Here is a 144,179-nt window from a genome sequence, read left to right on the forward strand (position 1 = left end):
GCGGCAGCAGCCTCCTTAAGCCCTCCCACGGCCGCTCCTGGGGGCGGTGCCTCCAGCCCCCCGCCCCAGGCCGCCCACCCCCGGCCTCCGGGGCGGCCACTCCAGCGGCCCCAGCCCGCCCTCCCGCCCGCCCCTGTCTGTCTCCGGGGGCGGCTCCCCCAGCCCCCTGAGCCCGCCCGTCCCCGGCCTCCGGGGCGGCCACTACAGCCCCCCAGCCCCGGACAGCAGCAGCCGCCGCCGCAGCCCCCCAGCCCGCCCGCCCGCCCGCCCAGCCCCGTCTGTCTCTGGGGGCGGTGACTCCAGCGGCCCCAGCCCCCCGCGGCCGGCCCAGCCCCGTCCGGCCCCGGGGGCGGTGACTCCAGCCCCCTGGGCCCGCCCGTCCCCGGCCTCCGGGGCGGCCACTACAGCACGCCAGCCCCGGCCAGCGGCGGCGGCCGCGGCAGCCCCCTTAGCCCGCCCACCCCCGTCCGGCTCTGGGGGCGGGGACTCCAGCCCCGCCCACGCCCGCTGCTGGGGGCGGTGCCTCCAGCCCCCCTGGGCCCGCCCCCGTCCGGCCCCGGGGGCGGTGCCTCCAGCGCCCGCGGCCCGCCCTCCTCCGGCCTCGGGGCGGCTGGAGCGGCGGCGGCGGCGGCGGCGGCGGCGGGATCACCGTCACCGTCACCGTCACCGTCACCACCGTCACCGTCGCGATCACCAGCATCGCCCCGGTCCTCCTGGTGGTCGGTCCGGGCCTGGCCTCCCGTCCCGCCGGGCCCCGGAGCCCTGCCGCGCCCTGTCCGGTCCCCGTCCGGTCCGAGGCCCGGGGCCCGGGGCCTGGGGATGGCCAGCCTGGGTCCCCGGGCCCCTCCGGGCGCGGCGGGCGGGGCGGCGGCCCAGGGGCGGGGGGGGCCCCGGGCCCCAGGAGGCCCCGCCCGGAGGGAGAAACCTGCTCCGGCCCCTGGGGCGCTTCGTCGGGGCCAACCTGCTGTTCTGGTGAGAGCCGGGCCCCGGGACTGGGGGGGCTCGGCTCGGCTCGGCTCGGCTCGGGGGGCGACCCCCAAACACACACCGACCACTGCCCCTTCCCCCCGGCCAGGGGCCCACCCGGGCCGGGCCGGTGGGCGGCTCCTCCCCTTCTGGGGGCTTCTCCTCATCCGCTCGCCTAGCACAGTGTCTGCACCGAGTAGGGGCTCAATACATAGAATTATGTCGGATCAGTAAATAGAATTCTGTTGGATTGTCCTCATCCGCTTAGGACAGTGCTCTGCACCTAGCAGGAGTTCAATACATAGTATTGTGTCGGATCAGTAAGTAGAATTCTGTTGGATTGTCCTCATCCTCTTAGGACAGTGCTCTGTATCTAGCAGGAGCTCAATACGTAGAATTATGTTGGATCGGTAAGTAGAATTCTGTTGGATTGTCTTCATCCACCTAAGACAGTACTGTGCACCTAGCAGGAGCTCAATGCATAGAATTATGTTGGATCGGTAAGTAGAATTCTGTTGGATTGTCTTCATCCACCTAAGACAGTACTGTGCACCTAGCAGGAGCTCAATACATAGAGTTATGTCGGATCAGTAAGTAGAATTCTGTTGGATTGTCCTCATCCTCTTAGGACAGTGCTCTGTATCTAGCAGGAGCTCAATACATAGAATTATGTTGGATCGGTAAGTAGAATTCTGTTGGATTGTCTTCATCCACCTAAGACAGTACTGTGCACCTAGCAGGAGCTCAATGCATAGAATTATGTTGGATCGGTAAGTAGAATTCTGTTGGATTGTCTTCATCCACCTAAGACAGTACTGTGCACCTAGCAGGAGCTCAATGCATAGAATTATGTTGGATCGGTAAGTAGAATTCTGTTGGATTGTCTTCATCCACCTAAGACAGTACTGTGCACCTAGCAGGAGCTCAATACATAGAGTTATGTCGGATCAGTAAGTAGAATTCTGTTGGATTGTCCTCATCCTCTTAGGACAGTGCTCTGTATCTAGCAGGAGCTCAATACATAGAATTGTGTTGGCTCGGGAAGTAGAATTCTGTTGGATTGTCTTCATCCACTTAAGACAGCACTGTGCACCTAGCAAGAGCTCAATACATAGAATTCCGCCAGATTGTCCTCATCCGCTCGCTTAGCACGATGCTCCGCACCTAGCAGGAGCTCAATATATAGAATTGTGTTGGGGCGGTAAGTAGAATTCTGTTGGGTCATCCTCATCCGCTTAGGACAGTGCTCTGCACCTAGCAGGAGCTCAATACATAGAGTTATGTTGGATCGGTAAGTAGAATTCTGTTGGATTGTCCTCATCCGCCTAGGACAGTGCTCTGCACCTAGCAGGAGCTCAGTACATAGAGTTATGTCGGTTCAGTAAGTAGGAGTCTATTAGATTGTCTTCATCCACTTAAGACAGTACTGTGCACCTAGGAGGAGCTCAATACATAGAATTCCGCCAGATTGTCCTCATCCACTCGCTTAGCACAATGCCCTGCACCTAGCAGGAGCTCAATATATAGAATTGTGTTGGGTCAGTAAGTAGAATTCTGTTGGGTCATCCTCATCTGCTTAGGACAGTGCTCTGCACCTACCAGGAGCTCAATACATAGAATTGTGTTGGATCAGTAAGTAGAATTCTGCTGGATTGTCCTCATCCGCCTAGGACAGTGCTCTGCACCTAGCAGGAGCTCAATAAATAGAATTATGTCGGATCAGTAAATAGAATTCTGTTGGATTGTCCTCATCCGCTTAGGACAGTGCTCTGCACCTAGCAGGAGCTCAATACATAGAATTATGTTGGATCAGTAAGTAGAATTCTGTCGGATTGTCCTCCTCCGCCTAGGACAGTGCTCTGCACCTAGCAGGAGCTCAATAAATAGAATTATGTCGGATCAGTAAATAGAATTCTGTTGGATTGTCCTCATCCGCTTAGGACAGTGCTCTGCACCTAGCAGGAGCTCAATACATAGAATTATGTTGGATCAGTAAGTAGAATTCTGTCGGATTGTCCTCCTCCGCTTAGGACAGTGCTCTGCACCTAGCAGGAGCTCAATAAATAGAATTATGTCGGATCAGTAAATAGAATTCTGTTGGATTGTCCTCATCCGCTTAGGACAGTGCCCTGCACCTGCTGAATAAATAGAATAAATAGAATTGTGTTGGGTCGGTAAGTAGAATTCTGTTGGATTGCCCTCATCCGCTTAAGACAGTACTCTGCACCTAGAAGGAGCTCAATACATAGAATTCCGCCGGATTGTCCTCATCCACTCACTTAACACAGTGCTCTGCACCTAGTAGGAGCTCCATACATAGAATTGTGTTGGATTGGTAATTAGAATCCTGTTGGATTGTCCTCATCCGCTTAGGACAGTGCTCTGCACCTAGCAGGAGCTCGATACATGGAATTCCTCCGGATTGTCCTCATCTGCTCACTTAGCACAGTGCTGTGCACCTAGCAGGAGCTCAATATATAGAACTGTGTTGGATCGGTAAATAGAATTCTGTTGGACTGTCCTCATCCGCTCTAGACAGTGCTCTGCACCTAGCAGGAGCTCAATACATAGAATTCTCTGGGATTGTCCTCATCCACTCACTTAGCACAGTGCTCTGCACCTAGTAGGAGCCCAATAAATAGAATTCTGTTGGATTATCCACATCTGCTTTGGACAGTGCTCTGTACCTAGCAGGAGCTCAATACATAGAATTCTGCTGGATTGTCCTCATCCACTCGCTTAGCACAGTGCTCTGCACCTTGTAGGAGCTCGATAAATAGAATTGTGTTGGATCAATAAATGGAATTCTCTCGGATTGTCCTCTGCTCTGGACAGTGCCCTGCACCTAGCAGGAGCTCAATACATAGAATTGTGTTGGGTGAATAAATAGAATTCTGTTCATTTGTCCTCATCTGCTCTGGAAAGTGCTCTGCACCTAGCAGGAGCTCAATACATAGAATTCTGTGGGATTGCCCTCATCCAGTAGCTTAGCACAATGCTCTGCACCTAGTAGGAGCTCAATAAATAGAATTGCGTTGGATCAATAAATAGAATTCGGTTGGATTGTCCCCTGCTCTGGACAGTGCTCTGCACTTTTAGTAAGAGCTCAATGAATAGAGTTGCGTTGGATCAATAAATAGAATTCAGTTGGATTGTCCTCATCTGCTCTAGACAGTGATCTGCACCTAGTAGGAGCTCAATACATAGAATTCTGTGGGATTGCCCTCATCCTCTCGCTTAGCACAATGCTCTGCACCTAGTAGGAGCTCAATAAATAGAATTGCGTTGGATCAATAAATAGAATTATGTTGATTTGTCTTCACCCGCTCTGGATAGTGCACTGCACCTAATAGTTCAATAAATAGAATTCTCTTGGATCAATACTTAGAATTCTGTTGGATTGTCCTCACCCGCTCGTTTAGCACAGTGCTCTGCAGCTAGTAGGAGCTCAATGAATAGAATTATGTTGGATCAGTAAATAGAATTCTGCTGGATTGTCCTCATCCACTTACGACAGTGCTCTGCACCTAGTAGGAGCTCAATTAATAGCATCGATTGATCGATCTGGGGATGCTTGTCACCCTCCGCGGTCATTTCTGAAACATGCTTGTGGCATGTCAGGTGAGTGCATGAATGAGCATATTCATTATAATAATAACGATGGCATTTGTTAAGTGCTTACTATGTGCAAAGCACTGTTCTAAGCACTGGGGGGGGGGGGGAATACAAGGTGATCACGTTGTCCCACGTGGGGCTCACAGTCTTAATCCCCATTTTACAGACGAGGTAACTGAGGCTCAGAGAAGTGAAGTGACCTGCCCAAGGTCACACAGCCGGGATTAGAACCCATGACCTCTGACTCCCAAGCTCGTGATCTTTCCACTGAGCCACGCTGCTTCTCTTTGCAGTTTATTCTGCTCTCGAATGTAGACACAACAGACCTTAAAACAGACCGACTTCTTCCCCCACATTATTCTCAGGCCGGGGCAGCTTTGCGAATCGGGGCCGGGGGCCGGATTCGCTTGTCCTTTCTTGGCCTCGGGTGGTCATTCTTTCCTCCCTGAAAGTTCATAAAACCAAGTCCGCAAACAGGTGGGTTTCAACCCCCTCCTCCCACCGGCCCCCCGAACCAAACCCATCTCTCCCGCTCGCTACAGATTTCTTCCTTGGATGTTTGCAAGGAACCAGGAAGAGGAACTAGCTGCAGGATTTTCACCGTAAGCGTCTTCATGCCCAAGAGATTTATTTCCCTAAAATGGCTTTCAAAAAAGAAGAGCTACTCTCCGGTTTCTTTATTTGGAGGAAATGCTGTGTCATCTGTTAATTGTCAGCGATTGTCAGCAAGGACAAGGGAAGATCCGTAAGGTTATTTAGTGGGTTCCAACTCCGAATATGGCTACAGCTGGTTCCTGGTACCAAAAGTAGGTGACCCATCTTCGGGGACATAGCGTGTTAAGAAAATAGGTTCCTTCGCTTGAGTATGTTCACTCGTTTGTTTCTGCCTGTTTGTAGATTGGATTGTACTCTCCCAGGAGCTTTGAATAGTGCTCCGCACCCAGCGAGGGCTCAGTTAACACTGATAGAGATGCACACAACATTGATATTTTTTGTTCTCTGAATGTAAACTATTTTTTAGACTTTCATTTCTCTAACTGCTGCATATCTCTATAATGCCGTCCTTGTGCACAGATGCTTGGACGTGGCGAGAACACACATGATTAACTGTGCCTAACTAATAATAACCTCATTCTACATCCCGATTAAAAGGATTAAGTGCATCTGGTACATCCCTGTGACATGGCTTGCCACCAATTTGCCCAACTGTCCAAATAGATTGAGAGGAAGGAAAGCTTTAGACCCATCGCCCGATGAACTTTTATACTCATTGTTTTGTGCTTTCATTTGATTTCCTTTTAATCTAGCTACATGCTCCATTTGTTAAGCAACTGGTACAGTGCTCAGCACTCAGTAATACTCAAATACCATTGATTGTTATTTTGTTTTTCATTGTGACTCTATTCCATGAGTGAATTGCATTTGACAGAAAAACTCCTCCCTGTTCACTAACCTCTGGACTACTTATAATTTCCTTATTTCCAGACTCACTAAATTTTCAGCCCCAGGTGGGACAGGGACTGTATCCCACCAGAATATCAGTTCTTAGTAGAGTGCTTGGCACATAGTAAGTGCTTAATATAATAATTATTGTCACCATTCATTCACGGTGGTTAATGCCTTTCAAGAATTATGTGGTTAAGCTAAATCCTGCTCCTAATTGTTTTAGCCTGTAAATGCTCTATAAATAACTTCTGGATTATTTTCTTTTACAACTGTGCTTCCCTTTAAATATCCTTTAATGATTTAATCTCATTTTGTATCTCGTCTCTTCAGAGCAGTGCAGATTGTGTAAACAGATGACTAACATAAAACTCAACTATTGCCTTAAATAAAAATATCACTTTCCTTCAAATTAATGGTAACTGAATGTCCCTTGAAATCAATGGTAATTGAGTGCTTACTGTGTACAGGACACTGTCCTAAGCACTTGGGAGAGTATAATATTGGTATATGCGTTTCCTGCCCACAGATAACTTACCGTGTATGGAACACTGCACTAACTGCTTGGGAGAGTACAGTATATCAGAGTTGCCCACAAGGAGCATACAGTTTACAGGGGGAGACGGGCATTAAAATAAATTATGGCTGTGAACATACATGCTGTAGGCCCTTGGGAAGGGGGTCAAGTGTTTAAATGGTACCGATTCAAGTGCTTAGGAGAAGGGAAAGGGCATAGGGGACGCTGAGGGCTTAGTTGTGGAAATGATGTTGGAGGAGATGTGGTTTTAATAAGAGTTTAAAGGTGAGAAGAGTGGTGTGGTCTGTCATATATGAAGTAGGAGTGAGTTCCAGAACAGAGCCGGGACGAGGCAAAGAGTCCGTGGTGAGATAGGCGAGATCAAGGTACAGTAAGTAGGTTGGTATTAGAAGAGTGAGGTGTGAGGGCTGGGCTGTACTTAGGAAATCAGTGAGGTCAGTAAGGTAGGAGGGAATTCCTGATTTGAGTGCTTTAAAGATGATGGTAAGGGGTTTCTGTTTGATGCAGTGGTGGATGGGCAGTCGCTGGAGGTTGTAGAGTAGGGAGGTGTGGACCGAACAGCTTATATAGGAAAATGATCTGGGCAACATAGCAAAGTAAGGACTAGAGGTGGGAGAGAGAGGTGGCTGACAGAGTAGTCGAGACAGGAAATAAGTGCTTGGATCAGCATGGTAGCAGCCTAGAGAGGAAAGCTTGTTGTTGGCAGAGAATTTGTTTATTGTTATACTGTACTCTCCCAAGCACTCATTACAGTGCTCTGCACATAGTGAGTGCTCAATAAATACCACTGAATGAAAGATTTTAGAGATGTTGCAAAGGTAGTACTGACATTTGAATATTGGTTCAGTCAGTGATGTTTGAGTGCTTACCGTGGGAGTGTCCTGTACTAAGCATTGGGAGAATACAGTATAGCAGAGTTGGCAGAACCTTTGCTTGCCCATTGGCTTATGGGATGTTTACTGTCCATTCTTTTTGATGAAATCCAATAGCCTTGGTATATTTGCCTTTCTTGCAGCATACACTGGCCCGATAACTTCATACGGTAATCTTTACTCTGGGGGCATGTAACCCTTTCCTGGTAGCACCCATCCAACTGCTGTCCTTAGCATTTATGCATAGTTTTGATTTATACTTATTCATCTATCCCCATGGTCATAACGTTCTGAGAATGGCTTGTGCATCAGTCATATTTATTGAGAACTTACTTTGTGCAGAGCACCGTACTAAACTCTTGGGAGAGTGCATTGTAACAGATACATTCCCTACAGTCTCCCTCATTAGATTGTAAACGCCTTGAGGGCAGGGATCATGTCCCTCACTCAGGAACCCACTCTCTCGTGCTTAGTCCAGTGCTCTATAGATACTATTGATTGGTTGGGTTTTTTTAAGGCCCACGTTCTCCCTCCAGCCTGAAATTCCCTCCCCCTTCACATCTGACAGTCTACCACTTTTCCCCCCTTCAAAAACCTCCTAAAATCACATCTCCTCCACAAGCCTTTCATTTCTCCTATCTTTCTTCCCTCTATCATCTGTGCACTTAGCTGTGTCCTCCTTAAGATCTTGACTACTCTCCTCAACTCTAGAGTCTTTATGTACATATTCTTACACTCTACCTCTTCCCCTGACCCTAATCTATTTTAACACCTGTTTTATGTAGACTGTAAGTTCCATGTAGGTGGGGATCATGTCCAGAAACTGTTGTTCTTTCCCAAATGCTTTGTTAGGGCTCAACGACTACCATTGATTAGTAAAGCTGACAACTGCATGAAGTAGTTAGGATCCCAGTGGACCACTCGAACAGCCAGAAGTAGTTAGGGGCAGATCTTCAGCTTCCAAATCACCTCTCGGGATGGACCTCCCTGGAGACATTCAGTATTGACGTCTTTCTCCCCATTCCCACCAAAGTCCGACTCTCGATGGCTCCCAGCCCATATTTCTCTGCATGGAGTTCACTAGGGATTTTCAGCCTCTGTGCTTTGAAACCCAGCATATAGTACTGATCTCTTGACTTTTCAGAGGCTTTGAAGGCCCCTGGAGGAGGAAACGTCCCTCTCCTCTGAGACATTTTGGCTGTGGGAACAGGTCCTAGCATCTCAGTCTCAGCCCCAGCACATCTGTTCTCAAAAATCTAACTGAAGGGTAATAGAGACGTATGTAATGCAGTTACTTTTGTGCCGAGCACTGTACTAAGTGTTGGTGCAGATAGCAATGAGGTCAGACACAGCCCCTCATCCCATGTGGAGCTCACAGTCTAAGAAAGAAAGAGAATGGGTATTTAATACCCATTTTACAGAGAAGGGAACTGAGGCCCAGAGAAGTGAAATGACTGACCCAAGGTCACATAGCAGGACAAGTGGCAGAACCAGGATTGAACCCAAGCCCTGAGCCTCCCAGGTTGGTGCTTTTTCCACTAAGCCATGCTGCTTCTCGTAATAGCAGATCTCTCCAGCATAGACTGTGCCTGTAGCCCTGAGGAACAAAGACTCCCTCTGAGAACTACATTTCGTTACTTTGTTCACATTATCTTGGATTGTTGATTTTTATAGTGCATTGTTCAATATGTCTGTTTACCCCATGTATATCCCAAGCACTATATGTTACTTCCTATGGGAAACTGTACCTTCTTTTAGCACTCTCTTGACTTAATGCTGTATTTTCATGGAGTCGGTGAGTGGGATATTTTCGACAATGCACTCCTTTTTTCTTCCCAAACAGCCGTCGTGTTGGACCCGGGACTAGTCCTATTCCCAACTTGACTATTGTGTCAGCCTCCTCATTAACGTCCCTGCTACCTCAGTTTCTCCCCTCTCCAGGCCTTACTTCACTCTACTGCCCAGATCATTTATCTCAAACATCTGCTCATGACTCCCCAGAAACCTCGAAACGTTACCTATGCCTCTCTGCATGAAGCAGAACCTCCTGACCACAGGCTTTGATAACGCTCAATCAGTACTCTCCTCTCTACTTAGCCTTACTTCTCTCCCACTATAACCCTGTACCTCCCAAATCAACCTGCTCACCAGGCCTCATTCTCTTCCCTCATCATTGACCTCTTGGTCACACCATCCATCCTGCCTGGAACTCCTCTCTTCTCGGCTGGCAATCCACTACTTTTCCCATCTTCAAAGCCTTTCTAAACAGAAGGCCTCCCTCACTTGAGTCATCTCATCTCCCTACCCTATTTCCCCCACCAATTGCAACTTCAGCATTTTACACCTCCTAAGCACCTCAGTGTACACACTCCACCATCTGTAGCACTTTATATATATCTTTATATTCTATTACTACCTCCTGTCTGTAAGGTATTTTAATGTCTATCTCCTTTCTAGACAAACTACTGGAGAAGAGATCCTGTTTACTAATTCAGTTGTACTCTCCCAAGCACCTAGCAGAGTGCTCTCCACATGCTTAATAAATATGATTGATGTAGCAATAATATATTGTAATAATAACAAACAAATGTAGGCATTTCAGTGGATGGGTTTTTATGTATCTGGTGATCATCAATTATCAGTAATTTTAATCAGCACCATAGTGTTTGCTAGGAATCCCTGTCCTTAAGAAGTTTATGGTATAATAGGGGAATTTATGGTATTTGTTAAGTGCTGTGTCAAGCTTGTTCTAAACTTTGGGGTAGATATAAGTCAAGCAGGTAGGACACAGTCTCTGTCCCAAATGGGGCTCACAGTCTAAGTAGGAGGGAGAATAGTCAATTGAATCCCCATTTTATAAATGAGAAAGCTGAGGCCCAGAGAAGTGAGGTGTCTTGCCCCAGGTTATACACCTGCCCAGTGGCAGAGCCAAGACTCGAATCAGGTCATCTGACTCCGTCCCATGTTCTTTCCGCTAGGCAACACTCCTGTGTTTCTAGAGAATAACCTTCTCAGGTTGTAGTTTTGCAGGCCATATAACGCTCTGTTTCTAGCCAAACACTGAAGATGATGACAGTGGTGTCTAGACATTTTCACTTTAAATTTAAGACAATGGCTTGTTTTGGCTGGCGGGATTTACTCTATGCCTTTGCTCTGTAGGGCAATGAGATCATTATGCGTCAGAAATCAGAGAATTCATTCAATCGTATTTATTGAGCACATACTGTGTGCAGAGCACCGTACTAAGCGCTTGGGAAGTACAAGTCGGCAACATATAGAGACAGTCCCTACCCAACAACGGGTTGCTTGACAGACAGTGTAAACAAACTCTTCGAGAGGTCTCTCGTATGAAGACATTGACTTGACAGTCCCTCACATGCAATTTAAGTAGCAAATAAAAAGGTTCCCTCATCCTCCTGCCCCTCCCTCACCCTCCTGCCCCTCCCTCACCCTCCTGCCCCTCACCCTCCAGCCATTAGTCAGGCTTACGCACATCATGCCTTTGGCAAATATCTGATGGAATTTTCCTCATATTCCAAAGGATGGGCATCCACCTCTGACTTGCCAAATAATAATAATTACAGTACTTGTTAAGCATTTACGATGTGCCAAGCACTGTTCTGAGTGCTGGGAAAGATATGAGTCAGGTTGGACATAGTACCTGTCTCACGTTGGACTCACACTCTTAATCCCCATTTTACAGATGAAGTAACTGAGGCCCAGAGGAGTGAAGTGACTTGGCCAAGGTCACACAGCAGACAGGTGGTGGAGCCGGGGTTCCAAACTGCTGCTTCCAAACTGCTCCACAACTACTGAGTCAGTAGTGATCTTAGAAATAGATTTTTTTAAAAAATTCCCCACTAAAGAAATTGCCCCTGAACACACGGCTAAAAAAGTGCAAGCACCTCTCTGACCTCATCATGAAGAGGAAAGTCTATCAAGATGGCAGCAACACTTCAGTGGTATGAAACATGGATTCTTCCATTAAGAATGGGGCTCTATCAACTATAAAGAATGGTTTGTAATCCATCAATGGTATTTACTGAGTGCTGACTATGTGCAGAGCACTGTACTAAGCACTTGGGAGAGTACAATACAACACTGTTGGTACACAAGTTCCCTGCGCATAACCAACTTACAGTCTAGAGGAGGAGACACCGGCTATAATGTCAAACAATGGTCATAGCTCCATGGTGAAAGCAACTATCCCAGTCAAATTCAGAAAAAATAGTAAAGTAACTTCATCTGATGGCATTCCTTCAGAAATCATTTTATTCTGTCTCCCCCTCTAGACTATAAGCTCATTATGGACAGGGAACGTATCTGCTAATTCTTTAGCTTCATATTCTCCCAAGCACTTTGTACAGTGGTCTGCCCATAGTAAGCACTTAAATATGATTGACTGAAATCAGCATAAAAGCGGGGGTGTTTAATGCGTAGATGTATTAGCTGACCTTTCCCTCGACGTATGGAACAGTGAAGCAAAGTGTTCGTGTTTCAAGGATTCCGCTGTAGTGTCCTACTTCAAGAAGAAAGGTCTGGAAACTGACAGTGGAACTCAGTGCTCTCTGTGCCTGGCATAATCCTAGCCCTAATCCCTCTGGACAGGCTATTAAAGAATCTTGCTAGCCATGCTCTTCCTGAACTGCAGTGCCCAGCAGCTACAGGAGAAGTGCAGAGAGGAAAGCAACAATCAAGCCTACTCCCCTGGATTTCTAGTCCTAAACAAACATGAAACTGTCAGCAGACAGGGCACTTGGAACTACCAAGCAATTTGCCTGTCCTGAGTTGATTGAAACGATCAGGTTATTATCAGTAGTGCCATCTTTAATTTTTGTGGGTGTCTGTTAAGTGCCAGGTACTGTACTAAGCGCTGGGGTAGATAAGGCTAATCAGGTTCGACACAGTCCATGTCCCACATAGGGCTCACAGTCTTAATCCCTGTTTTGTAAATGAGGGAACTGAGGCACAGAGACATTAAGCGACTTGCCCAAGGTCACACAGCGCATCAGTGGCAGAGCCAGAATTAGAATCCCAGGCCCAACCGCTTTCCCTTAGACCACACTGCTTCTCCACCTGTGCATCGATTCAATACCTAAACAAATGATTTAAGTTGTATTTTCCCCAGTACTACTTCCCGCATTACTGTGTGCCTCAGCCTTCCGGTTTGAATTTTTAAAGTTGTCTTAGAAATCTCACACAGTACTATCAGGAGAAGCATGTTTCCATTGGAAACGAGGTGTACCTCTGCTGAGGGAATAATCCATTTCCCTGGTTTAATTAGAGAATGTTTCTAGTGGTTATCTTTGTGTACGCACACACAAGAAAGAGATCGGAGAGGACTTTTGAATACATTTTCCATTCATAATAAAGGAGATGAATGTGATGTCATAAAGAGGATTGAGGGTGACATCTTCCTCCTGTTTCTCTGAGCCACGCACCTGCTAGCACCAGGCCTGTTGGCCTCCCTGTTACATGATCATGTTATAGTCAAATTGTCAAGAGTTACAACAACAACAACAACAACAGTAAGTAAGTATCCGTTCTTTAATACTGAGTAGTAAGTGTTCAAGAGAGCTCCTTTTTGTATCAGTTGGATTTAATTTATTCATTTCAAAGGTACTTATGTCTCATTTGGGAGAGCAGGATTGGGATTCTGTAGTTACACCCTAGCAGCATAGTTTTATTGTTGAAATAACTGCTTCTCAGACATATCATACTGTATCCCCATTCCATCACTTGCCTTGGATCACTGTGTCTACCTGGCCCATGGTGTTGGACGGTCATCTCATAAAGACAGTGGCACTCAATCCTTTTTAGGAAGCCAAGGATAACTCTGCATTTCTTTTTCCAGAGATCAGATACCCTGGCTTCTGGCCTTGTTACTCTGTAGAACAATGAAGATCGCTTCTGGGAGGAGCAATTGCAAAGGTTGTAGGTTTGGGCAGTGAGGTGCAGTTTAGGGAGTTCTGTTCACCGACACTGCGTAAACTACTGTAAGAATGTTGGTTTCCAAGTGATAACCATCCCCGGGTTTTGTGCCTTGGAGACACACATTTAAATATCTCCGCCACGCTAAAGGCAGTGGAAACCAATCCTGTCTGAATGTGGCCTTACTAATAGGACCCTGTTACCTGTTTTAAGAATCCGCAGCGTGCAAAAACAATTTAAATACACTAATTTTATGACTTTTTTGAGTTTATGTACTGTTAAACCTATTAAAAAGGTAGCTTTCCTATTTTTCTTTCTCAAAGTAGAGCACTTTAAGAATGTGTCATTGACTTTACCAAAAGTTTAGCAAATAGCTTCTGGTAATCATACCTTTTAAATTTCCAGGGTAAATTTTATACCCTATAATCTTCCTAGGAGAAGCAAAAAAAAGTTGCTGATGGGAGAAGCAGGTTTGAGCAGCTGTAGGATTCCAGTTTGCTAACACTTTAACCCGGCTGCTCTAGCCTCCCCGCAACAGAAAAACAAAATCTGCACTTTTCAGCATCGTCTTCCTGTCTGTATACTGTGCCAAAGTGACAAATTAGCAAACAGAGTCAGCACCTGAAAGAAATTGGGTGGTAGGCCAACAAGAATTTCAACACAGCCTGTCTCTTTTTCCCATCCCTTGTATGGATTTCATTGTTTCCTTCTTTCTCCATTTCCCTTTTTCCATCTCTCCTTCCTTCTCTCCACATTGAATTGCACAGCTTTGAAACAAACCTTGTAATTATCTTTTCTTTCAACTCTTTCCCTCAGCGCCTTTCTATTCACCCTCATCTTGGGAGGTTTCCTTGGGAGTTGAAGTGTATTTGAGCTGTAGCTGCAAGCTTACACTTGTTTTCTCTGGAATTAGTGTTAAGGGAGCAGTGAGAGAGACTGGGTTTGTCTAGGAGGGAGTAGAAGGTGACCGTGGTAGTTATCGGTGACCTAATGGAAAATGCAGTGGTGTGGTGACAAACTGCTTGACTGGTATATTTCTGCCAGATTCCCAACAATATTTTTTAAAGGCTTTTTGGGTCACTGTGATTCATTTTGGTTTTCTTTTTCCCTTCAACTTATTCTTCAGTGAAGTCACTGCCCAAACAGAAATGGTTTCTCCAGGGACAGCCAAATTTGAGGAAGAGCTGAGCGTTTAGTGACATTTTCTGTTTAGTGACTTGTCTTATCTTTTCTTAGGTATTTTCTTCCTCCATATGGGGCATTCAAACTCTTTGGAAGAAGAGAAACTAGAAATATCACACAGAGGCCAAACTCCAGGTCTTTTTTGATTTCAACCATTGGATAATATCGAAAATCCTGTGCCCTTCCTTGATGTCTTCTCCCGGTTTGGGGAGAGTGCTGGACTTCTAAGGAGTAAAGCCCATGTTGTTTAAGAGCCAAACTTCATTTGACCTCCAATTAGTTTTAAGAAAATAGTATATATTCCCAGAAAAATGTATGGTTCTGCAGTTTAAGTAACCAGCTGATAAATCTGAAAGCTCACCTCCTCCAGGAGGCCTTCCCAGACTGAGCCCCCTTTTTCCTCTCCCCTCCCCACCCCCCCGCCCTACCTCCTTTCCTCCCCACAGCACCTGTATATATGTTTGTACAGATTTATTACTCTATTTTACTTGTAAATATTTACTATTTATTTTGTCAGTGATATGCTTCTAGCTTTACTTCTATTTATTCTGATGACTTGATGCCTGACCACATGTTTTGTTTTGTTGTCTGTCTCCCCCTTCTAGACTGTGAGCCCGTTGTTGAGTAGGGACTGTCTCTATATGTTGCCGATTTGTACTTCCCAAGCGCTTAGTACAGTGCTCTGCACACAGTAAGCACTCAGTAAATATGATTGAATGAATGAATAAATCCTTAGGCTTCAAGAGACTGGGCATTCCACCATTACTTAAGAAAAAGAAGTATTATCAAATAAACAGCTGGCCTAGTGGAAAGAGCACGGGTCCGAGAGTCAGAGGACTGGGTTTTAATCCGGCTCTGCCACTCATCTGCTATGTGACCTTGAGCAAGTCATTTCTTTGTTCCTCAGTTATCTGTAAAATTGGGAATTAAATCGTGAGCCCTATTTGGGATAATTGCCTAAACCAATTTTCCTTTATCTACCACAGTGCTTAGTGCAGTACTTGGCACATAATGAGTGCTTAACAAAATACCATAAAGAAAATGCAGTTAATTAGGGGTTAGATCTAGATGAAACCTGTGATTGGTATACAGTTCATTTCTTCTCACATCTCGAGAACCTCTGATGGCTGTCCATCCACCTCTGCATCAAACAGAAACTTCTTACATCGGCTTTAAAGTGCTCAATCAGCCTGCCCCATTCTACCTCACCTTGCTAACCTCCTCCTACAGCTCAACCCTCAAATTCAGCTCCTCTGGTACCAACTGACTCACGGTGTCCTGATCTCGTCTATCTTGCCGCTGCCCCCTTTCCCACATCCTCCCCTTAGCCTGGAACTCCTTCCCCCTCCATATGTGTCAGATCATCCACCACTCTCTCCACCTTCAAAGCATTACTAAGGTCACATCTCCAAGATGCCTTCCCCGATTAAGCTCTCTTTTCCCCAATTCACTCTCCCTTCTGTGTCATCTATGCCCTTCAATCCATGACCTTTGGACATTTGATATTTGCCCCACCCCTAGCCCCACAGCACTTATGTAGATATTTTTAAATTTTATATTATGAATCACTTATTCATGTTAGTGTCTGTCTCCCACTCTAGGCCGTAAGGTCCTTATGGGTAGGGAATGCGTCTGCCAATTCTGTTGTATTGCACTCTCCCAAGTGCTTAATACAGTGCTCTGCATATAGTAAGTGCTCAGTAAATACCATTGACTGTATACACTGCAGAAAAAAAGACCAGAGCAAGCCTTTTACAGTGTAAAGGAACAGAATGCAGCCTGCTTATTTATTGAGGAGCTCATCTTAAGAGTTCTTTTTAAAAAGAGATCTTACAGTCATACACTGTTTTAAACAACTTGAAGGTAGGATTATATTGTTGGGCTGTTTCATAAAAGACTTTGCTATTCTAATGAAGCTCAATACGTCGTCTTATGACTAGAGGATTCCAATTTTTATTCTTGCATTTCGAAAAAACTTCAGAAAAAACACCCTGACATTTGCATTTAACCATTTTTAGCTTTCGTGGTGAGATCGGTTACACCTTGAAGATGTGTTGTGGTGACACACATGTGAAGAACAAAATCTCTTCCTTGTTATTCATGAGTTTTTAAATTTTGTGGCTTATTTGTGTCACCTACGTTTCTCTCTTTGCTGAGTCATATTGTCCAGCAGCATTTCAGTGAGACTTTGGAGTCAGTGCCATATGGTAGCATGAGAATGGAAAAAGTTTAGTCAGGATTTTAAAAACAGGACTACCAAAGGATTTCCACGTGGCCACAGTCAGAAAACAAGAGGGTCACTGGATGAAGAAGCAACATGGCATAGCAGATAGAGCATGGGCCTGGCATGGGTCAGACGATCTGGATTCTAACCCCAGCTCTGCCGCTTGTCTGCTGTGTGACCTTGGGCAAGTCTCTTTACTTCTCTGGGCCTCAATTACCTCATATGTTAAATGGGATTTGAAGACTATGAGCCTTCGGTGGGACAGGAACTTTGTCCAACCCGATTTGCTTGTATCCACCAGGTGCTTAGTACAGTGCCTGGCACATAGTAAGCACTTAACAAATACCACAATTATTATTGTTATTATGTATTTTAAATTTCCTCTCGGCTGTGAGCTCGGTGTAGGCAGGGGACGTGACTGCCAATTCTATTGCAGTGTACTCTCCCAAGCACCTAGTACAGTGCTCTGCACATATTAAGAGCTCAGTAAATACCATTGATGATGATTTTTGTGAATATCTGGTGGGCAGGATCTGATGTAGGAAGCACGTATGGGCAAGTCACTCTGAAATAGAGCTCACACAATTAATTTTAACTTGGAGAGGTAAGGCTACAAAAAGCCTCTTTCCCAAATATGAAATATGAACATTTATCTTTGTACTTTTTTCCAGTGCTGATTAGAGTGCTGTGCGCTCAGAAGGTGCTGCATGTTTTCCAATGAGCGGATATTAATTAGGACAAGGCTGAAAGTAACCTGCAAAAATCCGGTGAATGTGTGGAAAGAAATTCCCTATCTGAAGCATGGCTAATATGTGGTCTATATAACAGTGATAAAAATGAGTAGACACCCTGCCTAGCTCCCTTGAATCGATCACTTAAAGATGAAAGTTATGCCTGGTCAATGGAGCTCTCACCTCCACCCCGTCCTTCAGCCCTCTGGGGAAGCTGGACAGGAAAGCCCTGAATGAAAAGATGTGCAGCGAAAGAAACAGCCTGGGCTTGGTGGAAAGAGCACATGACCAGGAGTCAGGAGACCTGATTAATCCAGCCCTGCTACTTGCCTGTTTTATGACTTTGGGCCAGTCATTTAATCTCTCTGTGACTTATTTATAAAATGGTGCTTAGATCCCTGTTCTCCCATTTAGACTGTGAGCCCCTTCTAAGACAGAAACTGGGCCTGATCCGATTTCATGGCATCTACTCTAGTGCTTAGAACTGTGCTTGGCATATAGTAAGCACTTAGTACGTTATTATTGTTGTTGTTATTGTTATGTGACCTTATTCTGAATAATGCTTCGCAAGGGGTGCCAAGCCTAATCAAGAAGGTCTCTTCATGTACATAAACATCAAGAAGCCACCTAAGGTGCCAGAGGTGAAAAACAGCATGGCCTAGTGGATAGAGGAAGGACCTGGGTTCTAATCCCACCTCCACCCTTTGTCTGCTTTGTGACTTTGGGCAAGTCACTCAACTTTTCTGTACCTCCTCCTCCTGGCCTGGGGGCCCTGGCTGAATCACTGCCCCTTCTCCCACTCCAGGGCATTTATTATTAATAATAATAATAATAAGAAGAAGAAAATCAAAATAATAATTGTGGCATTTAAGTACTTACTATGTGCCAGGCTCTGTACTAATTGCTGGGATGGATACAAGCAAATTGGATTGGACACAATCCCTGTCCCATGTGGGGCTCACAGTCTCAATCCCCATTTTGCAGATGAGGTAACTGAGGCCCAGAGAAATGAAGTGGGGTGTTTTTGAAACCGCCGCAAGTGACGTTCTGACTGTCTTGGAAATCTCCGAGGGGCAACTCGGGGTGGACCAGCTCAGCCCGGGGTAAAAGGTTGAGCGGGTGGAGGCAGCAGCAATCGGCACTGTTGCCATGGCTAGAGGCCGAGGGGGGGTGGGGGGGCTAAGTGGCCTCTGCTGGACTCATTCTCCCCCACTGCCATTGCTGACTGTGGCTGTGACTTCACCTCTTGCCTCACTATACAAAAGCTGAACCCTGGGTTTTTCAGGAGGTGCAATGGAAACTCTAAAATTGTGTCTTCACTCTGTCCACTTTTGCTTGGTATGAACCATTGTTCTGGACATTCTGCCTAATGCCACCTGTAAATTTACTAATGACACCAAATGGGCTGGTCTGGATAATCCAGAAAACTGGATTTTAATTCGACATGATCCTGACAAGTTGGAGAAAGATAGTGCTTTTTTGCACAGTGGCTACTCATGAAGGTATGTCAGTGCTGAATCATTTTTGAGGAACTTCACTGTCTCCCTCAGTCTTACAGCTGGACTCCAACCTGGAAGACAAAAGTTCTGGGTTTTTTTTTCTCCCATTAAACAGTGGCTCTGCTTTTCTTGACCAGAACAGAATGACCTTTCATTTTAAAAAGCTGTATTTTATAATTTTCTTTTGTCCATATATGGTAAATATATTCCGATAGGGAATTCTACATCCATTTCAAGTCTTCATCATTTTAGTAGGGAATATAGATCCAGGTGTATGCTGTTGGTGTTGGTGGATGAAACTGTGTCAAAGGCTCATTCAGGTAGAAGCATCAGGGATACTAGCAAAACTTTAGGCTGGAAAGAAATTTTAGACTGCGTCAAAGATCGTAATCTATCCTTCCAAACTAAGATAGGAAAAGTCAGAAGGTCATGAGTTCTAATCGCAGCTCCACCACTTGCCTGCTGTGTGGCCTTGGGCAAGTCATTTCTCTATGCCCCGGTTACCTCCTTTGTTAAATGGGGGTTAAGACTGTGAGCCCAATGTGGGACAGGGACTATGTCCTAACCAATTTGCTGTCTTCTCACCCAACACTTAATACAGTGCCTGGCACGCAGTAAGCATTTAACAAATACTATTGTTATTATTAATAATAATAATAATAATAATAAAAACCTAACCCCAACAGGAAGTCAATTGAGCTCGCTTCACCACGCAGGGCTTCGTTTGGGCTTCTTTTGATACCAACATTTTATCTGTAACATTGTGACTTTAACAGTGGCCGCAACTTTAAGAGAACCTTAAGAATGTTAAAAAGTGAACTTAAGGTGTGCCCAACCATGCAACCATTTGTGTCACTTCTCCATATACCTTAATACTTAAGCTCCTACTTGCCCAAAAATTGATTTTTGTCCTTCCTACCCATAGACTGTTGTACTTTTGCCCCCAGTGCTAGATATCAAGGACCTCCAAGGCAGGCACCATGTACGCTTCTAAACACTTTGGCAGAGGTTCTTGGCACCCAGTTGACACTCAGTGAATACTTTTGATAGATTTCAAAGTCAGAATTGAATTAATGATGTTTCTCTTGTATATTGTAGGTTCCTCGCACTGACACCCTGGAGAGTGTATCATCTGGTTTCTCTCGTGTTTCTTGGATGTGTAATTGTACAGCTATTCAAGGATATGGTCTGGTCTAGGGTAAGAGGTAAGTTGGTTCACCAAGCGTGATTGTTTTTCGAGGATTTATTTTTTTTTCATTTTACCAGGGAAAGAGTTCCTTCCCTGCTAAAGACTCCTTGGTACATTCTGTACAGTTGATCGACCTATTTTAAATTGTGTGTGTGTAAGTTTTTGTCAGAACTGAAGCCAAATACATTTTTTTTAATTGCACAATCCCTGAAGTCTTTTGTCCAAAAGCAAGGGATGAGTCTTGGTCTTGAGAGTCTGTGCGTTGAGATTGATGAACATGGTGGTGGTTTGCCTAGTGCATTCATCTCTGCCAGTCATGTTTCCACTGCAGTATGGAGTGCAGTGAGCGAGCAAGGAGGCGGACTGGGCTGCAGCACATTGCGAAGGGCACGCAGCTCTTCTGTATGAGCTGGATGCTTTTATGGCCTCAGTGACCTCAGCATGGCCCTGTAGCTAGACCAAAGTGGCAGAGGCCAGCAGGCGGTTGCTTTAGTATCCACCCACATTAGCCAGCTCTTTTTCACGATTCCCGCTGGGTCCGTCCAGCTCGCAGAAGGCCGTAGGGGGTTCTTCTCACCGTTAACGGCACAGACCCAGGATTAGATCCCAGCCCTGCCAACTCCCAGAGACGTGCTCTTTCTACTGGACCTTCAGCAGGGCTACCATCTGTCATCCAGTGTGTTTGTCATTCCCTCAGGAGACGCCCAGGCGATTGTAGACGCTGGGAGAAGAGCAGTGGCTTCGTTACATGGAATAGCTGTAAATACAGGGAAGACAGAACTGCATGACAGAATTTTCATTAGGCTGATGGTTCAGACAATCACAGTTCTGGTTGTTGAGCGTAAGGAGAATGTCTGTTAATTACTGAGTTAATGGCCTTTGTAGTTTTTCATGGAGAAAGGCAGTTGCCTTCTTGTTTCCCCTTTAATAAAGTCCTCCAACACAAAGAGCTCCTCCAGCCCCCAGATACTTGGCACACACACACACACACACACGCACACAAGGCCTTTCAGGAGATGCAGCCTGGGAGTCTGACTGTTAATTGGGCACTAATATAATGAGTGTGTCTCTGGGAGGGTTGAATGAGACTCAAGTCAGACCCAGTGCCTTGACTCCATTGCTTAAATCAAAGAAAAATTTCATTAGCTCCCAGTGGAAGCCCTGGCCCCTGGCCAAGTAGTAAAGGGTGGAGCTATTATGGCACAAAGAAGCTGACAATCAGGGAATTCCCCTAAGTTTTGGCTGAAAACCTCTCTCCTAAGCTCTGCTTTAAATATATCAATATGTATGTTTTTAATACATATAATGTCAAATAAGGAAAATCATGAGCCCCCTCCTTCCCAGACTGAGCCCCCTCCTTCCTCTCCCTCTACTCCCCCTCCCCATCCCCCTGCCTTACCTCCTTCCCCTCCCTACAGCACCTGTATATATGTATATACGTTTGTACATATTTATTACTCTATTTATTTTACTTGTACATATTTATTCTATTTATTTTATTTGGTTTGTATGTTTTGTTGTCTGTCTCCCCCCTCTAGACTGTGAGCCCGCTGTTGGGTAGGGACCGGCTCTATATGCTCCAAACTTGTACTTCCCAAGTGCTTAGTACAGTGCTCTGCCCACAGTAAGCGCTCAATAAATATGATTGAATGAATGAATTAGTTGCCTCCAGGACCTTATCAAACAGTCTGATTGAGGTGGAGGACAGCATAAAAACTTTCTGGAATATAGTATTAAACTGGGTATGTTTAATTGTAAGAAATCTCCACTGAAGGTAAAATTTAGCCATAGTTAATTTGTGGTCCTAAAGACCACTGTGGGATTCTCCATCCTGGCGATGCTAAACCACACAAAAACTATCCCCCGTTGTTGTTGTTGTTGTTTTAATGGTATTTGTTAAGCACTTATTATGTGCCAGATAATGCACTAAGCTCTGGGGTAGGTACAGGCTAATCAGGTAGGACAAACTCCCTGTCTCACATGGGGCTCCCAGTCTTAATCCCCATTTTACAGATGACTGTAAACTGAGGCACAGAGAAGTTACGTGACTTGCCCAAGGTCACATAGCAGATAAGTGGTGGAGCTGGTAGTAGAACCCCGATCCTTTGACTTCTGGGCCCGACCTCTTATCTTCTAGGCCACACTGCATCTGTTGCATCATGTTTTTTGTTCATGCTTCCCAATCACTGTTTTTTTCTTTTGCCTCCTTGGATCCCATGACCCTTAGATGCTTCTGCTCTAAAAGAGCCACTCCTTTCTTGTTAATTGTAAGAGGACATGTCTGGTTTTCCTTTGTCTTGGGAATTATTGGATGTCTTAGCATCACTTCAACAAAATTGATCTCAGCATCATTATTGCCTATATGATTGGTGAATAGTATATGACTGGAGAGTTCGTAAAAGTTTACCAGAATTATTTGGAGAGTAGATTTTTAAGTAATTTGGATAACTGCTAAGGAGGAGAAAGGGCAGGAGGTTATTTTGTGCTGAGTTTCACGTTGCTCTTCTGTTTATTTCAGGCGCACAACTCTGGAGGAACCTCAGTGCACGGTAGGAGGATTTCCTTGATTTGCCCCAGAATGGGCATTTTGTAATTCCCATCACTTCTCTGAGTCTGCTTCTGAAATGGTAGCCTCTAAGGGTTGCTTTGAATGTGCTTGACGTATCACCTCTTGTTCAGATGTCCTTCTAAAAAGTTGTCACTAAAAGGAAACAGGAAAATTTTATTTTCCTAAAAGGAATTTTGGATAGTCACATGAAAACATCTCCAATTTTTCTCAAAGACTAGTAAGTAATTCTTCACATGATGGGCAAGTGGGAGCACTTGGTTCAGAGCTTTATAATAGGCAGTGTTGCCCAGTGGAAAGAATATGGGACTTTGAGTTAGGAGATGTGGTTTTTAATCCCGGCTCTGCCATTTGTGTGCTGTGATCTTCGTCGAGTCATTTAACTTCTCTGTGCGTCAGCTACCACATCTGTAAAATGGGGATTAAAACTGTGAGCCCTGTGTGGGGCAGGGACTGCGTCCAACCTGATTAGCTTGTATCTACCCCCATCCTTAGTGAAGTGGCTGGCATGTAGTTAGCGTTTAACGAATACCACGCACAAAAAAAATCCCAGCTTTACCTGTGGCCTGCTGAATGATCTTGGGTGTGTCAACTAACCCTCTTATGACTTGGTTCCTTCATCTATAAAATAGGGCGAAGGTACCTGCTTTTCTCATCTTCGAGATTGTGAGCTATATGTGGGACAGGGACTTTATCTTGTATCTAGCCCAGGCTTAATACAGTATTTGACACATAAAGCAAGTGCTCAAATAATACCGTCATTATTACCTAGCAGTAAAGAGTTAGGGAGGAAGGGCTGAGAAGCTCTGAGTGGGATGGGGAGAGGGCGAAGGGCGGTGTTTACTGTGGGTCAGTGGTTTTCTGCTGCTGCCTGATCTTCTGCCTGACCATGGAAAGTGCCTCAATGATATTTATTGATCACTTACTGTGGGTAGAGCACTGTACTAATCACTTGAGAGAGAGTATTCATTCATTCAATCATATTTACTATGTGCTGTGCACATAGTAAGCGCTCAATAAATACGATTGATGATGATGATTTATTGAGCTCAGAGCACTGTACTAAGCACTTGGGAAGTACAAGTTGGCAACATATAGAGACGGTCCCTACCCAACAGCGGGCTCACAGTCTACAATAGAGTTGTTAGACATGATCCCTGCCCTCAAGGATATTACAGTTTAATTGTAACAGTTCTAATAGAGGCCTAGTTGTAACTGCCTCCCGGGACTAGGCTCCAACCCATAGGAGTTCCTGAAAGTTGGAGGCCCAGAATGTAGCCTCCAATTTGCCACTTAGTCCAGCTATTGTGCTTCTGCCAAGTGCTTAGTACAATGCTTTGCACACAGATGCTCAATAAATATTATCAATTGACTATTGACTCGCTCATCCCCCTCGATTACCTGTTCAAATTATAAGCTAGTTTGGCCCACCTTCATAAGGATCAAGGGTGGGGCAATACTTTATCATGGGAATGGTGTCTGAAAGTGACTGATAGAACAGTAATATTGTTGAGTCACTGTAAATGTTGAGTCACTCGCTTGCTTCCCATCTGTAGCTGGCCCTGATTCAACTTTACTACGGAGAAACCGAGCATTTAAAAAATGGTTAAAATCTCCCCCTTTATCCAAGTATCTTTTATTTTTGAGAGAGCAATGGAACAGGAATGAAAAGATGAGTTTTTTGCTTCTGTCAGTGGAATGGAAGATCAGTAAACTGAGAACAGAAGCAGCCTTGTTTCAGTCTGTGTTCATGGGGTCACAGTGGTGAGTGTGTAAAAGGTTGTTCTCTCAGTAACTCTCACACTCCCGGATCCAGGCTCACTGTCAGCAGCATCATCTTCAAGCTGTAGGAGAGCACTAACTAGGAAGCAAATGATGCCATCTGCTTTGGAAAGCTGACTAGAGTAGCCTATTATATTGTCTTTTCCCAAACCTACTTTGAAGGTTAGAAAATTAGGTAGATTTTGTTTTTTTTGGCTTTTGCACTAAAAATGTTTAGGTTGAATCTTCCGATTGTATACCCAGCCTGCTCAGTCCTTTTGAATAATAAGTTAGTTCAATAGAGAGTGCAAAAGTACCATATGTTGTAAGATAGCACTGGTGTGCTGAAATGACCTGCTTAGACTCCTCGCTTTCTACTAAAATGTGACAACCATGAGGGAGAGAAGATTTTTGTTTTTAATTGTACTTGTTGAACACTAAGTGCCAGACACTGTAATAAGCACTGAGATAGATACAGGGTTGGTCACAGTCCATGGCCTACATTTTAATCCCCATTTTTCAGAGGAGGTAACTGAGGCACAGGTAAATTAAGTGCCCAAGGTCACACGGCAGACAAGTAGTGGAGCTAGGATTAAAATCCAGGTCCTCTGACTCCCAGGTTTATGGTCTTTCCACTAGGCCACGCTGCTTCCCATTAACAATATGATTTAATCGAGAGCGTGGGTGAAAAGTATACCCATTTCTCTTATAATGCAAGAATTGCGTTCTTATGAAATGAAGGAAGACTCATGTTGTAATATCTTCTCTGACATTTGTCAAGATCTCAGTAGTATAAGGTTCACTCTTTTTCTGGAAATTTACATTTAGAAATGTATACGTCCTGTTTAGGGATCAAGTTCTGTGATTGATTATACCTCCCAACTCATGATGTGTATGCTATGATACAATGACTAAAAGCTGAGGTAGGGTCCTTCAGTATCTTATCATAATCTTAGTACCCAGTAGTACGATACTCAGTATGTATTTACTACAACAAAGCTTCAACACAGTTAGACTATAAAAAGGCTTGTTTTTCTCAGGTAAGGAAATCCCCTTAAGAGAATTCAGATGACTGAGAAAGGAGAGGTGATGAGGACAAAAATATCTTTGTTTAAAAGAGCTGACTGCAATGTGTCTGGCAGAGGCTGTGATCAAACAACCCTTTTATATCAGTACTGTCCTGTTGAAAACTAGAGGAAAACCTATTCATTTTAAAAACCATTTGGAGTTCTGCCATTTATTAGAAATGATACAGTAGACACTTGAAACCTATTGGTCTTCCCCCTAAGAGATGAATGTAGACTATTCATTGATCAGACGGGAACAGGCGTTCAAACAGCAGCTGTGTGAGATTTAGTTTGGAAGCTGCTGAAAATCCTCCCTCCTTCCCTCTTCCTCCCCCATCCTGCCAGTCTCTTCTTCAGCCTGGAGGCTAAAGAAATATTGTCTTGGAAACTGGGTTAGTGGAAGAGCAACTTAGACCGGGGAGAACAGTAGCTCATTTTGAGTTTTTAAACAGAACTTTTGGGGAAATGATAACAGGAAGATCTAGGCTGATTTCTTTTTTTTTTTTCTACTAATGGTCCAGAATCAGGACTTCTTACTGATGAGGCAAAAAAACTTTTCTGGAGAACTTCATGCTGAGGTTTGTATTGTTGGAGAGATACTTTCTTAAAAGGATGATTTTACCTCTAAGAGAACTATGCTAAAATGAAGTTTGTACCCAGGAGATTTCCTCTAAATTTCTCAAATTTAAGAAAATAGCACCCTGTGCATTTGAAGTGCATGTTCACATAGCATGCTGTATTTTCTCATGCCTTCTGGCTCAGGAAAGAAAATGGAGTATCTTTGGCAAATACATTTCTTTAACAAAAAAAAGTACTTAAGTTTGTAGCATTTGGTAGGTCCTATAAGGGGTTTTTTGTTGACTTCATTATTCAATTCGAGTAGCTTTATTATGGTAACATCTTCAAGAATGAAAAAGATAGTCCTTTACCAGGATAGAGTTAAGAGATTAGGAAAAGGAAGTTGAAATTCTTCTGAACATCCAATATGCTGATTGTTTGTAGTTGGAATGCAGTCTAAGTAGATGTTGTTATTGTAATAGCTTTTGAAGTTCTTCCCTGTGCCATGACTCTATAATTATCTGCAGAGATCTGAGCTCAGTGTCTTTTTTTTTTCCCTTTCTTCTTGCCCTTATTATATTAACTCAAAGAATGCAGTATGGCTCCTTTGGATAGTGCATACTCATCTGATAATGTAAGAAAAACTAAAATGGTTGGGGTTGCATAAACACTTCAGAGTAGTTGAATAATTATCATTTTTAAATGAGATTGGGATCCTTAAACATTTGGTTGTCTTTAAAGGGAGTGTTTGTTATGCGAGACTGTAAGCCCCTCTAGGGTAGGGATTGTGTCTGCTACATTTGTTGTTCTCTCCCAGTAACTTAGTCTATCCACTTCAGTCTGTGACCTTTGGACACTTTGGACACTTCATATTTGCCCCACCCCCAACCCTGCAGGACTTGTGTATGTATCTTTAAATTTGATATTATAAATCACTTATTTATTCCTCTTAATGTCTGTCTCTGCCTCTAGATTTAAATCTCGTTGTGGGCAGGGAATGCGTCTGCTAATTCTGTTGTACTCTCACAAGGCCTTACTACAGTGTTCTGCACGTAGTAAGTGCTCAATAAATACTATTGCTTGATCGAGAGCTCTGCACCTTTACTTTAGAGTTCCAATTGTGACTGAAAACTTTCCTGGGTGATCGAACACTTCCCCCTTCTCATCAGGGTGGCCGTTTGAATGGTTTCCAACTGGTTGGTCCCCTGTCCAGGCCTGATTGTCTGGGCGAGGAACGGGTGATGGGGGGTGGAGGGTTGTGAGTGCCATCATGGAATAAAGAAGCAAAGCCTCAGAAGTTTGTGAAAAATGTGTCCTCACATTAGTAATTAATGAATCTGACCTGCCAGCATCCTAATTCAGAATTTTCAGAAGGTTAGTTGTATTGCAAAAACATTGTGAACTCTCCAAAACTCAATCAATGGTATTTATTGTGAGCTTACTTTGTACAGAGCACTGTAATAAACACTTGGCGAGCACAATACAAAAGAATAGTTATAGACCATCCTTGCCCACAAGGAGTTTACAGACTAAAGGGGAAATTCAAGAAAATAAATGATTATTATTACATGACACTTCACTTTTAGTCAAGATTTGTTCATTTCATGTAATCTAGAGGTGATTCTACCACTCCATAGGGTTCTGCTCTTTAAATGTAGTAAAAATGACACTTCGTATATGGTGCTTTTTTTGCCTAAGCACTTTCAAATCTATTATCTCATATAATCCTTTGCCACACCCAGGAGGATGGGAGAGGCAGGTATTATCACCATTTCACAGCAGTCCTGTAGCAGAACTGGTACTAGAACCCAGGTCTCCTGTCTTCCATACAGATTCTCTTTCTATGCTGCCTCTCTAGATGTGATATTTCACTGGTAATTTTTGTTAAATGGTATTTGTTAGGTGCTTATTAGGTACCATGCACTGTTTTAAGCGCTGGAGTAGATATGAGTTAATCAGGTTGGACATAGTTCTTGTCCCACTTGGGGCTCACGGTCTTAATTTCCATTCTACAGTTGAGGGAACTGAGGCACAGATAGTTGAAGTGACTTGCCCAAGGTCACACAGCAGATAAGTGGCAGAGCCAGCATTAGAACCCAAGTAGTGGTTTTCTCTTGGCACTGCAGCGTTTTCCAAACGGGAGGAATGGACTACCAGAAGCAGAAGTTTCTGGTGGTTTTCACTAAGACACCTCGCCCCACTCTCTTCCCTGGACTTTGTTGTTTTCCCCTTCTCCTGAGCACCCCTTCCCTCCTTTCCCCTAAACTCTCCCCTGCCACTCACATTTCCAGTGAAGATTTCCTACACTTTGAGGAGCAGCATGGGCTAGTGGATAGAGCACAGGCCTGGGAATCAGAAGGACCTGGGTTCCAATTCTGGCTCTACAACTTGTCTTCTGGGTGACCTTCACTTCTCTGTCCCTCAGTTGCCTCATCTTTAAAATGTGGATTAATCAATCAATCAATCAATCGTATTTATTGAGCGCTTACTGTGTGCAGAGCACTGTACTAAGTGCTGGGGAAGTACAAGTCGGCAACACATAGAGACAGTCCCTACCCAACAGCGGGCTCACAGTCTAGAAGGGGAAGACAGAGATTAAGACTGTGGGCCTCATGTGGAATAAGAACTGGGTCCGGTCTGATTAACTTGTATCTACTCCAGCACTTAGAACAGTGCTTGGCACATAGTAAGAGCTTAACAAATACCATTATCATTATTATTATTATCATTATTATTACTTCAGATGTAGAAATCTGAGCAATAGAAGGTGGGAGAGGAGAGAAAAATCAAGAAGTGATTACTTTAGTAGTCAGGATTGAATTCAAAATCCATTTGTAGCTCTCCCCTTTTACACGCTTGAATGTGGGTCTTGGAGAAAATCCTAATTGTGACTCCTGTGTTAATCTACCCTTATATAGACTGGGTTTAATTGTTGTGTATTTGTTGTGTTTTTGTGTATTTAATTGTGTATTTTTATAATTTGCCACTAGAGGGAAGTGTGAGAGATGTAGTGTCAGTGTGTGGTAGTTCATGTGGGTTTGGGCTGACTTCTATTTGTACCAAGTTCAGATTTATGACTCTCAGCTGTGATCCCTCTCTGTCGGCTATCTGCAGTTGGGAGATTTCTGGGTCTCTATTTGTACCTAGTTCAGAGTTATGACTCTCAGCTATGGTCCCTCTCTGCCGGCTATCTGCAGTTGGGAGATTTCCGGGTCTCTCCATTCACCAAAAGAACCAGTTGTTGTTTCCTAAACAACATCACTGTCGACTCACCTGCAAGCCGCAGTTTATGTTCTGGTCTTTTTTCTACTTATTTTAATGAAGCTCTTATCACAGTACCAGGCAGTGGATTAAGCAATGAGGTAGATACAAGATATTCAGGTTGGTCATAGTCCCTATCCCACATGAAGCCCCCAGTCTTAATCTCCATTTGACAGATGAGATAACTGAGGCCTAGAGAAATGAAGTGATTTGCCCGAGGTCACACAGCAGACAAGTAACAGGGCTGGGAATAGAACCCAGGTCCTCTGACGCCCAGGCATATGCTCTTTCGACTAGGCCACACTGCTTCTTATGGAGCCTAGGTTTAAATCCTACTTCTGGCAGGGTATTTCTTTGACCTCTTAAAATCTCTCTCAGCCTCATCCTCCTTTGTATTCATTATTGATGGTCAGAGTCCTCATTTTAGTTCATGGTCTTTTCTTGAACTTTGCCAGGCTCCTGCTTGATGCTGAGTTAAGTTTGTTAAGTGCTTACTATATGTCAGGCACTGTACTAAGTGCAGGGGTAGATAAAGATGATTAGATTGGATACAGTCCATGTCCCAGATGGGGCTCACAGTCTTATTCCACCATTTTACAGGTAAGGTAATTGAGGCACAGAGAAGTTAAATAACCTGCCCAGGGTAACGCAGCAGACAAGTGGCAGAACGAGATTAGAACCCAGATCCTGACTTGGTTAAGAAAGTGAGAAAATAGAGCTATAAAATCTAACTCCTGCCAGACTTGGAGGACCTAATATTTGTTTCCCCTTGGACGGCCTGATCAAAGGGTTGGAAGATAAACTTTTAGTGGAAAGATTGAAGAAGGCTCAGATCCATCTCCTCTGGGATCTGGCCTGTGGAACGTCTTTTCTTAAAGGACCTCCCAAGCCCTAATTAGTCTCTGCCCACGTCTCAGAGACTGCACCGGAGCTGGGTCAGCTGATGAAGGAGGCTTTGGGGACAGGGCTCAGTATGCCAGTCCCGCTTGTACTCTGCCCAACTGAATTAATAAGTTGCCCTAGGGTGATTGAACTAAGTATAACAGGTTTTGCTGAGGCTTAATCAGGCATAGCCTTTGTCCTTAAAAGTTTTTTTGGGGGGTGTGGCGTCCTTTTCTGATTGAACTGATTGGAATTTTTAGTAGGAAGAAAGGATTCAGAAACGTAGAAAGGATTGTCAATTGTGCACAGATCTTCAGCTTCATCCATAATCAATCAAAAATATTTATTGAGCATTTACTGTGTGCAGAGCACTGTAGTCAGTCAATCATATTTACTGAACACTTACTGTTTGCAGAACACTGTACTAAGCGCCTGGGAGACTACAATATAACAGACACATTCCCTGCCCATAATGAGCTTACAGTCTAGGGGATACACCTGGATAGACTTTCACTGCCAGTAATACAGCTAGAGAGTACAATATAACAGAATTGAAAGACATATTCCCTGCCCACAATGAGCTAACTGTCCAAGGGATACTCTTGGATAGATTTTCACTGTCAGTAATATTGTCTTTGAAAATGAAAGACAGCTAATGTGTTTGTTTCCCTGTCTGCCCTGGTCTCCCTCCATTCATTTTCCTCAAAAAAAAAAAAAAAATTCCACCAAAACCAGGGTTCAGGAAGGTTTAGCATAATTCTTATCCACTCAGGTTCATCCCAGCTAAAAATGACCATCTCTACCAAGTATGGCTAAGCTAGCAAATAATTAAATTCTTCCCCTGTCAAAGAACTGTTGTTGACAATGGCTGTTGGCACCAGAGATTTGTCATTGCCTTCGTGAATGTGACCTTCAGTTGTGATTTTTGTTTTGTTTTGGGTTTATTTTTAATTTCATTAGAGAAACAGTCGTTGAGAATTGTAAGGGATAGCTATCACATTGCACACTGATTAGGATATCTTTTCGATCAGCTATTTAGCGTATTACGTGCTGTTAATTACCTTTTTAAAAGCTATTATTACTTGCTGTCATTTTAATACCAGAACAACTGGGAGAGATAACTTATAATCCTGCAGTCACTTGGCGTGCCTTCTTAGAGAGTATTTTTAAACCCCAACATTCCGAGTCTCCTTGTGCTATGACCCCACAAGGAGGGCCGTAAATATGAATTTTCCAGAAACAGTGTCATATAAAACTGGCATTTCAACATCCTTTTAAAATATCAAACTTGGAATTGGGGTTTCTAAAAACAGACTTGACTCCTTTTCCAGACAGCTTTCATGACTAATGTCAGTTTTTCTGCTAGCAATTCACTCAAAAATGAGCAACATGATTGAGTGCAACTTTATATTCAATATTGCTTTTTATATCCAGCCACTACAGCGCTGCTCTCCAGTTGATTGTTTTTGGTTACTGACTCTCAGCACTCAGTTCATCCTGAAATATCCTCGGAATCTCCTGCCCAAATGCTAAGCCCCTTGGCAGCAGGGATCTGGTCTTCTAACTCTATCTGTGCTTTTCCAAGACATTAGTACAGAATTCTGCACACAGTACCGTTGGCCGACAGGTCACACACAGTACTTTTACCCCTCCATAGCCCATTCTTCGCCCCCAAAGATGGGGAGGGGCAAAGACTTTTGGCTCCTACTCTCATGACAATGGACAGGGAATGTGTCAGCTAATTCTGTTGTGCTCTCCCAAGTGCTTAGTACAGTGCTCTGCACATAGTAAGTGCTCAGTAAATACCATGGATTGATTGACTACCCCAGACCCTTTCCTGATTCTCAGCATTCACAATCAGGAAGGGAAGCAGCATTTGTATGTTATCGACGACAGATTTCAGTTTGACTGATGCTGAGACTAGGGTCTGGGCACCACTAGAAGCAGTTGCAAACAGTTGCTGGTGGCCCTGTGTCTCACATGAGAAATCTTGCCAGAACAAATGACTCTTCACTTATTTAGACTATGGTTGGTCTTGAGCTAGGTGGAAATATAAAACTAAAAATTACATAGAGTTTTGGCTACAAGAAATATTTCATCGCTTGCATTCAGCATAATGGCTACAGATGGGTTGTAAAAAAAAATCATTTCTTAGGGTTTAAGGATGCTTTTTGAGTCATTGTCCACTGTCCATTGATGCTGATTTGAATTATAGGAAGTGTTTTGCTTCATTGTAAATATCTGGCATATTGTGGGTCTTAATTCATTTTCAGTTAGAAGTTGTTGGGGTATCTGTCCTTTCCATGAGGTAGTTATCCACCGGGACTAGATACTTTAGAATATGTAATTTCTGTTATATAAGGATAATGTCTTCTAGACTGTAAGTTCATTGTGGGCAGGGAACATGCCTACCAATCTGATGTGTTGTACTGTCCCAAGTGCTGAGGCTTAGCACATTGCTCTGCACACAGTAAGTGCTCTCTAACTACTACTGATTGTTAACATCTTTATCTTTTCAAGACACGTTGAATCAGTCAAATACAAATCTCAATGGTGATTGCATTTGGGATTATCCTGTTGATTTGCTAGTATCCAACAGCCCAAATCTCAGGAATGAGGCATCCAGTAATTCTGAGCACCATTCACTTGAAAAAGCGGGATTCTGCTCCCATTGTCCAGAAGTTGCCTGTCAGCTGTAATTTGCCTAGGTCATTCAATGGATAATAATAATGATGATAGCATTTATAAAGCACTTACTATGTGCAACGCAATGTTCTAAGCGTTGGGGAGGTTGATCAGGTTGTCCCATGGGGGGCTCAGAGTCGTAATCCCCATTTTACAGATGAGGTAACTGAGGCACAGAGAAGTTAAATGACCTGCCCAAAGTCACACAGCTGACAGTTGGTGGAGCTGGAATTTGAACCCATGACCTCTGACTCCAAAGACCATGGTCTTTCCACTGAGCCACGCTGACCATTATTCTCCCCACATCGTATCCAGTCTCCCTTTTTTCTTCCCATTTCAAATGATCCGACGTCCAGGACTCACTGCGTTTTTATGATGATGAATTAGCCTTGTCCTGACCTTGAACATGGAAGTAAAGTAAACTTGGATATAGGACGTTAACTCTTTTAGGGGGCCCAGCGATCCTCTAGCAGCAGCCGTCAATAGACCCTTCTCCCAGTGGGTGAAAGCGGGGAAGAAGTGGAAGTGAGCCAGGAAGCAGCTTCTCAGACTATTCACACCAAAGGAGCAAGTCTGCACTTGAAGTATGTGCCTGCCTTCTTCCAGTAGAGAATATGGAAGCTAGTGATGGGAAGTTGTCTGGGTTTTTTTTTTTCTTGAAAGTATTTGTTAAGCACTTACTATGTACTAGGCACCGTATTAAACGCTGGGGTAGATGCAAGCTATTCAGGTTGGACACGGTCCAGGCCTACATGGGGGTCACATTCTTAAATCCTCATTTTACAGTTGAGGGAACTGAGGCACAGAGAAGTTAAGCGACTTGCCCAAGATCACACAGCAAATAAGTGGCAAAGCTGGGATTTGAAGCCAGATCCTCTGATTCCCAGGCCCGTGCTCTTTCTACTAGGCCACACTGCTTCGCCCTCTCCACAGTTCCCAAGTGCACACTGTGGCTTCCCAGAGAGTTCCGGGCGAGCTCGGTCTGAACTCAGAGCACGACTCAGTACATGTTTGCCTGTACAGCACAAAGCTACAAGGAATCATCACGAAGGGGAAGAAACAGACAAGAAAGACAGCCGCTATCCCAGTTTTTCCTTCTGCTTATTTGGGGACTTCGCTGGTGACATTATCACTAAAATCTTAGTCAGTCATCTCAACCAACCAGATGTACTGGTAGGCTACACAGGTACAGAAGTATTTTCTTTGTGGGTGTGTGCTATTTCATTCATTCATTGTCAGTCTTTTTTATTGAGCACTTACTGTTCACAGAGCACTGTACTAAGCGCTTGGAAATACAATTTGGCAACAAATAGAGACAATCCCTACCCAATAATGGGCTGGAAAATTTTTCCTTTCAAAGTATGGGTTAAGGGCAGAACGGTGATGTTGACCATTCATTGTCTCATTGACCATCCCCCCTTTTAGACTGTGAGCCCACTGTTGGGTAGGGACTGTCTCTATATGTTGCCAATTTGTACTTCCCAAGCGGTTAGTACAGTGCTCTGCACATAGTAAGCGCTCAATAAATACGATTGATGATGATGATTGTCTTGACTGGATAAATGTGGTTTTTTAAAAGCCAACAAGAAAACAAAGTAGGGTGAATGAATTCATTCATTCATTATCGTATTTATTGAGTACTTACTGTGTGCAGAGTGCTGTACTAAGTGATTGGGAGAGTACAATATAACAATAAACTGATCCATTCCCTGCCCAGGACAAGCTTACATTTTAGAATCTAGAATGAATGTGAATAGACGCTCAGTAAGATAGAGACTAGAACTTGTCCCTGATAAAACACTGACTAATGTGGTGCCAGGGTCAAATCACAGTTGCCCAGGCTCCTCGCAGATGTGAAAAATGAGAAAGCTGGAGCTGGGAACGGTAGCTTAGTCCAGCACTCAAGCCCATATGGACTGTAGGTCAGGAGACAGAGTGGTATTTTTGGGAACACCATTTGACTAACATGACCCTGGGAATGTCACGTTCAGTACTTTAGTTTCCTATAAAAATGGAGGTGATAGTATCAGCTTCCTTCCTCCTCCTTCTCTTCCACAGCAACCTTGAGGAGGCAACCACAGAGAATGTAAGGACCTTGGAGTTTCTCAGAAAAAAGTTCCTTCCTGGAATCCAACCTGGCAAGCAAAAAAATCACAGTTGGAAACCCCCCCCCCCCCCCCACAGTGTTCAGAGTATTTGCTTAAAGTGTCAGTTTATTCAGCATCAATCAGTGGTATTTATTGAGCGCTTACTGTGTGCGTAGCACTGTACTCAGTGCTTGGGAGAGTACAGTACAGCAGAATTGGTAGACATGTTCCCTGCCCACAAGGAGCTTGCAGTCTAGCGGGAGAAACAAACTTTAAAATATCCATGAAAATAAATAAACAGAAACAATTTGTCTAAAAAAAATTGTGAGACCAATAACTAGGTGGCAAATACACTGTAAGCTCAGGTGGTCAGGGAAAGTATACCCACTCTCTTGTATTATAATAAATTAATCGTATTTATGAATGCTTATTTTATGCAGGGCACTGTACTAAGTGCTTGGGAGAGTACAAAACAACAATATAACAGACACATTCCCTGCCCATGAACTCACAGTCTACTCTCCTAAGTAGTTAGTACAGTGCTGTGCCCGAGGTAAGTGCTCAAAAATACCACTGATTGCCCTGATAAATACCACTGATTGTAACTGCATCTTTCAAAATCAAGTACTGAAAAATGGCTTTAAGTATCTAATCCATTAGGATGCAAAATATAAATTTTTAAGGAAGACATTTATTATTTTGCTTATTCATTCAATTGTATTGAGTGCTTACTGTGTGTGGAGCACTGTACTAAGAGCTTGGAAAGTACAATTCAGCAACGAACAGAGACAATACCTGCCCAACATCAGGCTCACAGTCTAGAAGGGGGGAGACAGACATCAAAACAAGTAAACAGGCATCAATAGAAATCAATAGAATTATATATATGTACATCATTAATAAAGTAAATAGAATTATAAATATGTACACATATACACAAGTGCTGTGGGGCTGGGAGGGAGGGTAGGGCAGAGGGAGTGAGTCGGGGCATTGGGGAAGAGAGGAGGAGCAGAGGAAAAGCGGGTCTTAGTGAACTGGACACTTGAGGGACCCCTCTAAAGTTAGCACTGGACAGACCTTTATCAAATCATTTGGAAATTGGGGGCCCAAGATTGAAACATTCTATTTTGGAAGGATCCAGTGAAGGAATAAAATACTAACGTTTACAGGAGAAAAGTCTAAAAGATGTTTACCTAAGAAAGAGAAATCTTTGGGCATAAAAAATATTATTATGTAGTGAGAGGGACAAAATGATAGGGGGAAACACCTCTTCCAGAAAGGAAATGCTCTTGAAGGAACCTCCAAGCAAAGGAAATCTGTGTAATAGCTCATCTCAACCTTCCCTCCCTAGAGTCATTCACCAGGGCATCAACTCAACATAGCTCTTAGGTCTAATGCTATATTCAGCGAGTGCCCTGCATTACTTTAATTAAGAGCTTAGGATAGAAGAGATGTATTCCCTGCCCACAAGGAACTCTAGGGCTAGACTCCAACTCAGAAGAGTTTTGCAAATGACTCTTTCTTTGCCTTGTTTTGCAGCCCTCCATCATCGTCTTCGTCCTCCCGTCCAGCCTCTTTCTTATCACTGAACTCACGTGTCTGTTGTTGACCCTGGGCAAGTCACTTCACTTCTCTGTACCTTGGTTACCTCATCTGTAAAATGGGGATTAAGACTGTGAACCCCAAGTGGGACAGGGACTCTAACCTGATTTGCTTGTTTCCACCCCATAGCTTAGTACAGTGCCCGGCACATAGTAAGCACTTAGCAAATACCACAATTTATTGATTTTTTTTCCACCTGCAAAAACCATCAGTAGTGACTCTGCTGGTGAAATTTACTCCCACCTGTCTCATCAGCCATGTTTGGTTTTGCCTTCACTCTTATACTTAGGCTCTGACTTGGGTTCCTGATCAGCCTCTGTGCCATAACTATTTTTCTCCCTCTGGGCTGGAGGGCTCTCTCTATTTGTCAGCACTGACCTGTATGCCGTCTCCTTTCTCCTCTGCCTTCTCCCTGATATTATTATAGTTCACTCTCAGATCTTGGGCAACTTTAGTTTCCTCAGGGGTAAAATAAGACTACATCTGATCTTATAATCTTGAATCCGCTGGACTGTATGCTCCAAATGGACAGGGATCATGCTTACCAAATGTGTTATATTGTAATCTGCCAAGTGCTTAGAACAGTGTTCTGAACACAGCAGGTGCTTAGTAAATACAGGAGACTGATTGAAGATATCCCAGTGCTTAGCTTAGAACATGTCATGATTATTATTGTTGTTGTTCTTATCTACCATTCCCTATCCCCAGCTTAGTTAATTTGGGGGCAATTTTGATGGTTCATGAACATATCCGTAAAGCTACATCTGATCAGCTAATAAAAAGCACTGCATTCCAAAATGATTTTATTGTTCCTATAGTTGTCATACAGATCAAGGGGGAGGGTTATTATGTTTGGAGCCCAGTTGAGTTCCCCCAAGAGAGATATTGGATCCAACAAACTCATTAGCAGGTAGGTCTTAGTCTTTCTCGAGAGGTGAATGGGGTTCTGCAGTGTGACGCCCTGCAATCACAAACTGTAACACCAGACTTCATGATTAACAGAAGCTAGTTCAACTGCCAGTTTTCGAAGGATTGGACTTCCCCTCTGTCCATCATTCTGGCTCTCTTTATGCGGTTCAGCCTGACCTTGGAAAGCTGAAACAGCCTTAGCTCAATGCAACATGTCCTAACATCAGCAGTTCAAATAGGCTATTTTTTGGCATTGATTTTTATTTTGGGGGGCTCAAAATATTTTCCGTCTTTCTTTCTTTCCAAAACCTACCGATTGTAGGACTGGGAAATAAATGAATAAATAAATAAAGGCAAAAGAGGGAACAGCAGCAGGTGCCTGCTCACATGAAACATGACAACAAAGGGCAGTTTTTTCTGTGCAAAGTGTGGCCTCAACTCTCGGTCTGCATTGGCCTTTACAGTTGTACATGGACTCACAGGTGAGTTTCACTGTCAGCGGTATCTTCTTTGAAAATGAAGAATAATTATATTTCTGAGGAAAACATATATGGTATAGTACGTATATGTGTATATAGTGGAATGCCCTCGCCCCGCATATCCGACAGACAATTACTCTCCCCCACTTCAAAGCCTTATTGAAGGTACATCTCCTCTGAGGCCTTTCCTGCCTAAGCCCTCCTTTCCTCTTCTCCCACTCCCTTCTGTGTCACCCTGACTTGTTCCCTTTATTTGTCCCCCCTCCCAGCCCCATAGCACTTATCTACATATGTCATTTTATTTAAATTAATTTCTGTCTCCCCCTCTACATTGTAAGCTCATTGTGAGCAGGAAATGTCTGTTATATTGTGCTCTGCACACAGTAAATATGCAGTAAATATGATTGGCTGACCATGTATGTGTGTAGTTATCTTGGTCTGACAGATACCTCTACTTGGGATAAATCCTATCAATGTGTGTGTGGTGCCTCAAGAATCCACTGTATATCCACTGGTATATTGTGCAGTTTGGATTTGAAACTATTTTTTTGTAATGCTGATGACTTTGTTTCTTGCAGCGCCTGGTGCTGTTTTCAAATATGCCTTTTGGGATCCTTATCTTCCCAAAGCCTCTGCTCAAGGAGAGCAGCACTTCTCTTGATTGCATCTTGCCTATTTTGTATTCAATCAATCAATCAGTCATATTTATTGAACACTTATGTGCAGAACATTGTAATAAGCACTTGGGAGAGTGCAGTACAACAGAATTAGCAGGCACATTTCCTGCACATAATGATCTTACAGTCTAGAGGGGGAGACAGACATTAATATGAATAAAATAATTTATAATGTGTAATTATACACCAGTCCTCTACTGTACTCCAGCAATCAATCCATGGTATTTATTGAGCACTTACTATGTGCAGAGTACTGTACTAAGTGCTTGGGAGAGTACAGTACAACAGAATGTGCTTCACTCTGTCTTTCAAAAGTTTATCCTGCCGTCTGTGTTCGTGAATGTTCCCTTTCAGGTCATTCATCAGCATCTGTTTGGGAAGCCCTCGATATGTTTTCTGAGCTGAATCAAAGAGTAGAACATTGTGTCCTGGGCAGTCTAGTGCCATTCTGTCAGTTTTAGTGTGTTTGGGACAACTATTTTTGCATTTTATCCTTGTCTCGTTCTTCCCAGAAGAGAATTTAACCTTTCTTTTGGGTGTTACCCAGACTTCTCTCAGGAATCCCACTTCCAGCTTGTCCTTTTACTAAAAAAGGAGAAACGATGGCATCACTTAGTTCACATTTCCTCCTTCCTCCCTGCCGAGCTGTACTTATGCATGCAAAGTGAAATCAATTGTCAGAGAATCAAAGAAGCAGAAGAGACTTTGACCGTTTAGTCCAGGGGCATAATAATAATAATGATGGTATTTGTTAAGCACTTACTATGTGCAAAGCACTGTTCTAAGCTCTGGGGAGGTTACAAGGTGATCAGGTTGTCCTACAGGGGGCTCACAGTTTTACAGATGAGGTAACTGAGGCACAGAGAAGTGAAGTGATTTGCCCAAAGTCACACAGCCGACAGTTGTCAGAGCCGGGATTTGAGCCCATGACCTCTGACTCTAAAGCCCGTGCTCTTTCCTCTGAGCCACGCTGCTTCTCGCAGCGGCATGTTTCTCGCTGCTTCTCACAGGGCCATGTCATCAGATGGTCAATAACTAAGCCAGCCAGGCTGCCTCATCATTGATTCTTTTCTAAGCTATTTCCAGGGGTAGAGATTTCATGGAACCATTTCCAGGGATGGAAATTCCACATTCTTCTTTCGCCATCCTTTTCCTGATGGCCAGAAAGGGCTTCCTTGGGTCCAACTCTCTCCTATGTGTGAAACCTACAATTTGGTTCTCAGTGGATTAATCAATCATATTTATTGAACACCCACTGTGTGTAGAGCACTGTACTAAGTGCTCGGGAGAGTACATACAATGGAGTTGGTAGACACGTTCCCTGCCCACAACGAGCTTGCTGTCTAGAGGACATAGAAAACACTTGGTCAGAATGCTGACCAAGAGAAGCAGTGTAGCCTAATGGAAAGAGCACAGTCCTGGGAATCAAAGGACCTGGATTCTAATTCCGGTGGAGGAGACCCTTTCCCTCGGTAGAGAATCCCTTCCTTCCTCCTGCCCCGAGTGGCAATGTGGCACACTTCTGACCAGCCCCAGGCTAATCTTGATCATTTGAGCAAAGCACTTAGTACAGTGCTGTGCATACAGTCAGAGCTCAATAAATATGTTTGAATTAATTGATTAATTAACTTGAGGCTGCTTGGCTGGGGCTCCTTTCTTAACATCAGTAGGTGCTGAGGTAAGGGGAGCTCATCCTCCCTCCGGTATTGCTCTTAGGCTTGTGGACACCTGCCTTTCTGCAAGCTTGTGTTTCTGCTTTGTAATGCTATCCAACAGGCCAAATGCCTGGATGGGAAGGAACAGGTCCTCTTTCCCCACTCCCCTTCCTCCAGCCTGGAACTCCTTCCCTCCCAACAGATCACAGCAATCCCCGGGTTCAAAGATCGCCTACAATCTCACCTCCTGCAACAAGCCTTTCCTGATTAACTCCCATCTCCCCAGTCTCATGAGCGCGGCAACCTCCTCTAGCTTTTACATACATACTTTTGCCCTTCTTGAAACCCTTGTCGAATAGGTATTGTCAGTTGGATAGTCAGTAATTTATTCTGATTATTCATAAATGCCATTGGATTTGTCTCCCTGAATAGATTGTACACTCAGTGTGGGCGGTGAATGTGTCTCTCGCTTCTATTGTATTTTCCAAAGAGCTCTGCATTGCATTCAGTAAGTGTGCAGTAAATACCATAATTAATATTAGGGTGGAGTGAAAGATCAGGAGAGACTGATCCTTCTCTACTCCATGAAATCTCATTAAGCTTGGTTAGGATTGGCTATTTTTTATGTGTGATAGGTGTAGGGAAGTATTTTTTTTTTTTTTCATTTTAAATGCCACTTAGAACTTTGCCTTGTCTATTGTAATCAATGACTTTGCAAGATTGACTGCGGGTGGTAGCTACAGGAATAAGAAGTCAAAGGATCATTTTTTAAAACATTTTAAACTAAGCTTAAACTAAATTTAAAAGACTGTTACTTTTAGAAGAGTTCCCTTGTCATCTGCACTCAAACATGGTTTGAAAGGGACAAACAGAGAGAACTTTTCACTTAACAACTCTGAATGTTCAAATGATTCACAAATTACCTTAAAGTTTGAAAGTTACTCAAGAGAAAAATACAAATTTTTGAGGGCAAATAGGACAGATAAGTAATGAAAATTCCTCAGCAGATGCATTGGATCTGATTTCTCATGTCTCTTGTAGCAAATGTAAGCTCTAGACTGTAAGCTTGTTGTGGGCAAGGAATGTCTACCACTTCTGTTGTATTGTACTCTCCCAAGCACTGTACTAAGTGTTAACTGTGGCACTCGATTGATCGATTTGATGGAAATGTGAAAACACATCAGGAACTTATTGTTTGAGAACTTTTTTTTTGGCTTTTTAGAACAGAGGTGACTTTGAAATTCTCATCTATGGGATGAAACTAGGAAGCAGTGTTTTTTAGTGTGTCCCAGAGTAAGGTGGAAGTGAGGGAGTGGGAGAAGAGCCTAAGAATGTTGTAGTAGGATAAAAGAATAGGTAAGATTTGAAGAGAGGTTGGTTTTTGACCTTTGCTAGCTACTTGGCTCACTAAGCACTGGCATTAGATTACGAAACATGTTCTGGAAATTCTTTACAGAGGGCACGAGTCCCGTTGGTGATAGCTTATTTCTAGGTGTCGGGTGCCAAAGTTGGACTGTGATGACATTTGGGGGTGTGCTTCCCAGTACCCCATCTGATTAGCTTCTGAGTTGTAATAAATATCCTGGCTGTGTCAGATCAGACCACGTGAATGTATCATCTTGTTTATCTCTTCTGGACCATTTCAACACATAACCAAGACCAGGACTCCCTTCTGCTTTCCCCATTCCCTGTCCCTGTCTTCTTGTTCCACACAAATGAAGGAAAATAAGATGTAATGCTTTTCTAGGAAATGGTCCCTTCTTTAAAGCAGAGCTCTGCTTGCTGTGTTTACCCCAGAGGGTGTATCTGGTTCCTGACTCCCATCTTTCAGAGCTTCCAGCTCTTCAGTTATATTTTTACTCACCACCTGAAGAATCTTGGAAAGCAGAGGGTTTCTGTCAGTTTTACTCTCAACACTTGGATTAACTAGTCTCTTTGCTCTGATTAGATTTCATGTATTTGATTAAGGTGGTTGTTGTAGCATTTTGTCTTCAGGCTGAATTCCCAATTCTGGAAGTACTTTGGAAGACTATATGTCTGTGGGACATATAGTTCTGCAGAGTAATATATATATTTACAATAAGGAAGTCTTGTCTGAGATAGCATAAGTTGTCTCTGAAATGATGGTGCCCTATAAACATATCAGTCAGTGTCTGATTTGCGAATGCTGCTTCTTCAAAGTCTCCCCATGGTCACAAGTTTGATTTTTTGACATGATGTGAAGCAAATTAAATTACCATTCCATGAAAGGGAATGAATTTTATTTCTTTGTCAACTCATTGGCAGAAACTAAAAATGCAGATACGTCAGGGAGGTAGGTGGTGGCACTTCTAGGTATATGGCAAAGAAATGTCACACACACACACACATTCACTTTTACTCCTGTGGCCTGGGAATAGGAGTGATGGTCCCCCTTGGGGGTAGCAAGGAACTGGGACAGGGATCAGGTAGAGTCAGGCTATAATCAATCAATCATTGGTATTGTTTGAGCACTTACTAGATGCAGAGCACTGTACTAGGTGCTTGGGAGAGTACCACAGAGTTCTGCTCCACTAGGTAGGGAAGGAGATTTGCATTTGAAATGGAGAGGGTGAATTTTAGTTTCTCCTCAGACTGAGGAACTGGTACCTGGGAAGGACATATCAGTTTGGGGCTTGGGGTCGGGCTGTAGCTGGGGAAGGGGCAGCTGAAGCTCAACTTGAGTCAATTTTTTTTAAACCACCAATTTACAGGCAGAAACTAGTGGTCAGAGGGTGAAGCGGGTCGGTTGTTGAGGGAGGCGGGGTAGGAAGGAGAGAGGGTCAAAGTCCACTTTTTCTTTAAGCGATCTTGTCTTCCAGATGGTCACATTTGTTCTTTTCCCCTTCATGACAAAGTTCAGATTTGCAAGATTCCTGGCAAAGTAATAGTAGTAGTAGTAATTGTGTTTACTGAGTACCTATTGAGCATAACGCCCTGGATTAAGCACTCTGTATGCCTGAGGCCCGGACAGGTAAGCAAGAATGGGGATGATCAACCAACCAACCAATTAATGGTTTTTACCAAGAACCTTCTGTGTGCACAGCACTGTACTAAGCACTTGGCATGCTTGGGGTGAGAAACAGGAAATGAGGATGGGGTTGATGGGGGGGATGATTGGCTTTAGTAACTAACCCTCTTACGCTAACCCTCTAGTTCAACATTTCTCATATACCCAAATGAGAGAGTTCCTGTCCCTCTGCAAGTTTTTCTGAGCATCCTAGTGGCTAGAGCACAGGCCTGGGAATCAGAAGGACCTGGGTTTTAATCCCAGTTCCACCATATATCTGCTGTGTGACCTTGGGGCGAGTCACTTCACTTCTCTGTTCCTCAGTTACCTCATCTGTAAAACGGGAATTAAGGCCATAGTGGACATGGACTGTGCCCACTCTAAATAGCTTGTATCAACCCCAGCCCTTAGTACACTGCATGGTACATAGTAAGTGCTGAACAAATTCCATTAAAAAATTAAACTTAGGAAAACAGCCATAGTAATTCTTCAAGCAGCGTGGCTCAGTGGAAAGAACCCAGGCTTGGGAGTCAGAGGTCATGGGTTCAAATTCCGGCTCTACCAATTGTCAGCTGTGTGACTTTGGGCAAATCACTTAACTTCTCTGTGCCTCAGCTACCTCATCTGTAAAATGGGGATTAAGACTGGGAGCCCCCCATGGGACAACTTGATCACCTTGTAACCTCCCCAGTGCTTAGAACAGTGCTTTGCACAGAGTAAGTGCTCAATAAATGCCATCATCATTATTATTATTATTATTCAAGGGCAGGAGATAGCCACCATTAAAGTGCAAACTCCATAGGGGCAGGGAATGTTGACTTCTGTATTTTGTAGTCTCCAAGCATTTGGTTGCAGTGCTCTGCAACAAGTGGGTGCTCAATAAGTAGTACTGCCATATTAATAAGCCATAATCTAAGCACGAATGTGAAAGGAAAGTACAGAAATACCCCGGGCTACCCCTTGTGATTCATTCACACATCATCACATGGAGTGTCTGTCTTCTTCGCTAGTTGGCTGAAACAAGCACTCTGCTCTTTCCACCCACTCTCCCTTTACTGCTAAGCCTCCCATCGTTCAGTGTAGAGCCTGGGGACGTTGGATGAGTGCAGGACACTTAACACTTGAGCTGGATAACCTTAGGGAGAAGCCTCTCTGGTTTCCTCAATTGATTTCTGAGGTACTGGAATGTGAAGATCTCTCAAACTAGTCACCCATTTTGGGCAGAGCTAAGTCAACACTGTCAATGACCCTGTCTGTCCTATGATGTCTGTTTGTGTTTAGACAAAGCAAAGCTGATAGTGAGCCACTATCAAGGTAGACAACTGAGTTGGAGAGCTAGGACCAACAGCCCCTTGACACTGTCACAGTTTTTTTTTTTTTGGTCTCATGATTGGCTCGGTGCTCCATTTAGCTTTAGAGTCTAACCGATTGCTTTTTGAGTCAGTCAGTCGTACGTATTGAGTGCTTACTGTGGGCAGAGCACTGTATTAAGTACTTGGGTGAGTACAATATAACAAGAAACAGGCACATTCCCTGCCCACAGTGAGCTGGAACAGGGATTGTGTCAGACCTGATGAACGTGTACCTACCCCAGTGCTGAGAACAGTGCCTGGCACACAGTTTGCACTCAACAAATGCCTTCATTATTATTATGTGGTTCAGTGGAACGGATCACATTATTATTATGTGGTTTAGTGGATCCTTGCTTCCTGGCTTCCCACAGTTTCCACTTTTGAACACAGCATGGAGAGGGTGAGAGGACCTGCAGCGACTGCAGCCCAACCAACTGAGAATCTGCATTACAATAATAATAAAAGTGGGTTCTGAAACATGATTCGATCAATCAGTCATATTTATTGAGGCACTTAGTTTGTGCACAACACTGTATTAAGTGCTTGGAAGAGGACAAAATAACAGAGTTGGTAGACATGTCCCCTGCCCTAAGGAGCTTACAGTCTAGAGGGCGAAACAGACATTAAAATAAATTTGGATATTTACCTATGAGCTGTGGGATTTAGGGTGAAATGAATAAAGGGTAGAAATCTAAGGGCAGTGCACAAGGGAGAGGGAGTAGGTGAAGTGAGAGCTTATTTGGGGAAGACCTCTCAGAGAAGATGTGATTTTTAAGAAGTTTGTTCTGTGTATGACTCCAAGACTGTAGACGCACAGCAACCTTACCAAATCCCCTTTTCCATGTGGCTTCCACCCCCCCATCCTCAGCACACTATAGCCATCTCCTTTGAGGACGGAGCGAAGGTGTGGGCACAGATGACGTAGTCACTGTTCAATCTCTAGTCTGTGAGCTTGTTATGGGCAGGGAATGTGTCTGCTAATTCTGTTGTACTCTCCCAAGTGCTTAGTACAGTGCTCTTTGCACAATAAGTGCTCAATAAGTACCACTGAGTGATTGATTCAGGCCCATCTGTTCTTGGAAAGAGGGTGATTGTTACCGTCCACTCATGTGCATGTTGGGGGTAAGGGAGCAGTGAGAGGGAGGCTGAATGAGTGCTAGACGTTTCGCAAGCAACTCTTTACCCACTGAAATGGAACAGCTGCCAAAGTCATTCCCAGCCAATTTTGGCAGTGTGGATGGGTTGGCTCTTCTCTGTGAGCGTGCTGATTGTGTGGGGGTCAGAATGGATTTCCGCCCACCCTACGCACTCAGACATGGGTGATGGTGGCAGCAGAGCAGTTGTACATAGAAAGCCCTTCTGTTTCTGCACATACCCAAGTTGTGCCTCCCTCCAGTATGAAAAGCTCTTCTTTGTTGCTGGGACTGAAGGAACATTGTTCTACTACAGCCCCTTCATGCTCCCTCATCGCCCATAACCTGTCAAGTACAGAGGTCTCTCAAGGGGTGGGCAGAGGGTGAGACAGGCCACTGGTTGACTCACAGTTCCATTCTAACCCACTTATTATTGTGTTAGCTAAAGTACCACTTTCTTCCTCTCCTCTTTCTGGCCTCCTCCATACCCGGACCCCTTCTTTCTCTATGTCTGGGACAATAGCCTTTCTTCTACTGAGAGATTAGATGGTTTCCATTGGCATTGCAGTCTGTGCTCTTCAGGAAAATGAAGTTTCTTTTTTCACTTCATCGAGTGCAGTTATATACACAATATTATGTTAGGTTGCTATTTGTAGCAGTGATATTCAGCCTCATGATCCAGGTGGAGTGTTCCTTTTCCCTCTGGAAAAAGAACAAAGCATTAAATGGAGTGAATTTACATAACTCTTTTCTTTATAGTTAACATCTGGTAGCGGGGATTAATTTACATCCAGGGGGGTTTAGGTAAAAACCAGGGAAATGTTACCACATTAATCCAAGCACTTATCCTTTCCCGCTTTGATTACTGTATCAGCCTCCTTGCTGCTCTCCCTGCCTCCTGTCCCTCCCCACTCCAATCCCTACTTCACTCTGCTGCCTGGATTATTTTTCTACAAATGCATTCAGTCCATGTTTCCCCACTCCTCAAGAACCTCCAGCAGTTGCCCATCCACCTCCACATCAAACAGAAACTCCTTACCATCAGCTTTAAGGCACTCAATCACCTTTCTCCCTCCTACATCACCTTGCTGCTCTCCTACTACAGTCCAGCCCACGCACTTCGCTTCTGTAACGCCAACCTACTCACTGTATCACCATCTTGTTCATCTCGCCACCTGCCTCTTGCCCAAGTCCTGCCTGTGGCCTGGAACACCCTCCCTCTTCATATCCAACAGACAATTGCCGTCCCCATCTTCAAAGCCCTAACCAACCCCTCATTTCCTCTTCTCCCTCTACCTTCCGCCACCCTGATTTGCTCCCTTTATCCACTCTACTTCCTCAGCCCAGCATTTATGTGCATATCCGTAATTTATTTATATTACCATCTGCCTCCCCCTCTAACCTGCAAGCTTGTTGAGGTAGGGAAAGTTTTGTTATATTGTACTCTCCCAAGCACCTAGAACAATGCTCTGCATGCAGTAAGTGCTCAAAAAAATTGACTGATACATTGTTTTTGACATAGTTCTGGGAAAAACCTTATTTCTGGGTGATTGAAAGATTCAAGAACTTTGTTATTCTTCTGGTGGAGGATCTTAAATGCACACAGAGGTGAATCTGATCTAATAGTTTTTTTAATTCAAGCCCCCTGAGTTCAAGTGCAGTGGAATTTAGGAGGGGTGGAATGCCATTTTCCAGGGGATCCAATCGACGATAAAGGATGTGAAATGAACCTTCATGTGATGACTAATCACTTAATCCTATTTATTGAGTGCTTACTGTGTGCAGAGCACTGTACTGTAAGTGCTTGGGAGAGCACAAGAAGACAGAGTTGGTAGATACGTTCCCTACCTAAAACGAGCTTACAGTCTAGAGAGTTCCCCACTCCTGATGATCATGAGAGTGTGTGTTTCTGGGCCAGAGATTATTGCAGGGACCAAAAGAGTCACATTATGTTTTTGCACCATTGCAGGTGAAATCCTGCTCTCTAGTCCAATGATTAGCCCTGCTTACTGCTTCCGGGGCCTTAAGTTATTCAATGTTTTTCTAACCCCTGAAGAAATTATGTTTGACATGGGCCCGATATCTAGTGTTAGCCTCTGCTGTGCCTTCAGTAAGCAGAAATGACTTTCAGATTTGGTATGCCCGAAGATATATCATTTTACCATAAATAACTTGGATAGAAATGACTCTCCTCACTAGATTTAACTCTGCTCCCAGTTGCACATGCCTAATTCACATGAGTGGCTGTGATATATGACTATGTCTAGTCGGGGACAGGATTTGGAACAATTGCTGTGTGTCAACAATCTTTAGTTTTAAAAAGTACAGCTTTAACATGTACTTACAATGCCAATCATGTTTCAGAATCAACTTTCATCACTGTTGCCATGCATCTTCTCAGTAGAATTCAGAATATGACATCAAGTTTGGATAGAGGAACCCATTTCTTTAATGTGCTAAGTGACTATATTTGCACCTGAAGCCATGAGCTAGATTTGTACCTAATGTGATACGGGCTAATAATATACAAGGGTGGCCCACATGAGCAGAATGGTTTCAGTCATAGCAACACAATATTTATCCTCACTGCAGAGAACCAAACTGCTAATTAAAGCTTGCAATCTTTTCCAAAGCAATGGCCAATGCATCGCTCCTTTCCCCACTGCCCATTACACAACTAGAGCATCTGAGCTGTAGGAAGTGTTCCTACAGGTGGTTTTTCCTAGGAGCTATTAATTTAGCAATTATTCTACTTCTGTAAATGTTTTCCTGCTTGAAGGTAGGAGCTGCCACATGACACTGAGCTCGTTATGGGCAGGAATGTGCCTCTTTATTGTTATATTGTACTCTCCCAAGTGCTTAGTACAGTGCTTTGCACACAGTAAATGCTCAATAAATATGATTGAATGAATGAATGAAATGGTCCATTTTCATTTGGCACAATTCCTGGTGCCTGTATTACCAAGTCTAGCCTTGTTCCAATAGACAGTGAGTTCCTGTAGGGCAGGGATCATATCTAACAGTTCTTTGCATTGTACTCTCCCAAACATTTAATACAGTGCTGTGCAAGCAGGAAGAACTCAGTAGATATCATCGATTGGTTGATTCCATTGTTTAAAGAAGTTGATGGACAGACCCTCAGTTCTGCCATAATATGTGTTTTCCTTAAGTGCTATAAGGCATAGCTGCCTTCAGTGGTTCCCCATCCACCTCTGCATAAAGCAGCAACTGCTCACCATCGGCTTTAAAGCACTTAATCTCTTTGTCCCCTCCTACCTTACCTCACAGCCCCACTAATGTCTGTCTCCTCCTCTAGACTGTAAACTCATTGTGGGCAAGGAACATGTCCACCAACTCTGTTGTATTGCATCTTCCAAGGGCTTAGTACAGTGCTCTGCATATAGGGAGCACTCAGTAAATACCGTTGGTGATGATGCCTGACGTCTCTTTAGTACGATCCATTAGATCAGATTTAACTTTGTAAATGTACTAGAGGAAAGTTTTACTGTGTTCGCTTTTTAACCCTGTTGCTGTTGATCAACCACTGATCGGATTTTGGAGCGCTGTTTATTCATTTATTTGATGAAGTAGTTAAATTAGTTTGTGGATAATAATTACTGAGCTTTATTCCCCTTCTGCTTGGATCTGTTCTCCTTCACCATTCCATGGGTCCTATAGCCCCTTTGACGATTCATTTTCTCCCTCGATGGTAGAAGGTTGGGCACAGTATTGATAATAGAGCTAGTTTTATTATTTATTTTGCATATAGTCTAGCAGCAATTGTTTCTACGTTTTTCTTCCTTTTTGATGACCTCTGGCCAGCTCAACGCTATCTCCAGAAGGTGGGTGGGGATGATCATAGGACATGAAACTCTATTTCATTTTTTCTTCACGTTAGACATTCGGTCCAGGTAGTAGTAGTAATACTATTAAGCATGTACTGTGTGACGAGCATTATACTAAGCTCTGGGAGAGAGTGCCCAAGGGGAAGGTAGACATGGTCTCTGCCCCTCAAGAGGCTCACATTCTAATCTAAAGGGGTGATAAAGGAAGCAGAGTCTTGGTGAGGATGAAATTTGTGGATTATCTGTGGGTTCCAATTATATTAATAATTATAATAATTATGGTATTTGTTATAAGCGCTTAGCGCTTACTCTGTGCCAAGCACTGTTCTAAGCACTGTTCCGCCCCCCTGTATGTGACAGACCAATACTCTCCCCTTCTTCTAAGTGTTGGTATAATCTCATCTCCTATAGGTGTATGGGTAGATACAGGATACAGGACACAGTCCCTGTCCTACAGAGGGCTCCCAGTCTTAATCCCCATTTGGCAGATGAGGGAATTGAGGCGCAGAGGAGTAAAGTGACTTGCCCAAGATCACACAGCAGACAAGTGGAAGAGCTGGGATTAGAACCTAGATCCTTCTGACTCCTAGGCCAGTGCTGTGTCCACTAGGTCATGCTGCACGTGTGTGCCATTCCGACCGCCAGGTGGGATTGAGAAATTCTCTGCTTTGTTCTTATGAATTCACGATATGCTTTCCGTCGTCCGACCTTCCATCCAAGCAGTAATCTACAAAATGTCCCTGTGAGCCAGCTGGAAGTCCCTCAGAACCCTATCCCTTGTAGTGGGGGACCTGATAGATAACTTTTCCCACAATACCAATCCACTTTCGGGAAGGTGGGCCTCGATAATGGGGGGGACGGGGGCAAGGGGAGTGGGTCTGTGCCGAATAAATGTGGAAATGCATTGCATTTCCCTGCCTCGCTCGTAAGCTTCCAATCTGGAGTCTCCATTTCATTCTAGTTATATTTAGGGCCTGAGAGGATGTTTACAATTTGACCAGTGGTGATGGGCAGGCAAGTTGGGACAGTGAGATTATCTGATGTGAAATGACACCCCTCTGAAATGGGTGAATGGAAATTAAAAATAAAACAGTAGGCTTTCTTAGGCATAAGACACAATTGTCCTCAGAAATGTCCCCAGAGATGATTCTGATGGAAAAAACTTGGTGGCAGGATTGGGGCCACTATGGTATGTCTTGTGAAAATTTAGAAGCCATATTTGTGTGTGTGTGTCTCTGCATGCGTGAGAGTGAGAGAGAGCCACCAACCGACTGACCAATTAGCCACTTGGGCAATTAGCCGCTAAGTCCAGAACAGAGATTCCCGCTGCCCGGATCATTATTCTAAAGCATCATTTTGTACACATCTTCCCACTTTTCAAAAACTTCCAATGGCTACCCATTCCTCCCTACATAAAGCAGAGACTCGAGTCTATTGGCTTTAAGGCCCTCAATCACCTCTCTCCCCAGCCTTTATCCTTACTCTTCTCCCATTATACTCCAGCTTGTATGCTTCACTCCTCTCAAGTCAACCTACTCATTCTCATCTTTCTCACCACTGACCTCCTGGTCACGCCCTCCATTCTGCCTACGATTTCCGCCCCCCTGTATGTGACAGACCAATACTCTCCCCTTCTTCCAAGTGCTTGGTATAATCTCATCTCCTATAGGTGGTCTTCCCCGATTAATCTCTCATCTCCCCACCCTATATGTCCCCATCACCACCTCAGCACATCTGTGTTATCTAAACACTTATGTACTTGCTCCCTCCCCACGTAGCATTTATATTCTATCGCTTCTCCCTATTTGTGATTCATTTTAGTGTTTGGCTCCATTATTTTTTTAAGATCCTGGAGGCACGGGTGTGTCTTCTAATTCTATCGTACTCTCCAAAGTACTTAGTGCTCCACGCAGAGAAAGTACGCAGATACCATTTATTAATTGATTGGCACCTCCAGCTTAAATAGGGAAAATGGCAGGGGAGGATGAGAAAACAAAGAGCTTGGTTCATTTGTAGCTGCCAGCTGCTCCTGGTTAAGAAAGAAACAAAGCCATTCTTTTGGAGAAGGAAGCCCGCCCTGGGAGAAAGTTAAAACAGATGGCAGCTAAAGTGCTTTAGAGAAACTTTATTTTTGGAATAATTAGAATTACGAAAGCAGACTTAGAGCAGAGACCTGATCGACAGGATTCCCACTTCCTTGGCCTGCTGCTTTTCCAGTCGGAGCTTTTGATACCTTCTTGTCCGAGGCAGGCATAGGCTTGGGTCAGCCTGTGTGTCATCATCATCATCATCATCAGGGCGGTCTACCTGCCTTTCATTTGGGGTCTCCTTGGGTGGTGGTGCTGCCCTTACTGTGTAAAAGTTGCCTGGCCCCACAGCAATTATGATGTACGTATCTATAAATGATATATTATACAGTTTTTGTATTAATGTCTTTCTCCCCCTCTAGACTGTAAGCCCTTTGTGGACAGGGAACATGTCTACTAATTTTATTGTAATGTGCTCTCCCAAGTGCTTAACATAGTATGCTGCACAGTTAGCCCCAACAAGTTGATGATGATGACAGACATTGTACAGCACTCCTACAGCCACACTGAAAATCTTTCTTGGACCTATTTAGTGATGCTACTGCTGCCACAGCCCACAAATAATTATAGGGTCTAAGTGCTTACTATGTGCTAAGCATCCCTTCATTCATTCAGTCATATTTATTGAGTGTTTACCATGTGTGGAGCACTGTATCAAGTGCTTGGGAGAGCACGATATAACAATAAACAGCCACGTTCCCTGCCCACAACGAACTAAGGTGCTTAGTGCTGGGTTGGATACAATTGTTGTCAATCATTGGTGTTTATTGAGTGCTTACTGTGTGCAGAGCACTGTACTAAGTACTTGGGAAAGCACAACTTAATAGAGTTGGTAGACGTGATCCCTTCCGACAAGGAGTTTATGGTCTACAGGGGTGACAGACATCACAATAAATTATAGATGGGCATAGTGGAGTATAAGGGTATTTCTGTAAGTGCTGTGGGGCTTTGGAGAGTAGCAAAGTGCTTAAGGGATTTAGCACAATCAGTCCAGATACAGTTCTTGTCCTTTGTGAGGTTCGTGATCTAAATTAAAGGGAGAACAGGAATTCCCTTTTTAGATTGTGAGCCCACTGTTGGGCAGGGACTGTCTCTATATGTTGCCAATTTGTACTTCCCAAGCGCTTAGTACAGTGCTCTGCACACAGTAAGCGCTCAATAAATACGATTGATGATGATGACAGTTTAAAAATTTAGTTGAAATGAATTTAGGGATAACATTTTATTTGTCTACAATTTTAAGCAAATTTAAAAACCTCTGAGTCAGAACTTCCCAGATCCATACCTTGTGATCTAGATTTCAATAGCGAAGTGACTCTCTGGCAAAGTTATTCATTGGACCCCTTCCGGGTCACTTGGGGACCTCTTAGAACACCACCATGGGAAAAATGGCATCATCCAATTTTCCAGTTTCTGGGATCGTACATTGGCAATTGTACATTGGTTGTGCATCACCTCCCTGTCTCCCTCAGCACACCTTGCTCTCCCCTAATGAGGGGCTCAGAGGTCGGGGAAGTGGCCAAGGGTGGAGTAGAGCTGAGGTGTTGTGTGTGTAGCTGGGAAGAGGGGATCAGGGGGAGGGAGGATGTTTGCTGTGAGTAAATAAGTCTGTGTTGCATCCTTCATCTCCTGTCTGACGCTAGAAGATGCCCCAGTCGTGGCAGCCTGACACAGTTCTTTCAAACTATTTATTTGAAAGAAGACAGTTCGAGAGGTACTCAGTGTGGCACTGCCATTTAATAGCCATCAGCTCCACCCCCCAGCAGGTAGTAAGAGAAGTTCAATACATTATGCAATCAGAATATCAAGAAAAAATTACGCTGGTCAGGAAAGAATTTTCTGAATGGAAATGTGAATGTTAGAGACGACACCCACTTCTCAAAGTGCTACATGAGCGGACCTCTGTTTTTCATTTCATTTGAAAGGAGTTATTTCTCCTGGTCCAGGACATTATTTAGTTTCTCGTTTTTTAAAAAATTGACCAGCCAAGATTTGAGGATACTCAACTGCCCCGGCTTGTGAGCTCTAAAGGCAGCTGACATTTGAGGAGTCTTATGCTGTCAATTAGGAAACTGGTGCCAAATCAATAAATAGGGCATTACTTAATAGAAACAAAATGGACATGCTGATTTTAAAACATTCAATAGGATCATCATGCTTTAAAAATAAAAGTCAATGCTGTCGATCGCATTTCTATTGATTATCCATGCTGTTTAGTGGATCAACACAGAACATGATTTTGCCATATATGGCACCTGAAGAAAAGAGTTTTCCCAGAGTCCGGTAAAAGATGAGTTTCATGAACGATGATAGGAAGTAACAGGCAATGTGGTCTAATGGAAAGAGCAAGAGATGGGCTGTCAGGGTTCTAACCTGATCCAACACTGCCACTGGCCTGCTGTGTGTCCGTCTCCTTCCTCCCTGATCCTCAGTTTCCTCATCTGTAAAATGGGGAAAAAATAGATTGTGAGCCCGGGGTGGGAGGGACTGTCTCAAATCTGATAACCTTAAATCTCCCTCAGCACTTAGTACATAGAAACTGCTTAATAAATGCCATAATATTGTTTGTTCTTGCGTGAGACATACCAAGTGGGATTCTGCCAGTTTGTCTGTCTGTTCCCTCTCCTCCTCTCCCCCACACCATACACACATCCGGAAGAGTTGAATGTGGAAACCGTTTTATCAAGTTGATAAACCAGAATCACTCATACTTTGTGATAGGAACTCCAGATGCTTCTGCCACAAGAGGAGGGCTTTTCTTCTTTGTTTTGTGAAAAGAGATCTAGACCCAAGGGAAGAAACCCAAGTTTGTATTGACATTAGCCCTTTGCATAAGAAGGAAAACTGTCTCTTCTCCTGCTGAACTTGTGCTTACCGGACATTCGAGGCAGTAGCTATCAGAGCCTGCTGCTGTCAGAGTTTCGCCATCTCTGGCATCTTCCCTCTGTTCCCCCAGTATGTAACATGAGGGAATTCGATAGCCTGTGGTGAAAATTTCTAGCCTTCTGCAGGTAGATCTGTCCTTTGGGTTAGTGTCCTGTCACACCGAGGGGGAGAAGAGAAGAGAGCAGGCCTCGGTGAAGTCATACAAATAGAGGTTAATAACTGGGTGGTGATGCCTGCTCACACGACCACAGGAAAAATGTCTGGCAGCCGAGCTGTGCTTGCTATCCAGCTGCCTGTCACGGTACTCAGAGTAAGAGGTGACCTGTTTATTTATAGCAGGAGCCAATCACAGCGAGCCACTCTGAGGTCCATTCAGGATGAGCAGGCTCTGGAGAAGTTTGTAAACACCAACTTTCTGGGCAGGGAGCACTTTTCTCCAAAAACCATTTGGGAAAAGGAGTCTACTGCTACCTTTTTGGTTCCTTCCCCACCCTCCTTTTTTCCCCCCTCCCCTCTGGGGACACCCCTCGCAGAGTCGAGAAGAGGACACTTTATGTGGGATAATTAGCTGCAGTCTATCAGTGCGGTGGTTTTATTGCTTTATTTTTCCAAAGAAGGGCTGAAATGCCTGAAGGTGAGGACTTGGGACAAGGTGAAAGGTATGGTGCTATTTCTACATTCCCTGTCGTTTTTCATGTTCTATGATCTCTCTCCTGTTCTGCTTATGTACTGTGATACATTGCAAATAAGTGATTAACCATATCATCCCTCAAAATTGAAACCTTCCACGACCATTAGTCCAAGAATATTAAGCTTTAAAGTTGATGCCACGATAATCAAATTTGTTTTTGCAGAGACTGAACGACATGGATTATTTCTGTAAATGTTTATTCAAAAAGGCATTGAAAAATGTCATTCTACATGAGTTGAAAGATGAGGTGTTAGTAAATCCTTTTTCTTAATAGAAATGTGGTTGAGAGGTGTTGCTTCCCAAATGTAAAGGCTGCTGGATATTTTGAAATGGTTTATATTTTCCAATACAGATGTTCCAGTTTTATAAAAACCAACATCCAAAGCTTGTCAGAATTATAACTGATCAGATTGGGCTAGCAGGCTGTGAACTTCAATGGTGTCTTTGATCATAGTTCTTGATTTGGGAACTGTTGCCCTACTGGTACTCTTAAACAATGCTTTAATGGAATACTGAAAGATTCCTTATTACATTTCTCCCAGACTCAACACCGAATCATAGTCCTGGGGCCTGAGAGATGAACTTGTCCCACGCCCTACCATCTCAGGAAATTAAGCATCTGTCCTTTTCTTAAAACATCTCCAATGAAAGAGATTCCACCGAGGCTTGAAAATAACTGGTGTTTTTGGTCCTTCAAGAGAACTGGGCACAGACTAGCTATAAATGTAGGCCTTATTCTTCCATTCCAAATCCCTCCTTCCTGCTTCCTCCAGGTGATATGAGGTACCCTGAGGAGCTGAGAGGTAGGGAACAGCCTCCCTCTGCTGTTCCTGCTTCTCCATTGGAAGCAGTAGTTATTCTCCAGGCAGCAATCGCCAACTCTTCCTCCTCCTCCTCAGCACCACCCCATCACATCTCTCTGGCAGATGTGGAGGGGTGTCATTTGTGGGGTACAGAGCAGGGGTGACAGCCCTCCATTGTTCTTCCCTTTGCCTGACCCACCCCTAAATATGAGGAACAGCCTCTCCACAGCCAAGCACCAGAGGCATCACCAGCTCTATTGCTCCCAATATGCTGTTCCCCTGTTAGAATCATCCAGGGGCTTATGACAAACTATTTCTGTCTCTCCACCCGAGGCCGGGGGGAGGGCAGAATTGAGCTGAAGATGTGCCTCAGATCACAACCAACACCAAAACCATCTTTTTTTTTTTACAACTTCCTGGATAAACTAAGTGTCTGTAGCTAAATCAGGTAAGTGAAGCATTTTGAACTGATGATTTGGAGAGGAAGCGTGAGTAAGGATAGTGGTGGCTTAAATAGAAGTGGGTTTAAGGAATGCAATGGGTTAAAATAGGAGTGGGTCTGTCAACATTCTGGTTTCCAGAGGAAATAGAGGCCACTGACTCTCGAAGGGAAAAGGCCTTATGAAAGGCAAGGGTTTTTCATTCTTTTAAAATTGGCCCTAGAAAAACAATCTCCATTATAATTTGTCTTGTTCAGCTGCATGTAAATGTGACTCGTGAAGTGTGTGGTTATTTTGTGTGAGACTGTCTGGCAAAAAAGCCACTCAGGGTAGCCACTAGATGACAGCAAATTTCCCCTTGCAGTCTCACTTATTGCATAGGCATAGATTCATTCATTCAACCATATTTACTGAGTGCTTACTGTGTTCAGGGCACTGTACTAAGCACTTGGAAATTACAATGCAGCAATAGAGAGAGACAATCCCTTCCCACAACCGGCTTACAGCCTGGAGGGATGCATATAAGTGTGTGTGTGTGTGTGTGTGTGTGTGTGTGTGTGTGTGTGTGTGTACACCGCTTCTTCCTTTTCAAAGGTGATTATGCTACTGGTAGTTGTGTGTTTGTGTGTGTGCGTATGTATGGTCAAAAAGATAGATTTGCAACCGACAGTCCACTGTGGACACAAAAAGATTGTTGTTGTCTGCCATGAGTGCTCATTGCTGTTTTGGTCCCTGGCTCTTGGTAGCCCAAACTTTACGAAGGCTCTGGTCAAAGAGAATGAGCCTGTTCACAATTGCTTCCCACCAGGTTGGTCCACCTGTCCCAGTGGTTTCCCAACACTGCACCCAATTTCCCTAGAGTGCGTGGGTTGTGTCTTGCAAAACCTCACACTAAGGAAATCTCCCGCTGTGGCACTTACGTATTTTGGTGCCAGACACATGCGCACAAGCAGTTCCCTTGGTAACACCCGCGCCCTGAGCCCAGACAGGATTGTGTTGTTGGAAGAACATTTCCTAATTGTGCTATAGATGAACCACATATTGAAAACACACTCTGTGGCTAAACTGAGTGGGTGTCTGTGCTTTGCTGCGTTCTAAAAAAATGTTTATTCTGTCCTCCCTGCTTGTGAAAGCTGGGTGTGCCCACTATCCCCCAACCCTTGAATTTGTCAGCAGCTGCCTGGGTACAATGTTACTGTCAGATCCCCTCTGCCCCCCCCCGACTCTTCCTCTCCCACACCCCGCTCCAGTGAAGCTGTGTTGTTGCAAGCACTTCTTCAGTTCGGCTGAGCCCAAGGGATTCCTCGACTTTATTGTTGGTCTTCTCTGAATCTGCCATTTGAGAATGGCATAGAGAAGCAGCCTTAGAGAAGCAATGTGGCTCAGTGGAAAGAGCCTGGGCTGTGACACATAGAGGTCAGAGGTCAAGGGTTCAAATACCGGCTCCACCAATTGTCAGCTGTGTGACTTTGGGCCAGCCACTTAACTTCTCTGTGCCTCAGTTCCCTCATCTGTAAAATGGGGATGAAGACTGTGAGCCCCACGTGGGACCACCTGATCACCTTGTAACCTTCCCAGCTCTTAGAACAGTGCTTTGCACGTAGTAAGTGCTTAATAAATGCCATCATTATTATTATTTGAGGTTGAAAATTGCTTGCAGCTGACATTAGTGAAACTATCCAAGAGCTGGATCTCGAACTCTCTGCCTCACTTTTTGGTATTTGTTAAGCACTTACTATGTGGCAGACCACTGTATATTCAGCATTGGGGTAGAATACAAGAGAATCAGGTTGGACACAGTCCCTGTCCCACATGGGCTCACAGTCTTAACCCCCATTTTAAAGATGAGGCAACTGAGGCACATAGAAGTGAAGTGACTTGCCCAAGGTCATATGGCAAACAAGTGGCAGAACAGGGATTAGAACCCAGGTCCTTCTGACTTTCAAGCCTGTGCTCTATCCATTAGGCCATGCTGCTTCTCTCTTGGGTAGCTAGACCTACTCTCACAGCCCCACAGGAGTTTAGACACTGCTAAACCTTTCAAGACCTTCACCTTGGTGTAACATTTGATGCCCTATTGTGGCAAATTTTGTCAAACCCCTGAAAGCCATGCTGGCCCTTTTTGATTTGTTTTCTATTGCTTCGTCTGTTCTTGCATTATTGGCTAATGCATACACCAGATAACATAATATGGTCATAGCAGTAGACTCTGTATAACTGGTAGAAATATTTAGTCAGGGGAAGAGTGTTTCGTGGAGCAGGCTATGTAACCCCAGGCGATTAATCAATTGAGTAGTTGTGTGACCTTGGGTAAGTCACTTAACTTCTCTGTGCCTCAGTTACCACATCTGTGAGCTCTATGTGGAATAGGAACTGTGTCCAACCTGATTAACTTGTGTCTATTCCAGCACATAGTACAGTTCCTAGAGCATAGTAATCACTTAATAAATACCGTGAAAAAATTGTGTTTATTGAGCGCTTACTGGGTATGGAGCACTCTACTAAGCTCCTGAGAGAGTACAATACACCAGAGTTGGTAAACATGTTCCCTGCCCACAAGGAGCTTAAAGTCTTGGGGGTGGGGAGGCAAAACCTCATTTTGCTTCAACCTTTTGTGAGTCCATAGTGCTGTGCCAGCACCAGGAAGCAATTAAGCAGCGTGGCCTAGTGGATAGATCACAGGCTCAGGAGTCAGAAGGACCTGGGTTCTAATCCTGACTCCACCACTAATCTGCTGTGTGACCTTGGGCAAGCCACTTAACTTCTCTGTGCCTCAGCTACCTCATCTGTAAAACGGGGATCTGATTGTGAGTCCCATGTGGGACATGGACTGTGTCCAACCTGATTACCTTGTATCTATCCCAGTGCTTAGAACTGTTCCTGGCACATAGTAAGCACTTAACAAATACCTTAAAAAAATTAAGCAGTTTTCTTGTCTTGTATCTGGCTTCAAAAGTCAATGTACAGCAGTTCCCAAATCACTGTATCAAAGGGAACCATTGACCTCTCTTCCCCATATTTGCTGATCACTTTTGATCTGTAACTTTTCCTCTCTTTTCTCACTGCAGTGCCCCAGTCTGTGCCTAAAGGAAGGAGGCTTTTTGGTTGAGGCGTCAAGGCCATGCATAAAATATTTTCTCAGAAAATCAGGCAGAGTAGTAAGCCATTGAAATAAGGCCCACTTGGCTTAATAGAGCCTTAAAAAGAACTTCTTTCGAAAGAGTCATATTTTAGAATCGGTTTGAGTTTAACCAATTCTCTTACATGAGAATGTAGCAACTGGTTAAATTTTATTCAAATTGGCAATTGCAGTTTAAATAGTGAGGCAAGTTTCTGGGAATTGAGCATGGTGTGATGTCACAGTGGCAACCAGTTGGCTGAACTAGCAATAGACAGAGATAGGGCTAGAAATAGGCGTATTTTTTGCATGGTACTTGTTAAACACTTACTGTGTTCCAGGCACTATATTAAACACTGGGGTAAATACAAGCTAATCAGGTTGGACACAGTCCACATCCCACATGGGGCTTACAGTTGTAATCCCATTTTATAAATGAGGTAACTGGGGCATATAGAAGTTAAGTGACTTGCCCAAGGTCACCCAGCAGATGAGTGGTGGAGCCAGAATTAGAACACAGGTCCTTCTGACTCCCAAGTCCATGGTGTATTCACTAGGCCACGCCTAGAGAAAGTTTAGAAGAGAATGATTTTTTTTTTCATGTCTATATTAATGGTAATGACCTTCTCCCAGAAAGAGCATTTAACCTTCTTGGCTCATTTCCCAGTCTCTGACTTAGAGTGGCATCTAAACATTTAACTTTGAATGACAGTGCTGTTTCATATCAATAACTTTAACTTTGTTCCAGCTTTCCTTGGAAGCTAGCTAGTGTGTGGAAGGGAAGCCTTCAGGTCTTTAGAGAACAGGATAATGTGAGGCAAAGTAAGAAACACCTCCAATTTGCTGAAAGAGCGTGGCCTTTGTTTCCTTTAGGTGGGGATGCAAATCATGTAAATGGACCTGAATGATTAAAACCCAACCAGTAGCACTATTTAGAATTTGTATAGCATCCTACCAAGGAACAAAGAGGGAGAAACCCATCTGTGATAAATTGTTAATGGAAAAGGCTCATATTTTCTTTGAGCCCTTGATAGCTTTAGCATATGAATTTGTACATTTGGTGTTTAATAATTTAATCATATTTTGATGAAATAATTATCACAGTAATTAATTTGGGTCAACCTAAGCCTCACAAGAAAAGTACAGTTTGACTTCATTTCTGCCCGGCATCTGACAGATTAGAAATTGTCAAAATGTTTTGAAATTACCCCTAGTTTCTTGTCCATCCAAATTTTACCCTGTTAGGAACCTCTTTCTGTTTTCCTACTAATGTAGAGATTTACGTGGGTTTTTTTTTTCTCCGAACTTGGAACAGACCAGTTTTTGTTTTCTGTCGGCACCGTTAAGTAAGCGCTCAGTAAGTACCATTGATTGATTAAGCACTCAAGAACACAGGGATATGTGCCCAGCTCTGTGCAGAGCAAGCCAGAAAGACAAAGTCCCTGCCGGGGGGACTTAGCAGGGGGGACTAAACCCTCGAGGTATTCTGACTTGTCCATTCCTTCCTGCACCCACACATTGTCAGTGTCCACTGATGTCTAATGATCATCAATATTGAACATCATTGTCAACTGGGACAACAGGGGTGACTGGATGAAAATATCTTGTGACTCAACTGTCGAGTCATGGCTGTATTTCAGTTATGAAGAACTGCATTATTTTCAGAAGACCTAGCAGTAATGCAAGTTGAACAGTATTGTTCTAAAGAAACTACCATAGATTCAAGATGAAGGGGACTAGTCGGCGTGTCTATTTCTCTTGACCATTATTGATGTATAAGTAATTCAGATACATTTATTATTGGATGGTCTAGTGACAAATTGAATATGCAGCAATCTCAAGGAGACTCATCTCCTAAACAAACAAAAAAATGCTTGAGAGTGATCTGTTCCCCAGTAAGTCTCTGTGTCTTCCCTTCTCTCTTGCATCTCTCCCCTGCTCTTTGGTGTATGTTTCCACACACCAGGCCCATCACCAGTATTTGTTATGGTATTTGTTAATCGCTAACTGTGTTCCAGGCACTGTACTAAGCACTGGGGCAGATACAAGCTAATCCTGCTGGACATAGTCCATGTCCCATATGGGACTAATAGTCGTAATCCCCATTTTACAGATGAGGTAACTGAGAGAGAGAAGATAAGTGACTTGTCACTTATAAGGTCACACGGCAGACAAATGGCAGAATCGGGTTTAGAACCCAGGTGGTTCTGACCTGGTGTTCTATCCTGTAGGCCACACTGCTTTGTATTGTACTCTCCCAAGTGTTTCGTACAGTTTTCTGCGTATAGTACGTGCTCAGTAAATACTAGTGATTGATTGCTTCTCTGTGACACTCAAGATATGACACTCAGTGTCTCCCTACTGGTCACCTGCTGAAATCCACCAGAATGACTTGTTTTTGGTGCTCACCATTGTAACTTCTCCTTGTGAATTCACTCATCTGCCCAGATCATTTTTCTAGAAAAACGTTCAAGCCGTGTTTCCCCACTCAAGAACCTCCAGTAGTTGTCCATCAACCACTACATCAAACAGAAGCTCCTCACCATTGGCTTTAAAGCAATCAATCACCTTGTCCTCTCCTACCTCACCTTGCTACTCTCCTACTACAACCCAACCCACACACTTCACTCTTCAAATACTAACCTCAGTGTTCCTCTATCTCATCTATTTCACTACCGACCTCTCACCCACATCCTTGCCTCTGATGTGTAACATCCTCCCTCCCTCCTCATATCTGACAGACTATTACTTTCCCCACTTCAAAGCTTTGCTGAAGGCACATCTTCTGCAAGAGGCCTTCCCTGACTAAGCCCTCTTTTCCTTTTCAACTCTCTTCTGCGTTGCCCTGACTCGCTCCCTTTATTCACCCCCTTCCCAGCTCCACAAAACTTAGCTATCTATCTATCTATCTATCTATCTATCTATCTATCTATCTATCCTAATGTCTATCTTCCCCTCCGGACTGTAAGCTCACTGTGGACAGGGAGTATTATGTTGTTATATTGCACTCTCCCACGCATTTATTACAGTGCTCTGCACACAGTAAGCACTCAATAAATATGATTAAGTGACTGATTGAGAGGTTTCTGAAAGATCATGACAGATACGGTGAAGACGAGAAAGTTGCATCATACACTCTGGGGGAAAAAATGCTAGTATGTAACAAAATTGTACAGAATGTAAAAGGAATTCTCAGTTATTGGTCTTATCAGTTGCACCCAAAGAAACATAGATTAAAATCTCATCTCTGAACTTGAAGGACAGCACACACACTCTCTCTCTCTCTCTCTCTCTCTCTCTCTCTCTCTCTCTCTCTCTCTCTCTCTCTCTCTCTCTCTCTCTCCCTCTCTCCCCCCCCCCCCCCAATGAATACTATAACCAACCAGCCAAGCTAGAACTGAGTTGATGAGCCCCAAGCATCATTGGATGCAACACTTTGCACCACCTAATTGGTCTCCATAGTCGAGTGGAAATGGGCCTTGGAATACCAGGGCTCATTTCCTTGGCATTTAACACTAGATCCTTCACTCTGGCAGTGCGTAGTTCTTAAATTGCAAAGCTAATCATACTCGCTAATCAGGAACACCTTTTAAGTTGGCAAGGGGCAATTCCCAGGCTCTACCAGGATTACATTCTTCTCATTCACTCTCCCTGCCTGTAAGGAATTGTTTCCTTCTTGAAAAAGTAATTCCATTTCCTTTCTGCGGGCCTACACACCCCCTCACACCTAGAGTGAGAGACATGCATACACACACACACGTGCACGCACATGCAAACTGACCTAGTCACAGAAATACCCGGAGCCGCCAGGCTCACCGAAACAAGCTAATGAACACATATGTGTGTTCACTCTGACTCATTCAATCACATATATGAATAATCTTATGTCTGAATGCACTCCTGTGACAGACCAGCCCTGACTGTAGGGGAACCTCCACCGCTGGTTCAGCCAGGTAAGGGGTCTTCTCCAACTCCAGAGTGTTCCCCGTTCAAGTGTAAGCCACTTGTGGGCAGGTGATGTGTCACACTGTTATTCTGTCCCACTTGGGCGCCTGCCATGATGTCGAATACAAATGGGTCCTCAGTACTTAGGAGAGCACCACTACACCATCCCAAACTGACTCTGCCTGCAGCCCCTTCCTATCTCCCACTGCTCTGATGGCAGGGGGACAGAGTGTCCGGGGTGAGCGGGCTTTTCGTCTCCAGCCCAATTGAAGAAAATGGAGTAGGGAGTTAGGGGTGGGGTCTCTCCTTGGAGGCAGAGACAAAAGCATCATTGCTGATTCCCTTCTGCTACAGAGGGATGTGAGAAGAGAAGGGACCTGTGGGTGGAGACGGCTGAAGGCTTTGCTCACTTTTCCTCTGCAGCTTGGCGAAAGGCAGGAGGGGAGATCAGTGGCTTCTGTGGAGGGCCCAGGGCTGAGCCAAGCCAAGGTGGCTCCTGTGGCCACTCTCCCACCTCTCTCTGGCCCAGCTCTTCGGGGTTTAACCAGTGTCTGTCCCCATGAAGCCATATCAAGGAGTAGCCCATCCTGTGGGAGACTGATTGGTGAAGTGTAGCAGCTGCAATGTCATGATTTTGGACCAGCTTGTATGTCTTAGAGCACTGCCACGTGTCTGCTATGTGACCTTGGGCAAGTCACTTAACTTCTCTATACCTCACCTGTCAGATGGGGATTAAGACTGTGAGCTCCATGTGGGACAAAGACTGGGTCCAACCCGATTATCTCATATCTACCCCAGCACTTAGTATAGTGCCTGGCACATGGTAAACATTAACAGATACCATTAAAAATAAAATAAAAATAGCAGTGGCCATCTATGAACATATCTTCAAATTATATATTATAAATGATTTATTCATATCAATTTCTGTCTCCCCCTCTGGACTGTAAGCTCGTTACGGGCAGGGTGCGTTTCTATCAATTCTGTTGTACTCTCCTAAGGGCTTAGTACATAGTAAGAGCTCAATAAATGCCACTGACTGATTGGTTGATTAAAATGACTTCCAACTGACTTATTTACAAAGCCTTAAGGAATTACAATGGGAATAACTTGAAAACAGTAACATTGTTTTTGATCCTATGAAACCTGAAACATATGTCTTAAAATGATGAGGTTGAAGTAAGGTCTATAAAATCTATCTCAATCTTTGCTTAGTAAAAAAAACTTCAAAGAGTTGTGTAGTATGTAAAGACTAGCTGTGTAGGAGCTGAGGGTACCCAGTTTGACCCTTTCCCCTTCACCAGGGTGATGGTATATGTCCTGTACTTTGGAAACTTAAACAAGCTCCTCCATCAGTTACTGCTCTCTCACTACAACCCAGCCCGCACACTCCATTCTTCTAATGCCACCTTACTCACTGTGCCGTAATCCTTCTCTCCACATGGACCTCTTGATCACACTCTCCTACCTGGAAGTCCCTCCCCCTTCATATGCAACAGACGATTACTCTCCCCATTTTCCAAGCTTTGCTAAAATCACATCTCCTCCAGAAGGCCATTCCTGACTGATCTCCCATTTTACCAGCCTATTTTCCTCCACACTGCAATCCCAATCCCAATTGCAATCCCAATCCTCTCACCCAGCCAGCAGTCCTCACAGCACTATGCATATATCTTTAAATCTCACTTCCCTGTGTGTAATTTATTTTAATGTCTGTCTCTCCCATTAGATTGTAAACTCACTGAGTGTAGAGACTGTGTCCCTATTGGACTCTCCCAAGAGCTTAGTACAGTACTCTATGCAGTTCAGCACTCATTAAATACTGCTTATTGATAAGTTCCATGACCACCCTGGAGGTTGCCCAAGGGTCCTGGAAAGTGATGTAAAATTAGATTTCTAATCCTCCAGGGGGTTCTTTTTTTTAATGGTAGTTGTTGGTGTTTACTATGTGCCAGGCACTGGTCTAAGCACCGAGGAGATACAAAATAATCAGGTTGGACACAGAGCTTGTCCCACATGGGGCTCGAAGTCTTAATCCCCATTTTACAGATAAAGTAGTTGAGGCACAGAGAAGCAAAGTGACTTGTCCAAGGTTACCCAGAATGTCCTATCATCATTATCAAGGGTATTTTTTGAGTGCTTATTGTGCACAGAGCACTGTACTTAGTGCTTGGGAGCATACAGTACAACAGAGTTGGCAGACACATTCCCTGTCCAAAAGTTGCTTACAGTCTAGAGGGGAAGACAGACATTAATATAAGCAATTTATAATACGTATGGGCATACCCATAGAAATAAGTCCCGGCCCACGTCATCCCCCTGGCCTGGAATGCCCTCCCTCCACACATCCGCCAAGCTAGCTCTCTTCCTCCCTTCAAGGCCCTACTGAGAGCTCACCTCCTCCAGGAGGTCTTCCCAGACTGAGCCCCCTCATTTCTCTCCCTCTCCTCCCCCTCCCCTTCCCCCTCGCCTTACCTCCTTCCCCTCCCCACAGCACCTGTATAATATGTATATATGTTTGTACGTGTTTATTACTCTATTTTATTTGTACATATTTATTCTAATTATTTTATTTTGTTAATATGTTTTGTTTTGTTCTATGTCTCCCCCTTCTAGACTGTGAGCCGACTGTTGGGTAGGGACCATCTCTATATGTTGCCAACTTGTATTTCCCAAGCACTTAGTACAGTGATCTGCACACAGTGCTCAATAAATACAATTGAATGAATGAATGAATTGAGGAATTTCTTCATACAGAAAGCTGCTCCCTAGAGGGGTGTGTGCACAAACACACACACACACACACACACACACACACACACAGTGATTGTGAACAGCAGTGCAGAGGTAACAGCGCTGTGAACCGGTGATAAGCTTGATTAAAGCTTAGGTAATTCGCCAGGGAATCTGACTCGCACCAAAGTTTTGCAGTCTGATAAAGGCGACACACTCTCCAATTATGTAAAAATAAAATAAATTATGGCATTTGTTAAGCACTTACTATGTGCAAAGCACTGTTCTAAGTGCTGGGGAAGTTACAAGGTGATCACATTGTCCCACGGGGGGCTCCCAGTCTTCATCCTCATTTTACAGATGAGGGAACTGAGGCCCAGAGAAGTTAAGTGACTTGCCCAAGGTCACACAGCAGACAAGTGGCAGAGCCGGGATTAGAACCCATGACCTCTGACTCCCAAGCCCGGGCTCTTTCCACTGAGCCACACTGCTTCTCCTCTGAGAGAAGAGGAAGTAGAAATTCAAATCAAGGCCAGATTCAGTGCAGTTTCCAGGATGTGAGCCTGGGAACCAATCGGAGATGCCGCGCGGGTGTTGAAAACTTCCATCCCCATTGCCGCCGTGCTGAACTTTACTTATGTATCCGGGTCAAAACTAGTCACACAGAATCGAAGCCCGCAGCTCCTTCCAAACCAGCCTAACAGGGCATGTCCAGAGGATCCCAGAAGGCTGAAATGGAACTAAGAGGAGAGAAGGCAACCCTTTAAAAGAGACACTGGAGCCTAGCGGCGAACAGGGCAGAAAGGAAGATGGAGATCAGAAGCCAACCTTGCCAGGCAGACCAACCTGGGAAATCAAGAAAAGGTGGGCGGGGGGGAAGTGTCATTTTTTTGAGCTAAAGTGGCAGAAGGATTAAGATAGTATCTTAAAAATAACGCCAGGCACTGCAACAGAATTCTCATCAGTATAAGGGTGGGAGAGAGAGAGAATATAAAAGTTTGTGTGTGTGTGTGTGTGTGTGTGTGTGTATACATGATGAGAAAGTCCTGAAGTTTTGTGCTGTGTAATTTTTTAATCTTTCTGTTAGTGGAATTCTCTAATATATTCTGCTTTGTTATGAATGTTTTTGTTGGTATGTAGAAATATGCCCCGGAGTTTGTGTTAGGCCCCTTTCTCTATATACAAACACACACACACGCACTGTCAGTCTAGAGATCCATGCTTATCACACAAGTATTTGGTGAGTGCAAGGTTGTATATGAATATTATGTGTCTGAAGGTGAGAAAGTTTCAACACATTGCAGTATGAAAATTTTACAGCGGTAACCTAAGACTAATTGACCTTTCCAAGAAAAATTTGACAGATGTCTACTACCAACCGAGAGCATGAGACTATTAGTCACTTCCCAAGAATGAAAGGCCACTGGCTCTCCAGATCACAGCATGTTTGGGAGGGTGATGGGCTGGAGCATCTGCTTGACAGCGTTGCTAGGTGACAGCTTGCATACTCATTTGAAAACAAGCAGCTCTGTGCCAAAATAGGGGGAAAGGACAACACCGACTGAGATGGAAGAATAAAGATTGTTTGCTGCAAAACTATCCTGTTTAATTTTCTGTCCAGTGAATTTTTAAAAAAAGGAAATCATTTAAAAAGTATGAAGCTCCTTCTAGTGATGATGGGACAGATTTCCTATTTTGAGACTCTTTCTACACTCATTTTGAGTAACTCATCAGTTGTATTTATTGAGCATCTGTCGTGTGCAGCGTCATGGAGATCGACACATCAGGGAGTGTGAGCGAGCGTGGTACAAGCAAAGAGTCCAGATCCTTGTGCGGGGGAAAGTGACTGGTTTCAGGATGATATTGGAGACTGAAGGGGCAGTTACTCCAAAAGTGCAGCTCACTCGGACGCCAGGACTGCCCACTGCTCCAGAACCTTTCTTGCGAGAACTCGGGTTTTTCCACTTAGAAACTGGTGCTCGTGACATGGAATTTGGAATTATTTCATCACACTCTCCTCTTCCCATTTCTTAGATGACTGGACTTCCCTACTCTCACAGTGACTTGACTCCCCCGCGCCCCAAAACAGTCAGTCAATAGCTTTCATTGAGTTGTACCCATCTGCCGTGTGACCCTGGACAAGTCACTTAACTTCTCTGAGCCCCGTTACCTCATCTGTAAAATGGGGGTTAAGACTGTGAGCCCCCATGTGGGACAGGGTCTGTGTCCAACCTGATGATCTTGTATCTACCCTAGAGCTTAGAACAGGGCTTGATGCACAGTAAGTGCTTAACAAATTTACCATCAGTATTATCATTATTATTATGCAGAGCACTGCACGGAGTGTTCAGGAGCATGCACTAGAATGAATGACTTTATTTTTGCCCTTTGGGAGCTTTTAGCCTCCTGACTTGTTTGGGACTTGTCATCTCTACTTGAAGGGATTGCATCTGAGGTTTAGTGATGTAGCTCACTATTATTGTTTCTAATGGTTGCATCTCAAGCCATTTCACATGTAATTTTACAGCCTTCAAAATCAGAAGTCTGGACTTCACAGGAGTCAGTAGCGCAGCCAGGAAATGAAAATAAGAATCCCGATTATTGGTCGCAGATCATAGCTGCTTCTCAAGGATTTCTTAAGTGCAGACGATATTTAAGCCTGAAATAACACATCTGGAGAATATACTCTCAGCTAGTATGGCTGTTTATCCAATTGGGCCTTGGAGGGTGTGACTTTCAGCTGGCTCATTCCCTGTCCGATTCGGACGTGGCACTGGACACCTTGGTCTGGCGGGGGTTTTTTCTGAAGTAGCCGGCTTCCCTCCTCCTCAGCTCCTGCAGCTCCTGTGTCTGTGACCTGAACATGAAACTAGATTTCATGTGGATCTGGGAAAGGAACACAGAGACTCTGGAGCAGTTGCGGAGGGATGGGGTCAAAGCTACCCCAGAGAAGCCCTCTAAGGAATTGGAGGATTTCTGCAGAATGTTGTGTTTGGTGGTGCATGAGATGAGAGGAAGCATGATCTAGTAGAAAAACCATGGACCCGGGGGCTAATAATAATAATTGTGGTATCTCTTAAGGACTTACTATGTGCCAGACACTGTACTAAGTGATGAGGTAAATACAAAATGATGGCGTTGGACAAAGACCCTGTCCCACACAGGGCTCCCAGTTTCAATACCTATTTTACAGATGAGGTAACTGAGGCACAGAGAAGTGAAGTGACTTGCCCAAGGTCACCCTGAAGACGGGTGGAGTGTTAATCCCTGCCCTGCCATTTTTACCTGCTGTGTGTGACCTTGGGCAAGTCACTTCACTTCTCCGTGCCTCAGTCTCTCCATCAGTAAAATTGGAATTCAATACCTGTTCATCCTCCTACTTAGACTTAGAATCCCATGTGGGACAGGGTTGTCTGATTTGATCATCTTTTATCTACTCCAGTTCTTTATTTTTAATGGTATTTGTTAAGCACTTACTATGTGCCAGGCAATGGACTAAGCTCTGGGGTAGAAAGGCGATAATCGGGTTGAACACAGTCCCTGTGCCATATGGGGCTCACAGTCTTAATCACCATTTGACAGATGAGGAAACTGAGGCACAGAGAAGTTAAGTGACATGTTCAAGGTCACACAGCAGAAAGGCGGCGGAGCCGGGATTAGAACTCAGCTCTTTCTGATTCCCAAACCCATGGTCTGTCCACCAGGCCATGCTGCTTCTCACTAGGCTGCTTCTCAGTTGCTGCTTAGTTGAGTGCTTGGCACATAGTCACTGCTTAACAAGTACCACGACAATCATCATTATTATTATTATTACTCAGCATGCATGACAACACATATGATGTCACACGTGTCCATTTGGGCTGTCAGCAGCTATCCTACCTGCTGCCCAGCTGAGCATTAAGCAATAATGTTGTAGAGATATGGGCTTAGGTTGTCTTCGCAACCATGTATGGCTCGCAGTGTTGGGAGGGTGGGTGCAGGGTGGTAGAAATACAGGGACCAGGGGGCTTTCGCCTCTGTGTCAGCCTGGAAAACTCTCCAGGGTTTTACTCCTTGGATCAAGCAACTTAGTTCCGCTGCCTCCCTTCTCACGGCCAGCTTTCTTTGTTTCTGTGGCGTCTTGCTCGAGGATTCCAGAACCCTAGACAAATGCTCTCTGATTACTTCTTAAAACACCTCAGGTGTATTTTTAGATAGGAAGAAAATGAGATGGAGAGAGAGTAAAGGCTTGTGCCCAAGACTCATGAGTCTGGATCGGCTGACTTGTGGGTCCTGAATAGTTGTCTGAGAAACCTAGGAAATCTTTTTAGATTCCTGTCTTACCTAACTTCATAATAATAAAACACACATCCCCTCCAGGCTCCACTCATGCCAATCACTGCAGTTATCCCTTAGTTTTTTTTTTTTCCAATGCTACTTTCCTGGCACATGGTAAGTGTAGACTGTAAGCCCCATTTGAGACAAGGACTGCGTCTGACCTGATTGTTTTGTATCTACCCCAGTGCTTGTTACAGTGCTTGGCAGGGTAAGCACTTAACAAATACCACCATTATTATAATAAATACCTTTTTTTATTTCCCTGACCAAAGCCGTAGAACCCTCCACTCCTTCCATCTGCATCTCCATGGGCCACCAGTACCCTTTTGTTCTACTCCTCCTTCCTTCCCCCACCCACCTTAAAATCCGCCCTTCCCAATCGGTTCAGTGACTTTGCTTCTGCCCAGTCCCCTCACCTGGTTGAAGGTGGGTATGCTGGTGCGGAGGAAACGGCGCTGACAGATTCTCCAACCCTTAAAAGTGGGTTTGCGGGTGGCCTCTTGCTTTTTGCAAGCCTCATCTCCCAGAAACCAGGGTGCGGTGAGCTTGGAAAATTTGGCATTTTAACCTAAAACCTGGTCCTTCTCAGAATGCAAATTTTATGTAGGTGAAAGTTGTCCCATAGTTCTCAAGTCCCGGTTGTACTGAATAACATCGATTTCCAGCTAGAACATACCTTTTCCACGGGAAAACAGAACAGTAAGAAAGTGGTGTCCTGCAAGCGACTCCCTCAATGCCTGTGTTAGACTGATACCTAGAGGATTTTCCGTTTTCTTTTTCACTTGAGGATTTCTTTGGTTGCTGATGAGGAAGTCCTTTTATCGGCTTAAATGAAAAACCGGGTTTACGGGCCCACGTGAAGGATCGTTGAAGCCAACTGGAAGGGGCATTTTATTAGCTAGAAAATTTCAAGTAATTGTAGGAGATGAGCAGATGCCTTTTGATTTTACCTGATTCGGGGTTTAGATCCGTTTTCATTTTTGTTAGCATTAAGAGTAGGTTTTCATCTCCTCCTAAAATAAACAGAAAAGCCAGAGCCTGGCCTGTTTGGTTGACGACTGCCATCTGTTTGTCAAGCTTGGCCCGACTTGGTCAAGCTTGCCCTACTGAACATTCCTAGGGAGTGCAGTCAGTGCCTATAGATTCTGGGGGTTTTTTTCCTGGAATTTTGTTTTTGTTTCACCATTAAAACAAAATAAAAGGATCTAGTGAACAAATCTAAAAGCTACTATCTGGTTATCAATCTTTTGCATACGCAGAAACATTAATTTTTATAAATTATCGTGGTGTAAAAATTAGCTTTTTTGTTTACCCAATCTAAAGAGCCATCCAGTGGAAGGAATTCAGGGTTGTTCATCAGTCGATCTGTCGTATTTATTGAGTGCTTGCTATGTGCGGAGCACTGCAGTAAGTCCTTGGGAGTGTACAATATAACAGAGTTGGTAGGTACATTCCCTGCCCACGAGGAGCTCACAGTCCAGAGGGGGAGACAGACGTTAATATAAATTACAGAAATCAGTCACTGGTATATACATAAGTGCTGTGGGGCCGAGGGAGGGGTGAATAAAGGGAACAAATCAGGGTGATGCAGACGGGAGTGGAAGAAAAGGAAAAGAGGGTTTAGCCGGGAAAGGCCTCTTGAAGGAGATATGCCTTCAAAATGACCTTGAACGTGGGGAGAATAATTGCCTATCAGACATGAAGATGGAGAATGCATCAGAAGAATTCAGATCATTCAGATCCCACCATAAAATTCATTTTTCAAGGTGCTATTTGTGCTGCATGCACACAGAAATGTACGCATTTATAGATCTGTTTAGGTACTTAACAAAATGCAATTGTTTATTCATTTCCTATGTCCTAGGACAGAGACTGTTTTGTGAACCATGATGTTTCAGAGTCAGAAATTGTGACTCCAACAAAATGGCTGTCATTGTTTAGCCGCAATTATATTAGATGAAGGAATGTTTGTTGTATAATTGTTCAATTTGCCATCTAGCATGAAATCTCCTGTGTTCATTATATGTTCTGTTCCCTGTGTAAGTAAACCAGCAATTGGCATTTGCTTATTTTAGTTCAGTTTCCATGAAGCGCAGGAGATTTGTAACCGTGACGGATGACTTGTTAGCCAGGAGATGGAAGTGGGTGTGTGATTTTAAATTTTTTTTAAGTGAAGCAGATTATAGAGAATGGCTTAATCTTTCCACTAGTATAGTCAGTCCTACAAATCCATTCCAGATCATGAGAGTCTATTGGCTGCATTTGTCAGATCCCCTTACTGAAAAGCAGAAAAAGCACCAAATGACAGCCTCCTAATAGGTAGACAGAGAAGTAAGTATTAAGGTTGACACAATAACAAAAACAAACTCAAAAAACAAAAAAGAACAGAACACGTGCCCTTGAGCAAACACTTTCAAATCTGGATTTCCGGCTAACTGGGCTTTTTGCCCAGACCTTTTCATTTCCGAGGAGTAGCCAGTCAGTCAGTCGTATTTATTGAGTGCTTACTTTGTGCAGAGCACTGTACTAATCACTGGGGAGAGTACAATACAACAATAAACAGGCACGTTCCCTGCCCACAATGAGTTTACAGTCTAAAGGGGGGAATTGTGATATTTGTTAAGTGCTTACTGTGTGCCAGGCATCATACACATAGTTCAAGCACTGGGGTGGTTACAGGCAAATCGGGTTGGACACAGTCTCAATCCCCATTTTATAGATGAGGTAACTGAGGCACAGAGAAGTGAAGAAACTTACTCAAGGTTACACAGTGGACAAGTCACGGAAATGGGATTAGAACCCATGACCTTCGGACTCCCAGTCCCATGCTCTATCCTCTACACCATGCTGCTTCTCTGCAGTATGGTTGTAGTGTCTGTGTCCTAGTGATCCTTAAATGTTTTCAGGAAGATGTAGCGAAGGAGAAAGTGGAGTTTTAAGGGCAATCCAGCAAAGGCCTCCCTCAGAGTCATAGAATCATTCAATCGTATTAATTGAGCACTTAGAGAACGACGGTCAAAGAATGCTCCTTAGAGGAGGACCCCCAACTCTCCCTAGCCTCTCTGACTCTTACCCGCTGCCCACCTATCAAGCTTTTACTCCCAGATCCAACCATGCTACCTAGCCCAAATAGACCCGTGAGAAAACCACATGGTTGTCCCTTGTGCTCTAAGAAACAAACCAGATATCAGATCTGATCGCTCCTTGTGTTCCCTACCCTTTTGCGGAGGCTCAGGAATAAAGACAGGAGAAAGCATGGGAGGAAGAAAGCCCAATCTCTTTTTTATTTTTGTTGGGAAAAGTACACTTTCACACAGATCTGAGAGACTGTACTCCAGGAAACATATTTTGTAACTGAGTTCTAGTAAAAGATTCAATGTGAGAGGCTACCCAATCTAGTGTGATGCAATGAGCACCCTTGTCCGGTTACGTTCAGAGACAGGAAAAGTCAGGAGGGTTGTCAGTCAGTCAGTCACTTGGATTTATTGAGCACTCACTCAATGCAGAGCACTGTACTAAGTGCTTGGGAGAGTACATTGCAACAATAAAGAGACACATTCCCTGCCTACAATGAGTGCAGGGCTTAGAAACACGTACAGATCTCTCCTTCATTGCAGTGGGTCGGCTTCGCCCCACTGAACCCCAGAAGCCAGACTCTCCATTTCTTGCAAAGCAAAGGAGAATCCAGCTCATTGGTGCATATAGAAATCAATCAATCAATCACTCTGTATTTATTGAGCACTTACTATGTGCAGAGCACTGTAGTAAGCACTTGGGAGAGTACAAGAAAACAGTTGGTAGTCACGTTCCTTGTCTACAACGATCTTACAGTCCAGAAACCGCAGTGAAACAAGCAAAATTACCTCTTGTCCTAAAACAGACCCAAGTCATGATTCTTGTCATTTTTGATGGAGCAGGAGTTGGAGAGAAACTAAGCTTTAAATCTATTTCCGCTCGTTTCAGAATAGCAGGCTCTTGCCCCTTGCCAAGGATGATGGGAAAGGAGTCACGCTCCCTGTAAAAGATCTTCCCCCATGTGCCGGTACAGGATTGACACAGGATCATTTCTCTAGTTAACTGTTTTCAGGGAAGAGCTTTGCAGGAAAACCTAGAGGGTGCATTCAAAGCAACTACAGATGGTTCGTCTATATGTGTGTTTTTGTTACTTCTTTGGGCAGGACCCTGTTTAGAAATGAGGGAGCACTTTTTCTACCCTGCACGTCTATCTTAGATTGCATCTCCGTGTACGAGGAACCGGGTGTCTACATGTGCTTGCGTTGGTGAGAATGAGAATTTTTGTGGTTGTGAGAATTTTCAGGAACACAATCCCTGTACTAAAAGAGGAGGGAATATGTCTACCAATTCTGTGATAAGTGTACTCTCCCCAAGTGCTTAGTGAAGTGCTCAGCACACAGAAGATGCTCAATAAAAACAACTGATTGATCGATGTATGTGTGCAAATGATAATCATTGGTCAGTGGATCTATTGACATTAATTCAGCCCTAAATCAGATGTTAGTATAAACCCAGATCAAGGCTGTTGGACAGGACTGCTCGACAGCAGCCAGACTTTGGAAACGGAAGCAGAAGTTGGAATGGTAAAAGAGGTATTTGTAGCCAGATATGCCCTCCACAATCGCCTATTCATTCATTCATTCCATCATATTTATTGAGGGCTTACTGTTGTACAGAGCACTGTACTAAGCACTAAACAGACAAATTCCCTGCCCATGAGCTTATGGACTAGAGGGAGAGACAGATATTAATATAAATAAATAAATTACAGATATGTACATAAATGTTGTGGGGCTGGGAGGAGGGAAAAGAGCAAAGGAAGCAAGTAAGAGCAACGCAGAAGGGAGTGGGAGATGAGGAAAAGTGGGGCTTAGTCCGGGAAGCCCTCTTGCAGGAGGTGTGTCTTCAGTAAGGCTTTGGAGCAGGGCAGAGTAATTGTCTGTCAGATTTGAGGAGGGAGGGCACCCCAGGACAGATGCAGACATGGGCTAGAGGTCAGCAGCGAGATAGGTGAGCTGGAGGCACCGTGAGAAGGTTAGCACTAGAGGAGCCAAGTGTGCAGGCTGGGTTGTAGAAGAACTGTACGAGTGAAAACCAGCCTGCTTTAGGATGGCGTCCCAAACAACAGCACCTGCTGCATGAGGTTTCTTCTAGGGAAAAAACTCAAACTAAATGTGAACTATAGCGAGCCTCTAGGAAGTTTCTTGCCACGCGACTTGAGATTGAACACCGTCCAGGTGTAGCCGTGGCCGAGAGACTGCCCCTCTGTCATCTTTTCCATTTCCCAAACAAGTTGTGAGGGCTTCATTTGGAAATGTCACTGCTGCAGCTTCAGCACATGCGTAGCCCAGAGGACTCATCTTGTCAGTCTTCCTTTCAGTGTTTGCTCAGTGTTTGTTGTTTCAGTGAAATTAACCCATGAATCAGGCTTGGAAGCGGTGTGGTCAAGTGGATAGAGCATGGGTCTGGGTTCTAATCCCGGCTCTGTCACTTGTCTGCTGTGTGACCTTGGGCAAATCACTTAACTTCTCTGTGCCTCTGTAAAATGGGGATTAAGACTGTGAGCCCCGTGTGGGACCTGGTTACCATGTATCTACCCTAATGCTTAGAAAAGTATCTGGCACTTAGTAAGCACTTAACAAATACCAAATATTAAAAAAATACTGTGGGTTATCTCTTTGCCATTGGCTCTGGGCCTGCTTCTAGGGTAAGTCGAGTGAACAAACTGCCATTCATTGCTTTGGAAGAAGCAATTTACCTTTCATGGATGGATTTACCATTAGATTACTATACTGACTTTCTATATGGAATATTATCAATCAGTCAATCAGTGGTATTTATTAAGCACTTACTGTGTGTAGAGCACTGTACTAAGCACTAGGGAGAGTACAGTATAATAGAGTTGGTAGGCTGATCCCTGCCCACATCCTTCTAGAGAAAATAGCTCTATTTAGGAAAACTTTCATTTCTTTTACAGTCCCAACCACAGAGATGATGTACACTTTGATGTTTGCGCTACTAAAAATGGTAGAATCAAATTTTACTTCACCATACCTGTCTCGTAACTTTTTTTCTACAACATCCTTTTCTGTGTTAATATTTTTCAATCAATCGATGGTATTCACTGAATACTGAATATTATTTCCTTTGGATATTTTCACTTATAGTTTCTCAGATTAAATCAACTCTAATAAAAGACAAAGGCCATACCCTGGGATTAATGAGAGCCCCATAAAAACTAATGGCTGGTCAGTGACACTTGAGAACTGGCAAAACGGCTTAACTGCTGTGAGACTTCGGGCAGGTCGCTTAACGTCTCCATCCTCAGTTTCATCATCTGTCAAATGGGGACAAAATCCCTGTTCTCGTTCCCTCTTAGACTGTGAGCTCCACATGGGACAGGGATTGGGTGTGAGCTGCATGTATCTGTGTCTACCCCAGTGCGTAGTACAGTTCATGGCATACAGTAAGTGTTGAGCAAACACCATAATTATTTATTCAGAGGAAATGATCTATTTAGGGCTGATTTTACTATCCATAAATTATTCTTTTTTCAATACCAAAAACTACAGGCACCTAGTCCTGTTTTAGAGGACCTTCCCCCAGGTGCCCCATGGATTCTGGTCAGGTAATAAGCTAAAATAATAATAACACAGATTTTGAGTGATTCAGGCTAAAAAGGTACTGGTCCGCACTTAGAGTCTCTGGCTGCAAATGAAAGAAGGGACCGAGTCAGAAAATCCTGTGGCGTTCCAAAAACCAGGATATTTTTCAAATATGTGAGAGCTTTCCAAGATTGCACTTGTGAAAACAACTATGAATCTCCTTCTGTACTAGCCATGTGCTTTCTAGTTAGTTATTTGATGATGACTCCACAGTCACCGCTTCTTAAATCGGTAGCAGATCCAGATTTGGATGGCTCAGAAGGATCTCCAAAGAGGAATGAAATCAATAATCAACTGAATTATTGAGCATTCATTGTATGCAGAGCACTGTACTGAGTGCTGGGGGAAATACAATATAATAGTGTTGGTAGACAAATTCCCTGCCCACAAGGAGCACACAGTCCAGAGAGAAAAAAATCTGTAGGGTATCCATATGGGTTATCTCCTGTAAGTACCTTGTGAGCAGGGAATGTGTCTACCACATCTTTTCCACTGTACTCCCCCAAGCATTTAGTAAAGTTTTCTGTACACAATAAGTGCTTAATAAATACGATGGATTGATTGTTTGAAAGATAGCCGCCTTCAGGTCTTGGTAGATTAATCACTGTTTGAGTTTCACTGCAGCTGGTGAAATTAATTCCTCCAAATGATGAAATGCCTAATGCCTAATGTTTTTCTTCTCCGGGTTTAGCTGGGAAGTGATCAACTCCAAACCGGATGACAGATCCAGATTCAGCCAGTGCATTGCAGAATCATGGATGAACTTCAGTGTGTTCCTTCAAGAAATGTCACTCTTTAAGCAGCAGAGCCCCGGCAAGGCAAGTAATAAAATAGGATGACCACAATACACTCTTTACAGGATTCAGAAGATCTAAAGGCAATTGAACTTACTACTGTGAATCTGGGGGAAGGCTCATTTGTTGATGCTCATTCATCCAGTGTATGATAAACTCCTCTCATACACTGTTGGAAAAATAGGCTCTCTTTAGAAAGTAGAAGAACGTAAGATGTACTTGCAGTATGAATAATTTCCAGTTTCTTTTCTTGTTAGTTCTGCCTTCTGGTCTGCAGTGTGTGCACATTTCTTACAATCTTAGGAAGTTACGTTCCTGGAGTTGTGCTTTCCTACCTTATATGTAAGTATGGTATCTCTTTGGCTTAACTCACGTAAGGCAGTTGGCTTGCTCTGTATTTGATGTGGGATTGAAGTGCTTGAGGGGAGAGGCAAGGAGGAAAAAGAGTGGCTTTTGCTGAGCTGCTTAGAGAGGGTCTGTGGTCCCGGGGAAAGGAGGAAGACTCATTTGAAACTGGGTGATGGGAGAGTTAGGCAATCAACCAATCAGTGGTACTTCTTGAGCACCTGTGATCCCCCTTTGTTTCACCAGACAGGGCTAGCCCATTGGCAGGCACACTTAGCCCGTTGTTGAATGCCATGGAGCATTGATGGGTCTTTCTTCTCCCACCATGCCAGTCGGTGGTTTTCTACTTGCCCGCCTTGTTGATAGCAGTGAGGAAGAGATCATGAAGTTTTTGCACATTTTTTTTCCTTAATTAATCAATTTGTACTTGCCCAAAAGAAGGAGTCATACTTTTCTTCTGGGACTCTAAAGGCAGGGTCTTTTATCGACTCAATTTCTTCTTTTATTTCAGTGCTCTGTGCTTTTCTGGGTCCGCTGTTCAAATGTAATGAATTTGGTCAGAAAGTATACAGCAAAATCAAGTCAGTTCTGCTGAAACTGGACTTTGGAATTGGGGAATATATCAACCAAAAGAGGCGGGAACGAGCAGGTATATTTTTCTTGACTCTTATTCACTTAAATGATGCTGTTTAGGGTAGGAGGTTGGAAACCAGGAGCTGAGGTGAGGCAGAGGAGCTAGAAGGGGAAGAAGTGGGAGGCTACAAATGAAATGGAAGAAAAATTAAGAAATTCCAGGCCAGGAGTTTGAGAAGGTGACTGGATGATAAGTCCATCCTGCTGACTAGAAATTCCATTGAGCCCCTCACTTACTGCTGCCTGCATCGCCTTCACTAGAAACTTGACACTCCCCATGATTATGAATGCCCCTTGCAGAATTGCAGGCAGCCACAATGGCCCTTGCCAATACCAGATGAGGAGATGCACGGAACGGCCCTAGTATTGCTCCAGGCGCCCAGCATAACGTGATGATATCCCAGCCTCCTCCTTCTGGAAGACCACGGACTTCACACGATCCTAGACATTTTTCTAGGTGGGGAGGGAGACAGGCTCCCAACTTGCTCCAGAGTGTCTGCTTTCCCCTCCCAGATCAAGGTTGCCAGCACCTGGACCACCAAACTGGGCAACAGAAGCAACAGCCAAGGGCCAGTTGACACTGAAAGTACACCACCAGGCAGAAAAGCATCTGACTTTGTAGCCACACCGCTTGGCTGGCTATCCTACTTGTCACTCATTTGTGAACAATTGGGGGTTTCCAGCCAACCCAATGCAAACTGATTTTAGTCACCAACTCCTTATATGTCAGAAGCAAGGACTAAACCTTTGAAGGTATAAACAGGCCCTTGATAAACTACTCAGAAGAAATTTTTGCACTCCTACTCTGTGCTAAGTGCTGAATTAAGCTTTGGAGAGTACAATAAAGGTAGAAGACAACTGTCATCGAGGAGCTTACAGTATAGTGATTGTAAGCCCAGACTGTAAATGTATTAAGGATGGTGGAGGTAAATATTTATTAGAGTGAGAGGGTAGTGGGGGGAGGGGGAGGCATGCAGTGTTGAAAGAATGGGCAGGGAACAGAAAGCTGACCTAATTTTCATTTTTGCCAGAGGTGGAAAAAGACAAACATCACAAAGATGACAGTGAATTAGACCTGTCGGCTCTTTGTCCTCAGGTACTTTCATTTGCCTTTCGCTGCTCTCTTTTTTGGTTTGGCTGTAAACTCACCTAAATTGTTTCTCTCAAAAAATTCTGATTGTGATATGCATTTATACAAATTAATCTGTATTTCTAGCATTATATGTTCCCTTTTTTGTTAGAGGGTATATCTTCAGAGAGATTAAAAAAAAGACCCAAGACAAAAGCAAGACATTTCTTATCATGGTAAAATGTGACATTTTCTGTTTGACATTTTGGGGCACAGGTTAGCTCTGCAACTGTTGCCAAAGAGCTGTCGGTATCGGACACAGATGTATCTGAGGTGTCTTGGACAGAAAATGGGACCTTCAATCTATCAGAAGGATACACTCCACAGACGGACACTTCGGATGGTAGGTTACACACTTTATTGGCTTTTTCCTCCACCCTGAAACTTGCATGGAGACGATATTTAACCTCCAATTTGTGGAGTACTGGAGAACCTCCAGTTCCAGTATGTGGAAATGTTTGCATAGTCAATCATTCATTCATTCAGTCATATTTATTGAGCACTTACTGTGTGCAGAGCAATGTAATAAGCACTTGGAAGGCACAATTCAGCAGAGTTGCCATGTCAGTATGTGTAGTGGGCAAAGGAATTACTTGGTGGGGAAGGAGGAGGGAATAGTTCCTACAGAGTCAGGCAACAGTCCTTCCTTTTTATGGTATTTGTTAAGTGCTGGCTATGTGTCAAACCCTGTTCCAAGCACTGGTGTTGATAGGGCTGTCAGGCTTCTGTAAAATGACAAAGATGCCCCTCCAGTGGGCACTTAATAAGTACCATAGCCACCCCCCACCGCCAGGCTGAGCTTACCTGTCAGTCCGGGGACCCATTGGATATAGTTCTTATCAGCATTGGTTCTGATCTCTTCTGGCTCCAGATAGGATTGGCGAGGCAGCATGGCTCAGTGGATAGAGCACAAGCCTGGGAGTCAGAAGGACCTGGGTTCTAATAATAATAATATGAATAATGATTACATCATCATCATCATCATCAATCGTATTTACTGAGCGCTTACTATGTGCAGAGCACTGTACTAAGCGCTTGGGAAGTACAAATTGGCAACATATAGAGACAGTCCCTATTACAGCATTTATTAAGTGCCTACTATGTGCAAAGCACTGTTCTAAGCACTGGAGAGGTTACAAGGTGATCAGGTTGTCCCATGAGGGGCTCACAGTCTTAATCCCCATTTTACAGATGAGGTAACTGAGGCACAGAGAAGTTAAGTGACTTGCGCGAAGTCACACAGCTGGCAGTTGGTGGAGCCGGGATTTGAACCCATGACCTCTGACTCCAAAGCCCGGGCTCTTTCCACTGACCCACGCTGCTTCTCTAATACCAGCTCCACCACTTATCTGCTGCGTGATCTTGGGCAAGTCTCTTCGCTTCTCTGGGCCTCAGTTCCCTCATCTATAAAATGGGGATTAAGACAGTGAGCCCCATGGGGGACTGTGTCCAATTTGCCTGCATGCCCCCCAGCGCTTAATACAGTGCCTGGCACATAGTAAGCACTTCATAAATGCCAATTATTAATATTATTATTTCCTGAGCTTCTTACCGAGCGTTTGAGTTCGGTTTCACCTTGTACCTCGGATCATTGAAAATTCCACGCCCAGGTGACTTCCAGGTGACCTTTCCTGAAGTGCCCCCAGCCATCCCAGTCATTTCCCCGGGGCCAAATCAAACACGATGGAGGCTTTGGGATTTTCTTTTAATTTAACCGTTGGCAGCCGTTCGTGGGCAGGGACCGGGGCTACTTACTCTGTTGAACTCTCCCAAGTGCTCAGGACAGTGCTGTATACCCAGGAGGCGCTCGGTAAATGGAACTGATCGATTCATTCCACCAAACCCCTCTTAGATCTTGACCGGCCCAGCGAGCGCGAGGAGGCTTTCTCCCGTGACCTCTCAGAGTTCCCGTCTCTCGAAAACGGCACGGGCACCAACGACGAAGACGAGCTGAGCCTCGGCTTGCCCGCCCAGTACAAGAGGAAAAAGGAGCAAATGGACGACGGTCCCAGGCCGAGCAAGGAGAGGCGATCGGCGGCCGGCCTCTCCCTCCCTCTCGACAGCGACCAAACCCTCCAGTTGATGAGCAACCTCGCTGGCGAAGTCATCACGGCCGCCGTGACTGCTGCCGTCAAAGACCAGCTGCGGGGCGCCCTGGGGCAGGCCCAGCCGCCCCCACCCGCGCCCGGCGCCGGGGAGGACACGGACACGGACGATGGCGACGACTTTGAACTGCTCGACCAGTCCGAGCTCGAGCAGATCGAGACCGACCTGGGACTCGCGCAAGATCGCGAAGCGGAGCTGCAGGAGAGGAAGAAACCTTCCGGCTTCCTTTCAAATCTGTTGGGAGGCCACTAACCTGGGAGCCAGAGGTAGCAAGCGGCCGAGCAGAAATAAACCACAGAAAGATTCAAACTCGCAAAAAGAAAATTACATGAGCTGTGAGCTTTAACTCTTCCTTTTAGACCTGTCGTCCTATTTTCCCTTCTGCAGAGTGAATTAACTGGATATACGCATATATATATATATATATCGGCTGACACTCGTAGTTTGTTGTTTCTGGTAGTTACGCCTTGATGTAGAAGCATGGAAATGAATTATATACGCACTGTGTTGTCACAGGTGAATGTCAAACAAAAGGTTGTTGAAAACAATGCCAAATTTTAGAGTTTTGAGGTCCTCGGCCGAATAATCTCCAATTCTGTTTTGTTTTTGTACAGTGTGTTTTTGAGATACATGAAGCAGCGCATTTGAACCTTGCGGGGAAAAAAGCCAAGTGTGGCAAACATGTTTCTCGATTACCCCTCCTACTGCAAAGACATCCAGAAAACCTTAACGTGTTCTCGATGTCCAAGGATCCTCGAACCAGAGAACTTTATTTTCAGGATTTGGCATGATCTGAAGTAGCAAAGAAAAATCACCAAACTGTTTAAGAACACCACAGTATTGCTTCTCTAGCGGAGAAGTAACATTTCCAAGGTTTTACAAGAGTTGTAGAGTGCAAGGTTACAGTTGGAACTCTCCTAGATGGATCGCCACATCAATCAATCACATTTATGGAGGTCTTAGTACGTGCAAAACACTGCACTGAGCACTCGGGAGAGTACAATATAATAGAGTTGGTAGGCACTTTCCGTGCCCACACCGAGCTTACAGTCTAGAGGGGGGCAGTCTAGACCCACATAGGCTCTTGCCCTCGTTGACACTAATTCCACTCCGGACAAGGCAAAACAAATAATACCCACTACCGACTAGGACTGTGATAGAAACGACAAATCGACAAAGACTTGGGTCGCCAGGGTTTGGGATGGGAAATTAGGGAATACTGATGGTTAACAAGGGAAGCGTCCTCCTTGCCCAGGCTTGCATTGGCCATTGAATTCATCTCCTCAGTTGGTCTGTGAGACGGCAAACATGTAAAACAGTGAGCGAGTGTGTGGGGAATTGCCCTGTTGATTAGTGATGTGATCAACAGCTGCAGTAACGTTGCCCGTCTTTGGAACACCAGACTGGGCAGGTAGTAATAGACAAATTAAGGAACTAACCTAGTTTCAGAACACATGTATTTGCCATTTTAAACCACATACGTAGTTTGTTAATGCACTTGGGGTCTGGAATAGGTTAACGTATTAAGAGATTTAAAAAGTTTAAATATGAGTATCAAAGTTAATAGTTTAAAAAAGCACAGGCATGAGAGGAAGAAATAAAAATATTTCTGTTCAGATGTTGTAAAATTTCTAGTGGAACTGAGGGCTCGTGTCAGCTATTACCAAGAATCTTAAATAAGCCTCCTGGCTTAGTTGGCGTTTCTTCAAGTGAATATGAATACTTAGATCCCACTGTAAGGATCGGACCTTCTTTAGGGACGGCTTTTTCCCTCCGTCCCCGAAAATCCAAACCATTCTCTCTGCCCGCCTCCCTATTTTCCCAAAGAATAATGATAGAAACACTCACATTTTAAGGTAACACTCTTTATTTATTTTTTCTTTCTTTATGAGGTATTTAAAAACTAGATGGAATTGCCAAATGAGGTAGGGGGAGCAACTAACTGAAGGCTCGACACCTGCTTTTCGTGGTTGCTAGTGCTTTTGTGGCCGTTGTACCTAGTGACTGTGTTTGCTGTCTTTTACTGGTAAGCCTGCGCCTTCATGATCTCATCTTTTCTGAAACATATCCATGCTGGCAGTCAGGCCCACTCGGTGTACTGTTTTGGACTATGACGGAATTCCATTTAGCTCAAGTTTCTGGACGTGAAGAGGTATTGTTACATAGACAGCAGTAGCAACCGGGTTTCTATTTTTTTCTTTTTTATCCCTTGTATTTCAAAGTGTTCCTTCTCAAAAAAGTTATTGTCCGGGGAATCGAAATTGCTTAAGAAAAAAAAATCTGACTCTTTCGGTGTACATGTAAACAAAATTGTCACGGGTACACATGTTTTAGTCACTGAACATGTTTCTAAGATCAGTTGATTTTCCACTGTGTTGGTTTGAACAATCACACTAAATAAAGGAGGTTAAACATTCTAAAATGTAAACTAACTGGGGGAAAGGTGTTATCTGGACCGCCAAGAGAAAAGAAGCTGTTTTCTATTAAAGGTGGCATTGTAAAAAATTGTGCACTTTAATGCTGTTTGCTCAAGCATACATTCTGGAAATGATTATCACATTAAGAAAGGACAAAGAGTCAGAGGAGTTGCTAGGGCTTTTTGTAAATAATCCTGTTTCTGTTTTTTTTCAAGGACCGTGTTAATATATTTACTGTTGTTTTCACGGGTGTGGATAGGCTTGGCCAAATTTTCGGACCCTGATTCTTCTTGCTCGGAGTTCATTTTTCACGTTTTCACAGAAGTTCAGAAAGCTAGATTGGGAATGGCCTCTAAAAGCTTTCCATGCTATCTCTGTTTCTCAACCAATTGCCTGTTAATGAAAACTGCTGAAAGATATACCTGAATATCTGTCCATAATTGTGTTCATGTGAAAACCTGGTAATCATCTGTAGGCACAGTTTATCCACATAACCAGAAACTAGGACGTTGCAAAATGTCTTCAAAATGTTTATCAAAAATACTTTTGCCGCACTTTACCTAACACGAGTAATATTTTATAAACCTGGAATAACTGAGAGCAACTGTTTGTAAAACCACTTAATAAATGTATATGTTAGTTTTTATCTTTCATTATACATAATTGTACATTTCTTCCTACAAAAAGGACTTTAATGATCGAATTGCTACTTACCAATAGCATTGATTGAGTGTCTGTGATGCGTAGGGCATCATAACAGTTGGGATAGTAATTAGAGGTAAAATGAATAAGTAGAATTAAAACTCCTCAAGGATTTGATATGCACCACTGTTTAAAAATACCAGAAAAGTTAAAAATAAGCATTTTTATGAGCGCCTCGTAATCTTTTTTTATGGCCTACGTAAGGCACTTGCTATGTGCTAAGCATTATTCTAAGCACCAAGGTAGATACAAGGTAATCGGGTCGGACACAGCCCCGTTCCCACTTGGGGCTCACCGTTTAAGTGGGAGGGAGAACAGGTTTTGAATCCCCATTTCCATTTGAGAAATGTTAAGTGATTTACCCAAGGTTAAACGGCAGGCAACTGGCAGAGCTGGGTGAAGAACCCCGGTCCTCTGGCCCACGATTTTTCCACCGAGTTGTCTAAAGGTCTGACGTAATTGGCTTGAAGTGCCTGCATGAGCTCTCCTGTTTTCAATTCTGAGATTACCCAGGACTGATTTCCCCCAAGAATTTAAGGCACCAGATGTCCCTGTACACAGTATAAGGATAAGCCCTGAATTGAGGATTGAGGCACCATTTGCAGAGAAGTTTCAGGAAGCCTCGCATGTTCCTTCTGCCTTTGCTCGCCAAACTCCAACTTTTTAAAAAAGTATTTGTTCAGCGCTTACTACATACCAGGCATTGTACTAAGCCCTAGGGTAGATAAAAGCCTGGACACGGTACATGTCCCATATAGGATCCACCGTCTTAACTGAGCCACAGAGAAGTTAAGCGACTTGTCTGAGGTCACAGAGCAGACAACTTAGTCACGTTTTGCTGTGGTCCCTAATTACCCAAACAAGAAGGCTCTCAAGGAGATAGATGGAGTTTGGCCAAAGAGCAACTTCTTGCTCCTGCATTCCCAACTCCCAAGCAAACACTCCAGTCAATCACTCAGCGTCATTTATTGAACGCTTACTGGGTTCAGAGCACTTCGATAACCATTTGGGAGAGACCAGTTCAATAGAGTTGGTAGACGTGGTCCCTGCCCACAAAACGTGAGATCCTTGTGAGCTGGGGAAGTCTTGTGCTTCTATCGAATTTGCCCGGCGTTTATTATAGTACACTGCCCTCAGTAGGCGCTCAGTACACACCATTCTCTAGACTATAAGCTCGTCCTCCCGGCCGTGAGCTCATTATGGGCAGGAGATATGTCTACCGACTCTGTTATTTTGTACTCTCCCAGGCACATAGTACCATGCTCTGCACACAGTAAAAGCTCAAAAAAGTACGGCTGATTAATTGATTACTGCTACTACAGTTAGTGCAGGAAATACGTGTACCAACTGTTATTTTGTACTCTCCCAGGCACGTAGTACTGTGCTCTGCACACGGTAAAAGCTCAAAAAAAATACGATTGGTTGATTGATTACTACTACTACAGTTAATGAACAGAAGAGCTGGGTGACCACCCATAGCCCAACTACCCCCTTTCTTCTCGAACGTCATCAGGCTCTTTGATGCGGGATGGGAACAGCAAGGGGGTCATCGATGTGAGCGTTCCCTCCTGCAGCCCCTAACAGATACTGGTCCTGATGGCCTCAGTGATCCTGGAACGGGAGGCATTTTTCTGCTGCAGAGGACCCACTTTTTCATACTTCCCGTTTCCCCCACCTCCCTCTCAGACGGAAGTCTCAGCCGTACATTCAGAGTCTCAGCGTTTTGTTCTTTCTCTTCTTCCCCGGGGGTTCGGCCCACCTCTCCGAGGCCCCAGACACCAAATCAGTAGATTTTGAATCTTAAGAAAGAGAGACATTCAATGCAATCCTCAAGACTGTAAGCTCCTTGTGGGCATGGAATGTGTCTGTTAGTATTGTCAATATTCTAGTCTCCCGAGTGTGGAATGTGTCTGTTAGTATTGTCAATATTCTAGTCTCCCGAGTGCTTAGTAGAGTGCTCTGCACACGGTAAGCGCTCAATAACTACGATTGATTGATTGATCCTAGAGCCTCTCTAGGGTGAAACTTTTCCTCCCTGCCTTCAAAAAGTAGTTTTGTGCTCTGCTAAAGGTGCTACCTGTGTACACTTTCCCAGCACTTAGGCCAGTGCGCTGCACACAGTAAGACAATAAATATGATTACTACAGAAACAGAAATGATGCCGCAGTAATCCTTGTGAATGAAATCAATCATGAGTGGTATTTATTGAGCGCTTACTTTGTGCAGAGCACTGTACCAAACAACTGGACGAGTATAGTTCCATTGAGTTGGTAGATATGACCCCTACCATGAGGAGCTTACGGTCTGAGGGTATGTTACAGTCTGGAGGGGAAAAAATATTACCAATGATGTTCTCAAAAGTCAGCTACATCTTTGGTGCTTTTGAGAGTGAATCTCTTAGCCTAGGTCATGGTGTAAGTGAGATTTTGATATCATCAGAAAGGTCAACCGTGACCTTCCATGTGGAATAAAAATGGCATCCTCAGATCACCCACCCTGAAATAAACCAGTTGGGCTGGGTTTATCAGGCCACCCACATGTTTCCCTAAAGATGATCCCAAAAGCTCTGTCCCAGTTCTCTTCAGCAAATTGCTGTCTGGATGTTTATGTTGGTTTATGCCTGATGCTTTATAGGAGTGGGTGGATTTGAAGCCTGCTGACTCAACCAAAGTCAATAAGTAGTAAAATACCCTGATGAGTTTCCTCATTCACCGAAGAAGTCCATTACCTGATTCCTGCAGAAGCAGAGAGATTTGTGTAAAAGGAGCTACATCAAATCCTAAATTAGGTCGTCTCCATGAACAACTGCAAGAGATAATCTCCATTAATAAGTGCGTGTTCACAGGCATCTGGGTGACTTATTCCCGAACTAGATTCCAGTCCGGGCGCTCAGAGAAATAGGGCTGAGAAATAGGGCCGAGAAAGGTAAGGACGATGGCCGACAGAGGCCCCTGGCCTTGTAGCGACCAAGGTCAAGGGTTTGGCTTGAGGCTGAATCCAGCAGCAGCAGCAGCAGTTCACATTTGGCTTTTTCTGGAGGAGACTCGAGGACTTCCTCTACGGAGAGGAAGTCGCAGCAAACACCCCATATTCCAAATCGGCAGCTGCCGGGGCTTCCTCTCTGGCTGCCTTGCTCCTCTCCCCGTCACCACCTCCACCGCCCTGACAAAGCTAATAATAATTGCAGTATTTGTTAAATGCTTACTGGGTATCAGGCACTGTACCAAGCGCTGAGGGGGATACAGGCAAATTGGGTTGGACAGTCCCTGTCCCACACGGGGCTCACAGTCTTAATCCCCATTTTACACACGAGGGCACTGAGGCTCAGAGAAATAAAGTCACTTGCCCAAGGTCACAGAGCAGACAAGTGGCAGAGCTGTGATTAGAGCCCAGGTCATTCTGAGTCCCGGGCCCGTGCTCCGTCCGCTAGGCAATGCCCGCTGTCATCGAAGCAAGGATTCCCCCCAGCCTTCTGGGGCCCTGCCAGCACAGTGGGCATTGCAATGGCCAGGCCGTGGCAAAAGTGGCAAGTGAGGATGGCTTCAAAACATTTTTTCAGTCTTCAGGACGAATTGGTGCTCGGGAGGTTGATCTCGGTCTTCTAGGTGCAACCTCTCCACTTTCAAATAATAACGATCCCCTTTCCTGTGACCCATGTGTTGGACTCCAGAGGATCTTTTTCCTCTGGGGATCGAAATTGCTGCATAACTACAACAGTGATCAAAATCAGACAACCTGCATTTAGGGCTTCATAGTTTAGAGACTGTGTAGGCATTTGGGACTGTGGATGAACCAGACCCCCGACCCCGAAACAAGAAAATGATCGAAATTAGAATTTAATGAGTAACACAGACAGGAAAAGATGACACCAGGAAATGCTGAAGTTTCTAAGGTAATAATTACATCCACTGAGGTTCAAGGCTGTCAGGGCCAAGCTGAAAATGTCATTAACAGACATTTAAGTCCAGTACCAGGTGGAGGGGAAAGGCTGGAAAATCAGGTTTAGTTTGAATCCAACCTTCAAATTAAGATAACCAAATTAATGTGCTCTAGCTTCCCTATCCATCCCAGATATAGCTGAGAGAGAAATAAACTGTCACATGACTGTCTCTTCTGGCTGAATCTCAGGGAGAGGAGGAAGGATTACACATCAGAACCAACAGCCAACTCCAAGAATCAATCAAAGGTATTTACTGAGCACTTGTGTGAGAGCACTGCACTAGCATTTGGGAGAGTACAATACAGCTGAGTTAGTAGACACACTCCCTGCCCACAGGGAGCTCACACTCTAGTGAGAGCATCACTGAAGCTTTTGTTGCCACTTGCTACCGGAGGCTTTGTCTCACTGTTGGCCATTTTAGTTTTTCTACCAAGGTTTCCCTGGGTTTAGTCATTGAATTCATTCATTCATTCAATCGTATTTATTGAGCGCTTACAGTGTGCAGAGCACTGTCTTAAGTGCTCGGGAAGTACAAGTCGGCAACATATAGAGACGGTCCCTACCCAACAGTGGGCTCACAGTCTAGAAGGGGGAGTGGGCCCGTTGAATTGAATCAGAGAGGAACTTTTTGTGTTTCCATTCAACCCCCTTTCCATATTTCTTCATTTTATTATTAAACATTTATTAAATACCAGGCCTTATTTAGAATTCTGGGTTAGGCACAAGATAAATCAATAGTAATAATAACAACGATGGTATTTGCTAAACGCTTACTATGTGCCAGGCACTGTACTAAGCGCTGGGGGGCGGGGGAACGGACGGACTGAGGGAGGCCCAAATAAATGAGGTCCCTGTCCTACGTGGGACTCACAATCTTAATCCCCATTTTACAGATGAAGTAACTAAAGCCCAGAGACATGAAGTGACTTGCCCAAGGTCACACAGCAGACCAGTGTCAGAGGCAGCATTAGAGCGTGGCCTAGTGGAAAAAGCCCGGGCTTGAGAGTCAGAGGAAGTGGGTTCTAATTCCGCCTCCACCACTCGTCCGCTGTGTGACCTTGATCAAGCTGCTTCGCTTCTCTGTGCCTCAGTTGCCTCAACTGTAAAATGAGGATGAAGACAGTGAGCGTCACATGGGACAACCTGGTGACCTCTTATCTCCTCCAGCGCTTGGAACAGTGCTTGGTACATAGAAGGCACGTAACACGTGGCTCAGTGGAAAGAGCCCGGGCTTTGGATTCGGAGGTCATGGGTTCAAATCCCAGCTCTGCCAATTGTCAGCTGTGTGACTTTGGGCAAGTCATTTCACTTCTCTGTGCCTCGGTTCCCTCATCTGTAAAATGGGGATAAAGACTGTGAGCCCCCCCCCCCCCCCCATCCCCCACCGTGGGACAACCTGATCACCTTGTAACCCCACAGTGCTTAGAACAGTGCTTGGCACATAGTAAGTGCTTAATAAATGCCATATTATTATTCTCTGTGCCTCAGTCACCTCACTTGTAAAATGGGGATGAAGACTGTGAGCCCCCATGGGACAACCTGATCACCTTGTAACCTCCCCAGGGCTTAGAACAATGCTTGGCACATAGTAAGCGCTTAATAAATGCCATTAGTATTATTCTCTGTGCCTCAGTCACCTCATCTGTATATATGTATATATGTTTGTACACATTTATTACTCTATTTATTTTACTTGTACATATCTATCTTATTTTATTTTGTTAGTATGTTTGGTTTTGTTCTCTGTCTCCCCCTTTTAGACTGTGAGCCCACTGTTGGGTAGGGACTGTCTCTATATGTTGCCAATTTGTACTTCCCAAGCGCTTAGTACAGTGCTCTGCACATAGTAAGCACTCAATAAATACGATTGATGATGATGATGATGATGATGTTCTGTAAAATGGGGATGAAGACTGTGAGCCCCCATGGGACAACCTGATCACCTTGTAACCTCCCCAGCGCTTAGAACAGGGCTCTGTGCAGAGTAAGCGCTTAATAAATGCCACTATAATAATAATTATTATTTTCTGTGCTTCAGTTGCCTCATCTGTAAAATGGGGATGAAGACTGTGAGCCCCCCGTGGGCCAACCTGATCACCTTGTAAATTCTCCTGCGCCTAGAACAGTGCTTTGCACATAATAAGCACTTAATAAATGCTATTATTATTATTATTACCATGATTATTATTAACCCATGACCTTCTGACTCCCAGGCCCATGCTCTATCCACTAGACCATCATGTTATAGCTGAGGCCCAGAGGAGTTCGGTGATGGGCCCGTGGGGGCCCAGCAGGCAAGGCGTGGCTCAGCGGAAAGAGCCCGGGCTTTGGAGTCAGAGGTCACGGGTTCAAATCCCGGCTCCGCCACTTGTCAGCTGTGGGACTTTGGTCAAGTCACTTAACTTCTCTGGGCCTCAGGGACCTCATCTGTAAAATGGGGATTAAGACTGTGCGCCCCATGTGGGACAACCTGATCACCTTGTAACTTTCCCAGCGCTTAGAACAGTGCTTTGCACATAGTACGCGCTTGATAAATGCCATTATTATTATTAAGTGGCAGAAGTCAGGGTTGGACTATCTGTCTCTGCCTGTCTCCCCCTTTTAGACTGTGAGCCCACTGTTGGGTAGGGACTGTCTCTGTATGTTGCCATCTTGTACTTCCCAAGCGCTTAGTACAGTGCTCTGCACACAGTAAGCGCTAAATGAATACGACTGATTGATTGATTGATTGATTGTCTCTGGCTCTGTCTCTCACTCGAGGAGCAGCGTGGCTCAGTGGAAAGAGCCTGGGCTTGGGAGTCAGAGGTCACGGGTTCAAATCCCAGCTCCGCCACTTGTCAGCTGTGGGACTTTGGGCACGTCACTTCGCTTCTCCGGGCCTCAGTGACCTCATCTGTCAAATGGGGACTAAGACTGCGAGCTCCACGTGGGGTGACCTGATCACTTTATATCCTCCCCCCCCGGCGCTTAGAACGGCGCTTCGCACATAGTAGCCAACTTGTACTTCCCAAGCGCTTAGTACAGTGCTCTGCACACAGCAAGCGCTCAATAAATCCGATTGATTGATTTGATTTTGTTAGTATGTTCGGTTTTGTTCTCTGTGTCCCCCTTCTATACTGTGAGCCCACTGTTGGGTAGCGACCGTCTCTAGAATGTTGCCAACTTGTACTTCCCAAGCGCTTAGTACAGTGCTCTGCACGCAGTAAGCGCTCAATAAATCCGATTGATTGCTTTGATTTTGTTAATATGTTCGGTTTTGTTCTCTGTCTCCCCCTTCTAGCCTGTGAGCCCACTGTTGGGTAGGGACCGTCTCTAGAATGTTGCCAACTTGGACTTCCCAAGCACTTAGTACGGTGCTCTTCACGCAGTAAGCGCTCAATAAATCCGATTGATTGCTTTGATTTTGTTAATATGTTCGGTTTTGTTGTCTGTCTCCCCCTTCTAGACTGTGAGCCCACTGTTGGGTAGGGACCGTCTCTATATGCTGCCAACTTGGACTTCCCAAGCGCTTAGTACAGTGCTCTGCACACAGTAAGCGCTCAATAACTACGATTGATCGATTGAGAAGCAGCGTGGCTCAGCGGAAAGAGCCCGGGCTTTGGAGCCAGAGGTCGTGGGTTCGAATCCCGGCTCCACCACAAGCCTGCTGTGTGACCTTGGGCAAGTCACTTCACTTCTCTGCGCCTCATCTGGAGAAATGGGGATGAAGACTGTGAGCCCCAGGTGGGACAACTTGATCACCCTGTGTGCCCCCCCAGCGCTCAGAACAGTGCTTTGCACATAGTAAGCGCTTAACAAATGCCATCCCCATTATTATTATCATTATAGTAAGCGCTTCAGAAAGGCCGCCATTATGATCGTTAGTGCGCATGCTCCGTCGCTCAGGAGACGCGGCCTTCCCCGGCCGCCGGAAGTGGCGCCGCGCGTGAACTTCAGCGGGGGGCGACGAGTGACCCGGAAGCGGAAGTGGTGGCGGTCGCGCGACGCTTCTCTCCCGCCAGCTTGGTTCGGCCCTCACCCTCGCGCCGCCCGGGACCGGACCGGACCGGACCGGACCGGACCGGACCGGATCGGACCGGCCGCCAGCGGCGATGGCGTCGTACACGTGCATCACCTGCCGCGTGTGGTTTGAGGAGGCGGCCCCCCAGCGCGCCCACTACAAGACGGACTGGCACCGCTACAACCTGAAGCGGAAGGTGGCCGCCCTGCCGCCCGTCACGGCCGACGGCTTCCCGGAGCGGGTGCGGCGGGCGCAGCGGGCGGCCGGGGCCGGGGGGCCCGACGACGGGGCCGGGGGGGCCGACGACGGGCCCGGCCCCGGCGGCCCCGGCGGCCCCGGCGGCCCCGGCGGCCCCACCTACTGCGCCGTGTGCGCCAAGAAGTTCGGCTCGCTGAAGGCCTACGAGAACCACGTGCGGGCCCGGCGGCACCGGGGCCTGCAGGAGGAGGCCGTCCGGGCCGCCCGCACCGCCGTGGCCGGGCGCAACCGGAAGAACCTGGAGAAGGGGCTGCCCGCCGGGGGCCCCCCGGACCACGACGCCGTCAACGAGGCCATCAGGGACGCCGTCAGGCCCAGGCCCTCCCCGCCCAAACCCCGCCACCGGGAGGGGGACCGGCACGGGGAGGAGGGGGCGTCGGGCCCGCCCGCCCGCCGCGGCCCGCCCCCCCGGCTCCGCTGGTTCCAGCGGCAGCGGGACCGCCGCGAAGAACAGCCGGACGACGGGGAGGACGACGGTGAGCGGCCCGCCCGGAATAATCGTTGCAACAGTACTAACGAGGGGGGAGGCGGCGGCTGGGGAGCGCTCACTAGGTGCCTTTCTAAGCGCCGGGATAGGTACGGTGATCAATCAATCAATCGTATTTATTGAGCGCTTACTATGTGCAGAGCGCTGTACTAAGCGCTTGGGAAGTACAAATGGGCAACCTAGAGAGACGGTCCCTACCCAGCAGTGGGCTCACAGTCTAAAAGGGGGAGACAGAGAACAAAACCAAACGTGCTAACACAATAAAATAAATGGGGTAGATATGTACAAGTAAAATAAATAAATAAATAGAGTAATAAATATGTACAAATATATATACATATGTACAGGTGCTGTGGGGAAGGAAAGGAGGTAAGATGGGGGGGGATGGAGAGGGAGACGAGGGGGAGAGGAAGGAAGGGGCTCAGTCCGGGGTAATAATAATGACGATGGCATTTCCTAAGCGCCTACTAGCTGCCGAGCGACTTCCTAAGCGCTCGGGTAGGTACGGTACTAATAATGACGATGGCACTTCCTAAGCGCCTACTAGGTGCCAAGCGACGTTCTATGCGCCGGGATAGGTACGATAATAATAATGATGATGGCATTTCGTCAGCGCCTACTAGGTGCCAAGCGACTTTCTAAGCGCTGGGATAGGTACGATAATAATAATGACGATGGCATTTCCTAAGCGCCTACTATGTGCCGAGCGACGTTCTAAGCGCCGGCATGGGTACGGTAATAATAATGACGATGACATTTTGTAAGCGCTTACTATGTGCCAAGCGACTTTCTAAGCGCTGGGACAGGTACGGTAATAGTAATGACGATGACATTTTGTAAGCACTTACTATGTGCCAAGCGATGTTCTAAGCGCCGGCATGGGTACGGTAATAATAATGACGATGGTATTTCCTAAGCGCCTACTATGTGCCAATTGGCATTCTAAGCGCCGGGGTAGGCACGATAATAATAATGACGATGGCATTTCCTAAGCGCCTACTATGTGCCAAGCGACGTTCTAAACGCCGGGATAGGTACGGTGGTAGTAATGACGATGACATTTTGTAAGCGCTTACTAGGTGCCAAGCGACGTTCTAAGCGCCGGGATAGGTACGGTAATAATAATGACGATGGCATTTCGTAAGCGCCTACTATGTGCCAAGCGGCGTTCTAAGCGCCGGCATAGGTACGGTAATAATAATGACGATGGCACTTCCTAAGGGCCTACTATGTGCCAAGCGACGTTCTAAGCGCCGGGATAGGTACGATAATAACAATGACGATGGCACTTCCTTAGGGCCTACTAGGTGCCAAGCGACGTTCTAAGCGCCGGGATAGGTACGATGATAACAATGACGATGGCACTTCCTAAGGGCCTACTATGTGCCAAGCGACGTTCTAAGCGCCGGGATAGGTACGATGATAACAATGACGATGGCACTTCCTAAGGGCCTACTAGGTGCCAAGCGACGTTCTAAGCGCCGGGATAGGTACGATGATAATAATGACGATGGCATTTCCTAAGCGCTTACTAGGTGCCGAGCGACTTTCTAAGCGCCGGGATAGGTACGGTGGTAATAATGACGATGACATTTTGTAAGCGCTTACTAGGTGCCGAGCGACTTTCTAAGCGCTGGGATAGGCACGATAATAATAATAATGATGGCATCTCTTAAAAGCTTACTATGTGCCAAGCGACATTCTAAGCGCTGGGATAGGTACGATAATAATAACGATGATGGCATTTCTTAAGCACTCACTATGTGCCAAGCGGTGGTCTAAGCACTGGGATAGAGGTACGATAATAATAATAATGATGGCATTTCTTAAAAGCTTACTGTGTGCTAAGCGACGTTCTAAGCGCTGGGATAGGTGCGACGATAATAATAGCGATGGCATTTCTTAAGCGCTCACTATGTGCAAAGCGCTGTTCTAAGTGCTGGGATAGGTGCGATAATAATAAGGCATTTCTTAAGCGCTTACTATGTGCAAATAGGCGTTCTAGGCGCTGGGATAGGTACGATGATAATAATGATGGCATTTCTTAAGCGCTTACTATGTGTCAAGCGACGTTCTAAGCGCTGGGATAGGTACTATAATACTAATGAGGGCATTTCTTAAGCGCTTACTGTGTGCAAAGCGGCGTTCTGAGCACTGGGATAGGTACGATAATGATAATAATGATGGCATTTCTTGAGCGCTTACTATGTGCAAAGAACTGTTCTAAGCGCTGGGGAGGTTACAAGGTGATGAGGTTGTCCCCTGGGGGGCTCACAGGCTTAATCCACATTTTCCAGATGAGGGAACTGAGGCCCAGAAAAGTAAAGTGACTTGCCCAAAGTCGCACAGCTGACAAGTGGTGGAGCTGGGATTTGAACTCATGACCTCTGACTCCAAAGCCCGGGCTCTTTCCACTGAGCCAGGCTGCAGTACTAACGATGGTGGCATCTGGTAAGCACTTACCATGTGCCAAGCGCCTTTCTTAGCGCTGGCATAGGTACAATAATAATAATAATAATGATGATGGCGTTTCTTAAGTGCTTACTATGTGCAAAGCGCTGTTCTAAGCGCTGGGGAGGGTACAAGGTGATCAGGTTGTCCCACAAAGGGCATGTCCATTTTACAGATGAGGTAACTGAGGCACAGAGAAGTCAAGTGACTTGCCCAGAGTCACACAGCTGACAATTGGCAGAGCCGGGGTTTGAACCCGTGACCTCTGTCTCCAAAGCCCGTGCTCTTTCCACTGAGCCACACTGCTTCTCAAGGTACAAGGTGATCAGGTGGTCCCATGGGGGGGCTCATTAGTCTTCATACTATTTATTTTACTTTTATTTAAAACTTAAGGTATTTATTATTTATTCTGTTAATGGTGTGCATGGAGCTTTGCTTCTATTTGACGACTTTGACACCCGTCTACGTGTTTTGTTTTGTTGTCGGTCTCCCCTTTCTAGACTGTGAGATTCAAAGTGGTAATCTAGGTGTCATAAGCGAGGCAGTGGCAAAAGAAATCAAGCAACCCTACTTGTTGAGTACTTACCGGGTGAAGATCATGGCGTTTAGTGGTTGGGAGTGTATAGGATAATCGAGTTGGTGGAAACGTTTCCCCACCCACAGTGGGTTTACCGATTTGAGGAATCCGGAAGACCGATCCTACCATCTTAAATCGGTGGTTGATAACTTCATCCAGTGTAGATTCACTAAATTGTAAGGCCCTTGGTGGCAGGGATCACGTCGGATCAGAGTTCCCTTGTGCTCTCCCCAGTGTGTTGTACAGTGCAGTGCAGCAGAAGGCAGTCAGTAAATGACATGGATTGGTAGGTGTGGATGTCCTTAGCAAGTTATAAAAATAGCTTCACTTTTGAACTCTAAAGGCTGGGAAGACGTGGATTCGGATGAAGAGGTCGACTCCGAAGATCTCGAAGAGATGGATGTTCTCGAAGAGCAAGATGGGGGAGCTGGAGGTGGGGAAAGCGCACCTGCTGGCGCCATCGCTGTCACCGACTGCTTGTTCTGCTCCCATCACTCCAGCTCCCTCATGAAAAACGTGGCTCACATGACCAAAGTCCACAGCTTCTTTATCCCCGACGTCGAATTCCTTTCGGATCTTAGAGGGCTAATTAAATATCTAGGTAAGTAGAAAACTCTTTTTCTCTGGCTGGGCGGGGGGGCGAGGAAAGGAAGCGGGCAGGGTAGGATCCACTTGTCTGGTAAGCGTGTTTTGTGGTTGGTAAAAATCATCATATTCTTGAAGCTGTCAGGTATGGACTGTTTTTCATCGGGTGAATGGTTGATTTGAATTGTACTGTGAAAATTGGACTCAGGTCGAGAGTTGTTTTGATTCTCCTGCTCACCCTCTGTCTCTCTTTCTCTTTTTCTCTCCCTCTCCCTCTCCTTCTCCCTCTCCCAGGGGAAAAAGTTGGTGTGGGGAAGATCTGCTTGTGGTGCAACGAGAAAGGAAAATCCTTCTACTCCACGGAAGCAGTGCAAGCCCACATGAATGACAAGAGCCACTGTAAACTCTTCACCGAGGGAGATGCCGCGCTGGAATTTGCAGACTTTTATGATTTTAGGTAGGAAGTCCCTCGCCTACCGTTATGGCGGGTGGGAAGGGGGCTGTAGAGAAATGGTCCAGCAGGGGCTCTATCATCATTATCATCATCATCATCATCATCATCATCATCAATTGTATTTATTGAGCGCTTACTATGTGCAGAGCACTGTACTAAGCGCTTGGGAAGTACAAATTTGCAACATATAGAGACAGTCCCTACCCAGCAGTGGGCTCACAGTCTAAGAGGGGGAGACAGAGAACTATCCTGTACTGTTTCTGAATTCTCCAGAACCCTGTGGGTCTAGGTAAATCGTTGATTGCACAAGGTTGAGGTGATGTGCCAAATGCCAGGCATCACAGGCTGGGTTCACTAGTAAAGGAACCTGAGTGAAAATGAACCCATTTCATGGCCCTCGGAAAACCCCCACCCACGGCAAAGCAAAGCTTTAGTTTAAAATGGTTATTTTAAAGATATTAGTGGAACTGCACCGACTTGCTTCTGTTCTGATATGGCACCCTAAGGCCAAGGAAAGAGTGACTCTTTATGAGCCAAGGCTTCACAAAGATAAAGGGGGTAGAAAGTGCCGACGGCGCTGAGTGTGCTGCGAGCCACAGAAACGACAGTGCGACGAGGGTCGGTGTCTGTGTGGGCACGGTGCGATCGAATCGGCGCACACACGCACCATTAGCAGAATGCGTCGTCGATTATTTCTTCAGCGTCGGAAGGCAATTTAGATAAACGCTAGCAGGCAGAGGGCCGAGGGTTGTGCTTTCTCATGATAGCTCAGAGCAGTCGCCATTCCAACACCAAAACTCAGAGTTGACCACTGAAAGTTGAAATACCCCGAGACTGGAGTTGCTTGGCTCCAGCCAGAACCCAAAGGCAGCCTTTCTGGCCCTCTAGTTGTCCCCCACACCCACAGGGGGCCGGGAGCGTGGCGGGGTGGGAGGCTGTGGACAGCCTCCCCGTGGGGTCAGCTCTCTGGTCCCTTCTGAAATCAGTGTCGTCATGATAGCATTTACTAAGCGCTTACTATGTGCAAAGCACTGTTCTGAGCGCTGGGGAGGTTACAGGGTGATCAGGTTGTCCCACGGGGGGCTCACAGTCTTCACCCCATTTTACAGATGAGGGAACTGAGGCCCAAAGAAATGAAATGACTTGCCCAAAGTTACACAGCTGACAGGTGGTGGAGCCGGGATTTGAACCCATGACCTCTGACTCCAAAGCCCGGGATCTTTCCAATGAGCCACGCTCTGTTCGGTTCCAAAGCTTTTCAGGCTTCACTCCGTCGGCTCCTTCCACGGATTGATTTTTTTTTTTTTTTTTTGAGCCGCTCCACAGGTTCAGTACAACTCCCCTGCAGTTGCGGGTTGGGTCTCCTGCCCACAACTCTAATGAATTGAGCCAAGGGCTGTGTCTCCCCCTGCTTCCCTCAGGAGGCTCCAAGCCTGCTTTTTCTTGCCTCCTTCAGCTTTCCTTCCAGAAACGTGAGAGAAGTCCATGGGACTAGAAACCTCTTTCATCCTCCCTTCCTCCCTCCCACAACCCTATTAATCCGTGGTATTTATTGAGTGCTTACTGTGTACAGAGCACTGCACTTGAAGCACTTGGGAGTGTATAGTAGAACAGAATTGGTAAACGTTCTCTGCCCACAGTTGCCGACTTGCACTTCTCAAGCGCTTAGTGCAGTGCTCTGCACACAGTAAGTGCTCAATAAATATGATTGAATGAACGAATAGAGGGAGATATGGAGACCCTAGAGACATACGAAAGGCTAAAGGATACCTTGACTGCGGAGTTGGGGGTAGGTGGGGCGACCCGGAGGTGGAAGCTAGCAGGGCCCAGGGGATGAGCAGGGAGGGGATTTTTCAAGTCACTCAGCTGACCCTCCCTAGAATAAGGGCAATTTTAGAGTCTGGTTTTTGTTTTTTTTTTTTTTTGTGTGTGTGTGTGTGTGTGTGATCAGTAGGCACCCTAAGATGGCTAACCTGCCCGAGATTGCAGTACACGGCTTTGGTTGAATGGATGTTTGGCTTTGTTTTTCTGCACGATTTTAGGAGTAGTTACCCAGATTACAAGGAAGGGGAGGATGCAGAGATGTCCGAGGAACTGCCTGCGAAAAAGAACTTGGAGTACGATGACGATAGTATGGAGCTGATTCTCCCTTCAGGTAAGGGCCTCCGTTAAAAACCCTTTGATAGTGCATGCAAGGAAGGAGTGACACATTACACCCAAACTCCTTTGCTTCTGCTGTGTGATAAAGCCAAGCAACTTGTCCCTTAATTACCTCATTTTTCCCTCTGTAGGTTGGTAGAAGGCTAGGAATCAGAAATTTGGGCAAGAGAGATGCCTAGAGAAGCCTGCCTTCTCTAGGGCAGCCGACCCTGGAACAGGCGGGGCACCTCCTCAAACATTGGGGGACTTTGGAAAGTGGCTGAATACTCATACGTTTTCTTGAAATAGCAGCAGACGGGGGGTTCTGAGTTGCCTTGTCTGAAGCAGTAGTAACGACCAGGCGTTTATGAAGCACATCCTGCCCCTCGAATCCTGGGATAGATAAGATACCCTGTGCCCCATGGGACTTCGAGTGGAAGTCGAAGGGGTTTGAGATAAATGGACATTCAACTAGAGATAGAATTTGAAGGCTTGGGGAAGATTCAGAGCTCATGCCAGTCCTGGGCTGCCACTCGGCTGGTGCCTCTCTGGGGTCCCTGTTCCTCTCCGTCCTTTGTCCCTCTCCCCAGTCGAACGGGGAGAATGCGGATCAGTGGCCTGGAGCGATAAAGAAGCCCAAATTTGGACCTGGAAAACCATGGCAGTCGTAACTACCACTACTTGTGCAAAAGACCTCATCTGGTTTAGTCCCCCTAGGGGCACAGAGTATTCATTCATTCATTCAATCGTATTTATTGAGCGCTTACTGTGTGCAGAGCACTGTACTTAAGGGCTTGGGAAGTACAAGTTGGCAACATATAGAGACGGTCCCTACCCAACAGTGGGCTCACAGTCTAGAAGGGGGCGACAGAGAACAAAACAAAACATACTAACAAAATAAAATAAATAGAGTAATAAATACAAACAAACGCGAATAGGCAGGCAAGGGGCTGGCCCACTGCAATATGCATGTGTGGCCTTCACCCACATTAGCCAGCCCCAGGCAGGAGCAGGACTTAGGTTTCCCAGAGCAGAGCTCTTCCCGTTGAACTAGCGGCAATCATCGTCGAGTAATTGGGGTTGGCTCGTGGTGGTAGTGATTTGGGTAGGGCACTGTGGTTCTCTGAACTTGTGGTCTCTCAATCCCTGAATCTCTTGAGCATCTGAGTCTGTGGGCTCAGCGAGCGTATTGAGTTTGAGGAGGTGTCAAGTTGTAGTGTCCGTGGCGGTGGATGTCCAGCAGAGGGCACTCTGGCCCCTTACATAGCTTCCTACCTTAGTCGCTCAGTACACTTCCACCCCGGACCGAATTATTTTCCCCCGTGGCCAGCCAGAACCGGGCAAGGTGATGCGAAATGTGGACACTTGCGAGTCTAGACTCCCGACTGACAGATGGGGTGGATCGTAGGTCCCCCAAAAAACTGGTTGGATGGAGATCTTTCTTTATAAGAATGAAATTGCCATCAAATCTTAACCCCCGAAGTGTTTGGCTCCGTCGTGGCCGTCAGTCAAACAGTCTAGTTGCGACCCAGCTCTCCCTAGCAAACGGGCCCCTGAGCGGGCCTTCCTGCTCTCCCCAGCCCGGTCTCCGACCTCCATCCCAAAACTTCCTGCACCTCTCCGTTTCATCAGTCAATCGATGGTGTTTCTTGAGCGGTCTCTGGATGCCGAGCGCTGTATTAAGCGCTTGAGGAAAGTACGGTACAACAGAATCGGTAGACACGATGCTTTCCCACAGGGAGCTTACGCTCTACGGGGGCTCAGGCCGGCTCCGCTGTGCTCTGATCCGGAGCGGAAGCCGAGCCGCCGCTCGCGATCGGCTCCGGCCCATCTCGGGGACCGCGGCCTGCTCCAGAAGACCTCGGCTGGTGATGTCAGGAGAGCGGGGGGAGGCTCAGCTCCCTCCCTGCAGACACGCTTGCTGCTCCAAGTCATGGGCGCGGGGAGGGTGTGGCGTCGTGGGAGCCCTTCCCAGGACCTTGCGGATCTATATTGGGGCCTAAGAGTATGAGTCTATTGATTGGCTGCACTAATGCCAGCATTACTGTTGAATAATTTCCGGGCAGTCATCCCACCAGACACAGTATATCCTGACCTAGCCCTGTCGGAAATGGAGAAGGGCAGTCGACGGCTCTGGGGTTTCCTCCTGGTGCGTTTCCTCAGGCCCACGGGTATCCGTCATCGACCTCCTGAACGGTTCAGGCTGCGGCCGTTCTGTGGCCTTGGTGCCAGGATGCTCAGAGAAACACACCTCCCACTGAATCGTCAGTAGGAGAGTTGAATTTGTGAGATCTCGTCAGGTGCTGCTCTGCAGCTTGATGGTGAGGGAGCTGTTGACTTCCTAGGTGCAGCCCGACGTCCCCGGGTACCATATCCCGGCTTCTGAGGACCCCGTCTCATTGGACAGCTCTTCCCCTGCCCTCCCGGAAGGGGGGAAGCTGGGAGAGCAGATCGTAGGAAGGGCCAGGAAATTTGGGTCTCGTTTTAAGTAGGAAAACCAGAAATCCATGGGCGTGAAGGTAGATGTGGTTTCTTAATTTCCTCTGGCTCCAGTATCCCCTCATTTGGGCCAGTGGCCTCAAAACAGTGCCCAGGACCGCCAGCAGAGCGTCGACTGAGGCCTGGAGCTAAGTACGCCCAAAGCCCAGAAGCAGTCGGATGGGAATACCAAGAAAGTTGCTTTTGGGTTTTTGTTTTTATTTTTTTTTAAGGTCTGCATCCCTGGAGTTTGCTCCCTCCTGTCTCTTCTTCCCCTCCTCTCCACTTCCCATCTCCTATCACATGCTTTGGCCCCAATTTGAAATCAGCACTGTTTGGGGGGAAATTTCCAATTCCCTTTTTGGTGGAGTGTGTTTCCATGGAGAAATAATGTGTTTGGGTGGCTGCCCATTTGGGGTTTAAGCCTGTGGTTACTTGCGTAGGGAGTAGATGGAAGACTCCAGGTGAACAGTTATTAGAGTTATTATTTGGTCAACAGATGACAAATGTGGCCAGTAAGTAGACAGCCAGTGGTGACAGAGTATCCTGAATTATATCCATTCTGTAGCAGAAGTAACCCAGGAAAATAGGAAGGAAGTGATTAGATCAACAGAGAGTAGACCAGAGTGAAATAAATGGTGCGGAGACCATGTCCGGCTTTTCATTTTTATTTTTATCCCCCCCCCAGCAGTAAGTCTACCTCTAGTGTGAAAGTCTCATATTCCTCTTTAGGAGAAACAGGGGAAGGCAAAAATATTTGTTTTTCTGGCTCGTCCAGGTTATCCAGGAGCAGTTTTGATTCTCTTCTCTCCCCCGCCCCCTTCAGTTATGCGTGTCTGTGTTAATCACGAGGATAGAGTAACCGAAGACGCAGCAACCCAGCTGGAGCTCTAGGCCTTTCTTTGCACCCGTGATCTCTTTGTTCCGTGAGCATCCTCTCCTGCAGCTCCTCCTGCACCAGCCCAGACCTCAGTTAGTTTCCTCTGCAGTTCTGGGCAGCGCAGGACCTCCACACTGGCAGGCCTGTTCCTGGGCTTGCCGTCTGCAGTCCCTGCTGGCCCGTCAGTGTGTGTCTCTCTCCCCTCAAGGCTAGTGTTTGTCCCCTACCCCTTCACAGAGATGTTATCGGGACTGATTGGATTTTTGACTATGTGAGTTCCTGGAAAGAGATGCATTAAAGGAGTCGAAGCTGCTCTTTCTGTTTGATTTATTTTAACTTTTCCCTTTCAGCCAGTGATTCCCGGGGCTAGGATTATTGAGCCTCTGGCCATTCTTTGGCCCTCAGCGTGCTTGCTGACGAATGGGGGTCGCATGCCTTCCTCTTCGCTTTCCGACCTGTCGAGCGCTTCCCGCCACTGGCCTTCTGAGCCGGTGACCCCGCCCCAGGGGACCCGTCCTGTTCCGGGTTACTCCGCAGCCGCGCGATCGTGCCCCGCCGTCCTTTCCCACCGTCTTTCCCCGCAGGTGCCAGAATCGGTCATCGCTCCTTGATGAGGTACTACAAGCAGAGGTTCGGCGCTTCGAGAGCAGTGGCCGTGGCCCAGAACCAGAACGCGGTGGGCAGGGTGCTTCGCCACTACCGGGCCCTGGGCTGGACCGGCAGCACCGGTAGGTTGCGGCTTCCGAAACCAGACCATCCGGGCCCATCCCCGGAGCCTTTCTGTCTCATCCCCGGCCCCAGCGTTGTTGTCATTTGAGAATGCCTTTAGGGTAGACTTGTGGCTTCAGTGGGTTTCGTGCGTGAGCAGCCGCTGCGGATGCTCACTCCAGAGAGGATTCCACAGCCCGGCCGGGTGGGGCGATGGGTCGGCGGAAGCGCCGTTCGGGATGGAAACCCTTCGTGGATATTTTCTGACTTTCCCACCGGGGCTCTTGGGTGGATTTTCCTCAAGCCGGGGTGGGGAGGTGGGCTGAAACCCTTCGTTGAGCAGCTTACGACCGAAATGGTGGAGAAATGGGCCTTAAGGTTTAGAACCGTCATTGCCCAAAACATCAGTGCCCAGGTGGTAGTTGGGAGGCTGGGCCCCGGGGATAAGGAAATTAAATCAGAGGAGGACTCTTTGAGGAGGTGTCTCATTGTGGACCTTCCGAGGTGTTTTGCTGGTTTCCATCTCCCCTTCTCCTTCCACTTGCTCCGGAAGTTGTTGGTGGGGAAGTGCCCCAAGCCTGGCAGCCATCCAGGCAGAGGCGTCTCTCTGCGGGCCACAAAAGCTTAAATGATTGAACCTTCACTCTTGACTCCTTTTTGAACGTTCTAGGGCACCCCCGCAACCCCCAGCCAAAGCCTCTACCTGCCTGGGGACAGCCTGCTTCCTCTCCCAACTCATCTCTGGTCCTCGCGGCACGGGCTAGAGGTCACGTCTCCGGACCTTCACGGCCGCCACATTTATGGTGACTGCCTAGGGCCGCCCTGGGATTTGGGCTTAGGCAGCCAGGCCTGGGAGGCCGAGGATCTGGATTAGATTCCCGGGGCTGACCCTTGGCTTCTCGGTGACCCTGGGCAAGTCACTTCACTTCTCTGTGCTTCAGAGCCCTCTTCTGTAAGACGGGGATTCAATACCTGTTCTCCCTCCTACTTAGATTTTGAGCCCCATGTGGGACTTGACTATCTTGTTTCTACCCCAGCGCTTAGTACGGGACTTGACACATAGTAAGCACTTTACAAATACTATTGTTATTAATATTAAGCTGCAGACTACTGTTATTGTTGTTTTTATTAGTATGCCACAGAATCCAGATAATCAGTGGCTTTGGGCTTTGGGAGCTCCCCTTAGAGGTGGAGTCCTGTAAGGGGGAGAGGCTCAGAGCTCTGGGCTTAAAGCAGTCCTGAAAGTTGTAAATTCTTGGCTCTCACATCTTGAAAAGGCAAAAATAGCTCTCCGACGTCCTCCGACTCTTGCGGGGCTCTTTCCTCCTCTTCTCCTCAAGAATCCGTCTTAAGCCCTCGCTGGAACCAGAGATTTAATAGACGAGGTCCCTGCTCTTTAGAAGCTTGATTACCCGTGTGGCCCGTCAGTCATTTCCCCTAAGCGAGCCCTCCACATCGAGCATTAGGGGTCACCCGGCTTAGAACCGCTGCCAGGCTGACATTGGTAGAACTCATCGTGCTGCTGCATCTGCTGTGGGAACTGGGTTCTCCTGTCTCCATGGAACTAGGGCGTCTGGGAGGAGGAGAGCAAGCTTCCGGAGAGGCCGGGATGCAGACGATTAAATCTCTTAAAGATCAGACTAGACTTTATGTCTGGGGTCTCCTCCACCGTCCTGTTATTGGAGAATTGTAAGACCCATTCCATTTCTCTCGTCAATTACTTTGCACGCCTTGGCCGTGGAAGTACTCTGTCCCGCTGCCCCCTCCGATGTGGACGGAAAGCCCGCCAGATTATCCCGCCGGCATCCCAGCAGTTCTTGGATTTTTTTCCCCCAGAACCACAAATGACTGGCCTTTTGCCTTGTCTTTTCTCCTTCCCTCCCTCTCTGCCCACTGCCACCCACAGGGGCCACTCTTGCACGGGAGCGCGACATGCAGTACGTCCAGCGGATGAAGTCCAAGTGGATGCTGAAGACCGGAATGAGCAACAACGCCACCAAGCAGATGCATTTTAAGGCCCAAGTGAGATTCTGAGTCCGGGGGGTCAGTGCCGCTAGCCCGCACGGGAACCTCGCCGTTCATCAGATGGCATGGGTACTGCTCCAACACCTTTCCTCCGCCCCCCAACCCTCTGCCCCCCTTCCCCCTCCGACCTTCCAGAACGCACCTAGGCCTCGAAGCCATCTCGGCTCTAGTCATCATTCCCCGGCAGGTCGTCGGGGAGGTGGGTCGCCCGGCTGCTGCCCTTCGTGAATAGTCGTACTTGAGCCGAGTGCCCCGTCGAAGGGAAACCACGGTGATGAGAAACGCAGCTGCCCGCTGGAGTCCGAGACCATGTTTAACTTGGGAAGCGCCGGGCCTGCTGGCGGGCGGGCAGGGGAGCGGGTTAAGGCAAAAGGGTGGTTGAGTTGGAGGAAGCCTTGGGAAGGTTGTTTTCTGGGCTGTAGAGACAAAATTAGGGGGTTGGTCAAGATTCCAGGTACCTTCTCTTGTCCGCCACTTTCTGACAAAGTGGTAGGAAATGTCTCTAATAGTGAGACTTTTAATGCAATAGTTTAGCAAGGGCAAAACCTATTTCTGGAATCAGAAATGGCATGAGGTCTAGTGACCAGCCTGAAATTCCAATTTGCATTCTGTAGCTCGGCAAGTCTCAGTGTTAGTGACCTGATGCTGATGCTTCCCCCTCCCTTCCCCCCCCCCCTTTTTTTTTTCAAGTTTGCATTTGATTAACCGTTTCTCGTGGAGCTCCAAGTTCTCTAGGGGTGCGACCCGAGACACAGATTGATGAGTCAGCTGCGCCCTGATAGCTTGCTTGGATCCTAATCTTGGCATTGCAGCTGGCTTAGATTTCAGCCATCTGTCACTTGGATCCCGCAGAGCCCCTGAAATACCATCCGGTCCCTCGGTAGCGTGAAGTAGGGCCACAGCCTTTATAGAGCAGCGTCTCTGAAAGAAAGGGTCTGCCACGAATTGGCCGCTGCCCACGTGCAAGTTGACAGGCCCATCCCTGAGAGTAATGTCTCTTGGCTGGCCCTGGCCTTTACTCTCCCTCCCTCCCCTGTACAGCGTTTGCCGCCTGCCCTGTCCATCCCCAGTCCTGTCCCTCCGAGGGTCACTGACTTCCAGGCATCCTCACCCATCTGGAAATCGCACTGGGGGATGAAGGATTTGCAAAGTGCAGGTCACCCCCTCTTCAACCCTCCCTGCCTTAGTGTGCCTGTTCAGGAAGTGGGTATGGTAATGTCACCACACCTGGAGGTAGGAGTCTTACTGTTTCTGAAGCAAATTGTATGTATGGGTGGAAGATTGCTTTCATGTTTATATCCTGGGGAGCGAGAGAGAGAGAGTTCATTTTACACCGTAAACAGAAAAGTAGATCATGCTGCTGTGCAGTTGGAGATGAAATGAATTGGGCCCCAGGTTTGTGAATTGTGTTGAAATAAACTTATTTCAACAATTGTCAATCAGTTGCATTTATTGAGTGCTTATTAGGTGCAGAACTCTGTACTAAGCTCTTGGCAGAGTTACAGTACATCAGAATTTGCAGATGTGTTCCCTTGGTTTTTCTCTTCAATGTAGAATAAGTAAAAGTCTATAAAGTAGGTAAACCTTTTCTCAAATGGAACCGGGTTCTGAATCAACTCTGCTGTAGGTAGCTGGAGAAAGCCCTGGTATTCGCCAACCCTTTATAATAGGCAAGCGTGTCTCTGTCCCCGATTTTTTTCAGAGAACTGAGTTGGCCGAGGGAGCCGTCGTTTCTCCTCATTCCATCCCTCTCACCTCTGCACGGTAGGAGGGAGCGGGAATGGCAGTGACCGAGGTTGAGGTTTGATCTGTTGGGTTATTTTCCCCACAACCTGCCTCGCAGCTGCAAGGATTGGATCGCACGCCCTTTGCCGTCTAGTGACAGGGCCACACATGGCTTCCGAGATGAAAACATCCCGGTGGTTTTTAAAGGGATTAATCCCCCCCACTCCACCCCCCAAGCGGCTTGAACATGGTCGTGTTGAACCTGCAGGGACCGGCCTATTGGTAGGCGTCTCTGTGTAGTTTCTTGGCTGGGCTCTGGCTGCTTCAATTATTTATTTTTTAATCAAGTTCTAATCCGGTGTTTAGCTAGCGGCTTCTGAAGGGATTTCAAATGGAGTCAGTTTTTTTTTAAATCTGGCCTCCGCCCACCATTCTATATACGTGAGTTGGAGTGAACTTAGCGGGGCGTATTTTTAACTTCTGAAGGATGCTGCTTTGTGGAGCCCTAACCCGGGAAAAGAAGGGCTTGAACAGTTGCTGGTGGTGACTTTTCTTCCTTCACTCAAATTGAGTTTTTCTGTCTTCTGTGGTCCACAAAATCCGCTGATGAGAACTTGAATCTCAGCCTCCCGGGCTAGAAACTTGGGCCATCAGTCCTCAGAATTTACGGCTTCTTTCCTTGCTGAAATGATCCTGGGCCGCAGCAAAGATGAGTTTACCGGGTTCATCACAGGTCCTCTAAGCGGTCTTCTTTATTTGATTGATAGCGTAAGGAAACACCTTCTGGAACCAGGTAATATAACAAAGATGAGCTACTTTCCTCGGGCAGGAAAGAGGGGAAAAATAATTCTCTAAAACCTGCCCTTTTATAGGAGGAATATTTAAATTGTTGGGAGCAACAGAGATGTCCCAGTAAAATCCAGGGAGAACTCTGGGAGGTTCTTGATCCTAAAGTTTCTGGCCTCATCTGAAAGTATTTGGAATATATGTAATCTGTTGGCCTAATGAGAAGCAGCATGGTTTAGTGGATAGAGGATGAGTCTGGGAGTCAGAAGGACCCACGTTCTACTCCCAGTTCTGCCACTTGTCTGCCGTGAGACCTTGGGCAAGTCACTTAACTTCTCTGTGCCTCAGTTACCTCATTTGTAAAATGGGGATTAAGACTGAGCCCCATGTGGAACGGGAACTGTGTCCAACCCAATTTGCTTGTATCCACCCCAATGCTTAGTACGGTGCCTGGCACGTAGTAAGCACGTAACAAATCTATAATTATTACTATTATTATTCAAAGATGACACTACTGACAGAAAGTCCTACTAATAGGTAAACAAGACAATTGCCGCTTGCAGTGCCCGTTGCTGATTTCGCAATAGTCTTTCGGTATCCTAGTCTTGCTAAAGCCTGGGTTCAAGAGCAGCCCTTATCCTGATTGCCACTTGCCAGAGTGCCCAATCTGTTATTCTCTGCCAACTCCCTACGGTATTCGAGAGTGTGCCTCACTATGTCATGAAACATCTTTGCCGCCCTCTTTGCTTATGGGAACCCAGTCTCAGTTCATCCGCCACGAGCTGCTTGGCCGCCTTGCTACCATCCTCGCACCACGACAGCAGGAAGGTTGCGCACGAAGCCGCTGAAAATATAAAATCGGGTCGGTGGCCGTCACCGAGGCTACTGCGACCGTTCAACTCTGAGTCGCGAAGAGCCCCGATCTCTGCTCTGGCCCAATACCTTCCTTAAATTGCTTTTTTGTTTGTACGTTATGTATTCGTCCCTGTCTTTGTCCCCTCCCTGCTCTTATAAGTAGATTGTGAGCCCGAGGGCTCTCCCAGCACTTAGTGTCATGCTTTGTGCGTAGTAAGTGCTTAAAGATGACTGTTACTACCGTCCATGTTCAGTACACATTCTCTCCAGTGGAGCTGACTGGCAGTTACAACTGCCTCGATTCGGGCGAACTGATTTGCTTTCAGGACTACACTGGCAGTGATCCTGTCTTGAATTGGCTGTTGAATAGGACGCTTACGTGACCTTGATGAAGCCAGATGGGCCTTCTGGAGTTTGGCTCCCACTGATACCCGGACTTTTCCAGTCTGCCCAATTTGGAGCGGCTGCGCTGGCCATCTTGATTTGGTTTCCTTCTTCACTTTCAGTTCTGCTCTTCCACTGTACTCCAGCTCACCCCCTTCACTCCTCCCAAACTAACCTTACTCTTGACTGTCCCAACTCCAGCCCATTGTGCCTGCCTTTAATCCCGCGTGGGACGTGTACTGATCACATTCATTCATTCATTCAATCGTATTTATTGAGCGCTTACTGCGTGCACAGCACTGTACTAAGCGCTTGGGAAGTACAAGTTGGCAACATATAGAGATGGTCCCTACCCAGCAATGGGCTCACAGTCTAGAAGGGGGAGACAGACAACAAAACAAACACATTAATAAAATAAATAGAATAAATATGTACAAGTAAAATAAATAAAGTAATAAATGCGTACGAACATTTATACATATTTACAGGTGCTGTGGGGAGGGGAAGGAGGTATAGCGAGGGGAGGGGGAGGAGGAGGAGGGGGCTCAGTCTGGGAAGGCCTCCTGGAGAAGGTGAGCTCTCAGTAGGGCTTTGAAGGGAGGAAGAGAGCTAGCTTGGCGGACATCCCTCTCCACCTCCAAAACCATCCCTTTGGAGAAGCATTCCCTACCACGGTTCCACCTCTCTGATCCGGGAGCCCCATCCTCCACCTTTAAGCAATTATATGTGTATATTGACTTACCCTACTCTCTTCTTTTTCCTCTTACTATCATGATCAAATGTGTCTGATACTTCCCCTCCGCTGCCTTTGAATGTGTTCTGTCTGTTTCCCCTCATTAGATTGGAAGCTCCTTGAGGCTGGGACTGGCATCCTCTACTTTTTATTCTAGTCTCCCAACTGCCTAGTGCATTGCTCTGTATCAACCAATCAAGGCACTTGAGCGCTTACTGTGGGCAGAGAACTACTGAGCGCTTCGCAAAGTACAACACAAGAGAATGGGTAGACACGATCCCTGCCCACAAGGAGCTTACAGTCTATAGGAAGTGCTCAGTGAGTACTGGTTATGATTGTTGAACAGCATCCTACCGAGTTAGAATTTCATGACTACATTAAATAGTGTTGCTGATTTTTAAAAAAATATTTGTGTGCAGGATTTTCTGGGTCCAGGCTGGTATGTAACGTGGCTGCCTTTGGGTATATTTTTGGATTAGTTCCGTCTGGAAACAGATTTTATATCAGCAGAGCAGATCCAACTTGACAGTTTTTGTGTGGTTTCTCTAATCCTCTCCACACGAAAGTATGGGCTTTCACTTCCATTCTCTGCCGTTTATTTCGGTCTTGAAAAATCTGCTCCAAGCTGGAATTCTAATGTGGGAGATTAAAATTCATCTGGAATGTAATTACCCATCTGCCGTCTTTGAATTCTTCCTATCTATTAACAGCCCTGTGTACTTAAACCAAGGTTTGGGTTACTGTTTGCAAGGACAATGAGGACTTGAATAAAGGTCTGCGGGCTGCTCCCAGTTTCTGTCGTTAGTCATATTGATTTCAATTGGATCGGTCAATAACAAATGTTTCCTGCTCTCAGAGCCGGTGTCTTTGGGGCTCCCTCGGGGCTCGCTCTCTCCCTCTCCCAGAGGTGATTTCTCCGCTTAATATGTTGACAGCCGAAGGAAAGGCAGTAAAACCAAGAAGTAAGAAAAGGCCTTAGACTTTGCTTGAAATCCGATTATTGAATCGGCAGTTGGAGGAAAAAGCAGAGAATCTGAGTGGATCATATTGGCTGCTTAGTGATCACGGCACTCTCAGCCCCCTTTTCAGACAGGCAACGGAGGGATTAGTAGCCAGCGTTTTTGGTACTGTTGCTTGCTTTGAAAATGGCAGATGGGGCTTGGGGAGACAAGCAAAATAGATCCTTTGTTAAATTTGCTTCTCCCCACCTCCTGACACCAGCCCACTTGTCCAGTCCCTTTCCACCATTGCAAATGGCCACTATGGACTTTGTGGGAGCGACCTAAGGGTGGGGTAGAAGAGTGTATAACTAAATCAGATTGTAAATGATGGGTCCCTTTTGTAGTCCTGCCATGGTGAAACTGGGGGACGATTAATCATAGATTGAAAGGATTGTAATTGAACCATCGGGTTGGTTGCAAGCCATGTATTCGCAAATAAATTCAGGCGTGCGGAGAGGAGCACTAAGAAATAAGAACTGTTGCCATATTTGTAGAGCCTCAGAAATACTCGACACCGTCAGCAGACCAGGGATTTGACAACAATTAGGCAAGTTTGGGTCTTAAAGGCCCTTAAACTGTGTCCCGTGTTGGACGGGGACCATGTCCAACTGGTTATCTTGTATCTACTCCAGTGCTTAGCATAGTGCTAAACAAATGCCATAATTATTTTTATTGTAGCTTTTTGATTCATAGTGGGATGTGTATTTTTAGTTTTATGGTAGTAAGCACTTGTTTTGTGCCAGGAGTAGACATGGCTCCCGTCCCAAATGAGACCCCATGTGGCTTGTAGGGTAGAAGGTGGAGGTAGACTGTGAGCCTGTTGTTGGGTAGGGATTGTCTCTATCTGTTGCCAAATTGTACTTTCCAAGCGTAGTACAGTGCTCTGCACACAGTAAGCGCTCAGTAAATACAATTGAATGAATGAGAACTCCTTACAGCTAGAGATTACAGGAAATATTTCATCTTCCCTCCTTCACATATTCTCCAGGGAGAGAAAGGCCGAGCTCTCCTCAGTGCCCAAAGGCTGGTGAGGTTTCTTCTCAGCTCCAGGTGTAAACTCATAAACTCGTCTATCAATTCTGTATTGTACTCACCAAAGCACTTAGTACAGTGCTCTGCACACAGTAAGTGCTCAATAAATGCCACTGATTGTTATTGGAAAGAACTGCTCTTCCTCCCTTCAAAGCCCTACTGAGAGCTCACCTCCTCCAAGAGGCCTTCCCAGACTGAGCCCCCCTTTTTCCTCTCCTCCTCCCCATGCCCCCGCCCTACCTCCTTCCCCTCCCCACAGCACCTGTATATATGTTTGTACAGACTTATCACTCTATTTATTTTACTTGTACATATTTACTATTCTATTTATGTTGTTAATGATGTGCATCTAGCTTTACTTCTATTTATTCTGATGACTTGACACCTGTCCACATGTTTTGTTTTGTTGTCTGTTTCCCCCTTCTAGACTGTGAGCCCATTGTTGGATAGGGACCGTCTCTATATGTTGCCAACTTGTACTTCCCAAGCGTTTAGTACAGTGCTCTGCACACAGCGCTCAATAAATATGATTGAATGAATGAATGAATGAACTGGACATGTGAGCTGATGTCACTTGTTCAATTGTCCCTGAGTCTGCTGGGAATCAGTCTCAGAAGCCCAGTAACTGTGGTACAACCACACATGCACAGTATATGCATTCTTCATTCCTCCCAAGCTTTTGGCTTTTGTTTTGGGTTTTTCTTATGGTATTTAAGTGCTTACTATGTACCAGGCACTGTAGTGAGCAGTGGGGTAGATATTAGCAATTCAGATTTGACACAGTCCATGTACCATGAATAGCTCACAGTCTTACTCCCCATTTTACAGATGAGGACCAAAGAAGTGACTTGCCAAAGGTCACACGGCAGACAAGTGACAGAGCTGAGGCTCAGAACCCAGGTCCTTCTGACTCCCAGTCCTGTTCTCTAGCCACTAAGCCATGCTGCTTCTCCCTTGACTCTCCCACCTCCGACCCTTTGGCTCATAGAACTTCCACCCCCTTCTTCCCCTTCCTTTTTGCCAGAACACAGCTCTTCCCACCTTGAAAGCCCTTGGGGAAATCCTATTTCCTCCAGGAGACTTCACTAATTTTTCTTCTCCCCAGGTCACAATCCTCCAAAATACCGTCAGCGTTTCTGCACTCCTATACCCCCATCACCACCCCAAGTCACTTTTGTACGTATCAGGACCATGTCTGCTAATTCTGCTGTACTCTCCCAAGCAGTTAATACAATGCCTTGCACATAGTGAGCGCTCAATACCATCGATTGATTATCAACTTAGATATGCTAGTGTTTAAACATTTGCTTTTTCACATGACCACTCTAGTCTCATCTATAGGTCCATAAGCTATTTTGCATCTATCTCCACGTTAGATCCTTGAAGGCGAGGGTTGGATCTCTTGCCTCTCTTGGGCTCTTCCAAGTCATCTGTGCCCAGTGCTCTGTGAACACAACAAAAATGCAGCACTATGGGTCGATCCACTGAGATGGAGGTCCGGAGACCACCTTAAGCCCACCAGATCAATTTGGCTTGACTTGACATTTGCCCAAACCCATCCTTGCAGGCTCGGGAAGGGTTTAAATCAAGGCTGCTCAGTTTTCTAGAAGCACACCTGGAAGACAGATAGTAAAGGAGGAATGAAAGGTCCTCCATTTCGAACTGAAGCCTTTGAGACATTACAGAGACAATTAGCACCTCTTTTAATTGGGTAGGATGTAGCAAAAGGTGTATTTCTTTTACTGTGTCTGTTTGATGGGAATGAACATTAATTAAAGGGAGACTGGAAAGGCCAGATATAATTTGCAAAACTATAAGGTAGATTCACCAGTCGATTATGAGAGCGAGCCAGAACGGGCTCAAATTTACAAACAGCAGAAGGCAGTCAACAGCGACAGAGAAGTTGATGCTCCATAAACCCGCCATCCACGTGGGAAGCAATTAACTAGAAGCTGCTATTGCCGCAGTGCTCCAACGGCCATTTCAGCTGGAGCTTTCAAGGCTCAGCTCCCTTTGTGACAGCATATGAATAGCAAGTTGGAGCCCATCACAGGACAATGGAACCTATCAGCATGCCCAGAGAGGAGGAGAGCTTCTTAAATGTGGCAAGTGGGAATTCTCTGTGGCTCTCTGCCAAAATGATCGTTTTTGATCTATCCCAGGCGGCCCAGGTATAGTACTGGGGGATCAGTCGATCATATTGTTTGAGTGCTTACTGTGTGCAAAGCACTGTACTGAGTGCTTGGGAGAGTACAACATAACAGAGTTGGTAGACCTGTTGCCTGCCCACATTGAGCACCTGTGTATATGTATGTATGTTTGTACGGATTCATTACTCTATTTATTTATTGATTTTACTTGTACATATCTATTCTATTTATTTTATTTTGTTAATATGTTTTGTTTTGTTCTCTGTCTCCCCCTTTTAGACTGTGAGCCCACTGTTGGGTAGGGACTGTCTCTATATGTTGCCAACTTGTACTTCCCAAATGCTTAGTACAGTGCTCTGCACACAGTAAGCGCTCAATAAATACGATTGATTGATTGATTGAAGGCAGACAGACATTAATACAAATAAATGAATTATGGATATGAACGTAAGCACCGTGTGACTGAGGGAGGGTTGAAAAAAGGAAGCAAATCCAAATGCAAGGGTGATGCGAAAGTAAGTGGGAGAAAAGAAAATGAGGGCTGAGGGAAGGCCTCTTGGAGGAGATCGATCAGTGGTATTGAGTGTTTACTGTGTGCAGAGCACTACACGGAGCGCTTGGGAGAGTACACCATATGGTCAAACAAACTCAAGGCAGCTAACTATTTGCTGGCCTTTTCACGGTAAAAACGTCAGTCTCTCTTATTGTCTCTTTTTGGCCATCTTTTTCCGCCAAATGCCGGTTACACGATTTCTGGCCAGTGACCTGCAGTGATGGATGTTTCAGCTGACTGGGGATGAGGGAGGAAAGCAACTTCAAGTGAATGAATCGATCAAGTGCATTTATTGAGTGCCAGCTGCCCGCAGACCACCGTATTGAACACTGGGACAGGTAGGAGCACATACACATGGCCGCTCCCTTCAAGAAGCTTATGAGTTCATCTTCGCAGCTGGCCTGGCTAGGGACTAAGCCGGGATTGTCCCCAGGGGTACTTGCAAGGTGCTGAGGTGCGGGCATCCAGCAGAGCAACCATGGACAGATTCGCTCCACGGAAAGAGGTACCGAGGCCAGTATCCCAGGTGAAAACACACACTCTGGCGGATCTTGCAGGTATCCTTAGAGTATAAGCTCCTTGTGGGCCAGGAGCTTGCCTCTTTGTTCTTCTCCGATGACTTAATAGAGTGCATTGCATCCAGTGACCTCTCAGTAAGTAATTATCACTACTACTGCAGGCCTGGGAGTCAGAAGGACCTGGGCCCTTGTCCCAGCTCTATAACTCGTCTGTTGTGTGATCTCGGGCAAGTCACTTCACTTCTCTGGGCCTCATTTACCTCATCTGTGAAATGGGGATTAAGACTGTGAGCCCCGTGTGGGACAGAGACTGTGTCCAACCTGATTAACTTAATAATAATAGTAATGATAGCATTTATTAAGCACTTACTATGTGCCAAGCACTGTTCTAAGCAATGGGGAGGTTACAAGGTGATCAGGCTGTCCCACGGGGGGCTCACAGTCTTAATCCCCATTTTACAGAAGAGGGGACTGAGGCCCAGAGAAGTTAAGTGACTTGCCTAAAGTCACACGGCTGACAATTGGCAGAGCCGGGATTTGAACCCATGACCTCTGACTCCAAAGCCCGTGCTCTTTCCACTGAGCCACACTGCCTGACACAGTATAGTGCTTGACACACAGTAGGTGCTTAACAAATGCCATCGTCATTATTACTATAACCCCCAGAGAAAGGGATGGGGTTTTATTGTTTTCCTTCAATAACCTCTCACTTCACTCCTATACACCTGTGCACCAGTACACAATACATATGAAATTGCTCTGTGCATTTTACAGCCTCATTCCCAGCTCCCTCTGGGGAACGCCCTGCCTTCCTAATTATTTCCTCATCAGAGATGTTTCACCCGAACTATCGGCAATTGGCTGGAGGTCTTTACCCTAAAGCAGCGGTCCATTCTTCAGAAGAGGAGGTAGTAGTTCCTGCTGGCTGGCTGCTGGCGGGGGCCAGGGGAGGGAGGCACTTGTGAATATCTCCCATTATTTGCTCCTCTCATTTTCATCCTCTTCCCCTTTGCTATTTGCTGTGTCTCATCCAGTGCCTCCTAAGATTTGTCAAGGCTATTAGAACAGACCAAGCAAATCCATGCACCTTTTTGACCAATACTTGATGGTGAGGAGGGTGAGAGCTGAGTAGAGAGTGGAGCGGGAGGGAGAAGGGGGAACAGATTGGGAATAGCATGTGAGAGACTCATCATAAAAATCTTGAGGCAAAATACCTACACCGAGTTGTCATGCTCTTGATGGGAAGTGCATCTAAACTGTATTTTATGAGCATCCCTAAGTTTACACAAATTTACACAGAGAAGCAGCATGGCTCAGTGGAAAGAGCACGGGCTTTGGAGTCAGAAGTCATGGGTTCAAATCCCAGCTCTGCCAGTTGCTAGCTGTGTGACCTTGGGCAAGTCACTTAACTTCCTTCCCTGAGCCTCAGTTACCTCATCTGTAAAATGGGGATAAAGACTATGAGCCCCCAGTGGGACAACCTGATCACCTTGTAACCTCCCCAGCACTTAGAACAGTGCTTTGCAAATAGTAAGCACTTAATAAATGCTATCATAAAAATTATTCTTGCAGGTGATAAACTTGAAAAAGCATCTTCCTTTCTCAAGTGCTTGGTCAAATGAACCATTCTGGCCTGCTCCTTTTCAAACTGTAAATCTATCTGGAAGCTGGGCGCTGGAACGAGATCCAGAGTAGCGTCATCTACTGAACGTAGATTGGAGTCGGGAGACCTGGCTCCTGGTCCCGGCCGTGCCATTGGGCTGCTCCATCACCTTGGGCAAATCACGCTTCCAGACCTCAACGTCTACATCTGGAAAATGGAAATAACGTACCCCTTCTCCCTCTCTCTTAGGCTGAGCCCCATGTAGGGCAGAAAGCGTGTCATTCAGTGAGTCCATGGTATTTATTGAGTGCTTACTATGTGCAGAGCACTATACCAAGTGCTTGGGAGATTACAATACAACAGAATTAGCCGACACCTTCTCTACTCCTAATGAGTTTACTAAGTCACTTCCCTTATCTGTGCCTCAGTTTCCTTATCTGTAAAAATGGACATTAGATCAATAATATTTATTGAGCACTTAGTGCAAAGCACCATGCTAAGTACTTGGGAGAGTACAGTAGAACAGAGGTCCATACTCACAGTGAGCATACAGTCAGTCGTGAGGTGCCCCACCTAATTATCTTGTATCTACCCTCATCCTTAGCAAGGTGCTTGGAACATAGCAAGTGCTTAATGAATATCATGACTGTTAGAAACCAGGTTTTTGAACAGAGCTCAGACCTCTCCCTTTTTATCTCCTAGTTGTTCCCTTCCAGACAGTAGCTGCAACAATGGCCATCATGGACATTTATCTCTCGGTGGTACATTCTTATCTGATGAGTATCTGCCCGGAGCGGATTCAGCTCCTAGACTGTTTTCCAATTAAGAGTGCTTCGGGTGAATGTAGTGCCTTGCTTACAAAGAGCCCCAAATGCACTGCAGACAGTTGATTCATAAATCCTCATTAATCTTGTGAGGTAAGGGGGCGAGGCCATTATAGAACCGAGGAAGAGAGACAGCGCCGGCTTTTTGAAGCAGAAGTGGATCTGAAGGCAGGAGACCTAGATTCTAGTCCCCTCTCGGTCACTGTGGGAATGAAGTTGACAGTACACCTGCACTCAATGACATTCCCAAGTTTTTCTACTGAGAAATTATTCTCTTTGGCTGACACACTGTGGGGATGGGGGGTGGAAGTAATAAAGTGGGGTGAGGGAATCAAGAGCTACATAATCCAAGGTGGAGAAAGAGTTGGCAGTTATGTGTCCACCTTCTAGATGGCTTGATGGGGCGTGTGCTGTGTGTGAGCACAGTAAGATACAGAATGGTACTTGGCTTCCACCTTGGATGCTTTAAAACAGCTTTAAAAAAGCGACTTGCTCCTCTCTATTCCCTCTCTTTGTCACCCTCTTCCACACACCTGAAATATCCTCCTTTCTCCTCGTTCCCCTCCTTCCCCCCCACACACCTGGAGTACCTGCTTCCCTCCTCCTAATAACCCCTCCTCACTCCTAGCTGATTCCCTTCTCCTTAGTTTACGTCCCCTCTTTCACATCCCCTCCCCACCTCCCTGGCTCCTGCATCTTCCCCTTCTCTTACCCTCTGAGCTGACCAGCTCAGCTGCTTGAGCAGCTCATCTCCTCCCTGTCATCTTCTCCCACCCCCTCCTCTTCTCCTTCTTCCTTCTCTCCCTGCTTCCTCCTCCTCCTCCTCTTCCTCCTCTCCCTCCCCCTTCTCCACTTCATCCTCCTCGGCCTCCTCCTCCTCTTCTTCCTCCTCTCCCTCCTCTCCTCTCTCATCCTCCTTTCTTCTCATCAGAGAGCCTGGGCTGGAGCGTGTCCACTTAATTGTCTAAATGTCTTTTCCAATGATTAGAAATCATGGAGCCGGAGCGGGAGATGTGCACGGAAAGGGTCATGCTCAGCATGCAGCTCAAGGGGAGGGAGGAGAGCTGGCATCCAGCCCAAGTAGTAGCAGGAAATGGATAAGGATTACATTGCCTTTTACAATGTCTAGCTGACCATTTCCCTCTCCCGGCTGTGGTCAGTCCCTGCCCCCTCCCAACTGTGTGCCAGGCTTGCCCCTTTCCCACAGCTCCACCAGTGCCTCCTCAGCATTAGCCCAGGCTGCTGAAAAATCCCAAATTCTGAGACTGCCCAGGACAACCTGGGAAAAACGGTCACTCCACCCACTGCAGTGATTTGTCCAAGGTTATAGAGGGGGAATTTGGAATGGAGCCCAGAGCTCCGGACTGCTCTGAACCATCGCGACCTGACCTGGCTTTTGGTAATCTCTCTCTCTAGGCAAGTTTGCAGACTTTATAAACTGTGGTTCAGATTCATTTATATGCTCTCCGGTTCCTGTCAGGCTCATGAGATCCTGAGTCTGTCTGCTATTTGTGTCCTCTGCCTCAGCGGTGCTGGTTCTTCCCCAAAGGGGAGGCCTGGAGTTCCCCCCAACCGAAACTGAACTCCAGCTAATTTGGAGACAGCCACCTACTCCAAGGGTTGCCATTTTCTTCCCCCATTTTAATCTCTTTCACCTTCTTCCCCTTAGCTCTGTGGAGTGCAGAGAATCGGTGTGGCCCAGTGGAAAAAACACGGGCCCGGGAATCACAGTACCTGTGTTCTAATCCCCGGCCTGCTGTGTGACCTTAGGCAAGTTACTTCTTCTGTCAAAACCGGTGGAGCCACAGGAATAATGTCATTGTCCATAGGCAGGACAGGCAGTAAATGAAAGTATAAAAGTAGAAGGCAGTGATTCATTGCTTATAAGCTACTAATTTATAACAGGGCAGTTTACTCTGTTCCATAGTCTAACAAAGCCTGATTCTTTCACAGATGGAATCTTTTGGAAAAGGGGACTGTTTTTGTAACAACCAATGTGGCTATCAGTAGATATTATGACATATTTCTGCTGCATTTTTGATATGGATAATTTATCAGATAATAGGGTGGTTGTTTTTTCCTGCCTATATCCTGTAGGAGGAAAGCATCAAGTGTTTCACTGCCAGCTTAAAGCGATTTCCTGCTTTTCTCCCCACTGGTCCATATGAATATGCACGATCCAGTTAGATTTGGGAGCACCTGCATTTTTCAAATCAAATCCAACGATTCATGCCAGTCTCATTCTATTTTCCCCCTCTTAATTCCCCACCCTTCAGCTTCTACCGGAATCTCCTAAAACAATTTCTTCCACGTGGCCCAAATCTCTTAGTTATCACCGAAAAGGACCAGGTTTCTTTCCAGTTTTGAAGGTGCCAATGCTCCCAGCAAGAACTTTCCTCCGTCTTTGTAGGCTGATGATGACTTGCCTCCCTCACCTCTCACCATGACCCCGTCTCCCTGTGGAACACAGAACAAGTAGGTGTGGTTCCTGGGAGAGGTTATCTGGGTTCCCTGTAGAGCAGAATGTCCCATTACCAATGATGAGGGTGGGGGGATGGGGAGGGTGTGTTTGTGTGTGAGTGTGTGTGTATGCATGTGCGCAAACATGCATGCATGCACTGAACAGGGCGATGCGGGGCCTGTGCATGGATGAAGATCGTTCTTTGGGGTTTTTTGGGGGGGTTTTTAATGGTACTTGTTAAGTGCTTACTTTGTGTCAGGCACTGAGTAACCAGGGTGGGCAAAGTCCCTGTCCCACATGGGGCTCACAGTCTTAATCCCCATTTTACAGATGAGGGAACCGAGGCACAGAGAAGTGAAGTAACCTGCCCAAGATCACACAGCAAAGTGGCAGAGCTGGAATTAGAACCCAAGTCTTTCTGATTCCCAGGACCGTGCTCTATCCACTAGGCCATGCTGCTTTTTTGTTTTGCTGTTATTGTGACTTGTAGTGCCTGGTGCTGTTTTCATTAATAATTATGGTACTTCCTGAGCACCTACATGCCTAGCAATGAGCTAAATGCTATTGTTTCTGACTCATTTCTTTTGAAGCTTCTACTCAGAAAGCATCTCCTGCCGTGATTGCAGTGGGCCGTGCTGGTCTCTTGTATCTGTCTCCCAGTTTTCAGTAATAGGCCCATCTTGCTTGCAACTTCACTTCACTGTGTCCTTAAAACATTTCCTCAGTCCCTCTTGCTTTTGTCAGCTCTTCTTAGCTCACCTCTCAGCAGCTGTGTGCATAGCCTCCTGTTATCCATTCTGCTCACATGGCACACCTAGTGTAACTGAGTTGAGTTCTAGCAGTTGTAGCTTCAGTTCTAGCAAAGTGACTTTGTTCGAAGATCCTGTTGCTTGGGATTTTACCTTATCACTCAGCGTTGAATTCGGCCTATTATTAATGCTGCTGGAATTGCTCGAGGAGCTGATTGTGGTTTCCGTGGGGGCCCAGGTGTCACAATCATAGAGAAAGTTGGTCAGCACTTCGTTTCTGAGGGGACTCTAATTCAGCCTGAAGTCTAAATGTGCACTTCTGCGTCACTCTTTCTTACAGTTTCCCAAAAGATGTGCTGGCCTTCTTGAATTGATTTTCTCCTTCCTTGCCTCTTGCAGGACGGTTAGACAGAATTCTGTGATGACATTTAGTTCTGTGCCATTTAATAAGTTTTCTGGTTGCTTCAGGGGTTTCTCTAGTGCAGGATAGTTTTTCTGGTTTTCTTCAAATTTATTGTAATTCCACAGAGCTAAGCTGACTCTAAACAGTTCACAATCCTTTGTGAGCCTTCTTGTTTTGGACTTTGGGGTGTAGCATCCCCTCCCCTCTCTCTTTTTTTTTTCTCTCTCTCTCTCTCTCTTCTGTCACCTGAATTTTGTTCAGGTATGCAAAGTTAGTCAAGGAGGTAGACAACCAAATAGCAGGAGGCAGCTGTAAGCACATCTGTTCAGAAGGTTAAAGGTAGACCTCACTTGAAATTCCAGGCATTCCCTGTTTATGCACCAGGTAATTAACAGATCACTGAGAATTCACTATCTCTAAAGCAAAGGAACTGGTAGCAACAGCCTAGAAGTTCTTTTTTTTTCCCTTTCCAGTACAAACTGCTAAAACAATAATCTTGAAAAATGGATGGGGAGAACTTTTTAGGCTGTTTCCTTCTCTCCATGGGGTTTGGATTATGGTCTACTCAAGCCCTAAATTGACCCTGCCTCAACCAGGAAGCATAACTGAATGTACACTGATACACTGTCTTCTCCCATTTATTAAATAATGGCTGAGATATTTTACATAATAAAATTGTCCTAGTTTTGGAATAAATGAGGTCTTTATAAAATACTGTTTTATAGAAGTTGTTAGCTGCAATTGCATCATTAAGTATGAAAGACAATCCATTTTGTTTTTCACATATCTGGAAAGAAAAGGAAATGTTAAATTTAACTGATTCTTGACTGTGAGGATACCTTTTTCTAGTTCCTCTATTTTCAGTCCATCTAGTGGCTGAGAAATTCTTGTCATTTTATTGAGCCGGCATTCCTCTTAGATGCACTGGGGCAGGATTCATTACAAATTAATGAAGTTGGCAATTCCCCTTTACCTTGGGTTCAGTTCCCCTTGAGCCAATCAGAGAAATCCCAACTGCCTTGCCACCCAGTCGTGTATGCGAAAGACTAGCTGAAGGCCTATGGACACGGTAGAGTTTGAGATTGGGAAACAGGAGACCTAGTTGTCCCATATCTGCCTGTTGTGTGACCTTGGGCAAGTCACCAAACTTCTCTGGGCCTCTATTTCCTCATCTGCAAAATGGGAATAAAATGCCTGTCCTCCCACTTAGATTAATAGTCCTGTATGGGATGGGGACTCCTTAGGAACAGATTATCTTGTATCTTCCCTAGTGCTTAGCAGAGTGTTTGGTATGTGGCTAGTGGTGACAATAAATACCATCATTATTATTGTTATCCGGAGAATCTAGGGTTTGGAAGAGGAAAGGGGGCAGTGGTGTAGGAGTACGTGCCCATTTCTAAAGCTTCTGTTTATTGTAAACAGTTTGAGAGACTTTGGAAGTGATGGGAACCCCACACCCCAGTACAAGTGTTCCAAATGAGATAGAAAATACCAGGCTCTGCTGGGCCCCCTAACTACTGCAGTCCTGTAATGGAAACTTGTCAGCGGGAGGAAGGAAGGGGAGCAAATCCCCCCACTCCAACTGCAAAGTCTTTTTCTTTGCTCCTTCCCTTGGTCAGAGGCCAGGATTGCTGTGCCCCAAGCAGGAAAGGGGTTTCATGTGAATGGACAGAGGGGAGGCAAATGACATTCCCACTGCGGAGTATTGATTTTTTTTTTCCCAAGGAGAGAGGCATCTTAATGCAGTGACTTGAATTCATCAACCCTAAGCGAGTCCTGCTTCCCTCCTCCCAATGCTTTTCTGAATTTCCGGAGTTGCTAACCAAAATCTAAAGAATCCTAGAGGGCAAACCTTCTCTCAACTCCCTGGGTGGCTGGAGAGCTTTCTCCAGTTCATGCTCTGTGGCAATGGAATCGCTCATTGAAGGCATTTATTTGCAACAAATATAGCCACCCTGCTGGCAGGACAAGGCACCTGCTGACTTCTTGCAAAGGAGTTTCCCGGGAATACCAAGACAGATATTAAACTGCTCGAATATTGGCAATGAATGAAAATCACCAAGCAATACCTCCTGCATTTTCCAGTGAAATAGCACTGGGAAGAATGCCACAGTAATAATAGCCATCCAGGGCACTGGAAAATGCACTGTGATAGTGCATTTGACAAGTGGTGTAGGAAGGGTGCATGTGTGTCAGTTTGTGTGTATGCACATGTGTGCGTGTGTGTGTGAAGGCCTGCCTGAAATTAAAATCTGTTGCCGTTCTGCAGTATTCAATCCCTTCCCTGTCATTCTCCTATAATAGAGCGAATGTTAAAAGCATTAAATGCACACCGAAGCTTTTATGAAAATTAACGTCTCAAAATGGATCTTTAAAAATGCCCCAAGAGGTGATTCTTGCTAATATTACTAGCTTCAGTTACCCTCAACCTTTTTCAAGGAGATAAGAGTTCCAGGTCTTTTTTTCAGTGAGGCCAAATCACGCACGTGAGCATTAGCCCTTGAGTCCTCACAACTTACAGTAAAAAGGAATCACAATGGAACAAAAAGACCATGTTTCCCACTTCTCTCCCACCCCTAAACTGCAAATCCACTGACTCCCCACAATGATAACGTGGTCAGGGTTCGAATATAGGAATCTCCTAAAGTGAATTCTTTCATCTCGGTGTCTTCCAAGCCCAGTTGTCACTGGGCCATTAATAAAGAAAAATAAAGTATTTCATCATTAAGAGGTTGAGATAGTTCAGTAGGGCACGCTGATTCATTCTAGTCTGTCTCTAACCTGCTTGAAAAAAACAAAATTTTAGCTCATTAAGTTTCTGGGTCTTTATGAACACTATTTATGCTGTTGTCTCTCTTGGAGACATTTTCAGAAAATAATAATTAAATGCACTATGTTTACTCTAGGGGACACGCACCTGTAAGTCAAACTGTTCTCTTTGCATCTCATTTTTGTTACTGAGCCAGGCTGGAAATCCTTGCAAACTGGAGAGAAAGAGAAAAAAACAAATAACATGCAGATTCCTGATAAATAATGGTAGAGACTTCATTTTTCAGAATGAATCACTTATCAAATGGAATTACATTGGTAATTTTCATCTGGCATAGTGATTACAGATTAGCTCCCTCAATCCTTAAGAATGTTAGTTTATAGTGCTCCATCCATGGTCCCTCCTTATGATAGCAGTGAACAAAGACAAGTGGGAGTACACTCCCACTCATTTGAAAACTGGAACTCTTATTTCCTTGATTTCGATTTCCCTTTTTTCCCATTTCCAGAATGCACAGTGGTTTCAAGATGGTATCACTGATGACAGGGTAATCATTACTGGTTTCTTATTTTTAGTGTATAAGATAGTGCATGAGAGGGTCCTTGTTTTAAGAGGAGGAAGCAATACTCAAGAGAGTAGCAATTCATTTGGAGGGGAAAGAAAAGCATTTCCCTGGGATAATGAGACATCTCATCCAAGTTTTAAATCACCCATCTTCCGAAGTTGATTGGAATGAACCATACCCTGAAGAAATACGTTTCAGATTTTTAAAAAATACCACAGAGAAGTTATTTGAACATTATCACCTGAAGAATCAGTTACATATTTTACATGGAAAAATAGGTTATTGCTCAACATCACCAGCAAACATAAACGAAGTTGAACAAGGCTGAACCTATGTCAATAAATAAGCAGTTTAAATGGGCCAATATTTAGACTCCATAGAATGCATAAACACCTCTCAGTGGATGAATCCAGGAGGAAGGTATGATTGAGTCCCGAGGGACAGAGAAGAGGGTTAGAGCAGGAGTTGATATGTAGAAATAAGTAGCAGCATTGGCATGGATGGGTGAAGGGTAGGGATGGGTAAGGCTTGGGGTGTTTCTACTGAGAGAGTGATGAAATCTGGGAGATGAAAGAGTTTGAGTGGAGAGTAGGGATTTTGTCTTTGTCATATTGAGTTTGAGGACTTCCATGCAGCAGTATTTTGTAGAAAATTAAAAGCGTGGGTCTGAACTAAAATAGGAAGGAAAGAGGAGACCGTGGGGGCAGAATAAGACTTGGAAATCATTTGCATACAGATGATAATTAGAACTGTTCGTGTGGATGATAACATCACCAAGGTCACTGATTAGTTGGGTAATGTTCCTTAAGTCACTTCGCCTTCCCAAGCCTCAGTTTTCTCAGTTACACATTACGATCCCAATATTTGGGGCTGTCATAACAGTTTCAAGGAAGAACAAGATTTTTTGATTATCTTGAGAAGCAAGTGAACATTAAAGATTTTCTTTTTCAAGACTAACTCAATTGTCCTTAGGCACTCCATAATCCCCTTTTCAAGCCATACACTCTGATTTGAGGAATTTATTCAGTAGTGTTCGTTGAGTGCCTTCTTTGTACAGGGCACTGTACTAAGCACTTAGGAGTGGGCAATTAAAGCAAAGGACACAGTCCCTTGTCTCAAGCTTACTGTAAAACATAATATTATCGAAGATCAAACTACTCCTTGTGCTGTCACCTTTCTACATTTCCCAGTGGTAAGTATCTGCAGGAAACTGGCTCACCCATTATGCAAATGCCTCCGCCATCTGTAATGGCTAAAATTTCGTTTGGGCAGACGAGTTTGTTGTTAAGATTTCATTTCCACCTCAACCACTTCCCGATTGGCACTAATTCCCGTTGGAAACTGATACCAGAAAGGGTTTTCTTTTGTTCTGTTATTGGTCTATCCATTGTTATTATAAGGCAAGATAAGATGAAATAAGAAAGCTAATTATTTTGTTCTAACAGGAGGCCCTCACTTACAGTTTTGTTTATCCTTTATTGGCAACCAAAAGGGAACTCTGGATGCCGGAAGCAGCCCCCCACTAGTTTATAGCACTTTGAAGATGCACCTGACTTCGAGTTCCAACACCAGACATCTCAGCAATGCTAATTTTGATGTGTTTATTGTTACTCCTCTTTACTCCAGTACCACCCCTGACATTCGAGGGGAAATTCAACTGGAATAAGTATATTTACAATCTCATCTTAGGAAAACTGCATTTTTGTAAAGACTTTCTTCTCTTTTGCTCGAAGCAGATCTTGGGAATTATTATGGTATTACATTCAAACTCGTGCTTATGTGCCGAGCTCTATGCCAAACACTGGGGTGGTAAAAGATAACCTGATTGGGCACAGTCCCTGTACATCACAATGACCTCACCACCTAAATTGGTAGAGAGATTGGGTATCTTAACCCCATTTTACAGATGAGGAAACTGAGGATTAGGAAGGTTAGATGAATTGACCAAGTTCATGTAGCAGGCCAGTAGTAGAGCTGGGGCTAAGCCAAAGAAAAAAAAGACTCTCCTTTGTTTTTTTGTTTTTTAATGGTATTTGTTAAGTGCTTACTATGTGCAAGGCACTATTCTAATCACTGGTGGGGGGGGGGATACAAGGTAATCAGGTTGTCCCATGTGGGGCTCACAGTCTCAATCCCCATTTTACAGATGAGGTAACTGAGGCACAGAGAAGTTAAGTGACTTGCCCAAAGTCACACAGCTGATAAGTCGCAGAGCTGGGTTTAGAACCCATGACCTCTGACTCCCAAGCTCGGGATCTTTCCACTGAGCCACGCTGCTTCTCTGCCTTTCTCCACTGCATCTATGTCTGCTGAGTGCAAAAGAACAAATAGGCTTCTTTTCCTAAAAATCAATCAATCAATCAATGTATTTATTAAATGCTTGCTGTGTGCAGAGCACTGTACTTAAGTGCTTGGGAAAGTACAATACAATAGAGTTGGTAGATGCCATCTTTTCCCTCAGAGAGCTTACAATCTACTGCTCCTCTCTCACTGTGTCTCATCCATTCAGCCATTTCCCAGTTATCAATTAATCAGTCAGACAATTGTATGTATTAACTAACCACCTGCAGCTCCACTCCAGTATCCTGAAAATTGGATGAAATCGTTGTCTCTCGTGCAGATCTGAAGTAGATGTGGCTAGGCCCCATTTGACAAAGAAAGGATAGGGTGTGTGGGCTTTTCAGCAGACTCCCCCCATTCTGACCATGCCCTCTCTTCTCTCTGATACATCCCTTCCCAGCTTGTGTGGTGCTCACCTTCTCCACTGCTCCCATGAGAATGGAAGGGGAATAATTCTGCTCTCCCAAGGGAACCTCAGGATAGAATCCTCCTTTAAAAGGGTATTAATCCAAGTGGCATTAACACCAGACGCCTCTGGTGATATCCTCCCTCAGCACTACGGTGCATGCAACCAATTTATTGTGGATATCTATTTTGTAAATATTTCAATGCCTGCCTCCCACTAACTGCTTTAGGTGCAATTTAAGAATAATAATAATAATGGTATTTGTGAAGCACTTACTATGTGCCAAGCACTGTTCTAAGGGCTGGGATAGATACAAGGTCAACAGGTTTTCCCACATGGGGCTCACAGTCTTAATCCCCATTTTACAGATGAGGTAGCTGAGGAACAGAGAAGTTAAGTGGATTGCCCAGAGTCACACAGCTGACAAGTGGCAGAACAGGGATAAGAACTCATGATCTCTGACTCCCAAACCTGTGCTCATTCCACTGAGACACACTGCTTCTCTAAGCCACACTTTGAGTGAAAATGGTTCATTTCTCTGGGCACAAGCAGTGTGTATTCGTGTACTTTCTCTGCATTTGAAAGATTCCTCTCTCCCAGCTTGTGTGATAAGGATCAGTCTCTCCTCAGTGAATGGAAAAAGAGCACAGCCTTGGGAGTCAGAGGATCCGGGTTCTAATCCTGACTCCCACCACTTACCTGCTGCCTGACCTTGAGCAAGTCAATTCTCTGTGCCTCAGTTCTCATTGGCAAAATGGGGATTCAATACCCGTTCTCTCCCCTACTAAGACTGTGAACCCCATGTGGGATCTGATGAACTTGTACTTGCTCCAGTGCTTATTAGTACAGTGCTTAGCATATAGTAAGAGCTTAACAATTGACACAATCATCATTATTAGTAGCAGTATTATTATCCCTGAGGAGTGGCGGAGACCTCCATCCTCCCAGCCTGTATTATGGAGTGAGCGTGGTGTCTTTTGGAAAGGGTCGGGCTTCCCCAGCATCAGCTGGCCAGGCTTTCTGTCTGACTACAGATCCTGGAACGGGAGAGGCTGTTCACCTCTGCTAAATGAGTCATTTCCGTTCTTTTTCAACACAAATGCGATTAAGAAGCAATCGGTTTTCCTTGATCCGAGGACCAGCTTGAACCCATCAGGAGACTTCGCTTTCTCCTCAATATCTTTAAGGAGAGCAAGCATCAGTCCATTAAGAAACTCTGCCAGAGACTTCTGGCCCAACTCACTGCAAAAAAGAGCAATGAGAGAGGGATCAAAGGATGAAGTGCGGAGGATACATCATTCATATTAGAAAACTAACACATTTTATAGCAGATTAACTCTGGAAGGGAAATCAATATTATTTTATGATCTACATTTATGGCGTTTGGTCTCTTTCAGGATATGCGGAAATTCAGTGAAAGGAAGAAGGAATTTCTGGTTAGAGATAATGGATGGAAAGGTACTTAATAGCCCTTCACCTCCAAGACCTTAGTTTCAGCCTGATTTCTTGTCAGGGAGAAAATAAAATGGGTGGTTTCATCTCAGTAAACTGCAGCAGTGGTCGGATTGCAGAATTGCCACCTGCGTAATTCAGTTGTAGCTGGCAGTGCCTACACACATCTGCATACAGGGAAAACACTTCTGGCCAGTGAGAAAGGGGGGTCTCATTCCTGAGCTGGCAGTGTTACCCAGCAGAGAGCTCAAGCCATGTTGCACCTATGTCAAATTGTTGGCTGTCATTGTTAAAGCCTGAAAATGCAAAACAGGAAACGGGCTTGGAGAACGGCAAGGTGGGGAACTAAAATGCAGAACTTTGAACAATCCTGAGGCGCAGGATATTTTGACACATCCTGAACCAAAAGAGTTCACAAAAACTTTTCTCTATACTATTTAGTTCAAAAAAATGGTAACTTTTGTAGTATTTATCAAGGACCCATTAGGTTCAATACACGGAACACTTGGGAAGTACAAATCAAAGAAATGACATGTTCCCTGCCCACAAGGAGCTTACTCTCTACTGGGCAACAATGTAAATAAATATTTATTTATGTATATTAATATCTGGCTCCCCCTTTAGAGTGTGAGCTCATTTTGAGTAGGGACTGTGTCCGTTGTTGTAATCTCCCAAGCACTTAGTATAGTGCTTTGCGCTCAGTAAATATGATTGAATGAATGAATGAGGTCCTCAAAAAGTTAAGTCCATGGTCTTAAAGAGAAGCAACTTGACGGTCATACATGGTGCCCAATTCCTCTGCCCCTTCTGGCCCTTGACCTTGCTGCCCAAGAACAGAAATGGCTGTGAGGTCAGGCCTGAATATCACAATCCATAGGCAGATGGCCAGAGAACCATACTTTGTGAACAGAGTTTGGCTGTCGTGTTTCAGGGTGCCCACCTGCATGAAATCTGCCAAGCCCTTTTCTGTGGACAGGCTGCCAGACTTCCAGGTGGCGAGGAAGGAAGACAGAGGTCCCGAGGCCATATTTGTGACCATCGAGAGGGCAGTTCTGATGCAAGGCAGTATTTCCAGCCTGGGTGGACTCAACTGTTCTGTGTGCTGAATGAATTTTCCGGTGGTGAGGAGGACAGAGGATGCAAGCCCAAAGCAGCTTGAAGGTAACTTTAGATAACAATAATAATTGTGGTATTTGTTAAACACTTACTCTGTGCCAAGGACTGTACTAAGTGCTGGGGTAGGTACAAGATAATCAGGCCCCAAATGGGACTCACAGTCTAAGTAAGAGGAAGAACAGGTATTCAATCTCCATTTTGCAGATGAGGGAAATGAAGAACAGAGAAGTTAAGTGACTCACTCAAGGCTACACAGCAGGTACATGGCAGAGCTGGGATTAGAACCCAGGTCCTCTGACTGGTGATGAACTGTTTGGTGGCTTCCACCCCTTAAGCACTTTGATTTTCACCCCACCCCCAGAGCACTTAAGTGCATCTCCTACCTATTTCCGCAACCGGTAATATATTTTAATGTCTGTCTCCGCGGTATGCGCCCCCCCCTTTTTTTTAAATTGTATTTGTTAAGCACTTACTCTGTGCCAGGAGCTGTACTAAGCCTGAAGAAGATATAAGATAATCAGGTTGGACACAGTCATAAGCCCCATTTTACAGATGAGGTAACTAAGAAATTAAGTGACTTGTCCAGGGACACACTGCAGGCAAGTGGCAGAGCCAGAATTAGAACTCAGGTCCTCTCACTCCCAGGCCTATGCTCTTTCCACTAGGCCACACACTCTATTGACTACCAACTCTATTATACTGTACTTTCCCAACTGCCTGGTACAGTGCTCCACAGACAGTCAGTGCTCAGTAAATACCATTGATCGATTAATTGACTTCAAAGTCAGTGCTTGACCTTGCTGAATCTGTAAGGAGTTTTCAATAGAGTATGTCACTTGTGCATTCAGCCTGCTCATTCTGAGGTAGAGACTCAGAGTCTGGCTCCAGGCCCTGGCCAGTATTTACCTAACGATAAATGACTTGGCAACCAAAGTAAACATTTCATGTCCTAATGGGTTTACAAATACAAAAGCTCTCAAAGCTTGACACCAGGACAAGAAATAAAGAATCCAGATATAGGTACACATTCACATAAGTGTGGACATGTGTAAAAAAGTACTTGTACCCAAATATGTCTACGTAAAATATGTAATTGTGGTATTAAATGCTTCTAGACTGTGAGCCCGCTGTTCGGTAGGGACCATCTCTATATGTTGCCAACTTGCACTTCCCAAGCGCTTAGTACAGTGCTCTGCACACAGTAAGTGCTCAATAAATATGATTGAATGAATGAATAAATATGATTGAATGAATGAATACTAGATACCAAGCATGGTGCAGCTTGAGGTTCTTCTATCATATATACATTATTTATACATATTATACAGTGTTTGCCTATACACACTATGTGTGTGTGTGTACTTGTGGATATAATGATGATGGAGCCTCCTGTTAGGAGCAACGATGAGCCTTGGTCTTCCTTGTGGGCAGAGATTGTGTCTACCAACTCTGCTAGATTGTACTCTCCCAAGCACTTAGTACAGTGCTCTGCACACAGTAAGCTCTCAATAAATACGATTCACTGATTGATGTCAGGACTGAGAACCTGTACAGAGGAACTGATTTTAATGCTAGTGATCTGTCCGACACCATTCGTATTCTCTTGTCACTGCTACTCAGGATCCTGCTTGGGAACAGATTGCGCTGAGTGAACAGGAGGGCAAGGGGCGAGCACACTACAAAGTGCATGTAAAGATTTGGATTTTGGTTTTGTTTTTTTTTAATATACGCAGGACTCATTTACAGATAATGTGACTGCTGCAGTGCAGAGGTTGCTATAGAGCCCATAGTCGCCTGGGTAATCCCTGCCATCTTTGCTGCCGAAGTTAGCCGCTCTCTTTCAAGATTACTGTCATACTACCTCATACAACACCTTGGGTGATTCCTCAGTCAGATAACCCTGATGGCACCGCTGGTGACAGAGCCCCAGTGAGTAAAAGGAGAACTATTATATTGTACTTTCCCAAGTGCTTAGTACGCTGCATAGCAAATAGTAAGCACTCGATAAATACGATTAATTGAATGAATGACTAGGCCCAAGCCTTCCGATTTCCACAGCCGTGCTGATTCCACTGGACCAGCTGCAGCTCTCATAGCTGTCTGCCTATGTGTGGACCTGGGTGTCAGGAGACTCACATTTCTAGTAATTTTCAGGTTTTCATTTTGAGTCAGGGAGTAAAGTGGGAGAATGGATAGGGCGTGGGATTTACATGGAGTATGGGGAGGGCAAGGGAACCGTTTTCAAGGAGCTAGGAGTCCAGAGAGCCACCACTGTGAGGCTCTTTAAGGCTTGATTATTAAAAACTCACAGGCCATCTCAGAAACCTGGGATGAGTAAAGCTGGAAGTCCAACTCAAAAAGCTGTGGGGGATGGGGAGAGCCGGGAGGCGGGCATCGATCCCATAGCCCCCATGGAGGTGACTCCTACACTTCAGGAGCTTGCCTAGAAGGACTCTGACTAAGATCGTTCTGTCAGTGGAGAAGAGTAAATGCCTCTGCTGTACCCTCAATTACCTTTTTTTTTTTGCCTTTTTCTTGACATTGGTGGGCATCTTTGAAACCCTGTGGCATTTCCCTGATGCTCTATAAGTTGAAGGAAAGCCCTACAGATGTCTGAGTAATGCATATCCTCGTTCTCAGCAGGGATACCATCAGATCCAGGAACTGGATCATTTTTCATGGCTCAAACAGCTACGATGGTTTCCTGCAAAGTAGGAACAGAGAGAGTCATAAGGGTGATCTCTGCTAACCTTGGGAGTTGTGGAAGGGAAGGGGAGGGAGAGCTGGTTTGACACCAGTGTTTATTCTTTACCTCAATTTCCATCCCACCAGATGGGCACAGGTGCTAATTGTCCTTTTGGGGACACTTGAGTTTCATGCTTTCAGAAATTATTCATGCTCCGGTCTCTGGTTTTCAGTGAAAGAGAGAAATCATACGTGGAGGAAAAAATTCTTAGAGTCATAAGAGACCCAGTATAGCAATATTAATGGAGAGTCACAGAAGAGGCAGAAGCTTCCTCTGTACTTAAATCAGTGGGAAACAGAAGCCGTAAGGAAGCAAACTCAACAATCCAAAATTGGATTGAGCATCTGGAAAACAAAGCTATTATCAAAGATGATTGCCTACAGACAATCAAAGCAAAGTTCTCATTCTGATCCTCACACAGGGACAAAATGAGGATGAGTGGGGAAAAAAAGGCTCTCAAATCTTTTGCAGAATTCCTCTTCAGATCCATGAGCCTCTTTGAATAAATCAACCAGCATACGATTCTTATTGCAGATACAGCACCCATACCTAACAAAAGTCTCAGGGAGAGTGCTTGACTTTCCCACTTGCCAGGTCCTGAGTAGCAATCAGTGGCCATTATTGGGCACTTAATGAATACAGAGCACTGTACTAAGTGCTTGGGAGAGTACAATACAGCAGAGTTGATAGATACGTTCCCTGCCATAACCAGCTGGTTTTGGAGTTACTCCCCTCCAATCTTTCTTAACACCATTAAATACAAGGCTCAGCATGATTCCTACCTCCCTGGTATTCTTTCCTAACAACAGTGCATAGGGTGCAAACTTAGGAGAGAAAAAGTAAGATGTTTATCCCCCAAATGTGTAAAAAAAATCAAAGATTTGACCTCGTATCGGCTGTCCTAAAAGTAACTGAGGCAATGGTTCATTTCATAATTGTTCACTTAACTTCTCTGTGCCTCAGTTACTTCATCTGTAAAATGGAGATTAAGACCGTGAGCCCCCCGTGAGACAACCTGATCACCTTGTAACCTCCCCAGCGCTTAGAACAGTGCTTTGCACATAGTAAGCACTTAATAAATGCCATTATTATTATTATTTCATTAATTTTCCCTTTACATCAGAAGTTCAGGCTCAGCCAGAGAGACCCACATCTTCCAATTCAAAACTAGGTTCTTTAAATCCGTGATCTGGGGAGGAATGGAGATGGGGAGATTTTTAAAAAGCCACATTTTTTTTCTATGCATGCAAGTTAAAATGAAATGGTCTTTTACAAACCTGATGAAATTAATGAACACACAATAAAAATTGCAATTTCTTACAATGTAGGATTGTCTTCACCTACTGGGGTAGCTTTTGGTTTATTAGGATAAGCTTTAAATGCTACAATTTAAGAAATTATCAATGAATGGAGTCTCTGCCTATCTCTGCTTGTTTCTCCATTTCCAGTAATCCTTTAAATTACTTCATGAATCAGTGGACTTTCTACAACCCCGATTTCTCCCTTAATGTCTTAGAAGGAAATAAATCTAGTAGCTGTGGCTGAGTCAGAAGGAAATAAAGTCAAATCCTTAGTGTGCTTCAGAGGTGATTATTTTTGCCCCCATCTTATTATTATTATTGTTAATAATAATAATAATAATGGTCTTTGTTAAACGCTTACTAAGTGCCAAAAATGGTATTAAGTGCTGGGGTAGATACAAGCTAATGAGGTCCCACAAAGGGCTCACATTCTAAGAGGGAGAACAGGTATTGAATCCCCATTTTGCAGATGAGGGAACTAAGGCACAGAGGTCTTTTGGCAGACTTATAGCAGAGCCGGGATTAGAACCCAGGTCCTCTGACTTCTATACCCATGTTTTTTCCATTAGGCCACACAGCTTCCTCTCTTCAACCCAGCAAGGTCTTTCCGAGGACTCAGAAGGGGAGCCTAGGCAGAGAAGAAGCCGACACCATTACCAGTGGCAAGGCCAAGGGAAAATCCCCAGACAAGAATCGTTTTCAAATGAGAAGTGACTCCTTGTTCCCCCTATGAGTCACCTGAGAGAGGGAGGGCATGAAGCTGAATTCAAAGACAGGGCAGCATCCCTTGAACAGATTAGGAAAACGATGTGCCAATTAGAGGCACTTCCCGATTCTTCCCTTTTCAGCAAGGATAACAGCAGCAGGGCACTGCCTCCTCCCTTCTCTCCGGACGCTATGACGGCAGCTTGTCCTTGCTCCTGGTTGCTGCCGGAGAATCAGCCAGTTGCCCCCGATCCCAGACTCCCAGCAGGCTGGCTCTAGGTGGTGACAGGTGACCCCATGGGCACACACCACCTTGGTATCCATTCATTCATTTGATCATATTTATTGAGTGCTTACTGTGTGCAGAGCACTTATACTAAGCACTTGGGAAAGTACAATACAGCAACAAAGAGCGACAACCCCGGCCAACAACGTGCTCACAGTCTAAAGGTGGGGAGACAGACATCAATACAAATAAGCAAAATTATAGCTATATACATAAGTGAGGTGGGGCGAGGGGAAGGGGGAAGAGCAAAGGGAGCAAATCAGGGTGACGCAGAAGGGAGTGGGAGATGAGGAAAAGTGGGGCATAGTCTGGGAAGTTACCTGCAACAAGTCCTGCCTGGGCCTCAGGGAGTTTGCCAGGCACTCCCCAGGGAATCATAAGAGCACTTATTATTACTATTTTTGTCCTCACTATTATTATCATAATAATGATGGCATTTATTAAGCACTTACTATGTGCAAAGCACTGTTCTAAGCACTGGGGAAGTTACAAGATGATCAGGTTGTTCCACGGTGGGCTCACGGTCTTCATCCCCATTTTACAGATGAGGTAACTGAGGCACAGAGAAGTTAAGTGGCTTGCCCAAAGTCACACAGCTGACAGTTGGCTGAGCCGGGATTTGAACCCATGACCTCTGGCTCCAAAGCCCGTGCTCTTTCCACTGAGCCACGCTGCTTCTTTGAGCTTATTAGGTGTCAGTACTAAGTGCTGTTGTAGATACAAGACAATCAGGTTGGACTGAGTCCCAGTCCCACCTAGGGCTCATAGTCTAAGAAGGAAGGAACAGGATTTAATCTCCATTTTATAGTTGAGGAAGCAGGGGCACAGAGAAGTTAAGTGATTAGCCCAAGGTCATACAACAGTCAAGTGGCTGACCTGGGATTGGAACCCAGGCCTCATGACCTCCAAGTCCGTGTTATTTCCACTAGATCACGCTGGATCATAATGGTTCCCTTTCTGATTTACCACAGGCTGCTCCCCCCAGGTCATTCAACCATTCCCCCCAGAGTTCAGTCTTTGTGCGAATAATAATAATAATAAAGTCATTTATCAAGTGCTTACTATGTGCAAAACACTGTTCTAAGCACTGGGGAGGTTACAAGGTGATCAGGTTATCCCACCGGGGGCTCACAGTTTTTATCCCCATTTTACAGATAAGGTAACGGAGGCACAGAGAGGTGAAGTGACTTGCCCAAAGTCACACAGCTGACAATTGGCAGAGCCGGGGTTTGAACCCATGACCTCTGGCTCCAAAGCCCGTGCTTTTCCCACTGAGCCACGCTGCTTCTCTTCGGTTGTTGGATCGGCACCTCTAGAGTGCAATGGACTGGAGCAGGGCCGGCTTCGCCTTTGAGCTGCGATCACAGCAGAGTGCTCTCTCTACCTCTCTCTTTCTCTCCCTCTCCCCAATTACCCTGACAGTCTGCTGACTTAACACAGGCCAGCCACAGAGCTGCAGATACCTGATTGTCTGAAAGAGCCACATCCTGCTAGACTGCGCACTCACTGCCGGATGTGCTGAGAGCAGACATCCACCATCGACAGAAAGCTTTATTTTATACTCCAGGGACCAGCAGAGCACATCATCCCAATGAGAACTTCTTGGAAGAAGAAGTGCCTGAAGGAAGAAAAAGATGGCTGATTTCCTAGTTTTAAGATAGCAAAGGTTTTCCCTCCATCTTTTCCTCTTTGGGCTTTGGCATGAATGGGGCAAAGGTAGACAAGTAATAATAATAATAATAATAATGATAGCATTTATTAAGCACTTCCTATGTGCAAAGTACAGTTCTAAGTGCTGGGGAGGCTACAAGGTGATCAGGTTGTCCCACAGGGGACTCACAGTTTGAATCCCCATTTTACAGATGAGGTAACTGAGGCACAGAGAAGTTAAGTGACTCACCCAAAGTCACATAGCTGACAGTTGGTAGAGCTGGGATTTGAACCCGTGACCTCTGACTCCAAAGCCCGTGCTCTTTCCACTGAGCCACGCTGAAGTCAGAGTTTAGGGGACCGAGCTTGGCAAATGTCAAATGATCCTGCCAAAGAGAAAATAGGGAAGGAAGAACGTTGGCCAAAGGAATGCTGAGAGCCGGCAAAGGAAAATGAAAGCTAAATGCCCTGGCTGGACCCCAGAACCAAAATTATTTCACCTAACAGACAAGGATGGAAGGCATGGACAATGAGTAAGAGATTCTGGCATAGAATGAGATGGAAATACATGGCATTTCTTTCAGTGAATGCTGACACTATAGCTAGAGACCTAATTTTCCCGCTGTTCACAGTTTCCTAACAATAATAATAAGATTAATGACATTTGTTAAGCACTTACTATGTGCCAAGCACTGGAGATATAAGGTAATCAGGTTGTCCCACGTGGGGCTCACATTCTTAATCCCCATTTTGCAGATGAGGTAACTGAGGCACAGAGAAGTTAAGTGGATTGCCCAAAGTCACATAGCTGACAAGTGGCAAAGCAAGGATTAGAACCCTTGACCTCTGACTCCCAAGCCTGCGCTCATTCCACTGAGCCACGCTAGTTCATCTACTGGGGCCAGAGAGCTCACACCTGTCTGATTCCCCACTCAGGATATTCGAGGTCCTGGACATCAGCAGATTTGGCTATTAATACCCGATATACATTTGTCTGTTAGCATGTATTCCCAACTCAACCTCTGAGAGGATGGAAGGACCGAGGTGCAGTTACTAGGCCAGAGGACAGAGAGCTTCCCAGCTCCAAGTGTGGAGATCAGTTTCACCTGCTCTAGGTTCCTTTACCATGGTGCAACTGAATAGGGGGGAAGAAAATAACAGAGTCAAAGAGCAGCAGGAACAATTGGTCTGTGGAAGGCTTATGTTAATAATTTATTTGGTATTCCTATGTTCAGAATTTGAGAAAGCTCCTGCTGAATTATTCATAGCAGATGAAGGTAACAAAGAAAATAGGTGCCTATTTTGGGCTTGAGCCTTTGAACTGGCCTTATTTAAAGGGATCCAGTTGCAATGGGAAGGAGATGAGCGTGAGGCCTTGGAATTTACAATTCTGGAGGTCGGCAGGGTGGGGATTTGAATAGTTTCAGCTCCAACCTTCCCACTATTGACAGCCTAGGCAAGGGTTAAGAAATGATTTCAGCCGGTATATTCACTTGCAACCAAAGTTGGCTGTTCGAACCCAAGGCAATAGCAGTTTTTCATAAAAGTTCGCAGAAGGGAAGAGGGATGGATGTAGATTAGCTGGAATCAACGGGCAGGGGATGGTGTCCCACATGTTTATTATCCTGAGGCAGTTGAGAGAAAGCTAGAGTCCATTTTCAGAGTTTTGTGTAGGAGCTGCTGAATTCCTGAGTGTAGGAGGAAAGGTTACTTGAAATGCTAGCAATAAATTTTACTTTGTTTCTGTTCTGCGGTTAGGGGATGTGAGAGGCTGGAACTGAATGCATGATATCTCCAACGCTGGGCACTAAATGAAGATTCCGCCTGCCGGTCCTCTCCACTGAAGTCAGGAAAGATTGTGGTCACAGAGGAAGTTTAGAAGTCTCTGTGGTACCTTGGGTTAGAAATGTGGAACACCATTTAAAACCTCCCACTAGTAACTAAATGTCCTCATATAGCTAATTAACAAAGGAGGAAGAAAATTCTAGTTGAGGAAGTATGATCGCTCTATATTAGCCCAATATAGACTACTCGGTGAAATGTCCAATAAGAAGAATAATAATGATAAATAATGGCATTTGTTAATTGTATTTATTGAGCACTTCCTGTGTGCAGAGCACTGTACTAGGCACTTGGGAGAATATAAATATAACAGTTGGTAGCCATATTCCCTGCCCACAACAAGCTTACAGTCTAGAGGGGGAGACAGACATTAATATAAGTAAATAAATTAAATTATGGCTATTATATAAAATGTATATATATGGGTTCTGTGGGGCTGAGGGAGGGGTGGCTAGAGGTGCAAATCTAAGTACAAACTTACTATATAGTAAGCACTGGGGTAGATGCAACATAATCAGGCTAGACAAAATCCCTGTCCCACATGGAGCACATAGTCTAAGTAGGAGGGAAAATGAGTATCTATTCCCTCATTTTACAGATGAGAAAACTGAGACACAGAGAAGTTGAGTGACTTGCCCATGGTCACACAGCAGGCAATTGGCAGAGCCAGAAGTAAAATCCAGGTCCTCTGACTCTCATACCATCCTCTTTCCACCAGGCCATGCGACTTCTCACTTAGCATCAGTAAACAATCTAAGAAAACAGTTCTAGAGAAAAAAAGAGTTAACACAAGTAGCCCATGTTTCTGGCATTAAGGAAAGGAAAGAAAAATTCTGAGAGGAAGGAAGAGGACATAGCTTTATAACCACATATCCATATCTATATATCTTGTTTGATGGTAGTTGATAGCAGAATCTCTTTGATTGCATTTTTTTAAGGTAGGACTACAGATAGTAGCACAAAAAAAGTGTAAGTTACTGAGATTTAGCCATAGAGTGTCTATAGCCAAAACGTACCCATGATTGATATTGTCCTAACAGATTAGAGCTGTGATTCAGTATATTTGGCTTATGGCCTCTTTGTTTCTAGTTGTTTTCTCCTCCCGTTTCCTCAATCAAATCAATGAATTTGTGAACACTGAGTTGGAACTCAGCCAGGAATTTCTGCAAATGCAGTCTCACATGGCTTGAATCTATTCAGAGGAAATTATTCAGGCAATTGAAGGACTGAGAGGGCAGAACATTAAATTGATCCTTTGGCAACACCTCAAGTAACTTGGTGTGTACATTCTCATAAATACTAATGCAATTACCAACTATTTCTCAAAACTAGGTAAGAAAGTGAGCTGCTGTAAAGGTGTTTGTGTAATGTGTGTCTGTATAGTCACAACCTCAAAGCCAATCATTCCATATTCTGATGGAAGCGCTTCATCAGACACACGGATGCTTGATAAAGCACTTGTCCTGTAAGACTTTGCCTAAAGGAATTTACCTTTACGTCTACAGTTACTCACTGGGTTAAGAATTCCATGTGGGGTTTCTTAACTTGAATGAGATTTTTTTTTTTTTCCTAAATGGACAGTTGGGTGATATTCATTTCTTTTTACTTTTTTCCACTTAACAAAATCTCTACCAGCTGGCTCTTGTCAGATGGCTCTATTTATTGTTATATTATACTCTTCTAAGCACTTACTACAGTGGCTCTCATCATTCATTCAGTTGTATTTATTGAGTGCTTACTGTGTGCAAAGCAGATATGTAAAGTTACCTGTGTCTCCTCAACATGCTTTCCTAAGCAGGTAAAATGTCTTTTTTCCTTCTTAAAAAGCCAACATGGAATTAAATCTTAATATGCATGATTTCTCACTTTGGAATTGATTCCCTGTCTTCATTGCCATGACTTGGCAATCTCAATCTTTGTGGAAACAGCGAGGAAGATATTCCAGATTTGGAAAGATAAAGAAGCGTATCCTTATTTTTAGCATGACTAGCTACTTGGCAAGGCCGAGAAGCTAAAACAGAGATATGCATAATTGAATACATTGTGGCAATTATTACCCAAGATTTTGCAAAGTGTTCTATGCGATGATAATTAAAATAACATTATTTCAGTGGCTGACAAGCATTTCAACATTTGGCTAATAATACCCTCACGTGAATTAGGAAAGGGTAGCTTTGTTCCCCACCAGAGACAAACAAATTGGGTGGTCATTTTTCTCCATTGAAATCTTCTGAACCATACAGACATCTTGGAGCAGGGAGAATCTGAGAAACCCAGGACTACACTTTAATGAATACTGGGGCAGGTGTCATTACTAAGAAAAGATATTTTATTGTTCAGGCCAATTTGGGGGATTTGGGGAGGATGTAAATGTTCTTTGCTTTGTGCCTTATGGGAAACTATACTTATTACTTATTAATTCAGAGAGCTAACTGGGATTTTTTAAAATATACATGGAAAACATAGTAGCCTTATCCACCCCCAAGTATGTCTCTCACCTTTCTGTCTCCCCCACCCACCGCCACCCTTACCTTTCTGTGTGAGCCCTAGCTTAGAAGAGGGAAGACTTTTCCAGAAGGAGGTGGTCTAACATCTTCTTTTCATCGGGAAATCTTGTTTGGCTCCATTCCAATCCTCTCCCCTTTGTCAGTCTGCTTCTCCATTCAGGGAGAGCTGTGAATCCTTTAAACAAGACTTCTCTGAGAGTCTGGGAAGTATCGATTGGTGCTTTTGGGAAACGCTGCCAATGCAACAGGTTCAGAACTTCACTATAAGGCTTTGGATCAGTTATTCAGAAGCACACCCACATAAAGACGTAAAGGTGATTATGAACTGCCTTTCAGAATCAGCAAAGTGCTGAGGATGGACAGTTATCCTGAAGAAGATTGAAGTTATTTACCATTCTGCTACCGTCTACTTAGGTGACATAGAGCTAAATGCTATCACTGGATTTCATTCCCTGGGTAGCACCCTGAATGGTGAAGCAAGGTTGGGAAAGAAGAAGAAAACCTATTCAAGAAGGTTATTCAGCATGTTCTTTCCAAAACTGATGAGAGAAAGTGGCGTTGATGTGGGGAGGCTGTGAAAAGAGCAGGGAATCAGAAGACTAGTCTGCTGTATAACCTAAGGGGCAATTTTTAATCTCTCTAGCCTTCAGTATGCTCAGCTGTAAAATGGGAATAGGATACCCATTCTCCCTACAGTCTAGATTGTGAGCCATGAATGGGACAGTGACTGTCCAATCTCATCCTGGAATAATTATAATTGTGGTATTTGTTAAGTGCTTACTATGTGCCAGGCACTGTACTAAGCACTGGGGCAGTTACAAGCAAATCGGTTTGGATACAGTCTCTATCCCACGTGGGGCTCCCTGTCTCTATCCCCATTTTACTGCTGTGGTAACTGAGGCACAGAGAAATAAAATGACTTACCCAAGGTGACACAGCAGGCAAGTGGCGGAGCTCGAATTGGAAACCGTGACCTTCTGACTCACAGGTTCATGCTCTATAGGCCATTCCGTACTGCTTCTCATTTAGAAAGTGTTAAGTGCTGGGGCAGACAAAACGGAATGAAACGGGTCACAGTCCTTGTCCCACACAGGCCTCACTATCTATTTTATCTACATTTTACAGATGAGATACCAAGAGGTGAAGGACTTGCCCAAGGTCACCCAGAAGGCCAGTGGCAGTGCTGGGGGTGGCACTGGGATCCATCTGTCAATTGCATTTATTGAGCGCTTACTGTGCGCAGAGCACTGTACATAGTGTCATAGCTCGAAGATTCTTTTGCAAGAGGGATACTCTCTGGACAGATGGAAAGCCGCGTGACTTCATCTAAAATCAGTGGGAAGAGGATATCGAGTAACCTACATTTGAGCGACCCATTCAGGTAGAAGGATGAGTACATAGAATGGCAGAAAACCCTTTGTGAAAGTAGAAGACAGAACTATCCCCTCTTAGTAGTTATTCTTCAGCCCTAGAGACTGGCTGTTGGAGATTTCATCGCTCCAGCTGCTGCTCGTGCTTAGCTTTTCCTTTCCTTGTGATTTATTTATAATACAATCAACCCAAATTGTTTAATAAGAGTTCTCCAAATGATCATGCAGTGAAGAATATTGTTATGTTTATTTGAATCTATTTTACAGAGCAAGTTGTGTTTAATGGTTAGTCTTTAGGGGAGTATTAGAGGTTTAATTAAGCTGCAAGGCAGCCTGTGAAAACCCAATGAAGCCGATTCCCCAAATAAGTTAATCCTGAAGGTGATGTGGCTCCTCTTTCACCAACATGGTCCCCTCCTAGTGAAGTGGCAATATAACCTGGCCTTCTTTGCCTTGGGTATTACTGCCTACTCTGGGAAAATGAGAAAAGTAGACAGATAATGACATCATCATGATAAAATATGGTGAAAAAAATGAGCATTGTTCGCACTGCGGTCCAATTAACTGCAAAATTTTACACCTATCGTATCTTAGAAAACCCAGTACATGACTCTGAACAGAATCCAGGATCTTTGAGAGCTCATATATGTACCTGCCTGATATTGATACAGAGTGATGTCTTAAGCAGTTGGACTTAAAAATTCACGACTGGAAAAACAGATAAGCACAGTCATGTTTCTGACTCACTCCTAACAGCTGTTCTCAACTTGTAGGAATGAGTTGTTTGGTACTATTCAAACC

The 144,179-nt window shown here is 45.1% G+C and overlaps 2 protein-coding genes and 1 long non-coding RNA gene across 3 annotated transcripts; 2 read left to right on the forward strand and 1 right to left on the reverse strand.

Moving 5' to 3' along the window:
- Nucleotides 1-819: 819 nt before the first annotated feature.
- RETREG1 (reticulophagy regulator 1) lies at nt 820-85,517 on the forward strand. Its single transcript, XM_038770225.1, is given in 10 exon segments — nt 820-884; nt 886-972; nt 20,100-20,206; nt 22,709-22,739; nt 78,129-78,255; nt 78,489-78,573; nt 79,088-79,225; nt 80,241-80,305; nt 80,555-80,681; nt 82,191-85,517. Coding segments are annotated over 10 exon segments (1,338 nt in total). The 3' UTR covers nt 82,697-85,517.
- On the reverse strand, nt 53,576-54,903 carry LOC119948735. Its single transcript, XR_005457045.1, has 3 exons — nt 54,700-54,903; nt 54,536-54,606; nt 53,576-54,265 (listed from the first exon to the last, which is right to left on the reverse strand). It is a non-coding gene; the product is annotated as an uncharacterized LOC119948735 (long non-coding RNA).
- A 7,991-nt stretch (nt 85,518-93,508) lies between the features above and the next one.
- Nucleotides 93,509-107,984, forward strand: ZNF622 (zinc finger protein 622). Its single transcript, XM_038770353.1, has 6 exons — nt 93,509-94,237; nt 97,620-97,877; nt 98,156-98,318; nt 100,358-100,470; nt 104,397-104,540; nt 106,427-107,984. The coding sequence occupies exons 1-6, from the start codon at nt 93,595-93,597 to the stop codon at nt 106,552-106,554; spliced, it is 1,449 nt and encodes a 482-aa protein (XP_038626281.1). The 5' UTR covers nt 93,509-93,594; the 3' UTR covers nt 106,555-107,984.
- Nucleotides 107,985-144,179: the final 36,195 nt, after the last annotated feature.

This window comes from Tachyglossus aculeatus, chromosome X3 (genome assembly GCF_015852505.1).
Source record: "Tachyglossus aculeatus isolate mTacAcu1 chromosome X3, mTacAcu1.pri, whole genome shotgun sequence".
Classification (NCBI taxonomy): Eukaryota; Metazoa; Chordata; class Mammalia; order Monotremata; family Tachyglossidae; genus Tachyglossus; species Tachyglossus aculeatus.

What these genes read in the sequence shown, in the direction of transcription:
- ZNF622 (XM_038770353.1), top strand. Translation starts at nt 93,595, where the DNA reads ATGGCGTCGTACACGTGCATCACCTGCCGCGTGTGGTTTGAGGAGGCG. An exon ending in AGGGCTAATTAAATATCTAG is followed by an intron (nt 97,878 to 98,155) that starts GTAAGTAGAAAA and finishes TCCCTCTCCCAG; the next exon opens with GGGAAAAAGTTGGTGTGGGG. An exon ending in GGGCTGGACCGGCAGCACCG is followed by an intron (nt 104,541 to 106,426) that starts GTAGGTTGCGGC and finishes TGCCACCCACAG; the next exon opens with GGGCCACTCTTGCACGGGAG.